General features: G+C 41.1%; 1 protein-coding gene across 3 annotated transcripts; it reads left to right on the forward strand.

Annotated features, from left to right (window-relative positions):
- The first annotated feature begins 13,894 nt into the window (after nucleotides 1–13,894).
- On the forward strand, nucleotides 13,895–119,407 carry LOC124721572 (regulator of gene activity-like). Of its 3 annotated transcripts, none has more exons than XM_047246615.1 (8): nucleotides 13,895–14,120; nucleotides 60,199–60,413; nucleotides 97,407–97,529; nucleotides 98,980–99,111; nucleotides 100,878–101,114; nucleotides 103,293–103,554; nucleotides 116,681–116,788; nucleotides 118,693–119,407. In XM_047246615.1, coding segments are annotated over exons 1-8 (1,305 nt in total). In that variant the 5' UTR covers nucleotides 13,895–14,118; the 3' UTR covers nucleotides 118,919–119,407. The 3 variants fall into 3 exon arrangements, with proteins under 3 accessions (XP_047102571.1, XP_047102570.1, XP_047102569.1); XM_047246614.1 differs by having other exon boundaries at nucleotides 13,895–14,066; XM_047246613.1 differs by lacking the exon at nucleotides 13,895–14,120 and adding an exon at nucleotides 14,132–14,593.
- The last annotated feature ends 24,772 nt before the right edge of the window (nucleotides 119,408–144,179 follow it).

Genomic DNA, 144,179 nt, shown 5'->3' on the forward strand with positions numbered 1-144,179 from the left:
TTATAGAGATCTTTAAACAACGGGCATCTCAAAATACCAGTAAAAGACCAGGAAAGTGGTACCACCATGTCAATGATACTATTGTAGTATGAACACATAGTGCAGGCGGGTTGGATGCCTTTCCGGTACATCTCAACAATACAATCCGAAAACCCATTTTAGTATGGAGACAGGGAATAATGGCCAACTCAGTTTTTTGGATGTGTCGTTGGCCTACATAGTTTGTAGAAAAGCCACACATACTGACAGTTACCTTCATAAAGATTCTAACCACCACACCAGACAAAAAAGAGGTGTGATTAAAGCCTTGGTAGATAGCGCAGACAAAATCTGTGAACCAACTTATTTAAAAGATGAGGCTGAACCTCTGGTCGACATTCAAGAAGAATGGTTATTCTAACAAGGGCACAGATCGAGCATTTCGCCCTAGGGAGACGATAAGTGTCAATGAGGAAAGTTTTCCTACCATTCATTAGCAAAACTACAGATCGCATTGGGGAAGTGTTGAGCAAGCATGCTATGGAAACTACCTTCAGACCCACCAGGAAGATAAAAGTGTGTTTGAGATCGTCAAAAGATATACGATATCCTTCGGCTACACTGGATGTACACTACTGGCTATTAAACCTGCTACACCAAGAATAAATGCAGGTGATAAACGGGTATTCATTGGACAAATATATTATACACGAACTGACATGTGATTACATTTTCACGCAGTTTGGGTGCATAGATCCTGAGAAATCAGTACCCAGGACAACCACCTCTGGCCGTAATAACGGCCTTGATACACCTGGGCATTGAGTCAAACAGAGCTTGGATGGCGTGTACAGGTACAGCTGCCCATGCATCTTCAACACGATACCACAGTTCATCAAGAGTAATGACTGGCGTATTGTGACGAGCCAGTTGCTCACGTACCAATGCGAGGCTGGCTCGTTTCTTGATTCTCTTAGCTGCTGCAGAATCGATGTGATGCATAACCTACAAAGAAGGTGGAGAACAAGACGAGGTCGCTTCTCAAGGACGCAGATTTACCGGAGGGTGACGCTAAGAAATTGTTACCCCAAGGTCCGGTACCGCCTAGACTATATGAACTCCCGAAGGTTCACAAAGAGGGGGTACCATTACGCCCCATTGTCAGCAACATCAGGGCACCTACATATTTGTTGGCCAAATACCTGACGGCAATATTAAGTCCTTATGTGGGTAAATGCCCTCATCACATCCGTAATTCCGTGGATTTTGTTAAACGCCTTGATAGCTTCAGGTTGGATGGGTCAGATATCATGGTGAGTTTTGACGTCGTTTCTTTGTTTACGAGGGTACCCCTGCGAGAGTCACTAGAATTGATTAGTCAGAAGTTTGACGAGAAGACCACTGAACTTTTTAGGCATGTCTTGAATTCCACGTATTTTCTTTTTAATGGAGAATACTACGAACAAACGGAGGGAGTCGCCATGGGTAGCCCACTCTCACCGGTGGTAGCGAATTTGTACATGGAGAACTTCGAGGAGGAAGCCCTGTCGTCATCCGAATAGAAACCTACTTGCTTTTTCCGTTACGTGGACGACACGTGCGTCATCTGGCCACGTGGTATGGATAAACTCCTTGACTTCCTTACACATCTAAACTCCATACACCCCAACATCAAATTCACTATGGAGACTGAAACGGAGGGTAAATTACCTTTCCTTGACGCCTTGGTCAAGAGAAGGGCTGACGGCACCCTAGGTCATGGGGAGTATCGGAAGACAACGCACACTGATCTGTATTTGCACGCAGACAGCTGGCACCACCCTTTACAGAGGAATGGGGTACTAAAAACTCTAGTACACAGGGGGCGCGCTATCTCTGATGCAGAGAGTCTACACCAGGAATTGGAACATCTGAGAACTGTATTTCGAAAAAATGGGTACTCAGAGTGGCAGATTCAACGTGCTCTCCGCACAACCACTACAGCACAACCTGTGGAGATGGATGAAATCACGAGGGAGGAGGTAGGCACTGCGTTTATTCCATATACAGGCGCACTCTCGGGGAAAATCGCCAGCATTTTGAAGAAACACCGGGTCGGAACTGTGTTTTGTGCTCCGAATAAAACTCGTGAACTGGTGGGGAGCGCCAAAGATGACCTCGGTTTGAGGAAGGCCGGCGTGTACCAGATTCCGTGTCAATGTGGCAAGTCGTATATTGGTCAGACGATGTGTACCGTCGAGGATCGATGCCGTGAACACCAGAGGCACACTCGACTGATGTATCCGAGCAAGTCGGCGGTCGCTGAACATTGTTTGTCGGAAAATCACGCTATGGAGTATGAACGCACGAGGATTCTGGCACAGACGTCGAGATACTGGGACAGCGTTGTTAAAGAGGCCATCGAAATTCGCACCAATGACGACCTCATATACCGTGACTGTGGCTATAATCTTAGCAAGGCTTGGGAACCAGCGATTGGGTTAATCATGAGTAAATCGAGCAAACGTATAGTTGTGACGACCACGGCGGACAGAGCCATCACACCGACTTCATCTCAGACGCCGTCGCAATCTGTTCCACCGCGTGACCGTGGCGCGGGGCGCGGACGGCGGAGGTAGTGCGTTGCGGGCGGAGGATATTTAAATCGGCCGCCGCAGCGACCGAACCCAGTTCCCCCTGAGCAGCCATAGCGTACGGATCTCCGCACCGGCACGTTCAGAGGAGCTCAGTCCGTCAGTTCACCTGATGATGGCGACAAGTATGATCGCCGAAATATTGTGCCCGTTGGACACTGTAGACTGGCAGTACACCTGTGGATATTTTGATTTCGTATGGAGATGGGATAGAGAGAGAACTTCATTCCGAGATGTGATGGCATATGAGTGGCTAGCAGTATCAAATACTTTAAAACTTACTCAGGTGTGCCTCAAAGAACTTTGACGTGACTTACTTGCTGTTCTGGGATTATTTGTGTCTAATGGGTCTGTTTTTTGACGAACTAGCGATCATTTGTTGATTTATGGGGAGTCTACTACCATTCTCATTATGCAGATTTAAATTGTCTTAACTACAATTGAAATTTTGTCAATTTGTATATTATACATTAAATTATTATGGGATCACCATTTATAGATGTTCTTTCATGTCAGTGATTGAATAAACTATCACTTTATTCAACACAGATTTGTGGTGCCGTCTACATCAACTTATTATCAGCAGAAAATGACCTTTTATTGGCATTTATTATTATTCATTTAATTGCAATTTGTGTTTATTTAAAATTTCACTTAACTTGCCACTACTTTAGCTGTTTAACCACAGGATTATAATCTGTAACTGCTACTTCACCTATCTTAGCTAATGATCATGAAAGCAAACGTAACCAGCTGGACCCTATGACAACATTGAGGCGCATTTTCTGAACAGAGACATGCATAGCCCAAATACTAACCAACCATTGGCTCAATTTTATATGTCACAAATTCGGTTTCTAATCAGAAAATCTCATTAGAAAATCTATGTGTATGATTCAACAGTTGGACTGTCATAAATGGGGTTTATCTCGTCCAGATTTGAATCTAACCGCTTTTTCAAATGCAAAGGTGATTTAAGTAGCATTACAAACATTTCGTGATGCAGTTCCAGAATCTGAAGCATAGTGGACAGTTTTGTGTGGGGGCTCTCACTTGACATTTTGTAGCAGTTGTGTGCGTATGAATGTACAGCAGAAGTTAGGAATGGAGAAAAGTAGATGTGAAATGGTATAAGAGGAAAGAAGATGGCAGCAACACGAAGGTGTGCTGACTATGAGACTTTGGCAGCCAGCAGTAGAGACATAGACAGCAGAGCAGATTTCATCATCAATTACAGCATCAGAGGGCTATGGGAGTGACTTTGAGATCTTCATCATCGACATCATCAACGGTTTCAAATGGCAGCAAGAACTTTACCTTCAGCTACAGCAGCACAGCAAAGGCAGTCAACATGACTGATAAGCGAAGTGCTAATGATGAAAGTATGAATATGTATTATTTTGCAGGGCTGCCATTGGGATTGGAGAATCTTATGATGAAACAGTCACCTGTTCTATGTGGGACAGAACAAGTTAGCAAGTCAGATAGTTCAATATCAGTGTAGGGAAGCAAATTTGGTTCAAGGTAGGAGTGGGAATGGATATTTTAAATGGTGTCATAAATAAATTCTCACCTTGAGGAAATGGTGCCAGTGTGGACTATCAGGAGATGGGGCTGTACTAGGCATGATCAGCACCTCAACGGGTTTGGGAAAGGGAGGTTGGTGGGTTTGACTAGTGAAAAGTATGGTGGGTGGATGTGGGACCACACATGGCCAAATACCTGTTGTCATGAATAGGAGACTAGGCCTTTCTTAGTATAAACCAGGATAACATGCTCCCCCCCCCCCCCCCCCCCCGCGCCCCTGTTAACAGTATTTCAACCAGATTGGAAACTTTTACACTTTGTATGCGAAAAATAGAATGTACCACACTGGAGTGTGCAAGCTCAGAATGATCTATTATTCATTAAAATGTGCACTCCATTGAAAATAAAGTACATCATCTGGAAGACGAACTGTAATCTTTGAGCAGCACAGTAGCATGCATCACAGAGTACTGGTGTAGAGATGATGAACTGCAGCATACAGTGTTATCATCATATGAATGTGCAAGATGCTACTGTCAGTCTACCTTAAGGGGACATGCTCGTGAAAATGACCAAACATCTGAAAAAATGTTCTTGGTCTACAGAAAAGAGCATTTTTTGCTGATTTCAAAAATGTATAGTTTATGGACATTATCATTTTCCGTTTGTCCTAAAATTGAGGTTGAACGTAATGTTGCACAGGGGCCACGCCCATCTGTCAGTTTGAAGTGCGTCGGAATACGTGATGCATTAGTTTGTTCTCCCGATTTTTCCGTCGTTAGTTACAGATTGTTAATGCAGGTATATTCTAGAAGGCACTGACTCCCAGAACCAAAGTACAGGCGTGTCTAGAAGACTATGGTTCGAATATAAACAAAGATCTGAGAATATACGATTTCGGAATTTCATGTGCGTGTTGTTTTGTAGTTATTGTGTGTTGTTTTGTTCCTGTGTGTGTGTTTCCTGTGCTACAAATGCCAAGAGTAAAGAAATTTAGCCCCATACGAAAGTTTCGCGGCAACCAGTTCCAAACACAATCGAATAATACATATCAGTTGCTTCAAAAGTCACCCACAGAGACTGTGTCTACAGGCAGTGCTTATAGACGTAAACTTTCACTTTCTGAATGTAATAAGAACAAGCCTAGTATAATTGTGAGCAGCAATAACGACTGAAATGTCATTGCGAACCTAAATATGCTGTCAAGACTTTTGAAGAGAGCCGTTAAATGTAAGTCCTGCAATTGTGAAGATAGTATTGACGTTTCTGAGGACATTTCAGCAAGGAAGGGTTTTTCAAGTCTGTTAGTGATTGCCTGTAGCTCGAGTAAGACACACAGTGATACTATGACATTGCCAGTAACTGATAATCGACATTACAGTGTAAATATTCAGCTTGATTCTGTAATTCGATGCATTGGAAGGGGAAGGAGAGCTTCTCAGACTTTTTGTGCAGAGATAGATTTGCCTCCACTTCCACTGAGGTTTGACAGATACAATAAATTAATACATTATGCTTTATGTGGTGTAAGTGAACATTCAATGAAAAGAGCAACAGAAAAAGCAGTAGCCTTGTCTGAGAATACAGACATTGTAGCAGCATTTGCTGGATCCTGGCAGAAGAAAGGTCATACTTCTCTGGATGAGGTTGCAACTGACACATTTATTGAAACTGGTAAGATACTAAATTATGAATGTCTAACAAAGCACTGCCAGGGTTGTTTAAGTAAATTTATTGCCACCCATGTCTGTGTAAAGAACTTTGATGGCCCAATTGGAAACATGAAAACGAAAGGAGTTTTAAACATTTTTAGAAGATCACAGGTCAGTTGTGGTGTGAGGTATGTAGGTTACCTTGGCGATGGAGACTGTAAAGGACACACTACTGTTGTTAATGACAGACCATATGGGGACACTGACAGAGAAGCTAGAATGTGTTGGGCATGTACAAAAAAGAATGGGATGTTGGCTGAGAAAATTATGTAAAGACTTCAGTGGAAAAAAACTGTCAGACAGAAAACACAGAGGTGGTCCAGGTCGTCTTACAAAAAGTGAAATTGATTCTTTGACTCAATATTATGGACTAGCAATAAAGAGAAATGTAGGATATTTGGAGAATGTGAGATGAGCTGTTAGGGCAACATGGTTTCACAGGGTGTCAACAGATGAAACCCCACAGCATTGTTTGTGTCCAAAAGGCGAAGATTCGTGGTGCAAGTACCGTTTGGGCAATGCTACAGGCATACAATATACCCACATGCATTCCTTACTACTTGCTGTAATGGAGGCAATTTGGCCTACATATATAGGGATCTGGCAAATAAAAATCTACTTACGAAATGTATGCATGGTCTCTGTCAGAATGCAAATGAAAGCTTCAGCAGATGTATACTGGAGAGAATAGCCAGAACTGTATTTGTTGCGATGACAGTGCTGAATCTGGCACTGCAGCAGTTTGTTGATCATTTGAATGGTATACACCAGAACATAAGATTTACAGTGGAGGTGGAGATGGATGAGAAGTTACCCTTCTTAGATGTGCTAGTGGAGCCAAAATCAGATGGACATCTCATACATTCTGTGTAAAGAAAACTGACACATACAGATTTATATCTAAACGCACGTAGTTTTTACCACCCAGCTCAGAAGAGAGCTATGCTGAATACCTTGGTACACAGAGCAAGGACTATTTCGGACAAGGGTCATCTCAGCTCCGAGATTAACCATCTGACGACGGTATTCAGAAAAAATGGATATTCTGATCTTGATATCAGATCTACTGTGGCGAAGAAACCTAGGAAGGATGCTGTTCAAACAGATAAAAAGGACCAACACATCACACGGCTACCATTCTGCAGTGCAAGGACCAGCAAGATCGGTAGAGTCCGGAGCCGGCAGGGAATCAGACCAGTCTTCTGGGCACCCAGGAAGATTGAGGAAATGTTGTGACCTATGAAAGATAATCTCGGCCTGAGAGTACCGGGAATTTACAGCATTCCTTGCGAGTGTGGCAAAAATTATGTAGGCCAGTCTATAAGAACTGTTGCCGATCACTGTGTGGAACACCAGCGTCACCTGAAATACAGGTATTTGGAAAAATCGGCGGTGACTGAACACAGTTTGTTAAATAAACATAAGATTCTGTTCGATGAAACAAGAATACTTGCTCATGCTTCAAACTATTAGGACTCTCTCATCAGGGAAGCAGTTGAAAATAGACTATATGAAAATAATTTCAACAGTGACTCCAGATATGAACTTAGCAAAGCATGGAAGCACACAATTGATAAAGAAAGAGTGCAGAGGAGACCTCTTAGATTCCTCGCAGTTCTGCACCTGTTGCAATGGATGGCACTGCAAGCAACGCTGGATAAAGTGCGCAAATAAAATCTATGGACATAGAGGCCGCCACCTCCACATGCTCCGTTTTCACTGTGATGTCATCCAGCAAATGAGAAGCCATCCACTGTTTATAAAAGCAGAAGCCTCCCCGGCCCACAACAGTCAGTTTTAGCCCTGAAATAGATGACGGAGGTAGTCATCGAAAGCTCGGAATTTTATCCAAATTCGATGCGGCAAGTAAACCGAGAACTTTTTATGCAACAATCAGCATAGCTAAACATTTTGAATTGTCAGCCACTGAAGCAACAAAGCTAGATTCTCATAAAAAGCTAAACATTTTGTGTGTTTACCACTCACCTAGTGGCGATGCGGATACCTTCTTCGAAAAATTAAGTGAAATCTTGGAAAGGGTCTCCACTGTTAAAACTAGGATAATAATATGTGGAGACATGAATGTTGATACAGTTGTTGAGGGTGAAATTAGTAATAACTTACTAAACATTTTGAGCACATTTGGCACTTGGTATGGCACTTCTATAAGGGTTTCCAAAAGTTCAGCGTCAGTTTTAGTCCATATGGTTATGAATATTGACAGGAGAAATTGTAATGCACTTATTAGAGAGCTTGGCATTTCAGGTCATCACTGTCAAATCATAAAGCTAAAGATAAGTTCGGTGAAACCTAAAACACTGTAAGCCTACAAAAGGATTTTCTCATCTTATAAAATACATACTAGAGGAATAACTGTGGATATTAGAAAGTACTCACAAGCACTTACATTTCTCACTTCCTTGCAAAAGTACTGCACTAATCCACAGTTCCTTGAGTACTATCACAGGTATAAGAAAATAATCAGGGGGTACTACTTAAGGTAAGAAAACCTTCCATTATAAATTAATATATAATGCACAGAACTAAAAAATTGGTGAGGGATGTTGTAAAACAGGGAACTGGGAAAGGAGGACACGAGTATAACAACATACAACTCAAAATGGGGACAGGATAAGAGAAAGTCCTCAGGAATTAGCAAATTTTGTAAATTATTACTCATCTTGTATTGTGTAAAAGCTGCAGCTAAATTGTCCCAAAAGACATATAACACCCACAACGATTTATACAGCAAGCACAATCATGATGTTTCCTACAACAGATCTTGAAGTTAAGAAGACAGTACAACAATTAAAATTCAATGAACTGTGGGTAAAGCCCGACCAACAGGCATTACATGCATTGATCAAAAATGATAGTGCATTGGGAATGGATAGTTTTTAGCTGAAATCTAGATCTGCCAATAAAATTTCAAAAGGACGACTGATAGCTGGAATCTATTTTTTACAAATCTATATAAGTCGCTGTGTGTGACAGCCTTAGGAATAGAAGGTAACCTGAGAAAAAATATTCTTTCAGCAGGCACAGATGAGATGCCTGTCTCTGTTCTAAAAGCATGCATAGATCGCATATAAGCCCCATTAACAAACATAATAAATGAATGCTTTAGTTCAGGTGTTTTCCCAGAGTACATAAAGTATGCATGAGTAGTGTCCTTAGTTAAGCAAGGTAATGTGGAAAGCCAGTTTCACTGCTGTTTTATTCTAAAAAATAATTTAAGCTACCATAAAAGAGAGACTGGTAAGTTATGTGAACAAATACAATCTCTTTAATGAAGTACAGTTTGGTTTTAGAAGTAGAAAAAGTACAACATCGGCCATTGCAGAGTTCACCAAAGTGGTACTTGAAGCTCTTTCTATGGATGATTGCGTTACAGGCATTTTCTTAGACTTCTCCAAGGCTTTTGACACTGTTGACCATAAAATACTACTGAACAAGCCAGGAGCACTAGGTACAGTGAATGTTTGATTTCAGTTTTCGAAAACAGAATACAAAAGGTGAACAGTGCTCACATGTCTGTTGATGATAAATTTTCAGTAAAACAAACATCAGACAAGAAATATATAAACACAAGTGTTCCTCAAGTTACTGTATTCGATCCAGTCCTGTCCTTAATGCTTATCAATGACTTTCGATGTTGTGTAAGACATGGAGAAAAGTGTTCTTTGGTAATGACAGCAACATCATAGTCGCTAATATGACATCAGAACTCCTATAAGGGAAAGTAAATGAAATTGACTATAAAGAGAATAAACAGTATGCAGTTCAGCATAAAGAGTGGAAGCAACTCTGTCACTTTAAGGATCGAAAATAAATCTGTGGGCACAAAGTCATTAGTGATGATCATTGTTTGTCAGTTAACATGCAGTAAACATAGAAAGGTACTAGCAAAAAGAATGTCATCATCATGCTACGCTCTTAGGGTGTTAGCATCAGTTTGTAACAGCCAATGCCTTGTGGTGGCATACTATTCCTACAGACACTCAGTTCATAGCTGTGCGATTCTTTTCTAGGGATCGAAGGCACAAATGTGGACCTGGCGTTTAAACAAAGAATACTTATTTACAGAATATCTCGCGCTAGAAGAATTGCAAAGAATTTTTTGAAATATTATCAGCAGTTTTTCGGTGTCTTCGAGCAACTATGCACTTAAGACCTTGAAAAAGAAGTATTAGTCACTTCTGCAGCTGTGTCTTTGCACAATTTTCTTAGACTAAATAAAGTGCCACAGTTTACTCACCATGTGACAGTTTTGATGTGGAAGATCCAGAAACAGGCAGGGTTCAGATGACAGTTGGAGGATGTCTCCGCAAAATAAATTTTCAGGCTGGCCGTTGTGGCCGAGCTGTTCTAGGCACTTCAGTCTGGAACCGCGCAACCTCTATGGTCGCAGGTTCGAATCCTGCCTTGGGCATGGATGTGTGTGATGTCCTTAGGTTGGTTAGGTTTAAGTAGCTCTAAGTTCTAGGGGACTGATGACCTCAGATGTTAAGTCCCATAGTGCTCAGAGCCATTTGTACCAAATGTCTTCAGGGAAAGGGAGGCAATATGGGAAGAGCTGCAAAGAATATAAGGGATGAACTTACAATCTATTTTGTATCGGATGCTGGTAAAGCGAAATGACAAGAGAAATATGCATAAATAAATATCGAGCGAAAAGACAAATGCAATTAAAAACTTCTGAACAAAACCCTTGTAGCTTTAATCATTGACAGTATAAGCCTTTAATTTGCAAACTACTTTGTATCAGATGTTGACAAAGAGCTATGACAAGAGAAATACATAAATGTCTTATGAAAATACAAATGAGGTTACAAAATTTTCGACAAAAAATCTTACAGCTTCAGTTACACTAGTGAATGACATTTTACTTACGATCGTAAATATTTTTCTCCCTGGCCTGTTCACGCCTTCCAAAATCTTCATATTCTCGTAAACTATCCATTTGGGAACCTAGATCTCAGTTGTCCCAGACCCACTTTTAGTTTTGACCATTTACAATCTTCATGATTCTACTGTCTTTTCATATTTGTCCATTTCCTTTCACACTCCTCAAGTGGCACACCAACTTTATCCAAAATTTCTTTCAGCAAATCTTTCCTTTTATATCTGTCTTTATATGCAGAATCAGATGGTTCCCACAGAGGTTTCCTCATTTCAGTTCTAACAAAAACTTAATTGTTAGATCTGTTGACCACTTGTAAGTTGCCATTGTCGAAATAAACACAGCAGATGCTCTGGCATGTTTCTGCTCACTGACAATAAACTACAAACTCGAGACAAAACTTCCCTCAATTAGTCGTTGAAACTTGCTACTCCAGGCAACTGTTGAAAACTAAGCCAAACTTCGAGCTGAAACCAGTTGTCAACCAAGTTTGTTGGAGTTGGTTTTCAGTGTAAAGGTACCTTTAGTGTGAGTGGTAGTGAACAGTGGAATTATGTTTTACATAGAAAGTGACTAGAAACAGTCCAAGAGTCGTCTGGGGGTGTCTTCAGTGTGGGCAGTGAAGAAAAAGAGTTTTGTTTATATTGCAAGTTACATGAAACAATTTGTGTGTAAATGACGAAATTTTATTGATTAGAATTACAACAATGGACAGTGCAACTGTTAGGACACTGACTTCTATTTGGGAGGATGGAGGTGCTCTGTGCAGCTGTTCTGACTTGGGTTTTCCTGGATCGCTAAGGCAAACACCTGGATGGTTCCTTAATCAAGACCACAGCCAACTACCCATCCTATCCCTATAGGCTAACTGTCCTATTCTCTTAAAACATGTTATGTATGCTGTGTGATATATTTTGTCCCATTGATTGGCACTGTATTTCCTTGATATACCCTATGTCACTGTCAGATGATCCCTGGATGAATACATAAATAAATAAGTCGCTTCAAAGTGGCACGTAGTATACAGCACTAGATAATATTACATGAAGACACATTTTTGTCTTCGTTATGTGCACAAACAATGAAAATCTTATGTTCTAATTTACATCTCATCACCTCTAGCATTAATGTCAATTCACACTGGCCATCATGGGACTGACATATTAAGGTGTATTCACACTATCTGCCATTTCACGGCATGTAAAGTCAATTTAAGTTGTGATCACAACTTACATGGCTGACCTCAACTGGTGTTTCACAGGAATTGCAACCTTTGCAAGATGATTTTCAACTGTTTTTATGAATGGAGTTTACACATGTACATGGATGCTGGAGTCCACATTTGTATCAAAATGATATTTATTGGATGCAAATGGTTTGCAATTTACACAGGTAGCTTGTATATTAGAGAAGGCAGACAGAAGTTCAAAACAATTCAAGAAAATGAGAGTGGATCAGCAAAATGTCATTGCAATGTATAAATGGGAATTTCTTTCACACACTATGTGAGTAGTTTGAGGAAGAGGAATCCGCATTTTATAATTATTTTAGAAAGTTGAAGTACTGGTTTTATCATTTGTTACATGGAAGTGCACCCATAATTACTAAAAGGAACACAGTATCATGAGTTGTAATCACTTCCCATGAATAACTGGTTTGTTTAAATTTACTTGCCAGTCCAGTACAAATTTTGATGCAATAATCATATATCCCTCAATACCTTTCCCTTCGAGATTTATAGTTTTTTTTTTTTTTTGCATCTTGTATCTGGATTTTAATAGTTCAAGTGCATTATTTGTACTGAGGTTACTAGTGATATCACATAATAATGACCACTGACACTTGCAAAACCTTCACATAGAGTTTAGAGTGCTACTTAACAATAAATACGCCTACAAATAAAGTCCACTTACTAACCAATCAGAGTCTACCCACAGTATTTTTTCACTTAGAGTTGCATCCAAATTGCAATCCATTTCATTGTAAATTACTGAATACTTTACCAGTATGTACAAAAACCCACTTTACAAATGTAGTAAATGGAAAGTAATTCAGTACTCTAATGTCACAGAATTCAGACTGCTTAAATTAATCTCTCGCCATGTTTTATTACATTATAAATTTTAACAAAACAAATAACGAAATGAAACAATTTATAACAAATACCAAACACAACGAACAACATCCATATCCATATTCCGTTTCATCGTGTATCATGAGGAAATGAGCTTGTGGGTCATGTGATCAATTGACGGATGATGTCAGCCCATAAAAACTTTCTTCCCGAAAAACCATGACGGTGCCGTAACGTGACGAGATGGGATGGCCAGTGTAGATGTCGCCATTTGAAATGCATTGCACAATGTTTTGACGGGGCGGGACGTAACGTAACGTGACGTGATGGCCTGTGTGAATTGGCCTCTACAGATATAAAACAGTAACATCATTCTGTTTACACAACCTCACAGATGTAGTTAGTTTCATGTTTCATAGATCAATTGCATGATAAATCGTAACAATGTGGAGCGAACATTATTTTGAAAATACCCCTAAATGCTGATCATTGACAAGGTCTGTTTTCTGTTCCTTTATTAAATAAAATATAAATAAATAAAGAAGACAGAATTTTATTCAAGTATTTATTGTGATATATACATGTAACAGTAAAACCACTTTGTTCACACTACATTATAAATGTAATGCTCTTCAAAAAGCACACTTCAACTTCTGTTACTATTTACTATGACTGTTCATTTATTTCGCTTACTTTGGAAATTATAACACTCTATACAAAGTTTTCGTTATCATGCACGCTGAAGTTTTCAGAATTTGAACACTTTTACACGTTATTACAAGTTATATTTCCAGAACAACCAATCTTACAGCACATTTCCGCCATCGGTAAATCATGTTTTTGATATATTCTCACATATGTAACTCTGTATATTGTTACTTACCGTACTAGGTGTCACTGTTACAAAAGGTATTTCTAAAATTCCGTGCGTTCATGTTGCGGAACCATTCTACTCTTAACCTTTCCAAACGTTAAGTTACGCCGCTGACTTGTAGCTGCATCGTAGACTGTGGCTACATTAAATACCTTGCAGTGGGTGCAACGTATTTTGATCGTTGATCTTTGAAGTTGTTAACGTCCGCACTCAATTGTCTCTATGAAGCGCAACTGTTTGTGCTAGAGAAGCCAAAGCATTTTAAGTTAAAAGTGTTTGTGATAGTGAAATTGTGATCTCTACGAACTGAATTGTGCAGTGACACATTCCCGTAACGTGCCCAGTGTTCGACAGAACATAAAATGTGCGTTGCTGTAGTTGGAACATAAAGTTGTTTTTGTATTTTAACTGCTAACATGTACGTTTTTAGTGCAACTAGTACATACACTGAGTTATACTGCCTATGTAGTGTTCCTATGAAGACGTGTGTATGAATAAGTGAGCGAAACATAATTGTTGAATGTTTCCTAGATATGTATCAGGACTCTATAAAGTATACGTATGTGACAAACGGTAGGGTGTTTAATGAATTGTACATTTGTGAATAGCACAAAAAATTCGCGGGTGAGAAGTTTATGCGTTAGACAACATCCCATAAACACGAATGCTTCAAAGATTCATGGAATCAAAGGCATGGTGGGACGGGGTGGGTGGTAGAGAATTAGAAAATTGTTACAACCCTGTGCTAGAAACAGTGGAAAGTGTATATAGAAATCGCTTGAATATGTTAATTATGTTACGGCTTGCTGTTTAGATACCAGTTTTATAAAATTTTAAGGCGTCTACTGGTGTTATGGAAGAAACTAATATGACACCCAGGAACAAATTGCGGTAAGACAACTTGCAGATAAAATTGCTTAACACTGTTGATATGAGCAAATGAATAACTTCGCTATAAGAAGAACTTTGAGTACTATTTCGTGTATGTACTGAGGATTGGAAGATAACATTAAAAGTTATCATAAGGAAAAAAGCTGAAATTAGTATGAACTAACCTAAAAACTGGTACATCTACCAAGAAAATATTGGAGAAACTTACATATCCATAACACTGCACCTACTGCCCTTCTTATCCCATTATGTAGGTAACCTCTAGTGGTGGCAACTTGGATAGTATGGGACTGGTATTTAATGAGTTATTTTGTTTCTCTTGTTTTCGTTAGGGTTTCTAATCTATTCGTGTGATTCGTAGGAATGGTCTTCTAATAGACACTGAAGTCTCTTTTGTTCGTTCCAGTTTCTCGCAGCTGTTTCTCCCCTTTAATGGAATATAAGTGGGTAATAAGCCAGCTGTGTCCAAGGCATTGTGATACAATTTTCCACGAAAAGTATGGCCCACCATATCTGCCATCTGTTTCCCCTTGTCAATTACGAATACTATATAGTCACAACATAATACACCATATTGTTAGGTAATTTAACTGCATATGTATCTTAAGACAAAGTTTTATAAGACACATTCGATAGATTATTATTTCTAGTCAGGGTGTACCGAAACGTTTCAACGTCTGTGTAAATTTCGAATTTTCTTATTGCTCCTGATAAATATTTCAGTAGTGCCCATCATTTCGAATTTCTGATAACAATACTTACTAACAGGTCAGGTATGGGGATAAAATTCGTGTGATTTAGGTGAATGGAACGATGGTTCTCCTAAATTGCTCAAGGAAAATGTGGGATAATTCTTTTGAAAGAACACCTAGCCAATTTCCTTCCACAGTGTTAGTCCGTGCTCGTTTGGACCTCATTATTAGTGGGGCATTAAATATTAAAAATGAGCATCCGACGTACCTACCTAGCGAAACGCTTTACTTTCTTACTGCTCACGATTTCAAGCAAAATTAGTATGATAGATGCGCCTCAGCAGAACTTTTAAACATTTTAATAACGTAAGTTTCAGTATCCAAAACACCAATATTATATGAATAATTAATTAAACTCTGCGATCAATATCAAAGGAGGGTGTGATATCAACCGGCCACTGTCCCAGCCTCTACAGATGTCAAATGGGATGGGATTTGTGGCATGGTGTGTGTGGGGAGGGGGGGCGAGAATCGGCGGCGGCGGTTGGTTTACGTGTCAGGGAAAATTCATGATTTTACTTTTTATATATTTAGAAGATATCTTACATAAATGGTATCGAAATTTTCATATTTTAGATATGAAAAAAAATATTAAAGCTAGTTAGGTTTTCTTCTGCACACACAAGTGCTACCAAAATTTTCATTGTTAACGAACACTGTTCTACAGTAATATAGCACAAATCTAAGAACCTATTCTTTTAAAGTGAATCGGTGAGAATACTTTCTACTTTCAGTTAAGAAATACATATATTCACTCTTAATGGACTGATAATCATTTGTGCACTTACACAAAAACAGCATATCTTGCTGGCATATATGGCAAGAAATAAAAAGTAGTTAAATTGACTGCAACTGCAAAACAGCTTTTCCTGGTTTTACATAAATTTGCCCTAGACAACCAGTTTATTTATGACATTAGTCAAACTCCATGAATGCTGTGGACATGGGACAAGTATGTGGAAATAAGTCAGAGCTGTATATTTTAATGTGGTATAATGAAATGACTTGATGCCATATTACATTGTTGTATTGCAGTTTATAAAATAACTCAAAACATTGATATAGTGTTTCTATGGAGATATTATTCAATGGATTAGGAGTAGTTGTCCAACTGTGTTCTTTAATCCTCTCTTAAACTCCACAAATCACCTAAAAGGCATTTGATATAGTCTGGCATGTTGTTGAATACACCTGTACCCCACCCGTATATCTGACTCTTTTATGGATCAGTGTTAATCTGTTGAAGTGATTGTAGAGGTTGTCTTTTATTATTTTTATATTCTTGTTTTCACTATTTTGGTGAAAAAAGAAAATATTAGTAATGACATAGCACATTAATATATGGGCTCTGTATATTTTTGGAATAGATCCCCACAGGGTGTCCTAGAAGTAATATCAGATATGGGTCATTGCGTGGTTATGTGCGTGGCTCTTCACAACAAATACTCTTACATTATAGTAGTCTGCATCTTCAGTAAGATGGGCAAGAAGTTGAAGCTGGTAAACAAATTTGAAATCTTTGTTGTGTGTGTGGTGTGACAAATGGGAACACTTTTTTGTCTTAAGATAACTAGAGATTTTATTAAAACTCTGGTCTCTTGGTCCATCAATTTCAGTGAAATACTGTTTTATTATAAATCAAATATTCACTTTTAGGATAACATATTATGAATTTCTCACAAACATGTATATCACATTTATATTCCAGTTTGAAAATGTGTGTGTGTGTGTGGGGGGGGGGGGGGGGGGAAGAGGGATAAGAAGTTGGTATTAATGGGAGAAACAAGATAATTTACCATTGAAATGAACATAAAACAATCATACAATTCAAGATACGACATTTAAAATGGGGGGTCTAGTGCAGCAGGGGATACAACCCGTCGGCTTTGGACAATGACGTCACAAATCGCCAGAGAGCAGTTTACCATTTTCGCTTTTGCTGTTATGTTTCAGTTTCGTTTTTTTACTGATTGCTTAATAAAGTGGATCTGTTTATTCTATCTCGTGAGATTTTTTTTTAAAAGCCAAAAAACACTTATCAGCCACTGAAGGGAGCTACAACACTAAGAAGAATCGCTTCTCGATTGGCCACTTGTGACGTCATTGTCCAAAGCCGACGGGTTGTATCCCCTGCTACACTAGTCCCAAAATGGGGGGAAACCAGGTGTGCAAATGTGCATGTGTTACTTAAACGTAAGCTGGTATCTTATTGATCAAATTAGGAGTTTGTACATTCTTCACAATTACTGATACATCTTCCCACTACTTGTATTCATTTACTGGCCAAATCCAACACAAAATCCCCTGGCTCGGTGTTACTGTTTACTTTACTGGATGTGTACTACTACTACTTCTTCGTCTTCTTCTTCTTCTTCTTCTTCTTCTTCCGGCACCACTACTATTGCTACTGCTGCTGCCGCTTCTGCTTGCTGATACATGCAGACTTCACTGGCTTCTCTTATTCAAAAGTTACATATACTTCCAACACTTCTTCCATAGTAGGCGCTGTCACATAATTAACGTAATGAATTGCTAGCTGCAACATGCAGAATATGTGTTTTGTTCGTTCTGCACATTTTAGCGATTTTGATAAACTCACGCCTCGGTGATGTTCTTCGGCACGCCAGTGTAGAAGTGTGCACAGAAGCAGCTAGGTGAAAACCCGTGCAATATGCACGTAAATTTATATATATAAACCGACATAGGAATTTTTCTTTGAGTGAGACCTCGTGTACGACATCTGCCTATTGAAAGGTCGCATATTTTACTGTTCGCGTCGTTTCTGCATAATCTTTCGATGATTGTATCAATACCTTGTATTGTGATATACTGTGAATTTTCGAACATTAGCGAGTGTCGTGATGAACTCGCACTGTTATCAATTGCAGGCTTAAACTTGTGCTCTTTCATAACTTTTGAGAACAGAAGGCGAATCTTCGTTCAAAACAATCGTTCTAATTCCATTGTACTGTTATGTCAGAAATATGTTATTTTTATAATTTTCGGACGCTTACAAAGCCATACTTTCGTAAGTTACCGGTAAGAGTGATTTGGATACGTAATTTATTTCGTAGCAAATCACCGTTTGTGGTTCACAGTTCTGCCAACTAATACATCACCCTTGAACTTCATTGTTTATAAACGCAAATAAACGTGCGTTTTTGAGAATTTTCCGAAGCCACCACTGCCCTTTGCATAATCTGAGCTATGTGTTGCAAATCGGCGTTTCTGATTTAATTACTGTAGCAGATTCTCTAACGTATTATGTTACATCTAGTTCTCCCTTAAAGAGGAATAGACCTATATATTATCTGCATTTATCGTAAATTAACACTGTTTCTGAGTGTGCTAACAACTATAATTAACCTCAAAACGTTTTAGGAAACTAGTAGTTTTTACCACAGGTTTTTGTGTTGTTAATGGAAATCCTATTTTGTCTATTTGCTTCAGTTCTTATGGGGAATTAGCAACTTTTTAGCCCAACAGATTGAAGGATAATCAGTGGGCTTAATTTTAACTTATTTGTTCACTACATTATAACACATTGCATCAGCCAAAATCCAGCCCCACTCTGAATTGTGTTCTCAAACACAGGATGAGTTGGTTGACTTCTGTAGGCCTAAGCAGCTGGAAATTACCTTGACTACTGTCAAACGATTGGCACCTGCTGCGAATCATTGTGTAGGAGGAGCTCCCAAGACTTGTGTACCTGTGATACCTGTACCTGTACCTGAGGTACCTCAAGTATTATACTGCAGAAAGTCTGTGATTTCATTACTCATCCACTTGCCAGTAAGCGGTGTGTCAGTGGTAGATGCTGTATGAGGTGGACAGGGACCAGGGAGGACTCAGGGTGCTGTACTGACCCCCTAACCAACAAGTTTGACGTGCTGTCTTTCACTGCAACTAAGCTGGTGAGACTCACTTTGCCTGTTTTGGGGAAACCTGTTTTGTCTGGTGTCAGGGGAAGGCAAACTCAAAAGGTAGGGATCTATTAATCGTAGGTACTTCAAACGTATGGCGAATGATGGTACGCTATAGGGAAATGGCAGCAAGGAACAGGAAAAGACACCAGAACACCAGATACATTCAGTGTGTATGCCTGTTGGCCTCATTCAACATATTGAAGAGGCTTATTACAGCACCCAATGAAGGAACAGGGTACAACCAACTGCAGATAGTCTTGCATGTTGGAACAAATGAAGCCTGACATCTGAGCTCCGAGGTCATTCTAGTGACTGGCAGAGAAGGCTAAGAAGACCAGGGTCGACAGAAGCGTCAGAGCCCACGCGTCGGCTTTGACACGTGACGTAAGGGTGTTGTCGTGTGTGACGTCATGACGGTGCGGAGTTTGGTTTGAGTGTGGCTGTCTCCAGTTCTGTTTTATCTTATTGTATTTACTTTTCTGATCTGTTCGTTCTATCTTGTGAGATTTTTTTAAATTTAAAAACACTTATTACTTATTTTAATTATCTGTTTCCTCCAATTTCTGTTTTAGTTTATTATATTTATCTTTCTTATCTGTTCGTTCTATCCCGTGAGATTTTTTTTTTAAAGACAAAAAACACTAATCAGCTACTGAAGCATCTTTATCTTCTATGAGTTGCAGGGGTTACGACCCCTGGGGAGGTGGGTGGGTATTCATGCATGGCTGTCTTCACTTACACGTTGTAGCTACGCAAGGTGTCTAAATTTGTTTATATTTAGTTTGCCCCCCACCCAAAACACCCCATTTCCCGCGCTTGTCCCGTTAGTGTCATTAAGCTTCTTGTGGAAAGTGTGTGTGTTTCTTTTTGTTTCCGCCATATTTGTGACATCATGGGTCAAAGCAGACGGGCGGGATCGGACGCTTCCGTATTTCCGAAGACCAGTCTTGTGCTTGGAGTTCCAACGATGCTCTTAATTTGCAGTGTTCTCCCCAGAACTGATTGTGGCCCTTCTGTTCTGAGTCATGTAGAAGGACTGAACCAGATACTTAGAACATTCTGTGACAAGCTAGGTTGCATCTTCCTGGACTTATGCCATAGAGTTGAGAACTGTAGGTTCCCCCTAAATGTTTGAGGTTTGCACTACACATCAGAGCGTGCTACTCAGGTAGCCGATTGTGTGTGGTGTGCATGCAAAGGTTTGTCAGATTGGGCGACTCTCCATCCAATCCACATGATGATAGTTGTAGGAAACCCAGATGTATCAGTGCAAGATTGAAAGACATGTCTCCCACAGATGAGAGTATGAAAATCCTACTGCTAAAATACCGAAGCATTCGCTACAAAGTGCCAGAAATTGAAGTGCTCATGGAAGAGCAGTGAAGCTGATTGAAACCTGAAATTGACAGCAGTGAGACTTTTGGAGAAAGTTTAAGTGCATATCAAAAGGATAGACAAATGGAAAATGGAGATGGTGTATTTGTCGCAGCAGAAAAGAATCTCAAGTCCACCGAGGTAGAAATTGAAGACGCATGTGAGATTGTTTTGGAAAGACTTGATATCAGGGGTGGGCATAAACTAATTGGATCCTTCTATTGGCCACCACTCATCTCCTGATGTAACCAGAAACTTCTGAGAAAATCACTTTTACGTAAGTTCCACAATCGTACTGTAATCATCGGTGAAGACTTTAATCGTCCGGCAATTCATTGGAGAAAACTACAGTTTGGTTAGTAGTGGACGTGGAATAACATCCGTGAAACTTTACTAAATGCCTTCTCTGAAAGCTACCTAAAACAGATAGTTAGGTACCTCACTCATGAGGGAAATATATTCACTCTAATGGCACCAAATAGACCTATCCAGTTTGAGGATATCCACATATAAACTGGTATCACTGACCATGAAATGTTTGTGGTAACAATGATTACCAAAGTACAAAGGACAACTAAATTAAGTTCAGTATATATGTTCAGTAAACTAGATAAAAATGTTAGTAGTGTCATATCTCCGTGAGAAACTTGAAACTTTCAGCACCGGGCAGGAGCATGTAGAGGAACTCTGGTTCAAATTTAAAAGAATAGTTGACCATGCACTGGATAGGTATGTATCCAGTAGAACAGTTCATAATGGGAAGGAACCTCCATGGTATACAGTAACTTTAAAGAAACAGATATTACTGTGTGATAAGTGTAAAAACAAAGTGTAGGACTAGGGATAGAGATGCTGAATGAAACGCATTTGGCCATCAAGAGAGCAATGCGAGATGCTTTCAATGACTACCGTAGCAGAATATTGTCAAGTGATCTCTCACACAACCCAAAGAAATTGGGGTCATATGTAAATGCTGTTAGTGGCACCAAAGTTAGTGTCCAGTCTGTTGTGAATGAGACAGGAACTGCAACTTAGGGTAGCAAAGCCATAGCTGAAATACTTGACTCTGTTTCCAAATTTTACAAAGGAAAACCTAACAGAATTGTCCCAATTTAATCTTCATACCACTGAAAATACGAATGAAATAAGTATTAGTGTCAGTGGTGTTGACAAACAGCTGAAATTAAAATTGAACAAAGCTTCATGGCCTGATGGAATCCCTGTCAGATTCCAAACTGATTTTGAGGCTGAATTAGCCCCTCTCCTAACTGTAACCTATTGTAGATCTCTCAAATAAAACACCATCTCCAGTGGCTCAGGTCACATCCGTCTACTAGTAGAAGTCATCCACAAAACTGCCATCTAATGTCCTTTCATCGATTTGTTTTAGAATCTTAGGACATATTCTGAGTTCAAACATAATGAGGTGTCGTGAACAGAATGACCTCCTCAATGCTAACCAGTATGGATTTTGAAAACACCGATCATGTGAAACCCAACTCTCACTTTTCTCACAAGAGACACTGAAAGCTTTGGATCAAGGTAGTCATGTAGATGCTTTAGATATTGATTTCCAGAAAGCGTATGACTCAATACCACACCTACACTTATTGACAAAAGTACAATCATATGGAGTATAAAGTGAAATTTGCAACTGGATTGAGGACTTTTTGGTAGGGAGCATGCAACATGTTGTCGTGGATGGAGTGTCATCATCAGTAACTTCAGGTGTGCCACGGAGAAGTGTGTTGGGGTCCTTATTGTTCCTGTTGTATAGTAATGACCTTGCAGACAATGTTAATAGTAGAATCAGGCATTTTTGCAGGTAATGCAGTTATGTATTATTTGAAAGAATCTGCATAAATATTCTGTCAGATATTGATAATATTTCAAAGTGGTACAGAGATTGGCAACTTGCTTTAAATGTTCAGAAATGTAAAGTTCTGCGCTTCACAAAATGAAAAATGTAGTGTCCTATGACTGTAATAGCAATGAGTCACTGTTGGAATCACAGCTCATACAAATACCTGGTTGTAATACTTTGAAAGGATATGAAATGGATTGATCACATAGGTTCAGTCATAGGTGAAGCAAGTGGTAGACTTCAGTTTGTGGGAAGAATACTGGGGATGTGCAATCAGTCTATAAAGGAGACTGCTTACAAATCACTCGTGTGAGCGGTTCTAGAATATTCCTCAGGTGTGCGGGGCCCGTACCACATAGTCCTAACGGGGGATATTGAATGTCTACAGAGAAGGACAGGATGAATGGTCACAGGTTTGTTTAATCTGTGGGTGAGCATCACAGGGATACTGAAGGAACTGAACTGGAAGAATCTTGAAGGTAGACGTAAAGTATATTGAGAAAGTATGTTAACAAAGTTTCATGAACCAGCTTTAAGTGGTTACTCTAGGAATGTACTACACCACCATATGTATCGCTCACATAGGGGTCATGAAGATAAGATTAGAATAATTACTGCATGCACAGATGCATTCAGGCAATCATTCTTCCTGTCTCTGTACCTGAATGGAACAGAAGAAACCCTTATAACTGCTTCCATGGGACATACTCTCTGCTGTGCATATCAGTGTTTTGCAATGTGTAGATGTATGAAGGGATAGAATAGTTTGTACGTTTTTCCAGCATCCATCCAGAAATGATTGTGATGATTTTAACTTCTGCAATTGTGAAAAGCAATGTTACACTTCTGTAAATGTACAAAACTGAATTTAAGAATTCGTATGGCCAGTTTACTAACTCTTGATGTGATTTCATTACCCACTAAACAGTTCCTTTCAAAGTTTCTTCCACACCATCAAGTGCCCCTTTGCCATGGGAAGTACCAAAAAGAAAATTCCAGTTAGTAGAAATATTAGTCAGACTGAAAATATGAAAGATTAGGCAGTATAAAGTGATTCTTGAACTGTGCAACGCAGTCATCAGAAGATATTTTGATGTACTGAACATTCCCCCCCCCCCCCCCCCCCCCACTCTTGAAGGGTTTTAAGAAATGTCTAAACACTATATTTGCTATCTGACAAGTCATCACTTATAATGACATCATTATGGATAATACCACATTTTAACCAAGCAGCAGTAGCGAAAATAGTAGTCTGTTGCTGATGCCAATGAGCACTTTGAATTTGATCTTGGCTCACAGTGATGCAGTTTTCCACAAAATCAACCTGAAAAACTGCATCAAGATTTACAAATGTTCTGTTCACATTTTTAAAGTGCCAAGACTGTTTTCTTTCACATAACACTGTAGTTTGAATGCTGGCAATTGCATCTGTATCTGTCACAGAGTCTGATACAAATCAAGTTTCCATTTCAATTCTGGGCTGTCCATCAACATCTTTCCATTGAGGGCATTTTATTTCACTATGAATTGTTTCATCATCACTGAAGATATTGTATACAGAGTTACAGTTGCATCTTTCACACCTGTCTGACATGCACTCTGTTTTCTGGATCAAATACAGGGAGGGCTATTAATTCTTGAATCCTGTGTAGGAGTACTCCTGTTTGTTTCTCTCTATTTTCCACCAAAAACTGCATATATTAGCGCTGTATCTCCATACGCATGTATTATGGAGCATAGAGGAAAAAAGAGATATAAGTGGTGCGTGAAGCTAAAAAAACTGGTATTTTTTTAATGGCAAGGTCAGGGTATTATTCATAAACTCTTCATGGGTTTCAGCAGTGGTCATCATTGGTTTCTGCACCACTAATTTCTTTCCAGCTTTGGCCTATTGTATGGTAACTTTGACCTTTTTACCTTATTCTGTCGTGCTAATGTCATCACAAAGATAAAACTATATCACATTAGCTTTCGTTTCTTCATTGACTCTTACATCCCTTTTTGATGAATCTACAAGCTAGTCAGCTTTTTCACAAGTTCTTGTACCTTGTTGACAAACAATTTTGCTACCACTGTTTTACATTACCTTGAGTCATTTGGTAAACCTCTCTCCACCTTAGCAACTGCTTTCTGTAGTAATCTGCTACTCCTATAGGAAGTCTTTTGTGAAAATGCTTTCTGGCTAATGATTTTAGCTTATATCTGTGCCACTTCTCTTCTATCTTATCATGCTCTTTCTTGAGTTTTTACTTCTTACTGTCAGTTTGAAGCGCTTATTTTTCTTTCATACTTCATAATATAAACATTACGGGTTATTTTGATTGATATTTGGCATACTTCACAGGATCATGTCATCTCTCAGTAGATGACATTCTTAGACTGAGAAATAGTTTAGACACCTCCAAATAAAGAAATAACTGTTTAATTTACATAGTGTTAATTTCCCTTTACTGAGCAGTTCCACAATGATGAAACTGAAATACCTATAAAAAATAAAATAATGAAGTTTTTTCCAAATAAGTTGCTTAATAGTGGTAATGGATCTTCTGCTGTAGAAAATTTATTACTACAGCTACTTTGAACTATTCTAATCTTTTGGTATAGACGGTTCTTTCTCATGGACTGACCCTATATTTCTTATAACACTCTTCTCAAAATACTATCCCTGTGAGGCATTTTCCTATAAAATGATTTCATGACTCATTAGTTATGGAAATATGAGGAATAAAAAAAGTTCTTGCAAGCCTAGCCTAACTAGGTGCTTCATTAATTACAGGCAGTGCATTTTCCGATTAAGGTTATGATCTATCTGTAGCACCCAAATTTTAACACTTTCACCTTCTTTTATTTCATTGTTTGAATGACTATTTTATAGTTTGTGGAATTGTGTGAAAGAAGTACAGAATGCTATGTACTGAGTCTTGTCAAAATTTGAAGATAAACTATTAGACTTGGCTCATCTGTTGATGTTCTCTAACTATTAATTAGATGCCCTTTCAGTAAGAGGGTTGGTAGTACTTTTATCCCACTACTTGTATGATCTGCAAACGGTCAAAATTTGTATCATCTGACAATAGAAATGATACATCATTTGTGTGTATCAAAAACACAGGACCCGACATAGAACCCTGCAGTACACAATATCAGATGGCTTCAAATACTGTGTGCCTATTGTTACATGATTGACATGGAACTTGTAAATTCAGTGTTCTGTCCTGTAGATAAGATAAAAAAACCATGCCCTTGCTATAAATTAAATTTCATAATATTTTAACGTTTGTACAAGGGTTTCGTTGTTGCACAGTTAAAGGTCTTTGCCAAGTCACAAAATACTGCAATTGCTAGTAATTTGACTCACTGTAGTATATCATCTGTCAAGATAAATGTAGCTTGCTCAGTTGACAGTTCTTTTTTTACTAACAATCGTTTTTCTGTATGAAGTGTTTATATTCTGCTGTACAAAATCTTCTGAAACTTTTTGAAACTACAGGCAATAATGAGAGAGTTGGTTATTTTTACCAATGTTTTATCTCATTTTTGTTGAATGGCTTAACATCATGTTTTTTTGTCTGTGATGGTACCATTATGAAAAGATTTACTATATAAGTAACTTAATGGATTACATAGTTCAACTGAAACAATTCGATTAATTTAGTACTGATTTCATAACAACAGATTGAACAACAATTTTAAGTGTTGGAAATTTTGAAACCTACTTTTGGAGATCTAAAATGTGGTTCAGTTCTGTCAAATTATTTATGCGTTTCTAAGAAACTATAGCCTATGAATTGAAGGAATGTCCAAACCTAAATTATCTGTTACTGACAGCAAAAAGTGAAGAGGAAGTGTCTGTAATTTTGGGACAATCTTGAATCAGTTCATTATGTCTTAAAAGAAATCGCCATTTTCTTGATTTTTGTTCCTTTATCATTTTTTTACTGTGTTGCAAATAGTTCTTATCTTGTTGCTGGAGGAACTATTTTTTCTTATAATTATTTTGGTGCTCTGACTGTTTACAATTTTGTTATAAAATTTGTAATGAGATTTATCCCTGTCATATGTGTCCCTCCATGCTAAGTAGTCTCCTCTTAGTTTTGTCTGATAGTTTGATTACTTTTGTGATCCAGGGCAAACATAGGTTGATTTGTTATACAATGATTTTTCATAGCAGCATATTACTATATGAAAGAAAACATTATATTTTTAGTTGACACCAGGTGTGTTGTCTGCACTTTCACCTGTGTATATCTGGCAGATACTTCTTGAATTTCTTACTTTTCGATTTATTACTTTTGGCATTTTCTAATTCTATTTATTTATGCTCTGTCCCTCATATTAAACATCAGTAGTTGACAGTTGTGATCTGTTAGACCCTTACATACAGGAGTTACACTTCAATTTCAGTCTCCGTTTGTTTGTTCAAATATTGTCAATTCCAGTTTTCATATCTCGTTTTAAATTGTATGGTTGCAGTTAGATCACAAGAAATTGCAAGGGATTCAAGTACATCATGAGAATAAGAGATTATATGAAATGGTAAAGGTCTTGAATACACCGTAAGAATACAGGAGTGGACAAAGATACTGAAACACTGAAAACCTAACACATTACCATGCCTAATACAGTGTAGAAAAAACCATTGGCATTCAAAACAGGTTCCAGTTATCTCAGACTTGATAAGTGCTAGTCTTGTACAGCTTTTTCAGGGAAATCTTGTGCCTTCATTCGTACAAAATAGTGACGAGTTCAGGTAACAACGATGGAAATGCCAGGTGATCATGCATCCTTCTTTGTAAAGTAGACCACAAAAGCTGAATAATATTGAGACCTGGTGACTGGCAGCCAGGGGAGACGTGGCAATTCATACTTGTGATAACCAAACCAATCTCGGATGATGAGAGCTGCCTGAACAGGGTCTCTGTCATCTTGGAACACAGCATCACCATAGGGGAGCAAACATTGTACTGTGGGTGGACCTGTTCAGCTAAAATGGTCACATAGTCCTTGGAAGTAATGCGACCTTGCAGAGTACACATGGAGCCCGTGGAATTCCACACTGATGCTGCACAAATCGTCATAGAATACCACCTTTTTTTCGCTCTTGGGACATAAACATAGCCAGAAGTTGCAAACAGTGTGAAAACACTCACCCAAACAAATGGCTTTCTCTCATTGAGCCACAGTCCAGGTTTTATAGCTTCAGTGCCGTGTTTTCCTGTTATGGGCATTAGCATAACAGATGAGTGGTTTTGGAATTCCAGCTTGCTCTGCAATTCCCTGTTTATGGAATTCCCTGTGTGGTGTTAACGAATGTGACATTTGGTTCTACAGTGACTGCTTTTTCACAACAATCCTTTTCAGTGACCATTTGTCATGATCACTCAACACACAATTTCTTCTGTGTTGTGACTTAGCAAATAATGTTCTCCCACTTTTCAAATATGGGTATATATCTTCAGTAAGGTGCTACTTGGAACACCAAACAACCAAACACTTCAACTACCTTGGTGATGGAATCACCAACTATATGAACACCACCAATTTTCCCATGTTCGAATTCACAGCTCCAACGTACTGCACTCAGTACTACATAGAACGTTCTGACCACAACTGATATAATATGTTGAGTACTTTGCTCCATTGCGGTTTGTGGTTAGATATGACAGCACAACCCAGAGACTTGGCTAGCATATAAATTTTTGTTCAAGCATGTGTTTCTCATGGCGTTTCCTTATTTTTGCACAACCCCCTCGAGTAGGCTGTATGCCTTAATAATTAAACTCTCCTCTTATTATTACCTCAGTCTATTTGTCAGTTAAGATGTTTAATAATGCATGAAAAGTTTTCATAAATAACTCAAAATTCCCAGATGGAGTACTGTGAATTATGACTTTCCATGAAACTCTATTTATAAACGCAAGCATTTCAAAAATGAAGATCACAGCAAAATGTGAAGATATCAGTGTTTCGTGTTTGTGTCTGTTTTAGTATAAGTGGCTACTCATTTCTCCAATCCTGATCTGCAGTAACTGGATACTAAATTAATCTATACATACTCAGGATTCCTATATTATTGGTCACATGATGTTCAGAAACACAAATTACATGGGCATGATTAGTATGTTACTGACCATCTGAACAAATCAGAATTTCAAATCATTTTTTTTTTTTTTCATCCAGTATTTTAGTGCAGTTTATGTGCTTTAACCTTCTTTTTCTCTTCATTTGTTTCTGGCTCAGAATTTTCCAGTATATTTACTTCTTTTAAGACTGAACAGCTGAAATATGAATTTGCCCTAAAAATATGTTGCTCTCTCACCAGCCACCACAGGAATACTGCAGTGAATAGCATTGCCTAATATTAAAGTTTCCACTATTAGCCCAGCCAGTTTCCCTTTCGTATTGATGTTTAAGTTGTGACTCCTGAAGCCTCATCTGTCAATACCATCAACAGTAACCAAACCCTCTTTTTACCTGACAGAAGCAGTCAATCTAGTGCCATGTTCACATGAGTTGAAGAGCTTTTTGATTGCTGCCAATCAGAGCACCTCCAATTAATTCAAACTGAATATTTACATGGTTTTTTGCAGAAGCTGTCTGTACCAGATCACTCTGTGCACTGTAGCCCTGATCTGTGTCACTACTGTTTTCTGTGTTCTTCATTATCGCAAAATTATTCTCCTTTACAAAATCCTTGCAGAAAGAACACGTATCTTCCACCATTTAACTAAGCCACACATCTGAAGACATTTGAAGTTTGCGGCCTTCTACACATTTCTTAATTCTTCCAGCAACAACTGACTACACCTCTTCTCTGACTGCTACCAAAGAGTAGGTCTTCCCTCATAATTGCTACTTTCTCTGAAACTTTTAGTTTGTTACTGAAAGCCTGCTTCATCTTGATGACACTTACTTCTACTGATATGGGCGAAGCTATTTTTTTTTACCATTGACAAATCTATATGTCTCTTCTCTTTTTCTGGCCTCTGTTTCTCTCTACTGCTTTGCACTATCCTTCTCTCCTATAACCTTCACACATCCTTCATATCACTGTTCAGTTGGGTCATAATTCTTCTTTTCTGTTCCTCTTATGTTACGTTGTCTTGTACACAGACTCAATATATGTAAATTTGCCCATCTTTGCTCAGCAAATATTTGAGTTCTGAAGAAAAATGTAAATCAGAGAAATAGTGTATCCAGTTACTCAGCTGGACAGGATAAATAGAGCAAAATGTATAATAGGTGCTGTGGCAAACTATCTAGGTGGTTATAAATTCAAATGCCTTGGGTTCAATTCTCAATTGGTCCAAGGATTTCTTTCTGACATTTATCACATCTTTCACCTCTGAAAATGATTTTTATGTGTAAAAGAATTTCAAATTGCAGCACAATTCAGTGTCCACATTAAGCTGTATGTCTTACTATGACTGAGTGGATGAGAATACGAAAAAGTTGTTCGCCAGTGAAAGCATTTCTTTCCTTAGGGGAAAGATGCAGTTATATTTTGATACAGTCAATTTGCACTTTGACCATAATTGCTCCAGTGAGTAGAAGTGTGATAAAGGATAGTAAGAGGGAAGGTGACTCCATGTAGCTTTCATTAAAGCCGTCATTAAACCCAAGTTTTCCAGCCAGTCATTTCTGTAGGTATGGGAATAGGCAGAATCCAATTAGTCAAATTTGGCGAACAGTGTGGCTTCTGCAACAATCCACATGTCAGATGCATTTGTATCGTGAAGGTATGAGCTTTCTGTTTCTGCAGACAGTCCTAAATGTGTTACTACAAAGAATATGTTTCTCATCAGTCAAGAATTCAAAACATTAGGCTTCACTGATTATCTGATCACCTTGTAATAGTAAAATTTTGCATTTGAGAATTTCATCATCCCATTAACTGAATGGGCTTTCTTGGTGTAAAGTGACAATAGTTCTTTGTAAGTCACAAGCTACTGCAGCCATTATGCTACATGCAAATTCAAAATTATTATCCTTGAAGTGACATTATTTCACCTGTCTGCCATATCTTACATGCCAGGTAGAATAGCCTTGTCACAGTTTGTTCCCACAAGGATCTCAATAATTCTCAGCGAATATTATCAACTCTAAATGCTTTGTTTCAATGTAGATCTCCATGTTGTCAAACTCTTTTTGCTGATACATCACCCATCTCACCTTCATTTATATATTTCCTCTTCCTTTTCCATAATATTGCGTTCATGATTGTTTTCCTTTTATAGATACTTTTTGTATTCCTTCCACCTTTCAACCCACCCTCCCTCCCTTTGCTTAATACTGGCTTGCCATGTGTGTTCTTGATACTCATACATCTGCTTCTCTTTCCTCCAAAGTTTCTTTAATTGTCCCATATGCAGATCTATCCTCTCCATAGTGATGCATGGTTAAACGGTTTTCTATTTCTCCTCTGTCCGTTACTGCTTTGCCATATTCCACTTTTGTCAGTCTCAGTTTTTAGGCATCTGGTTTTCCTTTCACCTGCTTAATTTGCAGCATTTTTATATTTTCCTTTTAAATCAGTTGTATTCAGCAGACCTACCTCACATAGTATCCAAAGACTTTTACTGATTGTTGCCTTTTGCCTATTGGACCCTCTGGTGCATTCACTATTTCAGATCTCAGAGCTACACATTCACCTTCTATCGTTAGCCTTCCCCCTGTTAATGTCAATTGTTGCCTAATACTCCCTTTGAATCTTTCAACAACTAGTCCTTCTTTCAATTTATCCAGATCTCATCTCCTCAGTTTGTTTTAATCTGCAGTTCATAACCAATAAATTATGATCACCATCATATAATCTAACTGAAACCTACTGGTGTCTCCAAGGATGTCCATCTATGCTGCATTGTTTCATGATTACGTTATAAACAACGCAAAATTTTACTAGGCAGCTTCCACCTCCCATTCTTCTTTTTCCATGAATTTTCTCCAACTATTTATTTGTCTCTTCCTTTTTCTACTGTTGAGTGCACCCTCCAGCACAGTTATATTTTCATCTCTGTTAGCGATCTGAATAATTTGTATTGTCTCATCACCCTTTCTTTTCAGTCTCTTCATCTGCAGAGCTAGTAGGCCTGCAAACTAGTGCTGCTGTGGTGATTGTTGGCTGTGTGTCTGTTTTGGGTGTAATAATTGATTCCCCATGCTATTCATAGTTGCTTACCTACATTCCTATTTGTTTGTTAATTATTAGACCTACTCCTGCATTAATCCTATTCAACTTTGTGATGATAACCCTATACCTGTCCTACCAGAAGTCCTGTTCGTCTTGCCACAACATTTCATTAATTACCACTGTATCTGATTTCAATCTATCCACTTCTCTTTTTGAATTTGCAAAACTACCTACCCAATTAACTGATGTAACATTCCATGCTCCAATCTGTAGAGCACAAGATTTGATTCTCGTGATTTTCTGTGTGGTGGTCAGAGTCCAAGTAAGGCAAGTACTGATAGGTGTCGATATTACTGAACCATTAGTACAACTACTCATGGATGTAAAATACTGACATGAATTACTGGTACTTACTGTTAAATGAAAAGACTGGTAGTAGCCAACTTTGGGATAGATCTGTCAGAGTTCCAAGGAAATGTAGGAAAATAAAAGGCAAAACTGACCCTTCAACTTATTGTAGACAGTAAACTGACGATAGGCAACCGTATGTTTATAACAACTCATGTGGAAACCAGATTGCAGTTCAAAAATGCGAAACATGTTGAAGGGAAGCAGTTATCGGAAAGGTAGTGGCACAGGGCTGTAGCCGAGCCCCATGTTGTTTAATCTGTATAAAGAGTAAACTGTAAAGAAAACCAAAGAGAAAATTGAAAAAAGTAATCAAAATTCAGCCATAAAAAATTAAAACTTTGAGGTTTGCTGACGACATTGTCAGCAACATCAAATGGCTTTGATAATGAGTTGAACAGAATGGATAGTCTCCAGAATGAGATTTTCTCTCTGCAGCGGAGTGTGCGCTGATATGAAACTTCCTGGCAGATTAAAACTGTGTGCCCGACTGAGACTCAAACTCGGGACCTTTGCCTTTCGCGGGCAAGTGCTCTGCCATCTGAGCTACCAAAGCACGACTCACGCCCGGTAGTCACAGCTTTACTTCTGCCAGTATCTCGTCTCCTAGTAAAGCTGAGTGTACCGGGCGTGAGTCGTGCTTCGGTAGCTCAGATGGTAGAGCACTTTCCCGCGAAAGGCAAAGGTCCCGAGTTCGAGTATCGGTCGGGCACACAGGTTTAATCTGCCAGGAAGTTTCAGAATGGATAGTGTCATGAAAAGACACTAAGAAAAGTAAAACAATGGAAATGAAATAAAATGCAGTCTGGTGGTGCTGCTGAGAGAATTATACTAAGAAATATGTCACCAGCGGTAGTAGTTATGTTTGGCCAGCAGAATAAGTGACAATGGCAGATGTAGACTCTCAGTATCAAGAAAAACTTTTATGAATGAGAGAGATTTAATAATGCAGTGAACCTGTGCCCCTTCAAACCCCCTCTTGAAGCTGTGGCTGTCGGGATAAGAATGACACAGGAAATAACTTGTCTGCAGTGTATATCTTCCTCCAGATGGTGCAGTACCCCTGAACACATTGGCTGTACTGATTGATCAGCTCCCTAAACCTTTCCTACTTGTGGGGTGGCACCGTGCTTACAGGTCCAGGCAGAGATGTCGAAAATTTACTGTCACAACTTAACCTCTGCCTCTTAAATGCAGGTGTCCCCACACATTTCAGTGTGTCATATGGCACATATTTGGCCATTGATCTCTAGGTTTGCAGTCCTGGCCTTCTCCCCTCTATCCACTGGAGAGCACATGATGACCTGTGTGGTAGTGATTACATCCCCATCTTCTTGTCACTGCCCCGGCGTCAGCCCCCACGGACACCTGCCCAGATGGGCTTTAAACAAGGCAGACTTGAATGCTTTCACCTCTGGTGTCACCATTAAATCTTCCCCACATGGTAATATCGGTATGGTGGTTGAGCAGGTAACTACAATGATTGTTTCTGTGCGGAAAACATGATCCCTCATTATTTAGGGTGCCCCTGCAAAAGACAGTCCCTTAGTGGTCACCGGAAGTTGCTGAGGCAGTTAAGGAGCGTGGACGAGCTATACAGTGGCATAAGCAGCACCCTTCCCTGGAGCACCTCATAGCCTTTAAACGGCTCTGTGCCCGTGTTTGCCAACTTATCAAAAGATGGAAACAGGAGTGTTGGGAGAGATAACGTCTCTACCATTAGGTGCCATATGTCACCAAGTCTGGGCAAAGATCAAACTTGTTTTTGGGTACCAGACCCCCAACAGGTGTTCCTGGTGTTAACATAAATGGCGTATTATCTACCAATGCAAACGCGATTGCTGAGCACAATGTTTGCCCCTCTGCTTCGGAGAATTACCCCCCAGCATTTCGCACTCTCAAATGGCGGCTGGAAGGGAAAGTCCTCTCGTACACTACACCCCACAGTGAACTCTGTAACGCCCCATTTACAGAGTGGGCGCCCCTCAGTGCCCTTGCACATTGCCCCAACACAGCTCCTGGGCTAGATCGGATCCACAGTCAAATGATTAAACATGTCTCATCTGGCTACAAGTGAAATCTCCTCGTGACCTTCAACTGGATCTGATGCAATGACGTCTTTCCATCGCACTGGCGGGTGAGCACCATCGTACCAGTCCTCAAACCTGGCAAAAACCCGCTTGATGTGGATAGCTATTGGCCCATCAGCCTCACCAACATTCTTTGTAAGCTACTGGAATGTATAGTGTGTCAGCTGTTGGGTTGGGTCCTGGAGTCACGTGGCCTAGGCTCCGTGCCAGTGCAGTTTCCACCTGGGTCACTCTACCACTGATAATGTTGTGTCCCTCATGTCTGCCATCCTAACAGCCTTTGATGCCAACACGTGGTTCCCGTCTTATTTTTTACTAACATAAAGCATACAGTAAGACCTGGCGACATCATATCCTTGCCTTATTATATGGGTGGGGTTTCCGAGGCCCACTCCTGATTTTTATCCAGAATTTCCTGTCGCTTCGTACTTTCCATGTCCAAGTTGGTGCCTCCCGTAGTTCGCCCCATATCCAGGAGAATGGGGTCCCGCAGGGCTCTGTATTCAGTCTCTCTCTATTTTTAATGGCCATTAATGGTCTAGCAGCAGCTGTAGGGCCGTCTGTCTCACCCGATTTGTATGCAGATGTCGTCTGCTCTTCATACTGCTCCATCAGTACTGGTGTTGCTGAGCGGTGCAAACAGGGAGCCATCCACAAGATGCTGTCATGGACTCTAGCCCACGGCTTCCAGTTTTAGGTCGCAAAGTCATGTGTTAAGCACTTCTGTCAGCTTTGTACCGTTCATCCGAAACCAGAACTTTAACTTACTATCCCCTCACTGTAGTGGAGACATACCGATTTTTAGGACTGGTTTTTGTCACCTGATTGACTTGGCTTTCTCACCTTTGTCAGTTTAAGCGGAAGTGCTGGCAGCACCTCAATGCCCTTCGCTGCCTGAGCAATACCAACTGGGATGAAGATTGCTCTACACTGCCACAGCTCTACAGAGTGCTTGTTCAATCCCGTCTTGACTATGGGAGTCTGGTTTATGGTTCGGCGGCACCCTCAGCATTGCATTTACTAAACCCGTGCATCACTGTGGCATTTTACTAGCGACGGGAGCTTTTACGAGGAGTCCGGTGACCAGTGTCCTGGCGGAGGCTGGAGTCCGTTGCAGGTCAGGCATGCGCAACTGCTCACCAGTTACATTGCACATGTTCGTAGTTATTCTGTGCATTCGAATTACTGTCTCCTTTTCCCACCCACAGCGGTTCATCTCCCGCATTGGTGGCCCAGGTGAGGGCTGAAAATTGCAGTTTGCATCCAGTCTCTTCTGTCTGAAGTGGATTCCTTGCCTTTACCACCTATAATTGAGGTCCATTCGCATACACCTCCATGGTGTACATCTAGGCCGCGGTTTCGCCTGGACCTTTCACGTGGCCCAAAGGACTTGATTACTTCCTCTCTATCCTTGACATGGACCGAGGCCATGAAGTGGTTTACACCGACAGCTCGATGGCTGATGGTCACGCCAGCTACACTTATGTCCATGGAGGACATATTGAACAGCATTCCTTGCCCGATGGCTGCAGTGTTTTCACTGCAGAGCTGGTGGCTATATCTCGTGCTCTTGAGCACATTAGTTCGTGCCCTGAGGAGTCACTTCTTCCGTGTACTGACTGCTTGAGCAGCCTACAAGCTATCGACCAATGCCACCACCGTCATCCTTTGGTAGCGACCATCCAAGAGTCCATCTATGCCCTGGAATGATCCAGTTGTTCAGTGGTGTTTGTCTGGACCCCAGGTCCCATCGGAATCCCAGGCAATGAACTTGCTGGCCAAACAGGCTATGCAGAAACCGCTTATGGAGATCAGCATACCAATAACTGACCTGCGTTCGTTTTTACACCGCTAGGTTTTTCGGCTTTGGGAGACGGAATGGCTTAATCTCAGTACGCACAACAAACTGCGTGCCATTAAGGAGACTATGAATGTGTGGCTGTCCTCCATGCGGGGGGGGGGGGGGGGGCGTTGGCCACACTTGGACGACCCACGGCTGCCTCCTGCACCTTGAAGACCTGCCTCAGTGTTGATGCGGCGCCCGTTTGACAGTGGCCCACTTTCTGGTGCACTGTCCAGCTTCTACTGCCCTGCAGCGAAATCTTTGGTTACTGAACTCGTTGTCACTAATTTCATCTGAAAACTCCTCATTGGCTGATTTAGTTTTACATTTTATTTGCGAGGGTCGGTTTTATCATTTGATCTAAGTTTTTGCCCATGTTCTTTGTCCCTCTGTGTCCTCCACCCTAGTGCTTTTAGGGTGGAGGTTTTAATGTGTTGCAGAGTGGCTGGAGTCTCCTTTTTATTCTCATGGTCAGCCAGCCATGGTAATCGGTTTTGTTTTTTTAATCTCTTCTGCCTGTTTCTTGTGTTTCTGTGGTTTTCTTCTCCCCTTTCTTCCATTTAAGTATTTGTTGCCCTTCCACTGTTCTTGTGGTTTTTCCTTTCTCTCAGTTTTATTTTGTCAGTCTCGCTTGTTTTATTCTCATCCTTGTGGCTTTGTTTTATTCAGAACAACGGACCATTGACCTAGCAGTTTGGTCCCTTCCCCCTATTTTAAACAAACAAACCAACCAACCAACCAACCATTGATAATGGTTAGAAGTTTATGATATCCATGTGTGGAGAGTCCAAAACAGGACTCTCCCACTTCCCTGCTGAACACACAGGACTGCATGCCCCAGACAGGCATCAGTGCCCAGCTGCTTCCACATTCTTCTATGACAATTGTTAGGCATCAGATAAATCCTGCACTTGTGAAGAGAACCCTGTGCCACTGATCCGGGTTCCATTCAGGGTGATTTCTAGGCCATCTCCACACAACACCGTACTTGTGAAGGGTTTGCTTGAAATAGGTACCTAAGGGTCAAACTGGTGTCATATAGATGATTGTGGGTTGTTTGAGTTGACACGTGCCTCCCAAGTGGCTCCAAAAGGGCAACACACAGCTGTTGTTTTCTCACATTACGCTTGCACCGTAATTTGTGCATACCAATCATTAGCTAGCAGTGGGCCTACCACTGTGAGGCCTGTCTTCGAATGTTTTGTGTTGGCAATAGAGGTTAAATAATTAGTTGATGTAACTATGGTGTATGCCAGTTTGGCAGACAACTTCCCATCCTGAAAACCCTTCTTCTTGGAAATTGACTTGAGTGCTGTGATGATGGACCGGACAGTGTGCGTGAGCCTCATTGTCCTGCTCACAGCTCTATTGATCTGCAATGTGGATTCAGATTTATTCTGGCCTCCATTACATAAAGATTTTCTATGTTCAAAAGAGTAATGAGGAAGAGGTTTTCAATCAATTAACCAGATTTAAGTCACGAGGATGGCTTGAAACTTGAAACTGTGCATGGCATAGGAAGTCATTTTTCCTGTTAATCATTTGTGAATATGACACACACTGTGTGGCTTACGGAGTTTTGGTGTAGATGTGTATAAACAGTGCCACTGAGATATAAAAGATGTCACTGATGGGGTCTACTGGCAGTTAATGTAATTTGTTTTTTTTTATTTTATTTTAAAGAACACGAACTCACTGAACGCTGTGTGTGGGTATAAACAGTGATATATCTTAACTAACTTGGTCCTAAAAGGTTATTGCCCATCTACAAGTTAATACATGTGTTTGGCAATGAGTGAGCCAGCCATTATACAATCACAAGTCTAACCAACCACTCATTCCCAACTTTGTTTAGCGGTAAACGTCAATTTTACTCCACCTTTGGATGCACTCATCAGCAGCCAGTAGTATATTAATAGACTGTATGACACTGTCAGAGTGGAGTTGATCGTGGTTCCATAACAGTCGTACAAATTAGACATTGGTGGTGCAAATTTAAGGAGCGATCCCATCAGAAACGCTGTCCATATTATAAGCTCAGGGACTATTCCCATCTGCCTGTGAATGTAAAATAAATGTGATATCTTGCTTTTAGGCATTTTTGTCATATGAAGTTGTTTCCTTGAAATATACGAGGGTTGGAACTTATAGTGGCATCTATTTATTCACAATCGATACAAAAAAGTTAAATGTTGGCACCTGTTCCTGTCCTTCAAAGAAGTCGCCAGCAATGTGGGAGCCTGTTCTGTTGATGGTGTAATTGGAACGGTCTACTGCCTGTCGAATCTCTGGAACAGTTCTGAAACAAATGCTACGAAGTGGTTCCTTCATCTTCGGAATCAAATCGAAGTCACAAGGACTTAAGTCTGGGGAGTATGGTGGATGGTACAGTACCTCCCAGTCTCATCGACTGAACAGAGCGGTCACAGCTTATGCTGTATGCGCCCGCAAAGTGCCATGCAAAATGATGGGGTGGGTTGCGCAGAAAGTGTGACCATTTCTTTCGCAAAGCTGGTCACAGGTGACGCTCCAGAGTAATAATGTCCATTGGCGGTCTGCTGTGGAGGAACGTAATGTGTTAGGATAACACCATCATAGTCATGCACGAGAATCACCATAACTTTAGACCGCTCCATTCACACCATCAACGGAACAGGCTCTGCTAATGTTATACTACACCTTCCACATCGCTGGCAACGGGTTATATACAATGCTGGTGACAACTTCGAAGGACAGTAACAGGTGCAAACATGTAACTCTTTTGTATCGGTTGTGAATAAATAGTTGCCACTATTTAAGTTCCAGCCCTCGTTGAAACATGTTAGCTGTGAGATTAATTAATCTACTTTCACTTAGGAAAAAGTTGATAATTTCTGTAAAGCACTTTTTTTCTTATTAATAATTGAAATATACCTAGGAGAAAATTTCTTACCAGTACCTCAGTGCCCATGTTTTATTGTACTTAGCATGTGACGCACTGAGGCTGCTACTCAAAAATGATAAGTTCTGCAACTAATGATACATATGTTTTCAGAAACATTGCCTTTACAAATGATACATTGCTACTTCGCCAAGTATTGCTCCATCAGTCTTTTAGTCTTCTTACTTTCACTGATAAAGAATATGGAGCTCAAGAGAAAATTCAGTTTGTATCATTCACAAAGAAATAACATATACAGTACAGTACTATATGATACTTCATTCAACCTGGGATCATTTTACAGCTCTATAAGATATGAACATCTTGTCTAGGCAGGTATGAGCATACATATATTTTAGGAAATGAGTAACACGAATGATAACTTTAATGCAGTTTGTTTACTGACTGGTATCAGTCCAAGACCATGTTGATGGTAGTCAAATATGCAAGTAACATTACATAATATACAACCACTATGTGAAATGCAGGCATTAATCTCTACAGAATTGTTTTGTAGTGATTAGCGCCTTCATTTCACGTAGTTACTTTGTTCAGAATTGTTATGCTTGACTTAAGTTACATACAATGGGTTTTGAAAAATGTATATGTAATGTTGGTTCTATAATTACATATTTGTCCGCCATGAACGTGGTCCTCGACTAAAGCTGGTCAGTAAATAAACCACATTAAAGTCAATATTTGTGTTATGCATTTTGTACAGGGTATAAGAGTTGCCTGCTTAATACAAGAGAAAACATGTGATATAGACAGATGTACAAATGAGTTTACTTAGGATAAGCATTTGTTGATAAAGGTGTTGTTGAAGAAACTATACAGCATTTGTACGAATTAATTTAGCAAAACTTAAATCAGAATGGCCAGACAGAGCAAGGACATCCACCTCCCAAATCTGGGTTTAATGTCTTACAAATGCACTACTTCATTTATACCTGAGATACAATTTTCTATTTGAACAAATCAGCTCAATAACATGAAAAGTTATTCACTGTTCATTTAGTTAATTTGAGAATTTATGTTTCATTTGAGATTCTTGTGGGACTTGTACAATTCACTATTGTCAGGAGACTGTAGCATGAACAGTTGGTAATCTGTATTTAGTTACTGAAGGTGTGGGTCATTTTCCTTGGCCATCAGTTTCTTGCTATCTAGTTATGTAATTCAAATTGGTAAAGATAACTCTTCCATTCACTAAACTCAATAGCCTCATGTAGTAGTATTAGTAGTAGGTAAGTGTCACAATAGTGTTCTTTGTCAAGTCACTGGTAGAAAGGAAAAACAGAAAAGTAGGGCAGTTTACAATTAATTAATTAATTAATTAATACACACACAAAAAAAAGTTTTGCATAACCTTGGTTCCGAGATTTCCAGAACTTGTATAGAAAATTGGAATAGAGATCAACATAAACATCATTTCTGCCCTTTTTCTTGCTCTTGAAAACCACACATTGCGTGTTGTACCACCATACAGTGAGACCTTCACAGATGGTTGTCCAGATTGCTGTACACACCGGTACCTCTGATAACCAGTATCACATCCTCTTGCATTGATGCATGCCTGTATTTGTCGTGGCATACTATCCACAAATTCATCAAGGCACTTTTGGTCCAGATTGTCCCACTCCTTAACAGCGATTCGGTGTAGATCCCTCAGAGTGGTTGGTGGGTCACATTGTCCATAAACATCCCTCTTCAGTCTATCCCAGGCTTGTTCAATTGGGTTTATGTATGGAGAACATGCCGGCCACTCTAGTCAAGCGATGTTATTGTGAAGGAAGTCATTCACAAGATGTGCATGATGGGGGTGCAAATTGTCGTCCATGAAGGAATGCCTCGCCAATATGCTGCTGCTGATATGGTTGCACTATCAGTTGGAGGACGGCATCCACGTATCATACAGCCTCTACGGCAGCAGCTTCCATGACCACCAGCGGTGTACATTGGCCCCACATAATGCCACCCCAAAACAGCAGGGAACCTCCACCTTGCTGCTCTCCCTGGAGAGTGTGTCTAAGGTATGCAGCCTGACCGGGTTGCCTCCAAACATGCCTCCGACAATTGTCTGGTTGAAGGCATATGCGACACTCATCGGTGAAGAGCAGTCCATTTGGCATGTTGTTGGGCCCATATGTACCACGCTGCACGGTGTCGTGGTTGCAAAGATGGACCTCGCCGTGGATGTCAGGAGTGAAGTTGCACATCATGCAGCCTATTGCTCACAGTTTGAGTCGTAACAAGACGTCTTGCGGCTGCACGAAAAGTGTGATTCAACATGGTGGCATTGTGGTCAGGGTTCCTCCAAGCCATAATCCGTAGGTAGTGGTCATCCACTGCAGTAGTAGCCATTGGGCAGCTTGAGCAAGGCATGTTATCAACAGTTCCTGTCTCTCTGTATCTCGTCCATGTCCGAAAGTCACTACTTTGGTTAACTCAGAGATGACTGGACACTTCCCTTGTTGAGAGCCTTCCTGGCACAAAGCAACAACGCTAACTTGATCGAACTGCGGTGTTGACCATCTAGGCATGGTTGAACTACAGACAACATGAGCCGTTTATCTCCTTCCTTGTGAAATGACTGGAACTGATTGGCTGTCGGACCCCCTCCATCTAATAGGCGCTTCTCGTGCATGGTTGTTTACATCTTTGGGCAGGTTTAGTGACATCTCTGAACAGTCAAAGGTACTGTGTGTGTGATACCATATCCACAGTCAATGTCTGTCTTCAGGGGTTCTGGGAACTGGGATGATGCAAAACTTTTTTGATGTGCGTAAAATCTCGAAGAGGTTTTCTTTTGTCCTTATTCTTGAGTACATCATTACCGTGAGATTTGTATCTTAGTTTCATTAGGCATACATTTAATGTACTTAGTTAACATTTGTTAGAAAATACTGGTTTGAATTTACACTGGTATGGAGTCAAGGTGGTGATGTGCTGATCTCAAGATTAATATGAAGAGTGAGTCTCTGGAACCAGTAACAATAACATATTGTGATAGGCACTTTAAATTAGCAGTGTCAGCTAATAGCTTCTATTTTACTTGTCAATTCACAAGAAGGAGAGTTAAATTTTTTGTTTGTCTTCTTGACTCTCCTTACTTCATATGGTTTTCCTCCGTGAAGGGAACTAAGGAATATTGGGATTGAGATTGCTGTAAAGTTTTATCATATTTTTGTGAAGATTGTTTACACTTATCGTTCTCAGATAATGTGCAACATGAAGTGATGTGAATAGCGTCATCACATAGTGCTGGATATTTTCTTTTAATGGTCGGACTTGTAAAGTATCTGATCAGAGTATGTACCCTCATACTCGCTTAATGGAGTGCTGTCTCCACATTTAAATTATCATTAGTCTGGTAATCTTGCTGTTTTGGAGGCCAAAAAGAAGTGAGTCAGCTTCATTCATGTTCTAAATGTGAATGTCCACTTGTATCTCCATTGCCTGTATTCCTTGATGGCACCCTGTCCCACATTATAAAACTTTCTAAATATCAGATACAGAACAGTTTACTGAAACTTTATAACTGTAATGATTGATTCAGGCTGGAAAATATTTGAAATTATGAGAGACATTTTAGGGGCTAAAAATTGTTTTCATTAATTATTTTATTATGATCTGATTGTGCCTACTGATCAGTTTCTAAATGTGTCTATTAGCATTTTACATTGTGTACCAACCAGTGAACTCTCCGCTGTCTTATTTATTTGCTGTTAGATTCAGACTGACTTTTCCTATTCGTCTTACTGAGTGAGGTGGCGCAGGGGTAAGACATTGGACTTCTATTCATTATGATGCCATTTCAGATCCATGTCCAAACATTCAGATTTGGGTTTTCCATGATTTCCCTAACTTGCTTCAGTCAAATGGCTCTTTTGAGGGGGGCACAGCCAAATTCTTTCCCATTCTTCCCCAATCTGAGCTTGGACTCCTTCTCAAACAGTGTTTTGAACTAAGTGTTTTGGACTTTTTCACTTATTCATTGAAAATGTTAAAGCCATGTTGTGTCACTAAGGTAATTTACCTGCTCTTTTGGCAAAAATGGACTTACAGTGTACCGTGGCCTTTCCATTGCATGTTGATATTGGTAACTGCTGCCATGCTGAATGGTTGGCAGTGGAATGGTGAATGATGAGTGTTATCGGTAGCCACTCAAAATGCTCATTTCTAATTTTCTATGGCTCATAAATAAAATTATCTGGTGTTTTGTTTTATTAGGTTTAGAGTTTAAACACATTAGAATTTTTGGTGAAATCTGCAAGAAGAGATACTAGTAGGTTATTGCAATGACAAATGTATATCTTAGTTTACACTACACAGCAATCTAAGACAGCAATCTTGTCTTCACATTGAGATTTGTTAGCTTCTCTAATACTCAACCAAATTGTCACCTTCTATCCTAAGCTACGCTTCAGGCTTCACCACCGGTGGATCTGCAGTGCATCTAGTTTACTAAGATTCATTCGTTGGCTTTGCCAACTTACAACCAAATCGTCAGATTCTAGCCCAGCCTAGACTTTAGGCTTCACTACAGGTTAGCCAGTGTGCACATTTAGTTTTCGTCCCCATCTCCATATCAAAAACAAATCAATTCCCATACTCTGCCAAAAGAAATCATTATATTCTGTGGTTCTCATTGGCTGCTGTGTACTATCACGCAGTTGGACATGACGAACGGGAACAGCTCATCAACAGCAGTATGCAGTGGAAAAGGCTGGTACACCAAAAGTGCACTTCGGCTGCTCTTGTTAATGATTTAGTATTGGCCACTGGCACGCTGTAATATGAATTTTCCATTACAGTTTTATAACAGTGTAAATTATCAGAACTTTTCCATAATACTTTGTGTTTAAAAATTTAGTGGAAAAGGTTTTCATCGGGTTATAAAACATGTATTTTCGCAATGAATTAAGCGGTGTTTTAATACTCCTTGTTGAGTTTTATTGCTGCAAATAAACCCTGAAGTATTTTACTTTTTATTGCACAAAATCACATACTTCTTTGTGGTGTTTTAAATAGTACAAGTAAATGAGCTGTTAAAGAACTAAATTTTACATTCTGAAAAATCATAGTATATCTGTAGGAAGCAAATTTTCACATAAAACTAAATTCCAGAGTTTAAATGCACACGTAAAAATTGCACTCAACAGGTACGAAAAGAAAGTATGCTAAACTGACATTCAGTACTGGAATCTACTTTTTTTTACCACCGATCACAGCTTTTGATTTTAACTAACACTTCAAGTATTTTATTGAAGAAACAAAGGTCCACATCACCATTGTTCTGAAGTACTTCCTCAGAATGACACTCTTGTTTACTAATTGCATTGTGACTGTTGGCTATTGCTAAATTGTCTTATTTTTTTATCTGTTTGTTGATCTATATTGCTGACATCATCCTCCATCCACTGACAAACAATTTCATGAAACTGAGGATTCTTAAAAATTGACACGTTCATAGGAACAGATTTTGTACAGTTCTGAAGAAAACAGGTAGGAAGTTAATAAACTATGATCTAGGAAACCCAAACCTGTCAGCAACAAACAAAGAAATCGATAATGCAACAGACAATAAAACATTGTAGGGTTGGCGATTTAAGCAGGATTGGAGGTTGGAGGGAGAGGGAGGGGGTGTTTATGAAGCAATCTTCCAGAAATGACGGGGGGGGGGGGGGGGGGGGGGTGTTCATAAATTCTTGCCCACACTGAGAGATCACACCTCATGAATTAAGGGCTAAAAAGCATTTTATCTACCAAACAAAAATGAAGCATGTATACAAGGAATATAGGGACAGTTGTAATGGAGCAAATGCACAATTGGCACAATGCAAAAGCACAAGATAAAACAGGTAAGCAGACGCTAATCAAATTTTGAGATGTCAATAGGGCAGTGCTTTGTGAAGCCTTAAATAATTGCTATATCAAAATCTTATTGCAGGGCCTACCCCAAACCACCATCAATTTTTGGTTATGTAGAAAATGTAAGTGGACCAAAAATTGACACATGACCAAAACAGAAATTAGCAAAACAGAAGCGGAAATGTAAAATTCTGCTTTCAAATATTCCGCTGCAACAGAAAAGTGCCACCGTTTGACTGTTGTACTACTGCATAGATGTGTTTTAATAATCAATACCAGTGCCAGTGTGAAGCAACTATAATTGGCAAAATACGGCATACAGGGTGGTGATTCTTCTGGAAAACATGGAATTATTAGGGACCTGGAAAAATTGGGGAATTTCAGGAATTTGATAAAGTCTCAGGGAATTGCATGTTTTTAACCTAGCATCAAAATTGAATTTTATAAAGTTTTATAAATCACAAATTTTACTTATTATGTCAAAGAGTGTTAATTACATGATGAAAAGGAAAGTTGCCACTCACCATATAGCGGAGATGCTGAGTCGCAGATAAGCACAACAAAAAGACTGTCACAAATACAGCTTTTGGCCAGTAAGGCCTTCGTCAAAAACACACACACCACACACACACACACACACACGAGACTGTAATCTTGGGCAACAGTGTGGCCTCAGTTACCCAAGACTACAGTCGCACATGCCTGTGTGTGTGTGTGTGTGTGTGTGTGTGTGTGTGTGTGTGTGTGTAAGCCTTATTTGTGACAGTATTTCTGTTGTGCCTATGTGTGACATCTTCGCTATATGGTGAGTGGCAACTTTCCTTTTCATAATATTGTTACATTCCATCCTGGATTTTCCATTGTTTGAAAGTGTGTTAATTTATGAATAATAATCCATATAAATTATCAATGTTAAAAAACTGCGGTTAAACTACAGGTTGTTGTTGTTGTTGTTGTTGTTGTTGTTGTTGTGGTCTTCAGTCCTGAGACTGGTTTGATGCAGCTCTCTATGCTACTTTATCCTGTGCAAGCTTCTTCATCTCCCAGTACGTACTGCAGCCTACATCCTTCTGAATCTGCTTAGTGTATTCATCTCTTGGTCTCCCTCTACGATTTTTACCCTCCACGCTGCCCTCCAATGCTAAATTTGTGATCCCTTGATGCCTCAAAACATGTCCCACCAACCGATCCCTTCTTCTAGTCAAGTTGTGCCACAAACTCCTCTTCTCCCCAATTCTATTCAGTACCTCCTCATTAGTTATGTGATCTACCCATCTAATCTTCAGCATTCTTCTGTAGCACCACATTTCGAAAGCTTTTATTCTCTTCTTGTCCAAACTATTTATTGTCCATGTTTCACTTCCATACATGGCTACACTCCATACAAATACTTCCAGAAACTACTTCCTGACTCTTACATCTATACTTGATGTTAACAAATTTCTCTTGTTCAGAAACTCTTTCCTTGCCATTGCCAGTCTACATTTTATATCCTCTCTACTTCGACCGTCATCAGTTATTTTGCTCCCCAAATAGCAAAACTCCTTTACCACTTTAAGTGTATCATTTCCCAATCTAATTCCCTCAACATCACCCAACTTAATACTACAGCTTATGGCTGGTATATAGCTCAACTGAGAGGAAAGAGTAGTCATTATTGTGGTATGCTCCCCACCCCTCTCCAACCCCACCTCTCACTCACCATTAGTCAGGAGCTACTTCATACCATCTTCCTCCACACACCTGGAATTATCAGGGATTTTTTTGTCCCCCTCCAAGTTTGAGTAGCCACCCTGGCAGAGTACCTATCAGATGCTATTCTGAATTAGAAAGTGAATTTGTGCTATTTTAACTATAATTTACTGCAGAGCCCTTGAACAGAAAAGCATTTGCAATAATTGTAAGAGCTCCCACTTCTCCCGAAAACAGATGAAAGGACTTCTCCACAAAATTACCATGTTATACAGTTCACTTCTTTTTCTGACAGGATTGCAGAACATATTCATAGTTCAACAATGATCTAAGTGCAACAAACTGAAATTGTCCATTAAAACAGTGTATATGACAAAAGCCCTGTAAAAACCTAATTTATACTCTTATCACAATCTCTTAGAAAAGCCAGGGATAGAGGTAATCAGGTGAATTCAGCACTCTAGACTTTTGAAAAACTGTTGATTCAATATCACGTTCATGCCTGCTAAAGAACATGACTTTACACAAAATGTCTAGCTAGGTTTTTGTAACTTGCAAACTTACATGTAGTGACAAAAATACTACTTAATACCACAATAGAGGCAGTGCTGACACACGTACAGATATAGAATTCACCCTTTGCAATGTTTCTTCCCAATCCCGAGAGAGAAATGACCTAATGTGAAACAGTTAATCTCCTAGCTCTAGCTCCACCATTTCCTTAATGGGTGATTTTAATGCTCATATTTTTTTATGGGGCAGCTCTAAGACCTCTGTCAGTGCTAAACATTAAATCGGGTGTTTTTAAATTTTTACATTTACATACTGAATAATGGCTAACCCACCCATTTTAGCTCAGGATACAGATCCTTTTCAATCATAGAGCATACAGTCTGTAGTGGTAGTTTCTACTCTTTTACTCAGTGGAAGGTTGGTGACTGCATCTGTGATAGTCACTGATACTGAACTAGATGTCTCCTGCATCTGCATTGGATTCTTAATACTGATGGCTGTCATGCTTTTAGCACTTATGTAACACTTGATATTGAAGGGACCCCCAGACACAACCCCGAAGATCTTGCTCTCAGCCAAACTAGTGATACCATTATCCCCAGGGAGGAGATCCTCACAACCATAAATTGTTATGAAATGGTATTCCAGCATGTTAGTGCCATATGTTGAAAGATGCTCACATCACCTTTAAATGCCTCTGAGCCAGAGCCCACTGCCTCATAAAAAGACAAAAAAGGAATGCTGTGTAAGTTTCGTATCCATTATCAGAACTTGTCCCCTCTCTCTCTCTCTCTCTCTCTCTCTCTCTCTCTCTCTCTCTCTCTCTCTCTCTCTCTCTGTATAACACCCCTTTTTTTCTAAATTAGAACTGCTTGGCACACTTACAATGTGCAAAAATAAGGCTGAAAGACCTGATAGAATAAATAATCAAATATTACTCCATCTAACTATAAAGTGCATGCACATGCACTTGCTATTTCTAAGCAAATCTGGCTTGATGTAAGTTCCCTTCTCAGTGGATGGCAAGTATGATTATCCCAGTTTTGAAACAAGGGAATCCCCCACAGGAAGTAGATAGCCACAGACTGATCTCTCTTCTCCGTGGCCTTTACAAACTGTTTTAGCATACTGTAAGCTGACAACTGTGCTGCACCCTAGAGATGACTGGCCTCTTGTTTAACTCACAGTGTGGATTTTGGAAGGGCCGGTCTCCTAGTAATCATCTACTCTGCCCAAAGTCTTGGGTTTAATCATCATCATCAGCTTCTCATCACGGTCTTCTTTGACCTGTATAAAGCCTATGGTGTGATGTGGCATCCCCATATCCTCTCCACCCTACACGAGTGAGACTATTTTGGGTCCTCCCAATTTTCATCCAAAATTTTCTTACTCAGCGAGTCTTCAACAGCCTGAGTAAAAATTATCCTACAGTGCTTCTCACATATAGAAAAATGGAGTGCACTGTCCTGAGTGTGACCATCTTCTCAGTCTGACTGGTGAACAATATTGAACATTTAACAAATAGCATACTTTTTAATTTATGGGCCTTATTTTTCATGACTTTCGATGCACTTCGGTGGTTTGTAATTTCTGTAGAAGACAAAGGTATATTACAAAAACTGAACGAACTATAAACATTTTTACCTTAAAGGACCATAGTTGGTTATTCTAACCTAAAAGGTGTTTTTTACGTTTCATATCTGTAAAGGCGCAACAATGGATTTTTCATCCACTTAGTTTATTTCATTGTTGTGATCTCGTTCCCTCTCTCTTTACACATTTTGCTTTATTTCAAGGAAGGGTGGATATACTTTAGTTGCTGGTCTCCTGTCAGTACGCTGTTGTCCTCTGCAGAAGTTTAGCGTTCCTTCTCATCATTATGACGCACCAGAATTACTGAATTATTTGAACAGTTTACCAGAAGATTCTGAAGGAGAAGATATTTTTGAATGTGATGAGTTAGCTAATAAAGATTACACAGAATATTCAGCCCCACAAAACAGAACAAGGCGAATCGTCAGTCAGAAGATGAATATTCAGAACCTGTACAACACGTATGACTAACCCAGTGCTTACCAGTTCAATTCCAGTGGCACAACAAATTCCGGCTCTCAGCCGAGGGCTGAGGAAGGGGTGGGGCGGGGGGGAGGGAGGGAGGGAGGGAGGGGGGGGAGACAGAGGGGGGGGGAGAGAGAGAGAGAGAGAGAGAGAGAGAGAGAGAGAGAGAGAGAGAGAGAGAGAGAGAGAGAGAGAGAGAGAGAGAGAGGGGGGGGGGGGGAGAGGGGGGGGGTCGCATCCGGAAGTTGGTAGTGCAGAGACTGCAGCTGACGGAACAGTGTGGACTCGAATTGTACCAGGTCATGCACAATTCCAGTAAATTTGGAGTTGATATTCTGGACCAGATGTCTCGTCTGTACACTGTCAAGTTTGGCTGCTGTGACGTGATGACTGGGTGTTGTGTGATGTCCTTAGGTTAGTTAGGTTTAAGTAGTTCTAAGTTCTAGGGGACGGGTGACCATAGGTGTTAAGTCCCATAGTGCTCAGAGCCATTTGGCTGCCGTGATGGCCAATGCATGTGTTTTTCAGCGTCCTAGACCTTGCTGGAATCAATGCCTGGATCCTTTGCAGAGAGACAACAGGAGGAAAAGTTATCTGGCAAATGTTTCTTTTCAAATTAGCAGAAAAACTCTCCTCTCTGTATGTACAGTTGAGGATAGGACCTGTCTATACATTCACTGCAACCACTGAAATATGTAAGATATTGGTATGGAAGACATGCCATGTGGGAGGATACAAAAGTTCGAACAAAACTAAAAATTGTGTGGAATGAAAGAAATTCGTATGTGGTGCATCATGTGCTGGAAGTGTTCAGCACGTGTGTGTGAATTGTTCTGACAAAGGTGATGGCTTTGATTAAAAAACTGTCATAGAGAAACAATTATTTCGTCATAGCTACAGCTATTGATTGTGTATTTACAACGTATTCTGTAATCGATCTTCTTTATTTAATTAAATATACTTTCTATAGAAATTTTTAATTATAATGCATTTGCACAACAAGCATAAAGTGCTACTGACCTAGAGAGACACTGTTCTGAGAACTTAAGAAGTAAAACTGAAAATAAAGAAGAAAACCTTCACCAGTCAAAATGACCAGTAGTGGTCCTACTAGGCAGTTCACTAATGCTGACCCACATAGTGATCAGTGTACTCCCAGAGGGAGTGGGATCTATAGTCTCACTTTCCTTATACATTGACATCTGCATCTGCAATAGTTCTTTAAAAATGAGGGTCACTGAGTGACAACTACAGGTCTGTATAAGGAAAGCAGAATATTGGCCTCATACACATAGTTTCCAGTTTTTTCACTACCATGATTTGCATTATGCATTTTTACCGATGCAGAATTGTTCATCTGCACCCAAAGTCTACCTATGTAACAAGCTGCTAAATATTGGTCAAGACATACTGCTTTTTAGGAGTCATATTTTCTGTTAACTTGGTTATGTAATATGACAGTGTAAGTGGTAATGCCAGCTAAAACTTAGTCATATGCTCTCTCACTAGCACTTCCTGGGGTATGGGCTGTCCTGCCATTTTGCAACTCTACAAAGCTCTCATTTTATCATGTTTATGTTATAGAAGCCTGACCTTTGGATCCCCAGCACCATCAACAGTATACTTCTAGAACTGATCCACCAATGTGGGGTCACACTTGTGACTGGTGCTTTCCAAACGAACCTTGTGGGCAGTCTCCTGGTTGGGGTAGGGATTCCCCACTTATGGATTAGGTGCCATTACTTCTTACAAAGCTGTTTACATCATCTGTTTGGTGATACTGATATAGGACGTCCACAAAAGTGGCTGTGTTTGTGTCCCAGTAGTGACCTCGTTGTAGTTCATTAGTTCAAACTTCTGCTTACCTCCATTCAGTGCTCTCTCACACACACAAACACCTCCACCGTGTATGGCGTATGCACAAATTCGCCTGGGCCTTTGTCTTGGCTCACTGAGTGTGACAGACCACTCTGTTTTTCTGCCAATTGTTTTTGGTCTTGGTGAGTACCCTGATTCAGATATCATTTATACTGATTCAGATATCATTTATACAGAAGCTCAAGATTGGAATGGCTATGTCTTCCCTCACACCAGGACTAATGAGATACAGTCCCTGCCCGGCACACACATTTATATCAGAATTGGTGGCAATTTTGCATGCCCTTCACTACATCTGCCACCCAGTCACGAGTCTCTTCAAATTTACAGTTATTCCTATGGTCCATTGGCGGCACAAATACAAAATCTCAACCATAGGAAGTCAGTGGTACTCCTGACTCACAATCGCACAATGATCCTGGGGAATTAACTTGTGGAATGGCTCATCAGGATTCCAGGAAAGATGCTCTGGGAATAAAGATACTGGCATCCAATATGCTACCAAAATTGTATCAACAAATCTTAGTGGCCCGGAACAGTAAGTGGAGTGTCAGCCACAACCAATAAGTTACAGACTATAAAAAAGTCTAAGACTGCGTAGAGGTCTTTTCGTAGGCTATCTCACTGTAAATCTGCAATCCACTGCTTCCTCCACATTGGTCACATCATTCTGACCGATGGATACAGCCTGCAGAAAGCTGTCCACCTCATAGTTGTGGCACTCTTCTGACATTCACTCATACCCTGTTGGAGTACCTCAGCTTAACTGCTGCACAGTGAACTTCATAACTGGCTGAGACCCAGCCTAAAATTCTGGCTGATAATGTTCAGGCAGCATCATAAGTTTTTAAATTGTTTGTGGTAGAGTAGATTGTATACTTTTATCAGCATCTTTAATTGTTGTTGTCTTCCTGTTGGTTGGACAAGGGAGGGGGTCAGCTACCGCCACACAGTTAGCTCTGGGGGAGCTCCAGTTGTCCCCATATGGGGAGCTGGTTTGACCCTGACACCCTAAGTAAGTTTTATTTTTCTTAAGTTTTCTTTGTAAGAAGATAACGAAATTGGCAACTATTGATCTGGTATAGTGGGCAGCAGAACCCGGTTGGGAAGGGGGGGGGGGGGGACTAAAATCTTTGAAGGCCTACTTATTGTTGAGCTTTCTGTGTACTGGTCCTGTGGAGATTGTGGAAATTATGCTCATAACAGCATCCCCAGCATCTTCACTGTATTTGGAAGAAACTTTAATATGTAGTATGAAAAGTAAATACTACTTTATATTTTATGGTGACTCACATTGAGTGGTTATTGATATAAAATGATAAAGAAAGAAGATAATAAATTTAAGAAATCAGAAGCTGGGCAACTGATAAAATCAAATTAAAAAAGGGCCATTGAGTATGAGAGAAATGGAAAATACACACCTCACCAAGGACATAACGATGTTGTTGCAGTGAAATGAGAGGGATGTGAATTATTATTTGTTTCACCAAACAATAAGTTTAAAAAACTGCAACATCACTTCCATATAGTCAACTGTTTGTTAATTGTGATTCTTCAGTTTCTCCCGGTGTAATTCTTGCTTGAACAGTCCACGGGTGTACTGCTGGTCCATAGTGTCAAACGGGCACAATATGTCGCCATAGTCTGGTGCACTGACGAAATGAACTCCTGAGGGTGGGCAGCCATCTCAAATTCCCTCCCCCAGCAAGGTATTCTCTCTGCGGTGCGCGCCCGCGGCCAAATGTCGGCAGTCACTGAGATGCTGGTGTCAGCATCTGTGGTGGCGTCGGTGTAATTGCCTCATCCACCCTGGTCGCCCATTCGTTTTCTTTGCTGTGTGTCTTTTTAATTAGACTCAATGCTGGCCCCCATGCCTTGCTGAGGTTATAGCCACAATCTCGGTTGATGGGTCCGTTCCTGGTATGAATTTCGATAGCCTCTTGAACGACGCTGTCCTAGCATTTAGATGTCTGTGCCAAGACCCAAGTATGTTGGTAGTCCATTTCATGATTTTTGGACAAACAGTGCTCTGTGACCGCTGACTTGTTCGGATACCGAAGTCGAGTGCACCTCTGATGTTCTCGGCAACGATCTTCAATGGTGCGCACTGTCTGTCCAATATGTCTTCCCACACTGACACAGAATCTGGTTTATGCCAGCCTTCCGCAAACCGAGATTGTGTTTGACACTTCCCAATAATGCTCGTGTTTTATTGGGTGGGCAAAAGACAGTTCCTACTCAGTGTTTCCTCAATATTTGTCCTATTTTCCTGGATAGTGCACTAGTATACAGTATATAGGCAGTGGCTCCCTCTTCCTCCATGACTTCTTCCATCTCCACATGCTGTAGTGTAGAGGTGGGTGGAGAGTGATCTGCCATTCCGAGTATCCGTTTTTCCAGAATACAGTTTTGAGGTGTTCCCGCTCATGGGCAGACACTCTGCATCAGAGGTGGTGCGTGCCCTGTGCACCAGTGTTTTTAGCACCCCATTCCTCTGCGAAGGGTGGTGGCAGCTATCCGCATGCAAATACAGGTCAGTGTGCATTTTTTTTCCTGTATAACCCATGGCTCAGAGTGCCATCTGCTCTTCTTTCGACCATGACATCCAGGAATGGTAATCTTCCTTCTGCTTTGGTCTCCATAGTGAATTTGATGTTCAGATATATGGAGTTCAGGTGTGTAAGGAAGTCTAGGAGCTTGTTCCTTCCATGGGGTCAGATCATGAACGTGTCATCCACATAACGGAGAAAACAAGTAGGTTTCCAATTGGATGATACCAAAGCTTCCTCCTCAAAGCACTCCATATAGAAATTTGTGGCCACAGGCGAGAGTGGGCTCCCCATCGCGACCCTTCTGTTTATCCATAGTGTTCTCCATTAAATAGAAAATACGTGGAGGTCAGAACGTGCCTTAAAGGTCGGTCGTCTTCTCATCAAATTTCTGTGCAGTAAGCTCAACTGACACTCAAAGAGGGACCCTGGTGAATAATGAAACGTCAAAACTCACCAGGATATCTGAGTCTTTCAGCTTGAAGTTATCGAAGTTTTACGAAATCCACAGAATTATGAACGTGATGAGGGCATTTACCCATATAAGGGCTTAGTAATTTGGCCAGCAAATATGTAGGTGCCCTAATGTTGCTGACAATTGGGCAACAGCACCTCTTCTTTGTGGACTTAAGGGAGTCCATAAAATCTGCCAGCCAGTGTGGTCGAGAGGTTCTAGGCGCTACAGTCAGGAACCGCGCGACTGCTACAGTCGCAGGTTCGGATCCTGCCTTGGGCATGGATGTGTGTGATGTGCTTAGGTTAGTTGGGTTTAAGTAGTTCTAAGTTCTAGGGGACTGATGACCTCAGAAGTTAAGTCCCATAGTTCTCAGAGCCATTTGAACCATAAAGTCTTGGCGGTACAGGTCCTCGAACTGTCAATTTCTTGGCGACACCCTCTGGTAAATCCATGCCCTTGAGAAGAGCCCTAGTCTTGTTCTCCCCCTTCTTTGTAGGGCCAGCATTGATCTTCCTGTAAGATTTTTCATTTAGCAGGCTCTGCTTCTTCTCAGTGTAGTCCTTATGGGAAAAAACAACCATAGCATTGCCTTTGTCAGCCGGTAAGACAACAATCTCAGGGTTCTCTTTCAGGTCTCGAATGGCTGCCCTCTCCCTGTCGGTAATATTAGACTTGATTGGTTTAGTTCTCATCAGAGCATGGCAGGTTTCCCAGCATACTTCAGCTGCACTGACAATGTCCGCTACCGGTGTGAACCTAGGCGTGGGAGCAAAATTAAGTTCCTTCTCCAGAACAGAAACTGCATCTTCAGTCAGCTCAATGTCCATGAGATTGATGACCATCTTGCGGGAGGCCTCCAGCGATGGTTTGCCAGGGAGAGAGAATTTAGATATCTGACGTCCCAAGGCCTTATTATGTGCAGAATTGGTGGTCAACCAGGTAACACAATCAGTCCAGTCCCAGGTCTTGGAATTAAAATGATTGGCTAGTTGTAGATGTAGTTTAAGTATTTCCTGGGTGTTGTAATCAAAGCTGCGTCTGGTAAAGTGCACCATCTCGCAAACCAAGGTGAGGCCACACTTCTGCTGCAGAATCGATGTGATACGTGACCTTAGCAAAGTTTGGCACAACGTGATCGGTATGACATCTCTTCAGAAAAGCAAGAGCACTCAGCAAACGCCTCCTTCAGTGGTGCAGCTTGTCGAATTTCTTCATGATGCGATACATCTCCTCCCCGTAAAGGTATATGATGTGATTCTTCAGTTTCTCCTGGCGTATTTCTTGCTCGGACAGTCCAAGGGTGTACTGCTGGTCCACAGTGTTAAACGAGTACAACATTGAGTCTAATTAAAAAGACGCTCAGCAAAGAAAAAAAAAATGGGTGACCAAGATGGACGAGGCAATTACACCGATGCCACCACAGATGCCGACGCCAGCGTGTCAACGACCGCTGACGTGCGGCTGCGGGGCGGACCGTGGAGAGAATGCCTCACAGGGGGAGGGGATTAGAGACACGGCTGCCCGCCCTCAGGAGTTCAGTTCATCAGTGCACCTTATGATGGCAACATGTCTGGTCGTCAAAATATTGTGCCTGTTGGACACTATGGACCTGCAGTAGACCTGTGGACTGTTCGAGCAAGAAATACACCGGGATAAACTGAAGACTCACATAGTATACCTCTACGGGGATGAGATGTATCGCAGCATGAAAAAATTTGACCACCTACACCACCGAAGGAGCTATTTGCTGAGTGCTCTTACTTTTCTGAAGAGATGTCGTGGCAATCAGGTTGTGCCAAACTTTACTAAGGTCAGACGGAAATTCATAGAGTAAAAGAGAAGTAATATCCCATTCCCCAAGGAAGTGTTATAGGCCCTCTATTATTCCTGGTCTATAATAACGATATAGGAGACAATCTTAGTAGCCGTCTTAGGTTGTTCACAGATGATGCTGTCATTTGCCATCTTGTAAAGTCATCAGATGACCAAAACAAATTGCAGAATGATTTAGATAAAATATCTGTGTGGTGTGAAATGTGGCAATTAACTCTGAATAAAGAAAAGTGTGAAGTTATTCACATGAGTATTAAAAGAAATCAGCTAAATTTCGATTGCACAAAAAGTCACACAAATCTGAAGGCTGTTAATTCAACAAAATGCTTAGGGATTAAAATTACAAATAACCTAAATTGGAACAATCACGTAGATAATGTTGTGGGCAGAGCAAGCAAGACTATGATTCTTTGGCAGTCTCAGAAGGTGCAACAGGTCTACTAAAGTGAGTGCTATTCTGGAGTACTATTGTGCAGTGTGTGATCCGCATCTTGTGGTACTGATGGATGACATCAAAAAAGTACAAAGAAGGACAGCTCGTTTTGTATTATCGCAAAATGGGGGGGGGGGGGGGGGAGGGGAGTGCCACAGACATGATACGTGAATTGGAGTGGCGATCATTAAAATAAAGGCATTTTTTTGTTAGGACAGGATCTTCTCATGAAATTTGAATCACCAGTTTCCTCCTCAGATTGCGAAAACATTCTGTTGGCATCCATCTACATAGGGAGAACTGATCATGACGATAAAGTAAGAGAAGTTGGGGCTCGCACAGAAAAATTTGAGTGCTTGTTTTTCTCGCGCGCTGTTAGGGCGTGGAACGGTAGAGAGATAGCTTGAAGGTGGTTCATTGAACCCCCTACCAGGCACTTTATTGTGAATAGCAGAGTAATCATGTAGATGTAAGTCACATCACCGATGAAAATGTGTGAGTGATCATGGCAGATGGTCTTTTAAGAGGACTGTGATGAAAAATAAGATGACAGCTGCAAAAGTCACTACAGAACTGAATGTCACACTTTCAAACCCTGTCAGCATAAAAACATGAAAGAAGCTCCATAAATAAGGAAATGAAGGGCAACCTGGAATTCCAATACTGATAACCTCACTGTTGAGTGCCCATAACTCCTGGAATTCCAAAACATCAGTGATGTAAATGCCCATAACAGGAAAACAAAGCTATAAAACCTGGACTATGGAGTAGTGGAAGAAAGTAATTTGGTTGGATGAGCCTTTTTCACAGTTTCCAGCTTCAGGCTGAGGTTAGATCTGGCATACGCTGTCCCGTGCCTACGAATCAAACTGCATGCTACGAAGAGTAAAATATGGTGGGAGTTCTGTGATGATGTGTGCAGTCAGATTGTGTTATTCCACGAGCTCTGTGTTTACTCTGCAGGCCAGCTTATTGCGAAGGATTATGTGACAATTCTGGCTAATCAGATCCATCCTACGGTACAATATTTGTTTCCCAACGTTGATGCTGTGTTCCAACATGACAGGGACACTGTTCACACAACTTGCATCATGCAGGACTGGTTTGATGAGCATAAGGATGAATGGACACCTCTCCCCTGGCCGCCACTGTCAACAGATCTCATTATTATCGAACTGTAGTGATCTACTTTGGAAAGAAGGGCATATGATTGCTATCCCCCTCCACCACTGCTACCTGAACTTGCCACTATTTTATAGTGCGAATTCTATAAGATCCCCTCAGAAATCATACAGGACTTGTATTTAACCATTCCGAGACAGCTGTTTTGAATACCAGTGGTTTTCCCACACTGAATTAGATGTGGTAATGTATAGTTTTTGGTATTTCCAAATTTTTCTCGAAGTGCCCCGCCCCCTTCCCCACCCCATGTACACTCTACTGAATGTTGCCATGGCTGTCTTTTGTTGAGCTCACGTAATTGCTATAGGTTAAGTAAATAGTTGAAATTGTAAATGGATTATAAATCTGAAAAAAGTCCATTATGGTAATTAGTCTAAAGCATGTTGTAATGAGGGGGGTGGTGTGGTCACTTTAATCACACATTTTGTAGGAATGTGTATACTTCTCCTTGTCATATTCTGGATTTAATTGGACTCCATGAATGAAGATCACCACCTGTCCTGATTACATGGTTGTCAATGAATAGTGGCTGAAAGTATGTACAACAGACTGGAAAGCCACAATTGTTTGAAGAAGAAAACAGCATCTACATATTACAGAAGTTCACAATCACAACTGATACCCTACTGAAATGTGGTTATATTTTAAGAACAAAACTATTGAAACTGAATTTCTGTTCATTATATTGCAAATAATGTTAGCCATGCTGTCACAGTTGTTGGGTATCTCTGCACACTTCACATCATGCTGGATTTTGTAACTAGAAGAAAGTTTGAGCTTTGACTGTGGGCTAACAGATGGCAGCACAACTTCCAGATGGAACTGGAAGGCTGTGTTGCTTTAGGCGTGTGTAAAAGATCTCAACAAAAACTGTTTGTAATTGTGTAGTGAATCAGAAGGCATCAAAATTCAGAGTTGTGCTGCTAGATTAGTTACTGGCATATTCGGGCCACACCACTTACAAAAACTGATGACAACTGGGAGAGGGGTGTTTTGACCACATGCCCCCCCATGTCAACATCCAGTGATACCCAAGAGCCGAGGATGACACGGCAGTTGGTCAGTGCCGTTGGGCCTTCAAGATCTGTTTGGACAGTCTGTTTGTTTTAGATTCAATCTAAATGTGAGAATTACGGAAATGCTCTATGAACTCAAATGGGAATCCTTTGAAGGAAGAAGACATTCATTTTGCAAAGTACTATTGAGAAAGTTTAGAAAACCGACATTTGCAACACACTGAAGAATGATCCTACAGGCACCAACATACGTTTTGCATAAGGACCACAGAGATGAGAAATAAGGGGTCATATGGACTCATATGGACAGTAACATTTCCTTCACTCCATTTGTGAGTGGAATGGGAAAGGGAATGTCTTGCACTGGTACAAGGTACCTTTTACCAGCACCATATTGTGCCTTGTTGAGTATGTATCATAATTGTAGATGTAGGTGCATCCACCTTTTGTCATTGATTGACCAACATTATTTCACTTGTGTGAGACATTAAAATATGTGCTTTTATTGCCTCATTACCAGCTCTGTGTAGAAAATTACTCTCTTTCTTGCTGCAAATGATAATCCCACTGTTTAGTGCAGATTTAAGAAAGCCAGTCATCGTAGCTACCAGTTGTTTAACTGTCAAACACTGTTCTTTTTCAACCTTGGGCACCTCAGACGTGTAACTGTGATCTCACCATGTCAACAAGATTGCAATTCTATGGTAAGATTATTCCCACTGTAGTTCAATACAAACTACCTAGCCATCTTTGTCAAGTGTCAGCCCATTTCCTGGCTTGTGAGATTACTCATTGAATCCTATTTTGAGTGCACTTGGGTGCATTGGACAATACCTTTCCACTGGCAGTGTTAGTTGCATTAGCTTTAAATAAGCTGTGTGTTCAGTTGCAGGAAAGTTTAACATACCCCTGCAGACCGTACAGATAGAATACCACTTTACATCCTTTCCATTACTGTAATGAAAGTAGTTTTATTTGGTACTAAACTCTTTATTTCCTGGATTTTGAATGCAGGTTATTGTATATGATAAGACATACCACTTCTGATAGAATGTACGAACTGATTATTTAACGAAGCTCTGAGATATGAGATTCCTTTTGGTCTCAAATAATTTACGTATGGCAACAGTTATATATTAGAGAGATTAAGTTCTTTTCCTTTTGCAGTAATTAAATTACACGTGACTGAATACTGCAATTAAATTGCACATGACTGAATACTGCACAAGTTCCATGTACTACCCTGAGCATAAGTGTGAGCTGGTAAATCAGAGAGTAAAGAAACAGTTCTGAGAAAAGATTATGAAAATGAGGTGCTAGTAAAAATAATAGATTACATGCATTTGTGTATTGATTGAATGTAGTTTATTGGTATTTTGAATGAGATCTTTCGTTTGCTGATTTTCAAGATTTTTGCTAGTAAAACTCAATGTTACGCATATAATAGTACACAATACTTGGAGGAAACCCACATCTATAATCTGATCAATTTGACAATCCATGTATTTACTACAAACACAAGTATCATACGAAAAGTTTGAATTGCAGGTCATTAGTTCATTGCGTATACCATAGATTATACTGTATTTGTAATAAGTGTTGTTAAATGGCTCACAAAGTAACGTATTTTTAGTGTATATTTGCCTAAACGTGTACTTACATTAAGTGTAATTGTGATTTTAAATCTGTTAACATGTTCACACACACAAACGCAAAATATATATTTTCTGTTCAAATTCCTCTGTGTATTAGGAGGAATTATCAATCAGAAATAATTACAATGATCTCAAGTGATGAGGGTGGTGTCTTTCAGGGGTTCGAATTCGATGGGAATGGGTAGCTTCAGCATACAAGGACGTACCTATGGCTCACAAGGATCAATAAACAACTTCCATTCTGTGTTCAATGGTGGCGGTGATACCGGTTCGCCACCTGTGCTTGATTTATCGGAGTTTCCCTCTCTGACCAACAGAGGGCAACCTGAGCCCGTACCTCAGCCAAGTCCGATGCAGAGCAAACAAACATATGGTAAGTTGGTAACAACACTTTCAGTGAATTTGAAAAATGTTGATATTGATTTTGTATTTACAGTCCAACACAGATTTTGTAAGTGTTAATTTTCTGTTTGCAATAAATGTTACCTGGTGACATCTGGTACTACTACTACCACCACCACCAAAATGTAACTCTCTCTCTCTCTCTCTCTCTCTCTCTCTCTCTCTCTCTCTCTCTCTCTCTCTCTCTCTCTCTCCTCTCTCTCTCTCTGTGTGTGTGTGTGTGTGTGTGTGTGTGTGTGTGTGTGTGTGTGTGTGTGTGTGTGTCAAGTAGTGCATCAGTACCAGATTCCACGACCAGGGGCGCGAGCGTAGTTAAAATGCCTACTGGTGCGGAGTGTTCTTGCTGTGTGTTTTGGCTGCAAGTGATTGGCATAAATTCCACAGATTATTGATGATGATGATGATCATCATCAGATGATTTACTACCAGAAAGTTGCTGCACCACCTCATTTCCTCACAGAAGTTAGAGGTTTCCTCAGTAATCACTTCCCACGTCCATGGATTGGCCTTGAAGGACAAATCATGTGGCCACCTCGCTCCCCAGACTTGACACCACAGGATTTCTTTCTCTTGGGTTTCATTAAAGACTGTGTATGTTCCTCCCCTACCAAACAATTTAGCCAACCTGAAGAATCGAATCCACACTGCTGTTGCAAAAGTTCTGCCCGATCTGCTGCAATGAATGTGGGAAGAAATTTATTACCAGGGGGATGTCTGCCACATCACAAATGATGCATGCTCACATTGAACCGAAGTGACACTTGACACTTCTATGTGAAACTTGAAGTTGTTTGCTACAAGATGACACATCTATTGATTCTGTTAAGTTATCTCGATAAATTTCCATATCATTCCACTATTCTTAAGTCCTTTTCAACTCACTATGTATGGCATCTCTATCAATGACATGAGTTCATAGAACACACAATAATGTATCTATAACTTTTTAAAAAATCAAAGAAATTAAAAAACATTGGATTATGAAATTGCAGAATGTAAGTAACAAAGGAAATGATGACAATAATAAACAAAAACCTTAGGATTTTACTTTCTCTTACAAATATTAATAATGGGCAAGGAAAGGGGATGATGGCAGTGATTACCCATTAGTGGCAACCATACTGGCATCTTCCTTTTTTTTTCTGAAAGCCCAAAACAGGAAGGCTGGATCACATAAAATATCTGAATTTGGTTCAGTTGAACAGTTTTCCTATTTTCTCAATTAATGATAGGAATTAGAAAAAACTGTTGACCCAGAGGAGATTTCAGTATGATTGACTGTAACAAGTTAAAGCTGTACACTGAACCATGATTTGTTTGAACTCTGATCGCGACTTTTTGTGGGTGGTGTGCTATTAATGCAAAAGGCAGGGATCCAGGTTTGAATCCATTTCACATATATGGTGCACAGTCACACTCTTATAGATGTAATCACAATGAAACAGATTGGCAAAGTAAGAAATATAGTTCAGACTTAGGCACTAGGTTTCTCGTCAGTTGATGATCCTGGCCTACTCCAAGCAACCTTCAAAGCTCAAATCGCATTACATAAGTGGTAAGAACATCAAACACACAGATTGTGATACCCCATGGCATCAAATAACCAGAGCACTCACAACTGATGGCAAAATCTGGGAACTTGCTACTAAAATCACTGCTCTCCGTGGTAGACATGCTTCTATTAGCACAATCTGTGTTAGAAAACCTCCTGTCCCGTGGCTGATTACTGCATGTCATCAAATAATGAAGGATAGTGATATTGCTCATAGACATTTCAAGGCGAACATGAACTTCAGGAAGAATACAGAAAGCTATGAAGTCAGTTACACATATGCCTTTGCAATGCCATAACCAGCATGCTTATTACCTTGTATGCAGACAAGACTCTATGCAAGAATCTTTGTAGCTTGGGTGTCAAAAAGACAAAATCAGAAACTGTTTTTCGGTTCTCAACTGATTAACTGAATGACTTCTTCTCTGCACCCGCCAACCCCCGTGCAATGAAGAATTACCCCTCACAAGAATCCACAAACTACGTAACTAATCATGGCACTTTCCACTTAGAACATGTAACAATAACTAAAACGCAAAAATCTATAATGACAATTTCATTTGAAGTGTTAGCGTAACTGTGATCAAGAATGACACTGATAACCTAGTACCTGTCTTAACTGACATACTTAATTTTTCTCATGTGAATGAAATGTATCCCACTCCATGGAATAAAGCAGTCTGAGCTATCCATAACTGGAAAAATACACCACCTCACAGTGATTACTGACCAATTAGGTTATTATCTCCTGTTTTTGAAGCCCTGGACTATGTTGTTAATGACAAAGTCATTGAACACTAGAGTGAATTCAGCCATTTTGACAAGTATGTCTGGCTTTTGTAAACACCATAGCACAAACACTGCACTAATTAAGGTAACTGATGATCTAGAATATGCCATGTAAAACTGAGAGACCACAGTACTGGTGCTAGCAAAGCTTTTGACACTGCTAACTTTAAACTAAATGCAAAACAGTCCATAATTATCTTAAGTTCAGAGTTTTGTAAACAATTGCTTTCTATGCTGCTCGACGGTGTTCTGATAGTGTACAGAAAACAGCAAAGAATGTGGGTGTAACTTTGGATTAGGCTCTCAATTGGGCAGAGAATAACATTGCCATGTGCAAGAATACTTTTTCAGTACTTTTTTCCACAGGATATGAAGCATAAACTCATGCAAGCACTCATTCTTCTGAACTTACATTGCAGTGATTTAATTCAACATAGCATGAGTAATGAAAACACTAGACAGGACCAACCATGAATACTTGTGTACGTTACAAGTGCAACATTCATCAGTATGATAATGTCTGCGTCATAGGCACAGTCAGGGTGGTTGCTGCCAGACATGTTACATCATTACCACACACTGTCTGCTTCATGGGTCCTCAGTGCATAAACAACTCAGTACCTCACATCAGAGTTTTTAAATACCTTACATGTGCCATCATAATCAAAACACAAGGCCCCACTTTTCTAGTACCCTTGCTGAGTCCATTCATGAAATAAAAAACGTTTGTAAACTCCTTTACTGTTGTGCTCTCTGGCTCAAGTTGTCCTGCATTCTACACACAGTTAAATGTCCTGTTGCTTTTAAGAAGTTGAAGCACTTCCTTCCATCATCTTCATTATGTTTTCCTCAGAAACTAATGTATATGGCAAACTGTGTGTTACCGTGTTTCTCTTTCCCTCCTTCCTTCGCCTCTTTCTCTGACCCCTATTGCTGCTAGTATCCTTAATTAAAAGCCAACTGTATTGTAAGTTTTAATTGTTGTACCTGTCATGTATCAATACAAACTCTGTGTGTGTGTGTGTGTGTGTGTGTGTGTGTGTGTGTGCCCTTTTTTTTCTTAACTTGATATCTTTGGGAAATAATTCACTGGTGATTGTTCCTTTCTGGGAACCATTCATTTTTACTTGGTAAAGATTCCTTTTTTATCTAATTGTGAATCTTATATATATTTTACACATCTCATTTCTACAATGAATAGAGCCCAACTATGGGGAGGGGGGTATTGTAGAAATTCTCAGAAAGCATCATGTCAGTCAGGTGATGTGACAGGCTAGTGATTGTGAGTCAGGTACAGAGCAGGCTGCATGGGAGTACAGGATTCCGTAACCTGTTCACAACCCAGCACAGACCACCTCAGTTGTCATTGACTTTCAGGGGGAGGTTCTAGTCACAGCAAGTTTCTAGTTATATCCTAGCACTGGCATTACTAGCATGACGTAACTAGAAGTAAATTGTCATCTGTGAAACATTAGTGTCGACATTTACTGTAATTCTTTGTGTACTTCTCTGTGCCACAGGAGCTTCCCCATTATCATGTGAGCAGTGGTGAGTTCTGCATCTACATTGATATTCCGCAAGCCGCTGTACGGTGTGTGGCGGAGGGTTCCCTGTACCACTACTTGTCATTTCCATTCCTGTTCCACTTGCCAATAGAGTGAGCAAAAAAGACTGCCTATATTTCTCCATATGAGCCCTAATTTCTCATATTTTATCTTCATTGTCCTTATGCACAATGTATGTTGGCGGCAGTAGAATCATTCAGCAATCAGCTTCAAATGCCAGTGACCTCCATAGTATTTCTTGAAAAGAGTGTCGCCTTCCATCCAAGGATTCCCATTTGAGTTCTCGAAGCATCTCCATAACACTTCCGTGTTCTTCAACTCTACCGGTAACAAACCTAGCAGCCCACCTCTGAATTGCTTCAATGTCGTTCTTCAATCCAACATGGTACGACTCCCAAACACTCTAACAGTGCTCAAGAATAGTTGCGTTAGCTTCATATATGTGGACTCCTTTACAGGTGAACCACTCTTGGGTAAAATTCTCCAAATAAATGGAAGTCGGCCATTCGCCGTTCCTACCACAGTTCTCACATGCTCGCGCCACCTCATATCACTGTGCAATGTTACACCCAGATATTTAAATGACTTGACACTGTCAAGCAGGACACTAGTAACACAGTATCCAAACACTATGGGTTTCATCTTCATACTCATTCACATTTATGGCTAGCTGCCATTCATTACACAAACTGGAAATTTTGTCCAAGTCATCTTGTATCTTCCTACAGTCAATCAACTTAGACACCTTACCGTACATCACGGCATCATCAGCAAACAACCACAGATTGCTGCCCACTCTGTCTGTGAAATCATTTGTATATATAGAGAACAGCAGCAGTCCTATCGCACTTCCCTGGGGCACTCCTGAAAGAACTGTTCTCTATGAACACTCACCATTGAGGACAACATACTGGGTTCTATTACTTAAGAAGTCTTCAAGCCACTCACATATCTGTGTACTTATTCCATATGCTCGTACCTTCGTTAACAGTCTGCAGTGGGGCACCATGTCAAACGCTTTCCAGAAATCTAGAAATATGGAATCAGCCTGTTGCTTACTCCCCATGAAGTTTGTCATAAATAACAGTGAAAGACAGCTCTGATTACCCTGCATGTCAATATCAGGAGATAATGAACCGCTAATGCTTAAATGCATTTTTGTACCAATTCGTTTAACATTACCTAAGGAGGAAGCGAATTGTCTCACACCCCAAAAGTGTTGACAGATTTACTTTTTTTAAAATATATTTACAAATTCATTGTCATACTAGCTTACTACCTATGCCCATCTTTAAAACTCTAAATATGTTTCATTTTAGTTAGTACTTAGAGGTTTTATTTTGTAGGAAACTGAGTCCACATTTTGCATTCTTGTAATATTTCCTGCTTTTAAGTTCACCACTTGCTCCATCATGATGGAGTTTTTAAAGCCAAACTAGACATTTCCCCCTGCGGGTTCAGGGGTAAGAATAGGCCCGAGGTACTCCTGCCTGTCATAAGAGGCAACTAAAAGTAGTTTCACACGTTTCGGCCTTTATGTGATGGTCCCCTGTAGGATTTGACCTGCATTCTTCAAAATTTTCCCGAAGAGCGAGCCAAATGGGGAAGGGTGCCTTACATGGTGCATCGTGTCAATCATGCTTTGAGATCTTTAGCCCACTTACTCATCGTCGCATTTCAGTCCCGCTCATTCTCCATCTCTTGGGCAAGGACACCTTCCTGAGTGCGTTTTACACCTTGCACTAAGCAGTGTCTTTTTCTGTGTCTACAATGGCAATTTGCACCTGATACCCAGCACGGTAGCCAGTCCGTTGTGGTGGGGCCGCCATGTACCCTGTTGGTTGTAGCCCCCTGACCACACAAGGATGATGCCCGCGCTGTTAACTCCGCACGTATGCCAAGGGATAGATGCCCATCCTCCTGGGGCATCAGGACTCCCGGCAATGGCCATCCTGCCAGGTGGCCTTTGCTGCAGCTGGGTGGTGCCTGTGGGGAGGGCCTCTCGTCAGAGTGGATGGCATCAGCGCGGATGACACACGATGAAGTGTAGTCCATCATCTCTTACTGGTGGTGAAACACCAGCAGTCTCTAAGCGTTCACGAGCTCAATTCAATGCACAGAAGTAAGACACCAAATCGTTCCCCTCCCTGGCCACACCATGGGTGGAATGTCAGACTAAGGATGGCAGCGGATGTTATTCGCCCCATTACCTTGTATGTTAGAGAGCTGATGGGGATCTTTAATCACGATGAAGCCTCAGTTTTTTTGTTGAGCATTTAGAGGACAAGTTGGGGAGGTGGAGGGCTTGTCCAAAATGAGATCTGGGTCAGTCTTGATCAAAACAGCATCCTCTGCCCAGTCACAGACGTTACACGCTTGTGACAAGCTGGGGGATGTTTCTGTAACCATCACGCCACATAAGAGCTTAAATATGGTCCAGGGTATCATGTTTCACAGGGACCTTCTTTTGCAGTCTGACGATGAGCTGCGCGCCAATTTAGAGCAGCGAGGTGTATATTTCGTCCAGCGTGTCCACTGGGGTCCGAGGGATAATCAGGTTGCCACTGGTACATTCATCTTGGCCTTCGAGGGTGATACATTGCCCAAGAAGATCAAGGTGATAGTCTACCACTGTGATGTAAAGCCCTATATCCCTCCCCTGATGCAGTGCTTTAAGTGCTGGAAATTCGGTCAAATGTCTTCCCGCTGTACTTCCAGCATCACATGTTGAGATTGCGGATGCCCATCTCATCCCAATACTCGATGTGCCCCACCTCCCATCTGTGTCAACTGCAGAGAGCACCATTCACCTTCCTCGCCAGACTGCAGGATTCTCCAGAAAGAAAGGAAAATCATCAAACACAAGAACCTGGACTGACTGACTGACTTACACTGAGGCTAAGAGAAAATTGGAACGCCCGCATTCTGTAACGTATGACGTCATCGTACGCTGCCGCGACAACAGTTTTGGCACCATCAGCTCCGCCAACCCCAGTCACCTAGCCGGAAGACTACACCTGCCCTCTTGATAGTGGGGGCAGTTCCCTCCCTGTTGCTCCTGCACCACCTACTTCAACAATAACACCCCCCCCTTCCCCCCCCCCCAACCATTGGGGACGTCCGCCCCCATTTCTAAGCCGGAGAAGTGTAAGTCTTCTTTAGGCTTTTCTCGCTAGGAAGTGGTCCCTTGGGTCACTCCCTTCCCAGGTTTCTGCTAGTGGGACACCAGTGGCTGACGAGCTCAAAAGCAGCTGGTCGTAGAGCTTTACGCTCATCCTCAGGCCTGGAGACTGAGCCAGTGAAGTCCTCCCAGCCAGGAAAACCCAAGGAGCAGGGAGAGAAATCCAAAAAGAAGACCCCTAAGACCAAGGAATTTGCGGTGGCACCCACACCACCACTACCTACAAACTCTGCGTCTGAGGATGGGGTGGAGATTCTGGCATCCGCTAATGTCCTCGATCTTGCCAGACCCTCAGACACAATGGATATAGCCTGCTCAGGTAAAAAGTCGGTGGCAGCAGGTGACCCTGAGGTGTAAACTGGAATTGTGGTGGTTTTTTCCACCGCCTGACTGAGCTACGGCAACTGTTAAGCTGCATTGCCCTCCAGGAAACCTGGTTCCCGGCAATGCAGACCCCTTCCCTTCGCGGCTGTAAAGGATATTACAGGAACTGTAGTGACCATAACAGTGTCACGTGGAGTTTGTGTTTGTCCTAAACCCAGTCTGTAGTGACACTGTGCCCCTTAAAACCCCTCCTGAGGCTGTTACTGTCAGAATAGGGACGATGCAGGAAATAGCCTTTAAATGGCTCCGTGACAGCATTTGCCAACTTATCAAACGACAGAAGCAGGAGTGTTTGGAGAGACACATCTTGACCATTGGGTGCCATAAGTCACCTTCCCAAGTCTGGGCAGAGATCAAACATATTTTCGGGTACCAGACCCCAATAGGTGTTCCCAGTGTTACCATAAATGGTGTGTTATCTACAGACGCAAACGCAAAGGCCGAGCACTATGCTAAGCACTTTGCTTTTTGCACTCTCAAATGGTGGCTGGAAGGCCAAGTCCTCTCATTCACTACACGCCACAGTGAATACTACAGTGCCCCATTTACAGAGTGGGAGCTCTTCAGTGCCTTTGCACATTGCTCAGACACAGCTCCTAGGCCTGATCGGATCCACAGCCAGATTATTAAACATCTCTCACGTGACTGCAAGCGACGTATCCTCATCATATTCAACCGTATCTGGTCTGATGGCATTTTTCCATTGCAATGGCAGGAGAGCATCGTTCTGGTGCACAAACTTGCTAAAAACTCGCTTGATGTGGATAGCTATTGGCCCATCAGCCTCATCAATGTTCTTTGTAAGCTGCTTGAACGTAAGGTGTGTCGGCAGTTGGGTTGGGTCCAGGAGTCACGTGGCCTACTGGCTCCATGTCACAGCAGCTTCTGCCAGGGTCCCTCTACCACTGATAATCTTGTCACTCGAATCTGCCATCCAAACAGCCTTTTCCAGAAGCCAACACCTGGTTGCCGTCTTTTTTTTACTTATGTAAAGCATATGACATGAACTGGCGACATCATATCCTTGCCACATTGTATTAGTGCGGTCTCCGGGGCCTGCTCCCAATTTTTATCCAAAGTTTCATGTCGCTGTGTACTTTCCGTGTCCAAGTTGGTGCCTCCCATAGTTCCATCCATACCCAGGAGAATGGAGTCCCGCAGGGCTTTGTATTGAGTGTGTCTCTATTTTTAATGGCCATTAATGGTCTAGCAGCAGTTGTAGGCCCGTCCATCTCACCTTCTCTGTATGTAGACGACTTCTGCATTTCGTACTGCTGCTCCAATACTGGTGTTGCTGAGCGCCGCATACAGGGAGCCATCCACAAGGCACAGTCATGGGCTCTAGCCCATGGCTTGCAGTTTTCTGCCATGAAGACATGTCGTGGCGTTGGCGTCGTACCGTTCATCTGGAACCAGCACGTTACCTTAATGACAATCCACTTACTGTAGTGGAGACATATCGATTCTTAGGTCTGGTTTTGGACGCTCATTTGACTTAGCTTCCTCATCTTCGTCAGCTTAAACGCAAGTGTTTGTAGCACCTCAACGCCCTCCGCTGACTGAGCAACAGCAACTGGGGTGCAGATTGCTCCACACAGCTGCCGCTCTATAAAGCCCTTGTTCAGTCCCGCCTTGACTATGGTAGTGTGATTTATGGTTTGGCAGCGCACTCAGCGTTGCGTTTGCTTGACCCATTGCAGCATTGCGGAGTTAGACTAGCGACAAGAGCTTTTAGGACAAGTCCGATGACAAGTGTACTGGTGGAGGCTGGAGTCCCTCCATTGAAGGTCAGACATGCACAACTGCTCGCCAATTACGTTTCACACATTCATAGCTCTCCTGAACACCCTAATTACTGTCTTCTTTTCCCAGCCATGGCAATTCACCTTCACCATGGGTGGCCCAGGTCAGGGCTAATGACTGAGGTTCATGTGCGATTGCTTCTGTCTGGAGTTCTTCCCTTCACCCCCTCTCCTCTAGGTCTATTCATGTACACCTCCATGGTGTAGCTTTAGGCTGAAGCTTCGCCTGGACCTTCTGCGTGGCCCTAAGGACTCTGTTAACCCTGTGGCTTTCCGCTGCCACTTCCTCTTGATTCTTGAAATGTTCTGGGGCTTTGAAGTGGTTCACTCAGATGGCTCGATGGCTGATGGTAATGTTGGCTCCGCCTTTGTTCACAGAGGCCATATTGAACAGCATTCCTTGCCCGATGGCTGCAATGTATTCACTGCAGAGCTGGTGGCCATACCTCGTGCGCTTCAGTATATCTATTCATGTCCCGAGGAATCATTTCTTCTGTGTACTGGCTCCTTGAGCAGCCTACAAGCTATCGACCAGTGCTACCCTCGCCATCCTTTGGTGGCGTCCATCCAGGAGTCCATCTATGCCCTGGAACAGTCCTGTCATTCAGTGGTGTTTGTGTGGACCCCAGGACACGTTGGCATCCCAGGCAACGAACTTGCCGATAGGCTGGCCAAACAGGCTATGCGGAAACCGCTTCTGGAGATGGGCATCTCTGAACCTGACCTGCGTTCTGACATACACCGCAGGGTTTTTCAGCTTTGGGAGATGGACTGGCATAACAGTATGCACAACAAACTGTGTGCCATTAAGGAGACTACGAATGTGCGCAAGTGTTCCATGCGGGCCTCTCGCAGGGAATCAGTTGTCCTCTGCCGGCTCCGCATTGGCCATGGTTGGGCAGCCCTTACCTATTGCGCCATGAAGACCTGCCTCAGTGTCGGTGCAGCGTCCGGTTGACAGTGGCCCATATTCTGGTGCACTGTCCCACTTTGACTGCCCAGTGACGAAATCTTGGGTTCCCAGACTCGTTGCCGCTCATTTTATCTAACAGTGCCTCATTGGCATAATTTAGTTATGCATTCTATTGATGAGGGTAGGTTTTATCATTTGATCTAAGTTTTAGCGCATGTCCTTTGTCCCTCTGTGTCCTCCACCCTAGGGCTTTTAGGGTGGAGGTTTTAATGTGTTGCCGAGTGGCTGGCTTTTCCTTTTTATCCTTGTGGTTGGCCAGCCACTGTAATCTGCTTTCTTGTTTTACTCTCTTCTGTTTCCAGCATCTGTTGTTTCCTTCCCCTCTTTTATTCCTTTTAGTGTTTGTTGCCTTTCCTTCATTCTTGTGGTTTTTCCTTTCTTTCGTTTTGTGTTATATGTCTCGTCTGTTCTATTCTCAAACTTGTGGCATTGTTTTATTAGGAAGAAGGGACCGATGACCTCATAGTTCGGTCCCTTCCCCCTCTTTTAAAACAACCTACCAACCAATCACCAAGCCAAGGAGAAATTTTGTCTGAGTCATTGTTATCCTCCTACAGTCACTCGATGATGCCTTCCTGTACACCACAGCATCAGCTAGCAGGCACAGATTGCTGCTCACCCTGTCAGCCAGATCATTTATGTACATAGAGAAGGCAAGTGGTCCTGTCACTTTCCTGGAGCATTCATGATGATATTGTTGTCTCCAATGAACACTCGCCATTGAGGATGCTGCTGCTAGGGTCCTGAAATATTCTGTGATTACTGTCAATGTACTGTACTCAAGCAGAGAATATATTTGTGAAGTTACACTGTCAGAAGCATAAGTTTGCTTTGTCAGACATTTACTGATGATGAATCCAAATCTTGTTCATTGCCATAAATTACAGTGCATATGTGATTAACTTAACGGCACTATGATATGCTCATTACCACAATGTCAGATGATGCACCCATAAGAATGGTACTAAAACATGTATATGTCAGAGTACTGATATAAAAAAAGCCGAAACTTTAAGTTTGTGGGAGATGTGACCTGAAATCCAGTTTTGTGGATACACAGCACACACTGTAACAATTCTAATGACAACTGATAGCTGTTCTACCATTTTGAAAACTCTGTAACAACTTGTCATGCTGCACCTATATAATAAGCAGCATTCCCCCAAAGTACCAAATATGGAACCCCACAATAGCTGCATCATCATGGCTTTCTACCATGTCACACTGGCATTTGTATTCTATACGTAATTTCCTGTCATGCATTCATAAATTTTCAGTCAATCTTCATATATTTAGTCATCAGAGTACTGCAAAAGTGTTTTCAAGTGGCTCAGTTAATAAGGGTATTACTCACAAAAGGCAAAGACCTGGATTGTAGTCTCCAGCAAGCACACACTGTGAATTAGATTACACTGTAGAATTTAACTTTCTAAGTTGTGGGATTGAAAGCATTGCTTGATTATAATGGATTATTCTTCAAGAAAAGCAAGCATAAAATGTTTCTATTCTCATCTAACATAGTATTCCAATTACACACACACACACACACACACACACACACACACACACACACACACTCACTCACTCGAACCTCCGACGGGGGTAGCTGCACAGACCATTACGAGGCACCCAGACCGCGCTGCTACCCCACATGGCACTCGTAGAAAAACTTGTTTAATGGAATTGACTTTATACACAACTGCTTTCAACTGTTCTTAACAAACAGAATACAGAAGGTTGTGCTGAATAATTCAAATCTGTTGGAAGGAGAAAAAACTGTAGTAAATGGGAAGAAATATCAAGGCCAGTCCCACAAGATTGAATTTTTTGGGTCTAGTCCTATTCCTTAGAGTGTGTGTGTGTGTGTGTGTGTGTGTGTGTGTGTGTGTGTGTGTGTGTTTTGTCCATAGCATTAGTATAAGTCAGATTAAGTAGTGTGTAGGCTTAGGAGCTGATGACCTCAGCAGTTTGGTCCCGTAAGACCTTACCACAAATTTCCAATTTCTAAGAGTGATCTACACAATCAAATGCCTAGAAAAGATCACAAAAAATCCCCAACTGGCAATATTTTATTATTTAGTGCTTTTAATATTTGGTGAGTGCATGTGTACATAGCATTATCAACCAAGCAAACCTTCTGGAAGCCGAACTGTATGCGCCAAGTACATTATTTCTGTTTAAATGTAAGACTACCCTTGAGTATATTACTTTTTCCAATATTTTGGAAAATTGGGTGTACAGCGGAATCGGTAGAATAGTAGCTTAATAATCTGGTGCAGTTAGTCTCACTTTATTCAATTTGAAGTACCTACATCTCATAATTGTCAAATTCGTCATCATTTTCTTATGAATAACACACGTCGTCTTGTTTCTAGTTACATATTGCACGCAAAATTATGCTTTCATTTCAAATATAAATTCTTAATTATCAATATTTTATCAAATATTGTTAATAAAGGTTGCTTAAATTTAAAAAATCATAACAATTTAATTTTTTACAACAAAAAGGGAAAACCAGATACTCTTCATTTGGACTAGATCCATTGTTTTATACCACAGATGTCTCACACGAACCACTGATAAGTGTCTTACTAACATGAAAACAATCATTTTCACAGCATAGGGCACACAATACAAATGCTGCATTTTTACATTTGCCACTGTACCTTTACACTATGAACCCAACAGAACTTATCTGGAGCCAAGAAATAACAAGACTACTAACCTGCTAGATGTACTGTAATTTATGCACGCAGCTTTTTTTTTACCTGTCACTCCTGAACGCTGTCTGGTTATAGAATGGCACATCGTAAAAGAAGCAGAGAAAATACGGGACCTGGATGGCTTTGTGGGTTCTGTTGTTGATGAACTCTTTATCAACATAGCAGATGACAGTTCCAGACCGAAATGTGTTTCTCGGATTCGGATAAGGGAGCAGCTAGGAGATAACCAGACGACTGACTGTAACTAATATCTCGATGGTTTCAGAATTCAACAATATGATGAAATCTCTGCAGTATGCTTTTGCATCACACACAGCTCACTCAGGAAAATTACCCTGTGTTTAAGTTAGGAATTGTCATCACTCTTGTTTGTAATTGGGATACTATGTTACATGAGAATAAACATTTTATGCTTTCTGTCTGATCACCTAAGAAGTGTGCCATAGGGCTGGAGTTACGCCGAATATTATTTCATTCTCTTTAAAAATTAAATGACATTTGAAGCTATATTGTTTGTCCGCTAGTCTCTTTTTCTACATCTGAACTGCAACCGCTCACATAATTGCAGGTTAGGTTATATGGACCAGCTGGCTGGTCAGTGCTGTCAAAGTGAAATGCACAAGTAAAGCTATTGTCCCACATTATCATCTCTCTCTCTCTGTCTGTGTGTGTGTGTGTGTGTGTGTGTGTGTGTGTGTGTGTGTGTGTGTAACACCACATAAAATGTGTCCTTACGATCCAATCGTACTTCACTGTACTGGATGCACCTCTACTTCTGCTCTACGTGAAACAAAATCCATTGAGATTCGAACAAACGTGGAAGAATACATGGTGTGATGTTTACATTAGATTTATTCTTATGATGAACACAGTATACTACTACTTTGTATTGACGTAAGCCCTATTGCATTTGCGTACTCTTGGCAGAACATGTTGTTGTGTTTCTGAGTGGATAAGACATGTATGTGCATACCACTAACCCAGAAACAAATGTACATTAAATGTGTTCTGTCTTGGAAACTTCTTGGCAATTCTTTGCTTCAAGTGAACGTTCCTGTCATCTCTCTGCATATTGCCCTCCTGGGGCGCCCTGTATATATATGTACGGTGGCCTTCGACTTAACAAGCACAATTTTTGGCATACTATACTAGTATTATAAAAAATCCTATTAGAGAGAAAGCAACAGAAGAGATTTCTTAATGATGTTTTTCAATGAATTATTAAGTGGAACTCTGAAAATTGATTCTCCTTATATTTTGGAAAAAACACTAATTTCTGTATATCATAATTAATGTAGCACATGAACAGGAGTCAGTAAACAGGATAGAATGCGCCATTTAAACTTGAACTGTAACAACCATAATATTGAGCTTCTCAAACAGTTAAGCTACTTCTGTTCTTCATATAACTGCTAGTCTTAGAAACAAATGAATTAAGCTCAGAGCATATTTTGCTTATTTCCATTCAGTAATATCTTACGGAATAATTTTCTGGGATAGCTCATCATTTAGAAACTATTATAGATTGCACAAAAGGGAGTAGTAAGAATAATGTGTGTTTACTCACAATCATCATGTAGGTACCTCCCCAAGGAGTTAACTGCGCCATCATAGTGCATATATTCACTAATGAAATTCATGGTAAATAATCTATCACAATTTTAGAACAAAAATTATGTTCATCCCTGTAACACAAAGAGGGAAAAATAACCTTTATTACTCATTATTAAAGCTGTCAGTGGCACAGATAGGAGTTAAATATGCTAAAAGAAATCTTTTAATCAGTTGCCCAGTACCGTAAAACACTTGGTAGGTAGCAAACGAAGTTTCAAATCTAACCTAAAATCTTTCCTCTTTGCCTTCTATTCCATGGAGGAATTTCTATTTAAAAACTAGTAGATTGTAAAAAAAAAAAAGTTTTAAGTATCGTTGCATGAGGAGGACTAAAGATATGTTAATTAATGTTAACACTAATTGTGTGTGCATTTCTGTGAACTGTATCATTCCTTGTTTAAATGATTTATGGAACATGTGATTAACGAAATAACAACTAATTACAAATGAATTTAAAAAGAAAAAAAACTATGTATACATCGTGAAGAGGGTGTGGGCAGGAAAGGACTGAGCAGCCTTAACATTCAAGCTATTTGGAATGGAGCATAGTGGTTCATTAGTGTTAGTTTAAAATGGTGTGGACCATTTCATTATTCAAGGATGTGAAAAAATTCATATACTCGAGCAGACATTAGATTTAAATAATTTCCTCTTTGGAGATAAAAGTAACTATATTGTGCCGTAGCCTATGACTTCTTATAACGGTCTTAAAATTTCTGAATAAATAGCAGACAACAAATGTAACACAAAACGTGTTATCGATTGCTGGTTCTGGTACTTGAAACAGCATCCTAAAATACCCCAATCAAACACGAGATTTGTGACAAAGAAGAGTATTTTATCATACGTTTCTGCAGTATGGTTACATGTTATGGACGAAGACTTAAGATTTCCGTAAGTGGAGGAGGTGGAGTGAGATGTTTTTGAGAGGGTGACAAAGAATGCAAGAATAACAGAAGACTCTCGGAACTAAATACATTTGCTTTTTTTTATACTGAAGTAATTTGTTATCATCTTGGCTTATAAGATAAAGCTGGCCTTTCCAATAGGCCATTTAGGTTAAATATATACATTTAGACTATCTAGCAGTATTTTTAGAATTCGAACCAAAGAAATTTGTAAGAATTAGGTGACCCATGAATACACATGCCGCAAAAATGCCCACGCCCTTAATCTGACTAGAACTGGTGACCTACTTTTTACTATCATGGCACTTAACACCACTTAGCCACTGGCACCAAGCAGTAGAGGTTGCTAATCTACTTATTACCATGAGGGAATGTCCCAGTAACAATATTTAAATTGAGAATAAAGGTGTAATACCTTTTCACTCTGGAAAGTATTCCATTATGTTGTGGTGCAGTGGTTCAGTGGTAGAATGGCAGAATAAGGATTCAAGGCTCTCGGAGTTTGATCCCTGGTCAGTTGTAGGATTTTACGTGACTTGTATAACTTCTGTCACCCATAGTAATATTCATTATTGTGAAAAATACTGAGTTGAGTTGCACCATAGATTTATGATGGATGCTGCAATTTATCCAAAACATATTGACAATAATATGCTTGTGGTGCACATTGTTCGCTATGGAATTGGATCTCTGTTACTAGTTGTCTTCTTTTGTGTTCCACATGCAAATAAAGTGTGCGATAGACTGTTTATATGCTTCCATATAAACCGTAATTTGTCGTATCTTATCTTTGTGGTTCGTATGCGAAACGTATGTTGGTGGCCGTAGGATCGTTCTGCAATAAGCTTCAAATGCTGGTTCTCTAAATTTTCTCAATAGTGTTCCTTGAAAAGAACTTTGGCTTCCCTCCAGGGATCACCATGTGAGTTCTTGAAGCACCTCTGTAACACTTGCATGTTGCTAGGACCTACTGGTAACAAATCTAGTAGCCCACCTCTGAATTGCTTCAATGCCTTCCTTTAATCTGGCCCGATGCAGATGCCAAACACACAACATAGGTCACGCTAGCGTCTTATATGCAGTCACCTTTACCTCCCAGTAAACCGAAGTTGACCATTTGCCTTCCCTATCACAATCCTCACATGCTCATTCCATTTCATGTCACTTTGCAACATTGTTTAGATATTAATAGGTATGACTGTGTCAAGCTGGACACTGCTAATGCTGTGTCCAAACACTACAGGTTTGTTTTTCCTACTCGCATTAACTTAAATTATTTTGTGTTTAGAGCCAGCTGCCATTCATTACTCCAACTAGAAATTTTGCCTTAGTCATCTGGTATCATTCCACAGTCAGTCATCTTCAACACCTTCCCGTACACCACAGCATCATCAACAAACAACCGCAGATTGCTGCCCGTCCTGTCCGCAGTATCATTTATGTATATAGAAAATGGTAGCAGATCAATAGCACTTCCCTTGCAGTCGAAGACAACGCATTTAGTTCTATTACAAGTCTTCGAGCCACTCAAACATCTGGCAACTTATTCCATATGCTCGTACCTTTAACAGTCTGCAGTGAGGCAGCATATCAAATGCTTTTTGGAAAGCTATAAATATGGAATCACCCTGTTGCCCTTCATCCATATTCAACAGTATTTCATATGAGAAAAGGGCAATCTGAGTTATCTGAAACTGTGCTGATTCGTGGAGCCAAGTATGAAATTTCTGACTACATACTTGATTGATTTCAGCTCACAAGTAACAGCTCACCAAAAATAGCCTCTCAGTTCCCTGATAAACCACATCACTTCAAGCAAGGTTTTTTTATTCACAATATCCACTGTTAGCCCCAGCACATCAAATTGGAAACTGAAACTCTTAAATGCTAACTGAATGAAAGGGAAAATATGTTAAAAAGACTGAGATACATCAAAGGCTATCGACAACACCTATTGAAATAGGCATGCAATATCATATCCAGGAAAGAATGATTCATTTCACACACAGTCCTGTTGTTACACACTACCTGACTTCTGTTGATGTTACACACTACCTGACTTAGTGTATGATCTTGTGCTTATATTTCAGTGAACAGTGAGGCAGAGCTTCATTGAAAGTGTTGACAGACAGTCTGCATCCACTGTCATATTTGTGAGAACAACTTGAAATAACACCATCTTACCTATCTGTTGCCAATTTCAAAAACGTTGTTGCCATGAAAAGCAGCTTAAGGGTTTCCATTATTGTGGTCTGTACAGTATTCATTCATTGTCGGCTGTAGAGTGCCGAATTTTAAAATATCGATGTGACTTTGGGTTCCAGCGCCTTGAGTAACTGCATTTGATATTAGGAGATGATTTTCTTACACTGGCATTGGAGCCTGTCTTGTTACCCGCAAATGGCGACAACTGAAGAAATTGTGTGTGTCACATTTGGAGACAAGTTGCACGATTCACTCCCAATGCACAGTCTACCGCACCATGCGTCCTAAAGCTTTTGAACGTTAACGTCGAGCGAGTAAAGTTCAGTATGCTGCTGAACACTCAGAAACGATGCGACTTGTGCGTACGGTACGTGTGCCCCAATGTGCAACACACGATCACAACGCGCTTCGCCGGCAGTTGTCGGCTGTTTCTGGTTCGTAAATCACACAGTTTACAAAATGGGCACGCATAAAATACCTACGTTGACCCAACTGAAACGCACATTTCCTCCATTGTGATATTCTAGGCATGTTCTGTGTATAGTACCATATGCATAAACATACCTGAACATCCGTGGTCATGCCTGCTTAGCTGGGTAGTAACGTGCTTGCCTCCCATGCACTGGGCCTGGGTTCGATTTCCAGCTGGGTTGGAGATTTTCTCCGCTTAGGGACTGGGTGTCGTGTTGTCCTCACCGGCAGCAAGTCGCCCAATGTAGCGCCGACTGAAATAAGACTTGCAGTTTGCAGCCGAACCCGAATGGGACCTCTCGACCAACAATGCCATACGATAATTTCATTTCATTTCAAGGCAAAAAGGAAAGTACCACGTCCAGTCCATAAGGACATCGGCTTACAAAAGTTCGATTGCAAATAGCGCAAAACAAATTTACAATAGTTCTCCAAATAACATAAAAATTATTTCACCATTCTCACTTTTCAGTAAAACCCTAACATCAAGTAAGTATGATCACTGCTCCTGTTAAGCAACAGAACCTTCACGACATGTTAATTACAAAACTTAAAAGAAAGGAGGGCAAAATATCTTAGTGCAAGCTGTTCTATACATTAAGTCAATCGAACACTCACTTCTCAAAGAGCGCACTTATATTTACGTAACTTCAAAGTTATGGTATATATTCTTATATAAACTAATATAGTATCAGACTCCATTTAAAACGCGAAAGTTAGAAAAAGATGAACGCGAACCACCAACCCATCACCCTCTTCGTTACGAATCTGTGACGCTACTAATTACGCCGACCCGAGCACAAACACGTGTCGCGATACCGAACGTCTTAGGCTACGGTCACAGTGGCACAAATATCAGCTTATGCCGCCGACAACAGACATCGGCCGATCTTTTCAAATCAGTACGCCACTATGAGCGAGGTCATACTGTAGCCGATCTCATCATCCAAACATGTACACTTCAGACGACAATCGGTGATATTCGAATCAGTTTTTCTTCAGTCAAATCGCCCTATGTTCTCTCATATGGGCTGTGAGAATCTGATAAAGTTAATGTAAGAAAGAGTGAGTTTGTGGCATCCTGAGGATAAAAATAACATAATCGGGATATGGTTCAGAATCTATGGACTGACATCACACGTTTATTGGCAACAACAAATAGAGAAAATCCTTTTCGAATATTTTAGGTGTATATTATAACCTCAAAAAATTAAATCGTTAGGGTGAGGAGAATGGCCTATCTTCTGTTACTGTAGTAGGTCTTTTTGGGTTGTTGTAGGTGGACATTAGCTGCCTATAAATTATCATCACTGCCTACTGGCGTTTTTATTCCAGTAGAGTGATGATTCGGTTACATGTAGTGATTTGCATATGTGATGGTGTGCGCGCCCACTTTTCAGTGCTTTGCGTGTTCATAGTATCTTATTCTAACCTTTATCTTTCACACGTATGCTAAATGAGTCATTGAAGGTTAATTAACGTATGTCTGCACAACTTCAAATAACTTGATCAAAACATATAGTTTGTAATCTTGCTTTTTCAAGGTCACCACTAATCTTGAATATGTAAAGTCGAAGACACACACAGTACGTGAAAAACTTTCGGATAACGAAAGCTAATTTCGAGTACTTGTAGAGATGTGATCCGATCATTGTTAAAAACCAGATACTCACACTTAAGATGCAGTTGTGGCTGGAGTAAAACTAGACGTGACACGCCAGTATTTGACATCTGGCCCATACGTTTTTCTAGTATTCAGGCCTGTACCTCGTTGTACCACGTTCTGAAAAATACATTTTCAAAGTTTTTCTGTGATATGCTGGATGCTATATACGATGCCCTAAAGGCTAATTAAAAAGGTAATATCTTCACTCTTGCATCACTAATACTACTAAATGTGAGATTTATTCTTTAGCGAATTTTGAAGCTGTGCTTTGGGCAAGTGCACTAAAAAGACACTGATATACATGATTTCCTTCGTTAACACCAGCACTCACGCTGAAATAATACTGCCACTACTAAGTGTTTAAAGACCATTGAAGTTTCCAGTACTAGATTCTGATTATCTGAATATTCCGACAGTATTGCATTAATTTTCACCATTTTTACAGTAAAGTAAGCTGCAATGAAACCACAGATCTTTTATTAATAAAATAATTGTTGCTTACTCAGATAAAATTTATCCGCGCGTCATATAATAAAAACAGTATCTATTTTACCACGTAACTTACCCATCATGTGCTCATAACGTCATTGGCGAAACACCAAGTTCACAGCCTACCACTCTAGCATAATAAACCGTACTCAGAACAACGTATTTGGGAGAGATCCTTAAGGCGTGTCATTGGAAAGTACATATTCTCATAATATACACGTATAAATACGAAGAACATCAAGAATGTCATTTTAAATTCTAAGATAGTGGGTCTTTCTGACATATTTGGTAGGGGAAGGAAAGTGGTGCCAAAATTTTAGCGTTCCTAACTTTAGTGGCATGGCGTTTTTCCCTTCGTCTCATATATTCGTAAAACTTGTGTGGTAATTCCAATAACTGACGACAGTGTACAATACTCGCCACGTTCTTTTAGAGACAGACATAGCTTATTTTCTTGCATTTTGCGTATTTTTAATAGCAAACGCCACACTGCAGTACTCATCTCCAAGCACAGAGGAGTCGTGGCATCCATCCCACCCTTGGAGTAAAAATCTAACCTACTTTATACATAAAATAGCCTAACCTAACCACCTTGACCCTGCCTGCCACAAACACCGAGCGAGGTGGCGCAGTGGTTAGCACACTGGACTCGCATTTGGGAGGACGACGGTTCACTCCCGTCTCCGGCCATCCTGATTTAGGTTTTCCGTGATTTCCCTAAATCGTTTCAGGCAAATGCCGGGATGGTTCCTATGAAAGGGCACGGCCGATTTCCTTCCCAATCCTGCCCTAACCCGAGTTTGCGCTCCGTCTCTAATGACCTCGTTGTCGACGGGACGTTAAACACTAACCACCACCACCTGCCACAAACTGACGAAGCAGGTCGGACGCACCGTGACAAAGCGGTCGGCCGATGTTACGAGTGACGGGAGTCCGACGACCGTTGTCGATGCCACTGTGAACGCAGCCCTTCCGTCTCCTGAAAGCTGTAATCGTAGGTATGTTACTGACTGAAATTTAATTATAGCAAGTTGTATCAAGGACGGTGCTTTTTTTTTTATGGATCCTCGATGTGGCACTGCCTCTCATAATAAGCAAGTTACAATAATTCTTTCACCACGAAAATGACGTTTATCGTCATTTTATTACAACGAATCATACAATTAAAGACGGGTTTTCGAGAGATCGCGTCAATTTGCTAGTCCTCTGAAACGGGATACCTAATATAGACTTCAACACAATGCCAATATGGCGCCTCACAGCTCTCTTGAAGGGAGGTGACGTGCATATGACGTAGGTGGCGTTCTTCCATCTCATTGGACAACGTTGAAACGCACGTTCAGAATACCGGACGTGCTGGATATTACTCAGCACTTTCTGGAAGATTCCTCAACGTGCTGTTCCACGGTGAAACGTCGGAAACTCGGCACGCTCAACGTTTGGGTGCTTGGTCCGTGTGCGGACGGCTTAAGTGTTGGCTCAACATTGTTTCTGAATTGTAAGATGAATGTTTTCCTCTAAGGATAGTTTATTCTCAATGCCTACCATACCGTTAAAACGGAAAACTGAGTGCTCAACATTTGGAGCTTTTCATAATATTTGTAGTAGATTTTAAGTCTGAGAGTAAAAATTGACATTCATTGTCATAGGTAGTGATAAAAAGTTATTTCATCAGTTTTTTTACACACACGCACACGCACACACACACACACACACACACCTATGAAGAGCTTTTTTCTTAGTGGGTTTAAAGGCACTTACCTTTAAGTATGACGGTTATTAATTGTTTTGAGTGAGATTTAATTTTTTCTATTGAACAGTTACAGTGATTGTTGGACTGCAGAGCTTGGCAGCAGTAGAAAGTGACATTGTCTGTCGCGATGCTAATTTGAACTTCGCTTTCTACACTGCTGGCCACCGTAAATGCAACACCCTGAAGGAAGCATCCGAATCAAGTGAAATTTACACCATGGGTTTGCAGCGATGAGATATGCAACTGATTAGAATTTCAGCGCAGACGCACATCACGCGCGCCTGTGGCGCCACCTCATAGCGCCATTTAGGGCTTGGCGATTTCGACGAGTGTACGTTCGGCACGTGTGCTTACCTTGCGGTTGTTTCACAAGACGATCAGTTATGCCTCATAGACAACAGCGAACATAGTTTGATCAAGTATCAGAGTTCAACAGAGGAAGGATAGTGGCTTACCGAGATTGTGGATTATCATACAGAGAAATCGCTAGTTGTGTTGGACGAAACCAAACAACTGTAATGCGGATATGTGACCGTTGGATGCAGGAGGGTACGACAGACCGACGTGGTCGATCGCATTCACCTCGGTGCACCACTGCACGTGCTGATAGGCAAATTGTGCGCATGGCAGTGACGGATCGCTCAGTGACATCCCGAACCGTAGCACAGCACATTGCGTCTGTAACGCATCATCCAGTGTCTGCGCGTACCATTCGACGCCGTTTACAGCAGAGTGGTCTGTCCGCAAGACGTCCATTGCTTCGTCTACCATTGACGCAGAACCACAGACGTCTCCGTCGCCAATGGTGTGATGACAGACGGATGTGGACGGCAGAATGGAATGACGTTGTCTTTACTGACGAGGCACGCTTCTGTCTGCAGCACCACGATGGTCGGATTCGAGTGTGGAGACACCATGGAGAGAGGATGCTGGACAGCTGCATTATGCACCGCCACACTGGTCTTGCACCAGGTATTATGGTATGGGGCGGTATTGGATATTAGTCTCGCACGCCTCTAGTACGCATTGCCGGTACTTTAAATAGCCGGCGCTACATATCCGAGGTGCTGGAGCCAGTTGTCCTTCCTTACCTTCAGGGCTCGGCCACAGCCATATTTCAACAGGATAATGCGCGACCACACGTGGCACGCATTGTCCAAAGGTTCTTCGTCAATAACCAGATTGAATTGCTTCCCTGGCCGGCTCGCTCTCTGGATCTTTCGCCGATAGAAAACATGTGGTCCATGGTTGCTCAACGAGTGACCCAGATTACATCCACAGCTGCCGCACCAGATGATCTTTGGCAACGTGTGGAAGCTGCTTGGGCTGCTGTACCCCAGGAACACATCCAACGTCTCTTTGACTCAATGCCGAGACGTGTGGCAGCGGTGATCTCCAACAATGGCGGCTAATCTGGCTACTGATTCTGGCAGGAACCACATGTCACAGACGTCTGTAAACGTAATCATGTGATACTTGGTCAACATGTTATCTACAAAATAAATCTTGTTGTGCTACCTCTTGTCTTTCTTCGTGTTGCATTTACGGTGGCCAGCAGTGTACTTATTGGCACGAGTCTGTCCACTTCATGTCAACCATCTTACACTTACAACTGCTGCCAACTCTAGTGATCTAACAGCTGTAGCTCTATAGTGGCATGGTGAACTCGTGTTAGGTCTATCAGCTGAAAAATAGTGTAATGAGTGTGTTTGAACATGAACGACTCTGTGATATGTTTTCACATTACTTCTGTGTGTAACTGATACCGTAGCTGCTGATTATCTTCATGCACACATGCCTAAAGTGGCATTGTTGTGTGGCAGTCCTTCCTGCTTTCTCCTCACACTCTACACACTCTACTGAGATCAAAGTAGCACTGGAAACTTTTATCCACTTCTATCAATATCCTTGTGGCATTGTTTGATTCGAAATAAGGGACTGATGACCTGGCAGTTTGGTCCCTTCCCCTCCCTTTTTAAACCAACCAATCTATCAATATCTATGGAGTGGGACTTTGGTGTTGAGATCACTAAAACTTGAGATAACAGGAGTATGACGTAGACAGTGTAGTGATTACCAAAAACTTGAATGGTTTTAATGCTTTATATTGGTGTCTCACAGTTGCATTGCTTGAAACACCCATAGGCGTTCACAAAGGGATGCAATAGGTGGCACCTGGATCCCCTCACCCCCCCTCCTTGCAACCTGGAGTACAGATTTTATTCATGTACTGAGTGAATAACTGTCAATTAATTCTCTGCAATATGATGAAGAGTTGGTGTCACCTGTTCAACTTAGTTCATGTGGCGTAACCTGTCTTGAAACTGATCAACCCATTTATATTAAATTTGACTCGTCCATTCAGTATGAAGGTTGGGTGTCAGTGCTTCAATAAACCATAAATACTATGATTGTAATGGCCTTTTAAATGCATTAAAAATAATGGTAATGCTCCAGAAGACAGCACCATTGGGGAAAATACAGTTTAAGAGCAAAAATACTTTCAATTATAGTGACAAAATTACTGTGACCACAGGGCTTGCTGTATGGGGAGCACACAAAGAAGCCATCTGATAGTTAGGAATGCCTAAATCTATAATTTTGCTTTTGGGTTCATATTTCTTTTCAGTAACAGTGCCTGAGGGCTGCCGATCTTTTCCTTGATATGCCACACCTACAAATTATGCCTTAAAACACACAGTTTTGAGAGTATTTTCAAATTATAAGGAGCAGTGAAATGAAAACCGAACACCCACCACAATGAGACCATGGAACGGTTCTGTTCAAAAGTAATCACCACACAAGGTAAGACATTTATTCCACTGGGAGAAGAGAGATTGACTCATGTTTCATAGAACATGGTCGGCCGCTGAAGGACACACACACACACACACACACACACACACACACACACACACACACACACACACACCTACTCTTGTACTTCCTCGTCCAACTGAAACTGATGTCCACATGTCTTTCTTCAGGTTGCCAAAGATATATCACATGGTGAAAGATCTGGCCAGTACAGAGGATTTTGCAGCGTTTCCTAACCAAGTCGCGCATCGTCGTCCAACAGGATGATTGTCAGACGGCATTCTGGGTGTTTTTACTTCGTGACACATCGAAGTTTCTGCAAAATGTCTTCGTAGCACTGCAGATTGATTGTGATTTCATGCTAGAGGAACACAATGAGCAGAGGACAGGTCAGCCTAACACCAGAATTTGCGTGAACAGCTTTGTATTTCTGTGCCAGGTGAGGTGTGGGAGGTTTCCACTAACGACTTTGCCATTTGCGCTCGGGCTGTTGGAATATTGTCGGTCAGAATCATCTGTTGCACAATAATGCTGGCCCCAACACTGCCAATCAAACGAAGGCTACACTTCAGCGATTTGGTTAGGAAACATTTCAGCATCCTCTGTACAGTCTTGTGATTTTCACATCTTCAGAAACCTGAAGAGGCATGCATTGGACAGCAAAGTGCAAGAATTGGTGCAGTTGTGGATCCATCAGCGGCCAACCACATGCTACAAAGCAGGAATTGATTGTCTCGTCTCCCGTGGTATAAATGTCTCAATGCTTATTGTCATCGTTTGAATGGAACCATTCTGTGGTCTCATTGTGATCAGTGTTCAGTTTTCATTTGACTGCCCCTCGTACGTTCATCCAGAAAACGGTAAACATTGATAAGGTGGTGAAGGAAAGTGTAAACTGTTGAATATGGCAAAATCATATAAATCCAGTATGGCAGACCCCTTCCCCCCCTTTTTTTCCTTCCCCCATAATCCAGTAACAGTGCAGATTGTTCAGTGGAGTGTTGTTGTTGTTGTTGTTGTTGTTGTTGTTGTTGTTGTTGTTGTTGTTGTTGTTGTTGTTGTTGTTGTTGTTGTTGTCTTCAGTCCTGAGACTGGTTTGATGCAGCTCTCCATGCTACTCTATCCTGTGCAAGCTTCTTCATCTCCCAGTACCTACTGCAGCCTAAATCCTTCTGAATCTGCTTAGTGTATTCATCTCTTGGTCTCCCTCTACGATTTTTACCCTCCACGCTGCCCTCCAATGCTAAATTTGTGATCCCTTGATGCCTCAGAACATGTCCTACCAACCGATCCCTTCTTCTTGTCGAGTTGTGCCACATACTCCTCTTCTCCCCAATTCTATTCAATACTTCATCATTAGTTATGTGATCTACCCATCTAATCTTCAGCATTCTTCTGTAGCACCACATTTTGAAAGCTTTTATTCTCTTCTTGTCCAAACTAGTTATTGTCCATGTTTCACATCGTCCATGGCTACACTCCATACAAATTCTTTCAGAAACGACTTCCTGACACTTAAATCAATACTCGATGTTAACAAATTTCTCTTGTTCAGAAACGCTTTCCTTGCCATTGCCAGTCTACATTTTATATCCTCTCTACTTCGACCGTCATCAGTTATTTTGCTCCCCAAATAGCAATACTCCTTTACTACTTTAAGTGTTTCATTTCCTAATCTAATTCCCTCAGCATCACCTGACTTAATTTGACTACATTCATTATCCTCATTTTGCTTTTGTTGATGTTCATCTTATATCCTCCCTTCAAGACACTATCCATTCCGTTCAACTGCTCTCCCAAGTCTTTTGCTGTCTCTGACATAATTACAATGTCATCGGCAAACCTCAAAGTTTTTATTTCTTCTTCATGGATTTTAATACCTACTCCAAATTTTTCTTTTGTTTCCTTCACAGCTTGCTCAATATACAGATTGAATAACATTGGGGAAAGGCTACAACCCTGTCTCACTCCCTTCCCAACCACTGCTTCCCTTTCATGTCCCCCGACTCTTATAACTGCCATCTGGTTTCTGTACAAATCGTAAATAGCCTTTCGCTCCCTGTATTTTACCCCTGCCACCTTCAGAATTTGAAAGAGAGTGTTCCAGTCAACATTGTCAAAAGCTTTCTCCAAGTCTACAAATGCTAGAAACGTAGGTTTGCCTTTCCTTAATCTAGCTTCAAAGCTAAGTCATAGGGTCAGTATTGCCTCACGTGTTCCAATATTTCTACAGAATCCAAACTGATCTTCCCTGAGGTCAGCTTCTACTAGTTTTTTCATTCGTCTGTAAAGAATTCGCGTTAGTATTTTGCAGCTATGGCTTATTAAACTGATTGTTCGGTAATTTTCACATCTGTCGCCACCTGCTTTCTTTGGGATTGGAATTATTATATTCTTCTTGAAGACTGAGGGAATTTTGCCTGTCTCATACATCTTGCTCACCAGATGGTGGAGTTTTGTCAGGACTGGCTCTCCCAAGGCTATCAGTAGTTCTAATGGAATGTTGTCTACTCCTGGGGCCTTGTTTCAACTTAGGTCTTTCAGTGCTCTATCAAACTCTTCATGCAGTATCGTATCTCCCATTTCATCTTCATCTACATCCTCTCCTATTTCCATGATATTGTCCTCAAGTACATCGCCCTTGTATAGACCCTCTATATACTCCTTCCACCTTTCTGCTTTCCCTTCTTTGCTTAGAACTGAGTTTCCAACTGAGCTCTTGATATTCATACAATTGGTTCTCTTTTCTCCAAAGGTCTCTTTAATTTTCCTGTAGGCTGTATCTATCTTACCCCTAGTGAGATAAACCTCTACATCCTTACATTTGTCCTCTAGCCATCCCTGCTTAGCCGTTTTGCACTTCCTGTCGATCATGTTAAGAGGAGGAAATTTCCCACAGGGCTGACAACACTCACACCTTGCACTACAATCTGACCACTTACTGTAATTGAAATGATGCGAAAAAGTACCAAGCTTTTGTGAAAGCATGTTACAGTGATGTTCATGGTCATGTATGATACTTATTTCTAGCTATGCATATGAAATTAATGTCACAGCCCAAGGTCAAGCAGTTCACTGCTTTATGGCTAGTGCAGTGGCTCTTAGTGTCAGCACATGTAGATTGGCAGACATCTCGAAATCTTTCAAATTCTATTGAGAAATTCTGAGAAATACTGAGGGGAGGGCATTGCTTCAAGAAAGCTGTATGGTATGGTCACATAACTCAAATTCCATGGCTCTTAGCATACAGAGTGAGAAACTGCAAGGTTACTTGATGCAAACATTTATGTATGATGTGAATCAAGTGCTTGGATAGCCACTACATACTGGGTTGGTGCATAAGTTTGAAAGGTTTTCCATCAGTTCAATAAACACAACAGGTACACCAAGGGACTTTAGTCATCAATAATGTATTCTCCTTCACTATTTACAACAGTTCGCCAACACTGGGGTAATCTTTTTATTCTGCAACTGTAAGAGATCATGTTGCTGCAACTTGAGCTTGTCGAGTCATGTTCAGAGCGCATTTTCACCTGGAGAGGTTGTTAGATTGTGGAAAAGGTGAAAAATCTGAGGATTCAAGATCAGGTGTATAAGATGGGTGTGGAATGACTTCCCAATCCAACTCCTATATAGTTTTCCTTCATCAGTCTAGCTGAATACAGGTGGGTGTTGTCATGGAGTAGCATTGCTTCACTCAGTCTTCCTGGTCGTTGTTCTTGGATTGTGTAGGCAAGAGGAATAAGTCGTTGACAGTAATTGTCAGCAGTGATGGTTACATCTTGGGGAATCAATTTGTAGTACACCACACCATCGCTGTTCCGGCAGATGCATAACATTACCTTTTGTGGGTGTGCTCAGCGCTTTGTACGAGTTGCTGCTGCTTTGTTTGGGCTCAACCATTCCTTTCTTTCTGTATGTTAGCATAAAGATACCATTTCTCATTACCAGTAACAATACACAACAGGAATGGTCAATGTTGTTCCTGAGCCAACTGTTGACGAGCAAGCAGAGGTGCACACATGGCTGCCCCCAATATTTGTGATTTGGCTTAGAGAATGGGGTACCAATTTTTGAATTTTTGAACCTTCAACAATGCAAGCATATGTCACGTAATGGAAGAATGATCACAGCTCATCAAATTTACCAGTTCTTTAGTACACTGACCTAGATTGTTGTGGATTAATGCATTTAAACAATGTTCATCAAACCCCAAAGATCTTCCTGAATGTGGAGAATCCCTAATGTCAAAATGATTCTCTTTATAATGAGAAAACCATTTTCCTGCCGTGCTCTGTCCAATGGCATTGACCCCATACATTGTGCAAATGCTTCTGACTGCCTCCATGCTGTTACCCCCTATTAAACTCAAACAGAAGAATGTTGGAAATGTTCTGATTTCTCCACTTGACACTCCAGTCAAATTGCAATATGTAACCACAAACAGTAAAGAAATGACAATTGATAAACACACAGCAACCTGAATACCAACTTGCAAAACAAAAATGCTGTGAACTTGTACATCAATGTAATAAGTATATATAACGTAATTGGATAAATAAAAAAAATCTCACCAAGTGGCAGCAGGAGAACACACACATTTAAAAAACGTCTTATGTGTGCAAGCTTGCGTTACCAGTGCCGCCGCCTCCTCCTTTCAGAAGGGTTGAATGGGAAGGAAGAGGGATGAAGAAAAAGGACTGGAGAGGTTTAGGTAAAGGAGTATAGTTTGGAAAATTCACTCAGAACCCTAGGTAATGATACTTATCGAATGGGAATACTGGTAGTTGGGGACTGCACGGCCAAGATTTGAAAACTCCGAGAGCATAAAGGTGGAAGACAGGGTAATAGGCAAGACAGACATCAGTGCAAAAACATTATGCATGAGTTAATAAGAGTAAAAAGCTAAGTGCATTGTATGTAATAGAGGTGGAAGGGGGTGGTAAAAAGTAGAAAGGTCAGTCAGAAATTGAAAGATGTAGAAAACTAAAACGGGGTGAAGAAAGGAGTAAATCTAAGATGGAAGAAATTCATGTAAGTTAAGGCTAGGTGGGTGGCGAGAACCAAGGACATGTTGTAGCGCTAGGTCCCACCCGAGGAGTTCTGAGAGACTGGAAGAATCCAGATGGACCGTGTGGTGAAACAAGCACCAAGGTCACGACTGTCATGTTGTAGAGGACACTCTGCAACAGGATACTGTGTATTGCCAGTATACACCCTGTGCCTACGCTCTTTCATCCTCATAACTTTGTGGTAGTCATGCTGTTGTAAAAGGCCTAACATTGTTTATGTAACAGCTGGTACACAACATGCTGTTTCACAGGTGGCTCTCCCTTTGATAATACATATTTTGCCAGTTATAGGGCTGGTGTAGGTGGTGGTAGGAGGGCACATAAGGCCAGTGTTGCAGTGGGAACTGTCACAGTGGTAGGAGCCATAGGGTAGGGAGTTGGGTGCAGGAGGAGCAAAGGGTGTGACAAGGATATTGCAGGGATTGGGAGGGCGATAAAAAGCTATTCTAGGTATCATCATCAAAATCTCAGACAGAATGGACCTCATTTCAGGGCATGATTTTAAGAAGTAGCTGATTGATAACATTAAAGACAAGGATAATCTGATTGACAAGTGGTGTTCTCCGAATCTGCTGCTGCCTTCCTCCTCCCCCTCCCCCCCTCTCCTGGGATGACAGAATTTGGAAATAAATTACTGCATTGATGGCAGTATCAGGCTTTTAGTTTATCAGTTGTTAATGGTGAATTAGATGGAAGCTAATGTATTTGTCTTGGGGCTGCCATGACCTGAATGTGCTCAGATTCACTTTAGTGATGTGTTCACCTGTGTGGCGAGAGAGGAAGCTCTGTTAGTTACGTGCTCCATAGATCATTTGAACCATGTGGAATGAGTTACAGAAGTGTATATGTGATTAGTGTTAACATTAATCATTTTTTTAGTCCTGCTCATGCAACAACACTTAGAAACAAATGATTATTTACAGTCTACTAATTTTTAAACAGAAATTCCTCCATGGAGTAGGAGGAGTTGCCCAGGAGAAAAGATTTTGGGTTAGATTTGAATCTTCCCTTGCTGCATGTCGAGCATTTTTTGGTTCTGGGCAAATGATCAAAACTTTCTTTCTGCATATTTAACTCCTTTCTGAGCCCTCTTAGTGTTGTATGGATGGACATCATTATTCTAAAATTGTGATGAATCATTTACAATGAACACACATTATTCATACTGCTCACTTTTGTGCAATCAATACTTAATTTCTGAGTGATGAGTTACGCCAGAAAATTATTCTGTAAGATATTACTGAGTGAAAATATGCTTGGAGGATAATATGTTTGTTTCAGAGGCTAGCAATTATATGAAGAACAAAAATAGCTTAACTTAAGTGTTTGAGAAGATGGATATCATGCTTGTGCCAGTTTGTTTTCATTGATAAGTAGACCCAATCATATGGAGCATTCTACCCAGTTTACTGACACCTGTTCATGTGTTACATCAGTTGTTGGTACGATTCTGTTTGTTTTGCGGAACTGAATGTAGTGGTTTTTTCTCAAAATTTACGGAGAGCCGATTTTCAGAGAACCACTTAATAATTCTTTGGAAAACATGATTAACAGTCTTTTCTGTGGCTTTCTCTTCTGTGGATTTACCAATGGCGCAAAACAGTTATTGGAAACTATGTTGATGAGCGTCTATAACTCACCTAGCAATTCTTAAAAGACACATTGTATACAGTAGAGTCCCATTAATCCGAACTAATTGGTGCCGGACCTTGTTCGAATTACCGATTTGTTCGGATTAGCCAGAATTACAGTGACGAGTTTCTAGAATGAAGTATACCAAGCAGATAAGTAGGTACATCATGGTAACAAATGGGAACAACTGTGGAAACAATGATTCACTCTGACTCCCTGCCCTTGTTGTTGTGCATTGTTGAGACCTTTGTAGTGTCTGAGGTCAGTGCATTGCCAGTTGGCTCGCAAAGCGCTTGGTTATGTTAGTTATTGATCGCTGGCATGCGTAACAGTTGTGTTCATTCAGGTGTAGTGGTGTGCGTATTTTTGTCATGAGTAAACAGAAACATGCAACATCTACTCTCAAAGAAAAACTGAATGCTTTGAAGCGGATAGACAATGGTGAAAATGTCTCTAAACTGGCAACGGAACTAGATGTTGGTAAAGCAACCATTTGTGATTGGAAGAAGAACCAAGTGAGGCCTGAACAGTCCTATGCAACGTCTTCGGGAAATACACTTGAAACACGGCAGAATTTAAAACAGTTCCAGTATGATAAAGTGGATGAACCTCTTTTCCTTTGGTTTATGCAGGAAAGAGAAAGGGGAGCTCCTTTGAGTGGAGCACTGGTGTAGGAGAAGGCTGTTTACCTGAACAAGTTAATGAATGGTGATGAGTCTTTTAGTGCAAGTACGGGTTGGTTGGACAGATTCAAAAAACGTAAACGTCATAGAATCCGTCAGCTAAGCTTTCTTCTGACCGTGATGCAGCGAAGGAATACTTCGGTGAGTTTGAAAAAATAAGAGGGGGAAAGTATTCTCCCCAACAAATTTATAACATTGACGAGACTGGCCTTCATTTTAGGGCACTTCCAACAGAAAGCTTGGCATCAAAAGCAAAAGACCATGCTCCTGGTTTTAAAATGTGCAACGATCGTGAGACTTTATTAGCGTGCAGCAACGCTGCTGGTAATCAAAAGCTGCTTTTAATGCTGATCGGCAGACCCGCTAGACCCAGAGCTCTTAAAAACTGCAACAAGAAGTCCCTGCACATATATTATCACAACCAGAAAAAAGCATGGATGGATGGTAAACTGTTCAAAGAATGGTTTCAGGGCCAGTTTGTTCTCTCTGTTCGACGGTTTTCTAAGGAAAATCATTTGTGTCCCCATGCGATCCTTTTGATTGATAACACGCCATCTCACCCAAGCACTGAGGAATTATGTGATGAAGAAATTTTGGCGAAGTTTTTGCCGCCAAATGCTACACCACTTCTACAGCTGATGGACCAGGGCGTACTGCAAACATTAGAACTGATTTACGGAAAACAATTTTTAAGAATGCTGATCAAAGATGATAACATTCGTTAGAGGACAAAATAAAAAGGACCAATGTGAATGATGTTGTTTATTGGGACGCTGAGGCATGACAGAATATTTCAGAAAATACTCTGAGAAAATCGTGGAGAAAACGGTGGACATGTCTTGAATATCAGGACAACCTAGTTGAAAATGAAGAGGAAAATCTACTGTAAATGATACAGACAATCCCCGGATGTGAAGAAGCTAGTGAAGGAAACGTAGATGAGTGGATGGCAGCAGATGGGGCATGTGTGGAGAACCGTACTGATGCTGATTTAGTTGCTGCTGTGACTCGAGACCAGGAAGAAGGGACTGCTGTGATGGAAGTGACAATGAGCCTGAAAGCGGCAAAGGAGAGCTGGTGCCACGCAGTGACACAGCAGAAGCCCTTGACCTCACGCTAGATCATTTGGAGCAACAGCCCACTGCTACACCTGCTGATTTGATGTTTGAGACTATGGTGCAATTATGCATCATATAACAGACTGTCTTCATTACACCAAAAAACAATGACTGAGTTTTTGTCATCTAAAATGTAGGGATAAAATTTCCACTGTATTTTAGGAGGTTTGACAGCTTTTCTTTCATTGTTATGCATTGTTTAAACTTGATGTTTTCTTGCTGCCAATTTTTCTAATACATGTTTACTGTACTGTGTAAATTAAAATAGTGTGTACATACAGCAGTTCACCACACAGTTTCCCATAGACTAACATTTTTTATGTTCAGATTAACCGAACATTCAGATTAGCGGGACTCTGCTGTACTATCTTCACAGACACTTATATTGGGCCCTTGTGGACCACCAAGTTTAGATGAATAGGTTGCTCGATCTAAGTGATGTATAACAATAGGAATTTGCAGCTAAGTTCATAACCTCCTGTTATGTGAATCATATCAGTGGCAAATTCAAAAGAGCCCACATAAATGTCTGATATTAATGCTACTGTGACACACTCAGTTTGATACCCCTATAAATTTTTTACAGTTCTGTTTGTATGGTAATCAATTAGCTTGCTGTTGTTCATCCTAATTGTATATGTTAACCTTATTCAAAATTATCTCTTTCCGAATGGCTCTCACTATATCCATTCAATCAAAGGTAGAATGTAACATCCAGTGCATTGCACCACCTGCGAGATTTTCTTCTGCTTGGTCAGTGATGAGACATAGTGTTCAGATATTTTGGCATTGCGAACTTTCTAAAGACTTGAAGCTAAGTATTGCACTGTCATTTTTTATTTTCCCTGGGAATCGTATGCTGGCATACTGTATGTTGCAGTGCTAGTGGAGTTGCGAAACTTTTACATGTGGCCAAATAATGACTTCTGTGGGATCATTCCAAATGCTTTGTTGTTAAGAAGGAATGAGCCCAGTTACATCAATCACAAATTTTGTCTTTGCATTTCAGGTTAAATCTCTCTCATATCTGTTGCAACACAAATCTTTGAAATGGTTAGTGGAGCCATTTAAAAGCACAGAAAAGTCTCTCTCTCATGGATGACTCAAATGACCCACCAGATTTTGCAGTTTGTGTGCTACATATTTTATTTTGCCATATTGTATTGGGTAACATGATATCAGTTAGCTGGGATCTAGTCTACCTTGTGCACATTAGGTACTTTATATATCTTCTTGTATTATGAAAGAACCAACAAGGAATTGTCTTATTCTTTGTGATTATTTGTTAAGGAATGACCTTTTTAGTACTTATCTCACCATCTCCCAGTCATAATTTTCACTTCTCTCATCTGTAACAGTTTTTTTGTAGGACCAGCAGAAAACAGGTACCAGTAAGGGAGTTACAGCAGGTGTCAAATAAAACATTCTATTTTCTGTCCAAAATATGTTGCGAGGAGTAAAACCGCCTTTTTGGGCTGGGCTTCAAAAAGAAGTTAATTCTAATTTTTATCATAAAATGAGCTAGGTGTTAAGGGCCAAGAGCATTGTTGCTTTGAGCTTGTTAGTGTGTTCATTTGATTGGGTTGTAAAATTGTCCATGTTGACCGTATCCATAGCAAAAAATTTCTTCACTATGAAACTGCAGCTACATAAACAGTCAAAAAAATGTTCTGGTTACTATGTAGTTGCAGAAACAAAATTAGTCTGTGCGCAAAACTTAAGAACAAAACTTTAACATTAATATGACATGTCACTATCAAGTAACATAGCTTAATGAAACTTGGCTCACACACAGAAAGAACAGCTACAGTATAGTACACAAGGTAACTGAAAGAAATAGACATTACTCTTTTATTCGAAGACAGTAATTACACTGAAGTCACCACAATTCGTGCTTGTCCCCTGTATGTTACAAAAGGTAGGTCTTGGTTTTTAACTGATTGCAGTGCATGCTCTGAAACGTGCTCCCATTCTTCCCATAAGGTGAGTAAGAGTGCTTGTGGTAGGATGTTCCATTACTCCACCACCAGCATGGTTGATGTCTGCAGGTTGGTCTTTGGTGCACATATGGATGTGCTGCAGTTTGTCTCCACAATACATTTATGGGATTTAAGTTAGGAGAATGGACAGACTAGTCCATTCATCAAATACCCTCTTGTTCCAAGAGCTGTTCCATCTGTGCTGTTTGAGTCACATAATCCATAAAAATGCACCCCTGAAAAGACACACACGGGGAAGGAGTACAGTTTCACAATACCATTGGCTGGCGAGTGTACCATGCTCAGAGATGGGATTTGTTTGCCCACATCGTTACACCTGTACCATGTTTAACATTGTTTCTCTGTGCATTAAGTGTTGCCACCTCTCACCATATGAGGGTACATAATAGCACCCAGGCACATTGTCAAACATGGTCATTTTCGTAGTGCAGGTGCTATGGTTTGGGCAGGCATAATGCTGCATGCACATACAGACTTCTAGATCTTTGAAAGTGGTAAATTCACTGGCCATTGGTATTGTGGCACTGTACTTCTTCCCTGTGGGCATCTGTTTAAGCATGCATTTGGCCTTGACTTCATTTTTGTGGGTGACAATGTGCAAGCACGTTGACCAGCGCAGGTGAAGGAGCTCTTGGAATGAGAGGATATTCAGTGAGTGGACTTGGCCTGTTCATTGCAACTTCAGTGCCACCGAGCATGTGCAAGATGCATTGGGCAGACGTATTGCAGCATGTCCACATGCACAGACAGCCATGGAACAGTTGCCAATTGCTCTGGAGGAGGGATGGAATGCCTGGCCCTACCAACCTCGTGCCCAACATGGGAACACATCGCAGAGCATGCATTACTATCCATGGTATCACACATCCTGTTAAGAACCATGTTCTGCTGTGTGTAAAGTCTAGGGGACCATCATGAATTGCATTGAGTACACTGTAATTATTGTCTTAAAATAAGTGTCATTCTGTTCACCACATTGCATATTTCTTTCACTTACCTACTGTACTATACTGTATTAGTTCAGCCTAGGTGTGGTTAAAGTTTCATTGAGCTGTGTTACATGGCAATGTTATGCGAAAGTTACTTTCGTCCGTAAGTTTTGTCCAGGAGCATAATGCAATTTTAGCTTTGGAATAAGATTCCTTTTCCCCAGCAAGAAATAGCAACTGAGACTCCTCGTGGATACCAGCTGATGACTGGACTTGGAGGAAATAAATACTGAAAATTCTGTCTTGTTGTGTCACTTGACCGGGTACTTTGAGTGGCTATTTTTGCAACTCCCAAGTAACATTGTCTCTTACTAAGCTTTTTCCTGTTGTATGCCGCTTGAAAGAACCTTATTTTGGAAAGTATTTTGTGCTTATGTCAGCTGTCACTTGGTAAGCAGGCGATTTTTTTGTCTTTGACATGTTTATTAAACATGTTAGTTTTAGATGTTTGTTTATTTATTTATAGTTGCAAGATAGTGTTAGTTAGCATATTACAATGTTACAGTGCAAACTATGAATAGGTGTTAGTATTTGTAACTAATTCTGTGTCTAATTTATTTTTATTTTCTGTTTACTAGGTAGGCCACTTAGGGCGGCATTAAATCCTACCAAGAGCTCACATACTGATAACAGTCCAGCGTTGATGCGCCATAGTCCAGAGGTTAACACAGGTGGAGCAACGAGATTACACAAGCCAAAAGGTTTGTCAGATGGCATTATTACAACTATGTCTGGAGTCTCTATATTCTTGTTTGTGGCATTAGTTTTTTTTTTCCCAGTTGTCATTTCTGAAACATTTGTAATTATATTAGTGATTTGTGAGACAGTTGATCCTGGAGGCACAAAATATAAGTAAACTTTTGTTTCTACCTTGAAACTAGGTTCATGTTATTGTACGAGGCATGTTTTTCAAGTAAGGTCTATTTTGCTGTAGACACTAGTAGTTTGCTCGCATACCGCAAGAGCGCGTGCACCTTGTACCAGCATGCCTCAGGAAAAACTGTGCTCAATTTCAGCTCTGTAGCTAACCTGTACGGTTCTGTTCTCTGCTTTCAAAACTTCTAAGACTATCAAGGCCCACCGCATGTGAGGTTCGCTCAATGATGTGGTTTTTGTCAGCAAGGAACCTGTCTGCTGCAGAAATTCATCAACAGATTTGCGAAGTGTACGGTGATACTGTTATGAGTGAAAGCAAAGTGCGTAAGTGGGTACAAGAATGTAAAGGTGGCCGTGACAATGTCCATGATGAGGACTGCTCCGGTCGCCCTTGTTTGATTACAGACGATTTGGTGGCTTCAGTTGAAGCAAGGATTCGTGAGAACAGGCGCTTCGCAATGAAAGGTCTCTCAAACAGATTTCCTGACATGTCGAAATCAGTGCTTTACAGCATTGTTTCTGAACACCTAAAGTTTAGGAAACTATGCTCCCGTTGGTCCTGAAACTCCTAACAGAGGACCACAAATATCAAAGATTTGAGTGTGCGATCAAGTTCTTGACTTGTTACCATGAAGAAGGTGACAGCTTCTTGAGTCGGATTATAACTGGAGATGAAACATGGGTTTTGCATATCACGTCCAAATCGAAGCAACAGAGCATGGAATGGAGACACATACACTTGCCTGTAAAGGTGAAGACCAAACAGGCTCTGTCCCAACGCAAAATCATGACGTCGGTGTTTGGGGATAGGCATGGTGTTTTGTTGGTCGACTTCTTGCAACGAGGAACCACTATCAATGCGGAAGCATACTGCCGAACTCTGAGAAAGCTACGTAGATTGATTGGCAACAAAAGATGCAGCATACTGACAAAGGTAATTTTCCTTCTCCATAACAATGCAAGACCTCACACTGCACGTCATACCTGCGATTTATTGGACAGTTTTGGCTGGGAATTTTTAGACCACCCACCCTACAGTCCTGGAAGTTCACCATTTTTTTTGTATTAGAGGACTTTTTTGTTAACGACATCATTAGTATGCTGTCTGATTGTGCAGTTGACTATCTGATAATCTGCACCAGAAAATATTATCTTCCTTTAGTTTTATGCATTTTTCAACTTTTTTCTAAAATCTCTTTCATGAATCAAAACCAAAGATAAAATGTACACAAAGATAACATATATGCAGCAAAGTTTCCAAATATTCTGTTTCAGGGGCACGACCAGTCAGATCGACAATAAATCCATCCAAAAATTGTCACTCTGAGCACATTCCAGGCCTCACCTCTCAGAGCCAGGACATCGACATGGGAAGAGCATCTGCAAGTAGACTGTTGAAAAACCAAGGTATTGTGAAATGAATGCCATTTTCCATAATTTGTTGGTAATAAGTGGAATTGTTTCCAAGTTTTATTTCTACTGATAATAATTCTTTTCATTTTGTGTTAGCTAAATTTCTGGCTATTAAATGTAAATTATCATTTCCAGTGTGCAATCAGAGTGCAGGTATTAAAAATCTTGACGTTACCAGCCTAGTTACAGCTATAGTCATTACCTTGTGCATTTTATTAATTCTGAAAGTTCGAGACTAAATTGCAATGGAGGGCAATTAGCAAATTGGAGGCACTTTAAACTTGGGCAGAGGTGATCAGATGGTGACTGCATTCTTCAGTTCACAAACTGTGGAAACAGTTTCTGACTACAGATTTGACATGCATTAAGTTCACCAGGGGATGGCCAAGGGTTACTACACAAACTTGTGACTGGTATTAGGTGTCGTGCACTTAGAGGGATGGGAGTGGAACATCACTCCAACTACATCTGCCCTTGAACTACATCTGCCCTTGCTATATCCAATGAGCAACTTACACTGTCAAGTATTATGTGCAGATGGCATCATAAACATGATATCTTTGCAGAGCGATCATCCTTGCATTTACTGCGCCATAAAGGGTAACTCTTACTGACAGGTTGCCAACATGTATACTGGAATGCATTCCAATGGAGGACCATTCTCTTTAGAGACATGTACTGGTTTAGCTTGCAAAACGACGACAGATATGGTTTGATTTGGTGAAAAGCCAGAAGCCATTATACATCATGCAATTCATGAAAGTGATGCTGCTGGGTCAGGTAGTGTCTGTAATGGGGTGTAAACATATTTATTTGAATACAATGACCTCTTAAAGTGTGACAGTACGATTTCACTATTCTGTTGAGATGAGATTATTTATTTGTATTGATGATCTTATGGTTCTACAAGGTAACACCTGAATGATCTCACAGACTTCATTCATCGAGAATTATCTTCTACAGAAAAACTTTCCGTGAATAAAGTGGTAAACTTGATCTCCAGCTCCAGTCTTGTAGAGCATATTTTTGGGTGCTCTTGGTAGGCATTTTGGTGCTTGCAGTCCTCCTCCTCAGAACCTTATCACATTGAGAACAACTTTGCAAGTAGAGTGGCATTCACACCTAGTGTAGCTGACGCACACGTATTTAAATCATCACAAATTACTACCGCGTTTGGTCGCACAGTGGTTAGCACACTGGACTCGCATTCAGGTGGACAACTGTTCAAACCTTCATCTGGTCATCCTGACTTAGGTTTTCCTCAATTTCCTTAAATCACTTCAGGCAAATGCTGGGATGGTTCCCGTGAAAGGGCACGGCTAATGTCCTTCCCTGATCTGATGGGGCTGATGACCTCTTGGTTCGGTCCCCTCCCCTCAAATATACCAATCAACCAATAAATCATGGTAGTTGTGTTGCTTATGAAGACAGTCACACTCCATATTAATGATATTTGTGTTAGCTGCACAGGTGCATACATTTTTTACTTTCCTAATGCTATCTAAGTTCAAACATAACTTCTTTATTTGCAACTGTGTTTTCGTATGTGTTAGGCTGTACCAAGTGAGTGGTTCAGTTACATGAATTAAATTTATTTTTATTTATTTATTTTTTTAGTTCTTTTATTTATGGAAACCAATATCGAGTGGGACTAGAAAATGGATTTGTCACAACCCTTGGTTCAATAGTATGTATTTTCATTATTGCTTATCATCTAGTGTACTGAATGTGTCTGATATATTTTTTTTTTTTCCTTGTAGTAACTGTGGTGAAGGCACCACCATCAGAAACAAATGAATTTACAATGAGCTCGGAGGACTTCCCTGCACTGCCTGGTACTCAGAGGACAGAAGGACCATCTCCCGGTGGAAGTTTATCAGTGGAAAAGAATCTCTCTGTATCGAGTTCAGATATTGGACAAGAAACAACTGTTGGAAATAGGGCACCTGGTGCTGAGAAGTCGCAGACCAAAAGAGGAATACAAACATCCCCTGATGGTAAGCCAAATTTGCCATCAGTTGTATTTTCTTGAGCAAATTAATACTTAAGTGCTGGCTTTGATCTGATTTATGCACTCTAGTCGGATGGTTCTACTGTTAGAGCCTTGTTTTTGATAACACAAAGGTCCAGGATCCCCAAGTGCAGGTCCAGTACACAGTCAAAATCTATAAACAAGGCTAAAGTACTACTCTTCTTGTGTAGGGTACACAGTATTCAGATGCCTTTCCTGAGATGAATTGTATTCCCAAAATTCACCATATTGTTGAGGAAAGTCTATTTAAGATAGGGGCATGTAAAGGCAAAGTGGCAAGAGTACAAGGCGTTAAATAACATATTGTTTGTAAGTAATACATCTCTGAAAAACAAGGTAGTGAAAGTCCAATTTCTGTAGCTTAGACTTGAGACAATATTTGTTATATCTGCACACTGCTTAATTTGTGGAATAAATGTGGCAGTCTTGCTGCAGTCCATGGCTGATGCAGGCATTGTCAAAAGAACACATGTTCATTTAACACCACGTAAATCAGTCATAGGCTGGAGCAGGACTGTCATTCTTTTACGAATGAAGCTGTGTGTGAATTACAGATATGATCTTAAATCGAAACTGCAGAAGTTAGACTTCCACCATTTTATGTCAGGGATGGAAATTGTGTAACATTAATAGTTAAGAAGTTCCTCTGATTATCGAGAATCACAAAGAGTTGGTGGAACACGACCTCTTAAGATTGATCTGTAGTTATTGTACAACATTTAAACAAAAAATTTTGTAAATTGGTGAATAAACCTCCTCAGTTTTAGTGGTGGTGATGCAGGAAGGGGGTACATGAAATGAGAATGTTGAATGTAAATACTTGATCTTCTACTTTGTTGTAAGTAGTGTAAAATCAGAATGTCTTTCATAGCAAAGTATAATAATGTATGGAAAGTTCTGGTTGAAAATTATTCGTAATTTAGGAATAAAGGAGATGACTCATCAAAAGCCACAAGCACTGTGTCGTCGATAGACACCCAAGTATGATGATTCCATCAGGATTTGCGTTAGGTCTTTGACACATCATATATTGTATATCTGAGGTAGATGGGAGATAGTGTCATAGTGTGAAATCAAATCTCTGTTGGCCTCCAGTTTGAACTCAAAACCCTGTTGCCCTTGTTGTGGACTGAAAATACAGCAAAGATGGCCTACTGAATTTCATATTCTGAAGTAGATGCTGCAACCAGCTCTCTCTACAGCAGTATCATTAATGATCACTACATCTGTGTATACATTTGTTTGCAGTTTTTTTATTATTTTAGTGTGCACAATTGGTATATCAACAATGTAAGGAAAAGGATTGATTGCACCTCACCATAAAGGTGGCATGTTGAGCTACAGACAGGCACAGTGTAAAGACTGTAAGACTGTTGCACATTTTCAGCTTTCAGCCAAAGCCTTCTTCGGAAAAGCACCCCCTCCCCCCCCCCCCCCCAAACACACAAACACAAACACAAACACAAACACACACACACACACACACACACACACACACACACACACACACACACGCACACACACGCACACGCACACGCGCGACTGGCAGCTCGGACTGGAATGTGGTCAGAGTTGCTGAAGATGGCTGTTGTGTGTGTGTGTGTGTGTGTGTGTGTGTGTGTGTGTGTGTGTGTGTGTGTGTGTGTGTGTTTTTCTTTTGAAAAACTATTATCTATGACAAAAAAATGCAATACATTGTGCCCTAAATTTTCTCTGACAGGAAATCCTGCAAAAATCTTGTAAAATGTATTAAAGCAGCATAAGCCCAGAAAAATTGGATATAGATACTGAAGGATTTTGATATGTCAGTATTTGTTACAGCTGTGCTGCGACTCCAAACTTTAATTACTGGAATTATTTATTAAGTTTTCTGTTTTGATAAGTTTTTATCAGTAAAGAAGGAAAAGGTTATTGAGTACAAATTTTATGATTATTACAGGCACATATAAGTACTTGTTACTTGTTTGTAATTCATTGTTTTGTGTAATAATTGATGATGAATTAAGAGGACATTTCAAGTTTGTTCAGGACATTTTAAATTATCATTGATGTAATTAATTGTTCAGAAATGAAGTTTGTAATCTACTGTTGTCATGTTTTACTAAATGGTATACTTATAGTTTCGCATTGTAATTTATTTTAGGTAAAGTGACGAGGATTCCGGGAAGTATGGTCAAGGACCAATTTGGTATGGTTGGTCTTCTAACATTTATTAGGGCCGCAGAAACAGATCCTAATTTGGTTTCCTTAGCCCTGGGTCAAGATTTGACTGCGCTTGGTTTGAATTTGAATTCACCTGACAATCTGTACCCTAACTTTGGAGGGCCATGGGCAGAAACACCGTGCCGACCTCAGGATATTGATTTCCATGTGCCTCCTGAATATCTTATTAACCCTAATATAAGGTGAGGCACTACAATTTTACTTTTATCTTACAGATTTCATATCTTTAATACACTTTGAAAATTCTCATTCAGTACGTATGATTCTTTTCAGTTGAAAGAAAAATAAATTCTGTTTCTAGTTTGCACTGCTGCATTTTGTGGTATTTCCATTTCAGTTACTTTGGGTACTGCTGTGTGAGATCTTTTGTTTGTAAATTTCTTCTTCTGTCTTAGAAGACATGGGGAGATGAAAAGCAACCCGTATTAATAGACCTTAACCAACCTTAATGAAAGCAGTTCATTTAATTGCAAAGACACTATGATATTCAGTTGCATTTTTTTGACATTTAAGTGATACCTCTCTAATGAAGGATGGGGGAAATGAATGCTTGTCTTAATGGTGAAATGGGTAGTTGATTTAGGGTCAAATCAAGACACCCATTCGAGTCAGTTTTATTGATCCGTTACTGTACATAATATGTTAATTGCTTGTATTTCATGTAGACGTATTTCATTCCTTCACTACAGTTCAATTAGTCTCCACCCCTCACGTTTTCCTTGGCAGATCTGGACTGACTGACTGACTGGCTGCTTGCTTTCTTCGAAGAAGTCCCATCTCGTGGGGAGCTGGGGGGTGGGGGAACAAAAACTTGAAATATATGCAGTGACATTACCTTGTGCAGGTTATATATAGTTGTGTACTTGCTCCTTTTTTAGCTTAAGCAAGAGTCGTTCAGGGATACTGGATATAGCTTTTCCGTGTAGTATTATGTTTATTAATTTCATCGTTGTTCTGAAGCTGCAGTGGAGTATTACCCATTTCATCAGAGTTTAAGCACTATATGAGTCTGTTCCTCCTATCCCTTATTGTTCAGATAGTAAAAACAAGTGTACATTTAAACCACACAGAAATTTCTAATTATCTAATTACTTTCTTTCATAGATTGATTACTGCAATGTTAAATTAAAAAGGTTACAGAATTAAAATGTAGTGACTCTTCTCCCTCCCCAAGATTGGCAATTATAGTTAAAGCAGATTTAGCTGTTAACACTTTTATTTTGCAAGACATTCTAGTTTTTCACACTTACATTCCTGTCATAATATACACTCCCTCACCGAGCGAGGTGGCGCAGTGGTTAGCACACTGGACTCGCATTCGGGAGGACGACGGTTCAATCCCGTCTCCGGCCATCCTGATTTAGGTTTTCCGTGATTTCCCTAAATCGCTTCAGGCAAATGCCGGGATGGTTCCTTCGAAAGGGCACGGCCGATTTCCTTCCCCATCCTTCCCTCAATCCGAGCTTGTGCTCCGTCTCTAATGACCTCGTTGTCGACGGGACGTTAAACAGTAATCTCCTCCTCCTCCTACACTCCCTCCTCGCCCCTCCCCCCCTCCTCCCTGCCTTTGAAGACGTGGAGGGGGAGGTGGTGGGGGTGGGAGGTGAAAACTCAGAGAATTATACTTTGATGTTGATTGACGGTACTCATTGACTTTCTTGCAGTAGAAAAATGAATAAACTGTGGAATTTTGAATTTTAAGCCCTTTACAAAGGTTAAGTTTATCACATGAAAGTTACAGTGTTCTCTTCTACGCATCTTTTTCATAACATTTGTATCATCAGTGAAAATAACCAGGCAAACACTGTTTTAGGTGATACAAAGCTCATTCATATATACCAGGAAGAATAGAGACCTCATTATTAAACATTGTAAAACATTCCTTGCAATTTACCGTCAAAGATGAGAGGGGTAACATTCCATTGCATGGGTGAATTACTTAGTATAACTTTCTGCATACTTTTTTATTGAATAAAACAAAAGCAGTAAAGTATTACAATATTATGCAATATAACTTGACTAACAGATCGTCATTCGCACCATTAAATGCTTTGGTTGGTTCATAAAAATTCCAAGTGGCCGTGTAGTATCATTTAAGGATGTTATTATACAGTCATTCAATGTAACACTGGTTATTAAAGTGATACTTCAGCCAATTGAAGCATCACAGTAAACAAAGGTACTTAATCTTTAACAATGTTATTTTCTGAAAATTGTTTGAAAATTATGTAGAGTGACTAGAAGTTAACTATCGGCATCTGTATAAAAACATCTGCTATAGTGGAACCAAACAGTAATATACTTGTAAGTCTGAGAAATTAGCCAGTATCAGTGATGATTCACTGTGCCAGAGAACATTACATATTGTATGGCAACAACTTAGAGTATAATGTGGGAGGGTAGAAGTTTTACAAACATCATGCAAACTTTGATTTTTGGGGACCTGACAAGTGTAATTATTTCATTAAATTTTTCCAAGTAATCATTCTTGCACAACACTTGCCCTTCAGGATACCCATATGCTCCACAATTAGTGCTCTCTCTCTCTCGCCCCCTCCCCCATCCCCATCCCCCTCCCCCTCCGCCCCCCTCCGCCTCCGCCCCCTCCCCCATCCCCATCCCCCATCACCCCCCACCCTCTCCCTCCCCCCACCCTCTCCCTCCCCCCACCCTCTCCCTCCCCCCACCCTCTCCCTTCCCCCCCACCCTCTCCCTTCCCCCCCACCCTCTCCCTCCCCCCACCCTCTCCCTCCCCCCCCCACCCTCTCCCTCCCCCCCACCCTCTCCCTCCCCCCTCTCCCTCTCCCTCCCCCCTCTCCCTCCCCCCTCTCCCTCTCCCTCTCCCTCCCCCCTCTCCCTCTCCCTCCCCCCTCTCCCTCTCCCTCCCCCCTCTCCCTCTCCCTCCCCCCTCCCCCTCTCCCTCCCCCCTCCCCCTCTCCCTCTCCCTCTCCCTCCCCCCTCTCCCTCTCCCTCCCCCCTCTTCCTCCCCCCCTCTCCCTCTCCCTCCCCCCCCTCTCCCTCTCCCTCCCCCCCCCTCTCCCTCCGCTCCCCCTCACACGCGTGCAATGAGCAGTGTACATATGGATCATGTTATAACAATTTAAAACACTAGTGACCTGCCATGGCTACACACGGACAGCACTAAGTATCTACAGCCAAAGAACTGGTAGCAATAATTTTCTTCATGGGGCAGTTATAAAAAAATCAGGGAACAACATTAGGTTATTGGATATTATCACTTTCACATAAATTATTTAAGCAACACATGCCTCTTGCCATAAGGATAGCAGAGGCTATTTTGTACCACTACTAGTCATTTCCCTTCCTGTCCCACTTGCAAACAGAGCAAGGGGAAAATGTCTATATGCCTCCGTATGAGCCCTGATTTCTTGCATCTTATCTTCGGGATCCTTATGCGAAATGTATTTAGATGTTAGTAGCATCGGTCTGCAGTCAGCTTCAAATGCCAGTTCTCTGAATTATTTAGATAGTGTTCCTTAAAAAAAGTCTCCTTCCCTCCAGACATTCCCATTTGAGTTCACAAAGCATTTCTGTAATACTTGCGTGTTGATTGAACCTGCAGGTAAAACGTCTAGAAGCCTACCTCAGAATATCTTCACTATCTTATTTCAATCTGACCTGGTGGGGGTCCCAAATAATCGAGCAGTACTCAAGAAAAGGTCACTCTAGTGTTCTATATGCGGTCTCCTTTACAGACGAATCAGACTTAACTAAAATTCTCCCAATAAACTGAACTCTACCATTCACCTTCCCCAATACAATCCTTAGATGCACATTCCATTTCATATCGCTTTGCCATGTTGTGCCTAGATTTTTAATTGAACTGACTGTGTCAAGTAACATATTACTAATTCTGTAGTTGAACATTATGGGATTTATTTATATATTTATTTGTTTGTTGTTTTCCCTACTCATCTGTGTCAGCTTCATTTTCCCACGTTTAGGGCTAGCTGCTAGTCATCTCACCAACTAGAAATTTTGTCCTCCTACAGTCACTCACCACTCACCACCACCACCACCACCACCACCACCACCACCACCACCTCATACACCACAGCATTATCAGCAAACATCCACAGATTGTGCTCACTCGGTCCAGCAGATCATTTACGTATGTCGAGAGTAGTAGTGGTCCGATCACACTTTTCTGTGGCACTCTTGACAATACTCATGTCTGTAACGAACACTTGCTATCGAGGACAGCGTACTGGGTCCTGTTAATTAAGAAGTCTTAGAGCCACTCTCATATCGAGGAACCTATTCTCTTTGCTTATACCTTTAAGTCTGCAATGGGGGCACAGTGTCAAATACCTGACGGTAATCGAGGGACATGGACTCTACTGGTTGCTCTTCATCCTTTGTTTGCAGGGTGCAATGTGGGAAAAGGGCATGCTGAGTTTCAGATGAATGCTGCTTTCTAAAACTTTGTTGATTTGTGAACAGTAGCTTTCCCGTCTCAAGGAACTTTATTATATTCAAACTGAGAATATGTTCCAGAATTCTGCAGCAAACTGATGTTAAGGATATGAGTCCGTAATTTTGCGGATCTGTTCTTTTGCTCTTCTTATATACAGGAGCTGCCTTTGCTTTTTCCCAGTCGCTTAGGACCTTGCAGTGGGGGAGAGATTTGTGATAAATGCAAGCTAAGTAAGAGGCCCTTGCCATAGTGTATTCTTTGTAAAATGGAATTGGGTTTCCATCTCTGCCTGGTGCCTTATTTCTTTTCAACTCTTTCAGTTGCTTCTCTACATCTGGGATGCCTATTACTGTGTCCTCCATGTGGGAGTCTGTGCAATGATCAAACAGTGACATGATCCTCCTGTGTGAATGATTTCTTAAACACAAAATTTTAAACTTCAGCTTTCGTTTTGCTATCTTCTGTTGTCACACCGGTGTGGCCAATGATCGACTGGATAGAAGCCTTCGGCCTGCTTAGCAGGTTTATATGGGACCAGAATTTTCTCAGGTTCTCAGCTAGGCCCTTTGCTAAGGTATGACAGTGGTGATTGTATGCTTTACGCACTGATCTGTTTACAGATGCACATGTGCACAAATCTCTACCAACTTTTGAACTTTTGTGTATCGTCATTTGCACGTTCTCTTTCAGACCGAGAGTGCAACAATCTTCTTCCTCAGCATTTTCCAAATTTTGTTATTAAACCATTGTGGTTTTTTTCCAACTTTAATCCACTTACTTGGCACATACTTCTCCAGAGCATGATTTACAATCCATTTAAACTTTGCTTACAATTCTGCTACTTGAATCATACCGAAACTAAATGATGTCCATTCATTGTCTAAGTGGGATACTAGAAGTGTTTCATCTGCTGTTTCTAGCATACATACTCACAAAGACTTCTTGATAGATTTGTAACCTTCATCGCTGTATCATCATGGTCACTAAACCCTGTTTCTATACTGACACTCTCGATAAGATCAGACCTGTTTGTAGCAACAATGTCTAAAATGTTTCCATTGTTCTGTGGGACACCTCGAGGGGTCGCCTCTCAACTTCACAGGCTCTGCTGCCGAGGCCCTTCCAGTGGACCCGACGCAGGGAATTGCCCTTACTGCAGGGTGGAGGGTGGATGGTAACACGTTCACATTACTTGAGGTGGAGTGCCAATCTGGTAAGGCTGGCTGTTTGGCCTTGCTCATTCCTCCTTTGAGTGGACAGGTGGCCACTACCTAAGCAGGGTCCTAGCAGGCACACAGAGAGATGGAATTGTGAGTTATGGGAGCTCCAGTGCTAGGCATGTTATGGAGCCTCGTAGGGAAACAGTGTTCAGGGCCAGAAAGAAAGCCAATGTGCACTCTGGGTCAGCCGAGGGGCTTCATCCAAAATGTGGAGGAGGCATTCCTTACAGTTGTTAACCATGCAGGGTGCAGTTTTCTGTAAGTTGTGGCTCGCATCGGCACCAGTGGGTTCGTAGGCCGTCCTCAGTTCAAATTGGTGACTGGCAGAAGTAGTGAAGGCTGCTGGCTTCGTTACATGCTGAAGCAGCAGCCTGAAGACAGCAACTGCAACCAAAGGTGCCTTCAGCTGTTGATTAACCGAGACCAGCTCCTCCTGCATCTGCACACAGCATGCACACACATCCTGTCAATCCCAGCACTACTAAGAAAACATAGTAAAATCTAAATGTGTAACTAGCTGCTGTGCAGGTGTGTAGCAGGCGACAGTCAGAAAAGGTGACTTATAGTTTAATGTGGACTCCGAAATGTTTTGTTTTCAAATGTGCCTTGCTTCCCTTGATTATGATCCCAAATCCGCAATCCTCAGATGAAAAAACTGAGGAATGGCACAGTATAATACTGGAAATCAGCGATTGAAAGTGAGTGTATGAAATAACTTGTTGATATGTGAAGAAAGACTTAAGTACATTTTATGTGGAGAACTCTCAGAAAGTTGTGTGCAAAATGGATGCCGCATTTGTTGAATACCAACCAAAAGGAAACACGAAATCTGTAAGCAATGTGTTAACTATTATAAAACAAATCCAATTTATTCTGTTGTCAAATTGTTACTGCTGGTAAGATGTGGGGCCACCACTTAACACCAACAATGAAAAAAAGATAAAAAATGTGCCTTGCACAAAAATAATGAAATCACCCAAAAACTAGACTCAAAAATTGACTGTAAAATAAAACAACTTTTTCTCATCCCTCGGTACAACATGGGTTGTCAGTAGTCAAAACTTGTAGAAATAGATCACTAGTTGAGCTTTGAGGAGATGCAAATCAGTTCTCTAATCTGCATTGAGAGCAGCTCAGATTCATTGAAGATCGCAGATTTGGGAGCATCTTCAAGAGAAGCAAGGCACATTTGAATCCTGCTGCCTGTTTTTTAGCTGTTAGTTATGGACGGCTAGGCTCCTGATAAATCTTCACTGAGTTGGACTAATATACATAGGTGAAATGTATATCAAACTTCTTATGTGGGTGGTGACCTGTGTTTTCAGGGATACAAGGGTAAAATATACACAACTCTTCAGAATTACTTGGATGGGGAAAAGAGAGTGTGAGAGGAGGAGATGTGGCACCCTCTGACTTCCATTTATTTCCACACGCAAAATTCTGGAAAAAGTTTTGTGTCCAGTGGATATTGCGCCATCCATAGATGGGTGCATACAGACCTTTAAGAATCAGACATCAGGGATGAAAACATTGGACCCAGAACATTTACCCAAAAAAAAGTCCTATGTTGTTCACTGTTTAAATACCTGATCTAGAAAAATATAAATACTGTAATACTTGCTGCTGTTTCTTACTTGGTGAAATGGAAATTGTGTAGGGTACTGTTCTATGCATTGATTACCAGTTGTTGCAGTATTTGACTATGCCTTCATTAGCAGACAAAGTAGTGTGAAAATAGAGGTGAAATGGGTAATGTAAGAGAAACAGCAAGTAAATACAAACTATGCTCTGATGAGAAGTGTAGATATAAAATGATTCAGCTCAACAAAGTAAAAGGGAGTAAGTGAAATGCTCTTAAGTTGTTCTTCAGTATTTGAAAAGGAAAATGAAGGAAAACTGTTTCATGAATGTTGTTGGCCAACAAAGGAGAAAGACACCACCAAGAATTTGAATTTAAGTGAAATTACTGTATGAAGTGAAGTGGAACGGGAAGAAACTGTTAAGAGGCTGTACGAGAATGCAAGCTTTATTGGCAGATTTTACATACCTTATTAGCAACCAATACTGTTAGGAGCTTCCCTCAATGCAAATTAGCAAACTGATTTGCTTCTTCTCAAAGCTTAGCTTGTGGTCTCTTTCTACCAGTTTCAGCTATTACACGACACGTTATACCTAGAGCCAAGAAAAAATTTATTCACTTACGGACAATTTTTGGGCCTGCTGTTTGCCAGTTTAAATTTTATTATATATATATATCCTCATCATCAGCTAATTGGAAACAAATCAGAGAGTGACAAGCCATAGATGTCACAAGAAACCAACCAAAGCGAAGGTATACCTTCCTGCACACTCTGTTAAAAGTTACTAAAACATATTATTAAAAATTAACTCTAGACATAGAAATAGAATAAATGTTCCCTCTAAGTGAGCAAGGGTGTAATGAAAACGAAAAAAATATCTCAGAACCAATAATGCAAAGATTTAAACAGTATACTAACATAAATTGACATACTAGTGCAGGTGCTATTGTGGAACCTTTTCCAGTGCATGTATACTGTGACTAAAATTATCAGCAAACGCTTACCATAAATTGAGAAAAAAAGAAAAAGAAAAAAACTGCACATCCAGTAATGAATGTGTACCATCACAGGCTCCAACTAGTGTATGTGTAAAATAGCAGATTATTAGCAGTGTGTCCAAGAGTGGTACCAATGTCGGCAGAAATGTAATTGTCATCAGCTGGTTATTGTTATGTTATACAGCAGTGCAGCTATGATTGACAGCAGTGCAGCTATGATTGACAGCAGTGCAGCTATGATTGACAGCAGTGCAGCTATGATTGACAGCAGTGCAGCTATGATTGACAGCAGTGCAGCTATGATTGACAGCAGTGAAGTTCTATGAACATCTTAAGAGTGGAACAGGGAAACCCCAGTTGTTAATTGTGTCTTCGTGGACATACAAAAGTACGAATCACTTAACAGCTAGGTTAAATCACTGAAATCTGGATGATAGAGGGACTGCAATGACTACAAGTTTTTGAAGAGATATGAAGCGCTAGAGTTGAGAGGAATAATGAAATTACTACAACCTGTTACTGAAGAAGGCAAGCTTAACTACTTTGTTTATAATGAAGAACTATACAAGGTTAATGTAATGACTGGCCATGGTGGATGCAACTGAATGCTAATATACTTAGTCAAAGAACCATAATATAACGTACAGAGATGTCCGGATTTATCTTAGCTTATGTGAGCCATGTTTACAAAAACAAAAAGTCAGAAGAAAGGAATATTAGTGAAATCTGTGCTGTTCAAAGAGTTAAATTCCAAATATCAAGCTGATCTCGTAAACTTCCAATCGCAATCGGATAGAGACTATAAATTTGTAATGGTTTATCAATACTTTCTCACTAAATTCATTGTTCTCAGGCCACTGTAGTATGAAACAGCTTAATATTGTTAAGTGCTCCCACACTGTTGCAGTCAGACAATAGTCGAGAGTTCATTAACAAAGTAATGAGTGCTTAACTGAACTATTACCTAATGTTAAGATTGTGCACAGTAAACCTGGACACAGCCACAGCTACAGCCATAGCCATAGCCAAGACAACATAGACTGAGCAAATCAAGACATAGAAAATATGCTACCTACATTAATGCTGCAGCACAACACCATTGAGTGGGGCTGTGCACTAATGTTTGTGCATTTAATGAAGAACAGTGCTGCACATTTTGGAATTAAGCAATGTTTGTATGCGCTCCTAATCATGGTTTGTCTTCATAAAGTCTACCTCCTGAAGCATTGGTGAACATTCACTCTGAGGACAACTTTGAAAATATAATTAATCGAGTGCGTGTTGGCAGCAAGAAAGGGAATGGAACTTTTTAGGATAATTATCATAGCAAATTGTCGGTGCAAGAGGATGATATACCAACAGGAACAGAGATTGAAAACATAGAGAAAGTGTTTATTACAGACTGTAATGAATACTACCTGACTGGTTTAGGCGAGTCCGCTCATACTGTTAAAAAAAACAAAGAACTAAGGTGTAAAAGTGCTTAGAAGGGCAATCGTAAAGAATGCAACTGTGCTCAAATTGTCATTTTCCACAGTGGAAAATGATTGTATGGTGAGCTTTCCAGTTCCTGACTTTGATTGAGCAAGAGGAGATGTAAGGTTGATCTTGGGTGTTTCTCTCGAGACAATTGCTGATGGCTTGTACTGAATCAGGATGAGAGATGATGTGCTGAGCCAACCCTACCCAAGCTAATAAATTGATTCTTTCTAAATATTTCAGGAAGGGACAATACAATACTTAACTGTGATTACGACTGCAACATTATTTTGTTTTCAGGTCCCAGTTCAGTACTTGCACTCTCAGAATAATCTCAGAGGAGGTTGTTCCAGCAGTAAAAAATATTGCCCTGTGGACAGTTGCAATGCCTCAGTCAACAGGGAGTGGCCAGGGATTCTTTAAATGCAACTCCCAGTACAAATGTCAGACTTGGCGATTGTTTTGCAAAGAGAAAAAGTGGTATACAACTCTTCAAGTGCCATGGTGCACGACCATGCTGCAATAAATGAATTTTATATGTGATATGACTATGTTTTCAAATTGCAGTTCATAAAATGCAACTTTCAAAATGTGACTGTTTTGTTATTGCAACCATCTTTCACATTCCTAATCTCCCGGCAGTACAGGTATACCTAGCGAATGTGTATTGTGTGGCAAAACTGGAATCAATAGTACACTTTCACTAAAGTGGTCATTGAAGGTTCACCATTACCTGTGATGGTATACCTTTCCTGAAACACCCACATCTATTATATCACATATTTAAGCATATATTTATCCTATTACTCCATCTAGAGCATATTTTTTTTATGTGCTTCAATAACTTTCAACACAGAATTCATGAAGCTATGTATGTTTTGGCTTGTTATTCATAACAGACATATATGGTTTGTTACTCTTTGTTTACAATTAGCTGATGAAAAGTTATAACTGTGCTTACACATCTGACAGCACCTCTTGAGCATGGATACCTGTTGTTCTTTTGATGTTGAGTGGTTTTGATGAAGCTGTATTATATTATTGGCGTATTGATGTCACATGCCATGATATGTAAATAATATAATGTTCATAAGTATTAGGCTATAATACCTCATGTGTAATTGGTTGCACTATATGCATTTCCGGTTGTTTCGTGCTTGTATGCTGTATACAGATAGTCGGATGATTTTTAACCACAACTGGTAGTGACAACAAAGGACACAGCTGCTTGTCATACATTTCACAAAATGTTTCACAACTGTTGGCAATAGCATTCCAAAAAAGTAACTTTTTATCTAATGTTTTTGCTTTACTGTGTTAGGTTGAAAAATAAAGTATACACAAGTTACATTATGTTTATTGACATCACACATTACATTTAGTTATATTATTGAAGAAAAAGAACATTAACACCAACTCTTTTAAATTAAATCATGTAAAGAAGAAATTATTCAGCATTTATATATTTGAAATTTTTTCAAAAGAAAGTGTTGTCATAACTTCAATGTTCGTTTCGGAGATATTATGCTACTGATCCCTCAAGGCATCACTATAGTGTGAAAACAACTGGCTGGAGTCTATATTTAAATGTGGAATACAAACTGCCTTGACAATTTCCACATTTCCTATTGGCATGAAAAGTTTCTTTTCTGCCAAATTATGAAAGGATTTGCATCCCTTCAGAATATGTTAACTTCTAAGACCTGCTATTCGGGCCATAGGCCTAAGGAGAACATTGAGAGAAGCATTCAGTAAGCCTGAAATTAAATTTTGGCAACCGATCTAACTAAAAACTCTAAGAGGTTTTGATCTTACATAAAATCAGTATCCAGTTCGAAATCCTGAGAGAAGACCAAAATACTAATTTCGGTCTTCTGAAATTACTTCACTGTGGAAGAGTGTAAAGCAGTCCCTGCTTTTGGTCACTGTAAGGACAGTAGAATAACAGATATTGAGACAGTCGACGGCGGAATAGAAAAGCATCTACGATCTCTTAGTAGTGGAAAGGCATCAGGACCAGGTGAGATACCTGCAAGATTCAACGACGTTATGCAAAAGAACTTACTCCCCTTCCAGGAGCAGTTCATTGTAGATCGCAGGAGCAATGAAGAGTACCTAATGACTGGAAGAAAGCGCAGGCTATTCCTTTTTTCTGGAAGGATCATAGGAGAGATACAAATACAGGTAACTAAGGTCTATACTGTGGACACCAGTATAGATTTGCGGAATGACCTACAGAGGACCAATCAATGGTGTAGAGTCTAGAGTTGACCCTGAACGTAAGTAAATGTAACACATAGCGTATACATAGGAAAAGAAATCCATTACTGTACAACTATACTATTGATGATAAATTTCTGGAAACAGTAGCTACTGTAAAATATCTAGTGGTAACTGACAAGAGTGACTTTAAGTGGAATGACCACATAAAAAAGTAGTAGGGGAAGCAGATGCCAGACTAAGATTTGTGGGAAGAATTTTAAGGACATGCAACTAACCCACAAAGGTTGGAGGTTTACAAGACACTTGTTCCACACATTCTCGAGTATTGTTCATCAGTCTGAGATCCTTACCAGCTAGAACTGATGGAAAAGATAGGGAAGATCTGATGAAGAATGGCATGTTTTATCATGGGTTTGTTCTGTCGGCATGAGAGCTTTATAGAGATGCTTAGCAAACTCCAGTTACAGACGTTGCAAGAGAAGTTATGCATCGCAGAGAGGTTTACTATTAAAATATCAAGAAAGCATCTTCCAGGAAGAGTCAGACAACATATTACTTTCTCCCACAAACATTTCGTGAAGTGACCACAATGAGAAAATTCGAGAAATTAGAGCTAATATGCAGGCTTACCAACAGTCGTTCTTTCCAATCACCATTCCCAAGTGGAACAGGGAAGGGGGTATCAGTCAGTTGTGCCAGAAGCACCCTCCCCCACACATCACTAGGTGGCTTGCAGAGTATGATGTAGATGTAGATTTAAGGTAGGTTGGTGGCAGCTGCTGAGGTGACTTTGGATTCAACTGAGAACACACACACACACACACACACACACACACACACACACACACACACACACACACACACACTCCTTTCCCTTTATAACACATTCATCCATGTCACTTTTTGCCACGACTTCCAATACACACTGTAGACAAATTTTGCCGTGGTTTGTGTCACTTGGGCCTTAAACTGACTCTGATGGTAGCAGGAGTGGTGAACATCAGTATCAAAAATGTTTGAAGCAAAACTGGGTTACATTTCTGGAACTAAGAAAGTTGCACCTAAGCAGCCAACTGTCAAATTTGTGTAAGCTGAGCCTTCACTCGAAGCTGAATAAAATTGATCATAATTCTGTATAACGGTCTTCTGTAGTTTGTAATAAGGTGGGGAATAAAGTTAGTAGGTAGTATATAGTGTGGTGTAAGATAGTGAAAAAGCCACCTATATTATCTGTTAAACTGGCAGTTGATGGCAAAAAATATTGCAGTGAACTATAGCAATTATGGTGTAAGTTTTTACCATCTTACACAGTCTGCCAATCATTTGCAATCTTAATTGACATTTCATATAATCTTTCATTTTGCTTTCAGAGACAAACTGGGTCCAGTGAAATTGAACCGGTACAAAGATGACTTGTTGTTTTATATGTTTTATACAAACATTGGTGATGTGGCACAGTTGGCTGCAGCAACAGAGTTGTAAGTATTGTTGTTGTCATACGAGTTATCTATTGTAAAGTAGTTGATTAGGAGACCAGAACATTTTTTAACAAAATTCTTCTTTTGATTTTGTATTATTTTAAATCAATAAGAACCACCACTCTATTGGTATGTTACAGTGTGTGTGTGTGTGTGTGTGTGTGTGTGTGTGTGCTACAAACCTACGGCATGGATTTAAACACCTCATAATGTTTTGTGCCATACCGCATCTGCTGTAACAAGTGAAGTGTTTTAACCGCAACATTGCATACCCTTTAAATGAGTCCATCTCTTAATCCACCAGCCAATATCCTTTTAAATACAATGAATTCTTAAGCATGTATTGAGAGCGGTGAAGTTTAAAGAGCTTTGTAATTGCAATAATTTCAGTCATATTGCAGTTTTTGAGATTAGCATTATCCCGAAATATGGTAATTGATAAAAAAATATTATACTGATTACTGATTACATACAGTTTTCCAATTTTCAGCACTATATATGAACTTTAGATTGATAATGGTAGTTATAGCTGGATCTCCACAAAGACTAATAACTTTTATGTGAAACAGTATTTGATTGAAAATATCCAAATTGACACCTGGGACAAAAATTTTCAGGAATATTCACTGTAGTTCTGCAGATTGTCGGTAGACGTGTTAGCAGGCTAGTCTCTTAGTAAAACAGTTCAACGAAATGTTCCGTTAGCATCATACCAGTTCTGCAGTGTTAGGAAAAACCAGTGTCCACTGTTCACAGAAAATCTCTCCATCATTATCTTGCTGATTTTTTGACGATGTGACAGTGTACTAAGTAGGACACAGTGCCCTGTCCTTTATGCACCATCAAATAATGAATAGTCATTCAGTACTCTGCAGACAGGAGCAATTACCCATTGTCATCACAAACAATAACACTGGATACCCAGTCAGTCGTGAAAATGTTATGGCTTTGAGGAAATATTACCTGTGAGCATTTATTGAGTTCCTCCCTCTACTTACTGTTTTCCTTCAATTTACGATGTCCAGACAGTGGATATACTGTTTGAGCTCAATCATATTCCACTAGTGCAATTAGACAGTGGATATTGATGAGTGGGTTGTGATGGCCAATTTGTACAATAGTTATTTCTTTCTTGTCATTTATAATAATACAAGGCTATAGTGTCTCTTTGTTGATACACCTAGCTTTTTGGTGCATGATTCACATTGGACTCTCACATCGGAGAAGTGAAGTTCAAAATTCTGCCCAGCTATCCTACTGTGGTATCTCTAATTGATTAAGGTGAGTGCCGCAATGGTTCCTTTTCAAAAGGACGTGACCATTTTCCTTCCTGATCCTTGTCCAGTCCCATCTTCTGCATGGTTTCTAATTACCTTACTGTTGACAGGATGTTAAACCCTTCCCTTCATTCCTTCATGTGTGCGACCTTCAGTTGAACACAGAATGCTTCTCTTTATGGCTGTACTTCTGGCTGAGCCTTATGTGTGGAAATTTCTGAATAAAATTTCATTTGTCCCATATTCAAAGTTGGCTGTAACACACTTTCTTTTACAAAGTGTGATGTGACTCAAGAAGCACTCTATCAGTCTGAAGTTTGACCTTCACTCTTCTAAGGCCATTTAATATGTGACATCAGTGTAGCCACGAGGATAGTTTGTTACATAGCTTCTATGTGAATTTTATTTTAAAGATCCTCCTCTTTCAAGGTGATGCAATTTTCACAAACAACATGCTATAATAAAGTTCCCATTTGTGATTTTCCATAAGTGATTGTCAGTTTTTGACTTGATTGTATAATATATTTCCAACAGATAACAGTAACACACTAAAAATATATTTAATTTTTGTCTCGGTGTGGTGAAATTAATTGTAGAGCTAACATGTTACTATTTTGATTATTGTAGGTACAACAGGGAGTGGCGGTATCACACAGAAGAGAAGGTTTGGATTACACAAGCACCAGGAATGGGAGCTGTTGAAAAGACTTCGACATACGAACGTGGTACATACTTCTTTTTTGATGCACAAAATTGGCGAAAAGTGGCTAAGGAATTTCACCTTGACTACAATAAGCTGGAGGGCAGACCTCAAATGCCATCAACGATTAATCAGTCCCAAACTGTCATGTAATTTCGTTTTATAAATATATATTTTTGAATAAAATATGCAAAAATAGTAATATATGTGGACACTGTAAGTATGCAAGAGAAAATGAAGTAAGAGGCACAGCAAAAGCGGATTTCTATTTTCTGAGTACGTTTTTATCTTTTAATGTCACATTCTACATGATTCGTCGGGTGTGGCTCTCAGCGTAACATTGCCAGAAGTGTACTGTGTAATACATAATTGTATGTACAAGAGTAGTGATCTGCAGACTGGTATCATGTTCAACAAAAGGAAGAAAGGACTTATTTTCCTTCAGTTATGTTGTCAATATTTTGATTAGTTCAGTTTTGTATGTTTTGTTTTATTTCATTTCTTAATTGTGTTGTTTGTATGAGAACCTGTTTACAACATTCATGTATATGTACATATTGTATGTCGAGCTGTCTCTAAAATTTGAGACAGCCAGAATCGTGAACTTATTATATGCATTTAAATGGTTATTGTTATGAAGAATCCTGAATATTTTATTTTTCCCTTGTAACATAGATTTTTTTTACATATTTTTACTGTAACTTCTACTTATGTGACTGACCTGCTTTAATCAAGCTAATATCTGAATCACAAGCAGAGACAGTAGTCATGTGCTTTTAGATTTGGATTGTGCACATGATACTCTTTAAGTTCTACTGTAACATCTGACTCTCTTCCTCATTGTTGCTAAATACATTCTTTGTCTGTGCCTGATGAACATATAAATTTTATTTGGCAATCCAAAATGTGTGTGGAGGGCCTTCATTTTGACATAATATCAAAATTTCACTTCTAATTTATTGTTTCGCATCACAGTGGAAATAATATTTAGTTTGTGTTCCTTCCAAAGCCTACTTTTGAAGCAGATTTTCAAAAACCACTCAGGTACAAAACATCTTTAATTATTCAGTTTTGATGACTTTGCCTGGAAGAATATCTGCTGTTCTATTATGACAATATTATGAAAAGGAAAGATTGCTACTCCCTGTATCAAGGAGACATTGAATTGCAGACATACACAAGACTGCCATACTTGTTAAGGCCTTTTTCTAAAGTAAAAACACCATGCAAGCACAACTTGCATATGCAAATGATGATTGTCTCTGGCAACTGAGGCCTCAGTGGCCAGACACCGTGGTCGCCTGCACAGGGTGTGTGTGTGTGTGTGTGTGTGTGTGTGTGTGTGTGTGTGTGTGTGTGTGTTTTTTACATTAAAGGAAGGCCTTTTGGCCAAAATCAAAATTTCATTGTGTATGTCTGCATCTCAACAGCTCCTCAATATGCTGAGTAGCAATCTTTCCTTTGCATAATATTCTCATTATTCCATCCTGGATTTTTCATTGTTTGCTGTTCTAGAATTGTTCACTACTGTTAGTGATGGTATTTTTCACTTCTTACCTGTGGTAATTTTTTTTTTTTTGGGGGGGGGGGGGGGGGTTGTAATGCATTCAGTTGTTTGTAAAGCTCAGTACAAAAATGAGGTAACAGTTGCTTAAAATATCAGTCAAGTCACTTTAATATCTTTACATGCAGAATTTATTCCTGTAAATTGAGTGCTCGCTCTTTGCACCACTACCACCAACACCAACAACAACAACAACAACAACAACGCAGTGCTCTGGTGCCTTACTAAGGACTCAGTGGTGCACATGTCATCTTAAACTTCCCAATGACAGGGAAGACAGTGTCACCATGTTTGTGAATTATACGGCTGTGTAACAGTATTCTGCCATGCTACTGTATTTATGAAATAGTTATTTGAGATGGAAAAAACCCTGTCAAATTTTACATATTTGAGCAAAGAAAAGTGCCTAAAATGGGCCACTGCTCCGCATACTCAGCCTGCTCCACACATTCAGTCTTTTCTACATGGCACAATAATAGCAAGGAGAGCTTAAACTGTCTTGATATATCAGTAATGGGGTTATCCTACACAAAACCATTTTAGCTTGCAGGTTAACGATGTGGCCATCTTCAACACGGAAAATACCTATACCGTGAAAAGTTTTTTGTGTACAATGCCACCATCCATACCGTGGAAATATGGTGGTAAACATTTGGTGACAAAACTAAAGTGCCTGTTTTTAAATTTAAGATACTATATATGTTCATAAACTACAGGTAATAAAGTAAATGGTCACTCTTCACAACCACCTCAAACCGTGAAGTTTCAACTAGTAAAAAAATCTACAAAAAATATACCAGTATTTAACTATTGGAAGTTATAGTGATGCTATTGTTATTGAAATACTGCAGCTTGTAGCTGTGCTCTCTCTCTCTCTCTCTCTCTCTCTCTTTCCCCCCTCTCTCTCTCTTTCCCCCTCTCCCTCCCCCTCTTTTCTACCCCCCCCAACCCTCCCTCACATTATCTGTAACAGTATCTCTCTTGACTGCAACTGTTGTCTTTTTGATTTTTATGTCTGGTTATGGTAATTATGTTAAATTATCTTGAACATCCGTAATTATGTGATGAGTGTTTAATGCAGATAAAAGAATTTTTGTTATATGGGATGTTTTGTGTGATGTGGATTTATTGTGTTGTTACTTATATGTATTATGTCTGTCACAGGTAGTTTACCTGTAACTGTGGAGTTACTGATCTCTTCCCATTGGCTATCATTTTCATTGGCTTACTTTTTTTCCCTTTGACCTATCTTGCACATCTAGTACTAAGCAGCTATGTGAGTTTATTCTCACAACATTTTTAATGTTTAATAAATACCTTTGCATATGGCTGTTGAACTATTGTGAGATTATACAATTTGCACACTTTTTATTTTTGTCTTAAATACTTCAATGTAGCAGGTGCAAAGGATTATTATTGGACAGTGTGTGGTGTTTAACAGTGTTCTGTGCAAAAAAAATTGAATGAAGAAGCAGTTTCCAATCCATCACAGATACCATCTACACCTCCTGGTGGATGCATATGTGTTAAGAATAGCGCATGGTCATGAGGGAGGTGAAGCTACTCCTCACTTTGTGTGGCAAACCTTACTTATTGTGAAACTTACTCAGAAAAGTATTTTGCATCCCTCTAGAAATAGCAAAAAAAGTGTGCAAATAGTACTGGTGACACTCCTTATTAAATTTGAATGTTTAAGAATGTTTCTTTTAATGTGAAGATTAAGTAGGATGCACATGTGACGTCTATAATATGCATTAGGTAAAAAAGTTATGCTATTGATATAATGGTACCAATGGTTTATTGAAGTGACCTAACTTTTGTCATGTACCTTAAAAATTTTGTTACTATTCATCAGATGACTGTATTAGGCATTGATCCCTCTTTGATCATGTTATTTGTAGTGCATTCCTTTGCCAACTCAGTGTTCTTGTGTTATCGATTTAGTGAATGCTTCCTATGTTGTTCTGTGCTTATGTTACCTGTTGTCAGTCGATCATTGACAATAAGTTACACATCACAATATAAAACATTACTTGTAATAAATCTGTTGAATCCTATAATCATAACGGGTAGACTAAGTAATTATGATTGTTTCTAGTCGTGGTATGTAGTTACAATATCCATTACAGTACTGCAAATCAAAAAGACAACAGAGAAGTGGTTATCTACGAAGCAGCATAGGAATCAGTATTAAGTTTATTTTCCAAATAATGAGACACACAGGATTCTCACCACCAGCAACATAACTTCATTGGAGTCGTCATACAGAGTTTGAAGTTTTCAGTTACAGCTTGAATTGTGTGTCTGAAATAATGCTTGTAATGCCACACACTATTAGCACTCAAAAATGTTTAGGTTTATGTTGGCCATCCACAGTGTTCACTAATTTGTGTCAATAGTGTTGATAGTTTACTGCAAAATTGTTGTGTAATTTTATGTCAACCAGTCCTTAAATTTTGTAAGAATCTGGGCAATGATTTTCTGTACTTCAGACACACATTAAGAAGAAATTAGTCACTCTCAAAATCAGTCATGTTTTATCTTTATTTCGTTTATACACACACTGGTGTTAACATAAGTGATACATAACTTGTATAAAAGAAATTACATGACCCAGTTTCATTCTCAATAAATAATTAAGATTTTTAAACAAAACTAATTGACCACAAAAAGAACTGTGCAGCTTGTGACAAGTTTGTACAAGCCCTATTAGATTTTTACAGGAATGTTGACACTTTGATAGTAAGTTTTCAATATTAAAATAGTCACTCAAACAAGTATGTAACTCAAAGTGTCAATTTTCAGTGACAATTGTAAAATGTTTTACTGCAACACTCTTACTTGTGAAAAGCATCAACATGAAAGGTGAAAAGACGTATTCTTCTCATCATCCCCATTCTATCATTCAAGCTAGAATGGGTGATGTTTTGAGTAATAGTGGCAGACAGTGATTTTGTAGAGTGTAGTTATGAAGAAAGTGACAGAGGTGCACCAAAATGCATAGGGACTATAATGGGGGAAAAATACAGTATTTGAACTAGAACATCATGACAGTTTCTCTGCAAACATAGATCAAAAAGGTAGATAAGGACAAAATGAATGTAAAAATAATTGTGTAAGTTTAATAACATACACTTCATTGTTAGAAATCTGCTGTGCACAGTATTTGGTGAACAGTAAATTACCAAAATTTATATGTTTTTAGTAAATACAAATATTTTTTAAAATGGACGTTTTGTTTCTTGTATCATACCATTCACGAAGATCTTAAGTGCTGGAGGCAACTTCTTTTGAAGTTATTAAATGTCCATGATGTGAATGTGTAACACACAAATTTCCTATTTTTGCCTCATGGTCAGTATAGGTTGAGATAGACCAATGTTTTACAGTATCCTCAAAACTCACTGATTGCAAGATGTCAAATTGGGAATAATATCCTATAAATGAGAGGGTGCTAGTATCAGTAGAGGGAATATTCATGATACATCAGAACACTGGTGATTTGGATTGGGTAGAGAGGGGGTTGAATGTATTTTAATTAGTTAGCAGGGCAATGGAACACCTGATAGAAAGGCTAGCTCTTGTTTACCAAAAGAGTACTGACAAACTACTACTCTATGCTGGTGGGGCATTGATGTAAGCACAAGATGTGACATTTACCTAATCAAGTGCCTCCAAAGTAGTGATAAAAACACTCCACATCTTCTTACCTGTGACCATCGGCAGATAAATAGCTGTGAACAGGTAAGGTATGATATGAACAACTGTTGTAGCATTTTTTTGCTGACAAAGTTGGGTAATGACATAATGTGACAAAATGGCTGCATTTTGCCAGTTTTCTGCAGTCTTACATTAAAACATGGGAATGAATGCACACACAGCTTTTTAGAAGGGCTTGCTGCCATTTAGAAATAAAAAAAAGGACTTGAACCACTTACTGCAGAAAGGCAACATGCCTATATTTCCTAGTTTTACAGCGGAATCAAAAAAGTGAATAAAACCTGTTTAATGCAGTTTCTCTCTTGGCCTGGATTTCTCTTTCATGTAAAAGTCAAGTATGGTATAAAGGGAAAGAGGGACACAACTTTTTTGTTGTTGGACATGTTCCCTTCCTGCAGTAAAGTGGAGTTTCAAATTAATTTTAGGTTTGCATTACTTGTTTTAAAACAGAAATTAACATATAAAAATCTTTTATTGTAAGAAACCTCGTTAAATACGTCTGAGTAACAATTTACGTATTTCATGGTTGCATTACTCAGTTATCTTCACCTACATAACAAGATGCCATTGTTGTCAGCCATGATGTGACTGAATTCCAAAACAGCATCTTGTGTTAAGGGATGTAGACCAAAGATTTCTCAATGTCATCCATTTTGTGGTTAAGTATAAGCAGTACAGATACATAGGATTCCTTTGAAGGGCATTCCAAATGTAAGACTTTTCTAAGCATAAAAGTTTCCAACAAGCCAGCAATATTCGTGTTACATGTAACACTATACCAATTTTCAGTTGGGAAGGTAATCTCAACGATATTTTGAAATATTGAGGACTTATTTCAGATATCTAGGAATTACTTTACCATACAGATCATTGCTAAGGTAGGTTATTTTACAGAATGTTGGCCACCAGCAACTATTGTCAATAAAAGAATCCACCTATATTTGAAAAATGGTGAACTTAAGTTTTTTCGAGAATGGTTTAAGAGTTCAGTGACATCTACTGTGTAGTATCTTTCATCTCTCCCCCACCATATCACAGACTAGTTCCATATCTGTAGTGAACAAAAAATTGACAGCGTTATCAGACCTATGTCGTCATGCAAACAGGTTTTCTTCCTGCGGTAAACAATGCATTGATCCACTCTGAACCATAATCGTCACAAACTAAATTTTATAAATTTTGGATTAGTTGCCTTTCTGCAGTAAGCAGTTCATTTTTTCTTTACTTGCACTCATAATTTACTTGATTTATAGCCAACAATTACCATGTGCTTTATTTAAATACGAAATGATTCAAACCGAGCAAGTTGGTGCAGTGGTACACTGTACTGGCATCTGGGAGGGCAGAGGTTCAAATCTCTGCTTGGCCATAGTCTTTCAGGTTATTTAAAACAGCTTAAAGGTAATGCCAGTATGGTTTCATTGCAAAAGTCGCAGCCAGTTACCTTCCTCATCTGTCCACAATCTGAATTTTTGCTCAGTTTCTAATGGCCTGGTTGTCAACAGTACGTGAAACCCTAATCAGCCTTCCCTCATTGCACATTGCTGAAATCTGTACATCATGCAATTTACAAAAAGCACAAGTTAATTGAAATCGATCTATTGATCCAAACTGAAAAATTGTAAATTGTTGGTATGCATCAGTTTTTGGGTTTCTGGGATAACAAGCAACATTAATGTGACACATATGCTGATATGTCCTACAACTCATTACTACTTCAACCGAATTGTTGGTTTGTCCTCTCACTTAACATTTCAACCTCTTTGATCACCATATGGCATGAGAAATTACTTGCTTTTAGAAAATGGAGGAAGTTGGCTGCATTTTCTTTTTCTGTCACAAATCAAACAAAATTCACATGGCTTGTTCAATATATATAAAAAAAAAAACCTTCATATATCTTGTGACCAAGAACTTGTGGAAAAAAAGGACTGCACTGAAACTTAAAACTATACATTAGTGTGAAAGATAATTATAATAAACAGTTTTGGATTTGGGTTGTGTTTAAATGTTACTGAGAACAATTGACACCACCTGAGACTTGTGATATTTATTTATTAAAAATAAAATAGGGGGTCAATTCAGAAAAATTATGAAAAATGCCACTCTTATAATACAGTGACTCGAATTAAAACCACAACACTTTAATTTCTTTCAAACAAAAATTTTAAAAAATTTAAATTCCAGTCACTTTTATAAGACTAATGTACTATTTTATGGTAAAATATAGTTTTATGGTTCAATCAAGATCTCTAGGTATGAAAAAAGATGATTATGAACAAATGAAGCAAGTAACACGAATGGATTCACACTTCAAGCAAATTTTTGATAAAGCTTATGAAGGTGATGCACCGTTTCGGTTTTGTACCTTTTACAGATTTTTGTTCACATCTTACCTTCTCTAGCATCAGTCACACCATCCAAAATTTCACAAATGCTCCTGTTTAATGTCCTCTTGAGGAATCATCTCCCACCCTTCAAGAGGCCTCCCGTACGTCCTGTAAGCTCTCTGAATAGTGTTGATGGGCACTTCTTCGCAGCTTGTCCATTACATGCTCAATTGGACTCAAATTATCGCTTCGAGCAGGCCAAGCTGTGCGTAATATGAATCTCCATTTCGTCCAATAACTCTTGTACAGTTTTTGCAACATATGTGCGTGCATTAGTGTAAACCCATCACCAATAAATGGAGTGAAAGGCACAACACACTCCTAAAGGATTTTTTCTATGTACCAATGTTATGTAAGGTTCCTGTGGTCCATGAAAGATCATATCTGCACTTGCAGTCATACTGATTGCTGCTCACCCTGAAAAGAGACCCTAGGTCATTAAGTGAAAGGGAAATATCTTTCCTTAGGCTTTCACCAGATCATCTCTGTACCATCAAATGATTGCAGTCCAGATCGTGACTCTTCAGTGAACAACACTTGTTCCCATTTTTGTACACTCCAGCTACGATAACCCCCTTCTGAAAAGTAGTAGAGCTGTGCAATGCTCTCTGGTGAGTGCTGATGTTGTAGCAGTTCTTCAGGACTGAAGATTATCTTCTTTGGTTGGTTGCTCACTAACACTGCCCCACTCGAACTTGGTCAGTTTTGTGCTTCAGTGGCAGTGATCTGAAGGTTCACGTGAAAGTGAAGTTGGTCATCTCTTGCTGATGTTGCTCTTCTTGGGCATAATCCTGTTTCCTTGCATTGCCTCCAGTTTCCCTGTAACTTCTTACTGTTCTGGAAATTGGGGAAGGTATAGTCCTCAACATTTCTGCTACAAAATGCATGCTGCAACCATCTTCCACCAAAACAACAGCTTTTGCAAGATGTTTTGGGTTTAATGGCATGCTTATTCGAGAAATTTGAATATCGTAATTGTAGAAATGTCATACAAATGTGTGTGATTGAAGTGGGAACAACACAGGGTATAACAATAAGTTCCACAAGAGTGGAAAAGATTATTGCCTCATGTCAAGTTATATGTTTTTCAGGTGGCACAAATGATTAAGGCAAGTGCAATAAATGATAAGACACTCCATTGTTAGCTCACAAGGCAATCCCGATAATGTAACAGTAACATACCTGTTCTTAAAATATAGGGTAATGTGCTATACTCCAATCGAATGGAGAATTAAACAAGTGCTATACAGCTAATAGTAACAAATAAGTTCTGCATACTTGCAAATATAATGGTCTCAAAAGAATACTCTTTTTGTGAACTACGTACTCACACCTGATGGGTCATTTAAGAGACTACATGAACAATATTAGAAATTTAGTTTTCAGTGTTAGTCGATTGCTGCTATCTCCAGACTTTGAAAGACCAAATTCTTGTTTTCTATGGCTTTATATTATTGGTGTATGCTTCTGCAGTTTCGTGTACTTCCGGGAAGCGCACAATTTTGTTTTACTGAAGTGCTTATGACAAAAGCTTCAGTGTTGGTTTAGCCATTGTGTCTACCACTCTGGAGCGTTTAGTATATCAAATGCTGGTAAACTCAATAGCCACAGGTGTCCTTGATCAAAACTTGCTGGCCCACATGTACTCCTGGGAGATTTTGCATTAATTTTTGGTGTTTACTATTTCTTTGTTGTATAGCTAGAGAAGTGGCAATGCTTAAAATGGAAGAAGGAATTTCTGGTCCATCTCAGTCCGAGATGAGATGTCTTCTATTGATGAGAAAATTAAAATATTACATTGTTTTCACAGCAATCTGACATTTGGTTAGATGAGGAATTATGAAAGTCAACATGATGAACCCCCAAAAGCAAATGACAGGGGTTGTGTAAATTTTCCAAGAGTATCTAACATGAAAGAAGGAAACTATTAGTTACATTGCTATTATCCTTTCCTTCATAGTGGTGACCAGCCTGTGAGCCGCTCTTGCTCTGATTCTTCAGTCTCTCCTGGTGTCATTTTTTACCCCTCTTTCCCCCCCCCCCCCCCCCCCCCCATCTCCCCACCCCCCACCTCTGAGGGTGGAGGGCGGGCTGTTTGAGGTCATGCTGGCCATAGGGGTTTGACATATTAATTTTTTTATTACTATTTATTTTTCTGGCAAGTGCTTTTGTCATTTATGGTTTATAAATTTATTACAAGTATTACAGTATATTCCTTTTTTTTAAGGTTTTAGTAATGCTATTTCAGTATACTGTAACTTTTAATAAAAACAAGACATAATAAAAAGACACACATACACACAGATTTTATATATATATATATATATATATATATATATATATATATATATATATATATATATATATATATATGATGTTACTTACCAAATGAAAATGCTGGCAGGTCGACAGACACACCAACAAACACAAACATACACACAAAATTCAAGCTTTCGCAACAAACTGTTGCCTCATCAGGAAAGAGGGAAGGAGAGGGAAAGACGAAAGGATGTGGGTTTTAAGGGAGAGGGTAAGGAGTCATTCCAATCCCGGGAGCGGAAAGACTTACCTTAGGGGGAAAAAGGACGGGTATACACTCGCGCACACACACACATATCCATCCACACATATACAGACACAAGCAGACATATTTAAAGACAAAGAGTTTGGGCAGAGGTGTCAGTCGAGGCAGAAGTGCAGAGGCAAAGATGTTGAATGACAGGTGAGGTATGAGTGGCGGCAACTTGAAATTAGCGGAGATTGAGGCCTGGTGGATAACGGGAAGAGAGGATATATTGAAGAGCAAGTTCCCATCTCCGGAGTTCGGATAGGTTGGTGTTAGTGGGAAGTATCCAGATAACCCGGACGGTGTAACACTGTGCCAAGATGTGCTGGCCGTGCGCCAAGGCATGTTTAGCCACAGGGTGATCCTCATTACCAACAAACACTGTCTGCCTGTGTCCATTCATGTGAATGGACAGTTTGTTGCTGGTCATTCCCACATAGAAGTCACAGTGTAGGCAAGTCAGTTTGTAGATCACGTGGGTGCTTTCACACGTGGCTCTGCCTTTGATCGTGTACACCTTCCGGGTTACAGGACTGGAGTAGGTGGTGGTGGGAGGGTGCATGGGACAGGTTTTACACCGGGGGCGGTTACAAGGGTAGGAGCCAGAGGGTAGGGAAGGTGGTTTGGGGATTTCATAGGGATGAACTAAGAGGTTACGAAGGTTAGGTGGACGGCGGAAAGACATTCTTGGTGGAGTGGGGAGGATTTCATGAAGGATGGATCTCATTTCTGGGCAGGATTTGAGGAAGTCGTATCCCTGCTGGAGAGCCACATTCAGAATCTGATCCAGTCCCGGAAAGTATCCTGTCACAAGTGGTGCACATTTGTGGTTCTTCTGTGGGAGGTTCTGGGTTTGAGAGGATGAGGAAGTGGATCTGGTTATTTGCTTCTGTACCAGGTCGGGAGGGTAGTTGCGGGATGCGAAAGCTGTTGTCAGGTTGTTGGTGTAATGCTTCAGGGATTCCGGACTGGAGCAGATTCGTTTGCCACGAAGACCTAGGCTGTAGGGAAGGGACCGTTTGATGTGGAATGGGTGGCAGCTGTCGTAATGGAGGTACTGTTGCTTGTTGGTGGGTTTGATGCATGCCTTGGTGCACGGCCAGCACATCTTGGCACAGTGTTACACCGTCCGGGTTATCTGGATACTTCCCACTAACACCAACCTATCTGAACTCCGGAGATTGGAACTTGCTCTTCAATATATCCTCTCTTCCCGTTATCCACCAGGCCTCAATCTCCGCTAATTTCAAGTTGCCGCCACTCATACCTCACCTGTCATTCAACAACATCTTTGCCTCTGCACTTCTGCCTCGACTGACATCTCTGCCCAAACTCTTTGTCTTTAAATATGTCTGCTTGTGTCTGTATATGTGTGGATGGATATGTGTGTGTGTGCGAGTGTATACCCGTCCTTTTTTTCCCCCTAAGGTAAGTCTTTCCGCTCCCGGGATTGGAATGACTCCTTACCCTCTCCCTTAAAACCCACATCCTTTCGTCTTTCCCTCTCCTTCCCTCTTTCCTGATGAGGCAACAGTTTGTTGCGAAAGCTTGAATTTTGTGTGTATGTTTGTGTTTGTTTGTGTGTCTGTCGACCTGCCAGCACTTTCATTTATATATATATATATATATATATATATATATATATATATATATATATATTAGAAAGGTAGTATGAGAAAGGATATGTACATAAGAAGGTTGAAGACAAGTGAGGTATAATTTATAAGTAATTTGGTAGTATTGACATGGTATGTTTCAAGGGTGATTTTCTTGATCATTATACATATGTTTCAGTAGTCTTTTGTAGACATCAGATTCTCAGCGTAGTTGCTTTACAATGTGTTTTGAATATAATAGTATACATTTAGAAGTGCTGGCGCATCTCTTCCTTAGGTATTTTCAATTGAAGTTTTTGATTGTCAATTGATCCTGAGAGGGGGTGTTCGGTATTGTCATCTAGGTGAGAGGTGAGTTGGTGTTGTGTTTTCGATTAGGGGTTGCAGGGTTAGGACGAGATCAGGGAATGTTTTGGGCTATTGTGCATGAGGGTGGTATGTATTTGTATTTAGGTTTTCTGTTTTCTCTTCCATTTATGGTGAGAATATCCTCCATGTCTGGCCTCGTGTGGAGCATGTTTTTGCCATATCTCACCCTGAGATTGGCCATTCTGGTTTGCAGTGGTTCTATACCTGTGGTTGTGTACACTTCTTGCTGTGGATTGTGGTAGGTAGTTTGGTGATGCTGCGTATAAGTCTTCTTTCTGTTTTGAGGAGCTTTTCCGTGATGTGGGCCTGCATTCTGCCGAGTGGGGCGACTGCCTACTCCAGTATTGGTCTTAATGAATGTTTTATACATATGTAGAGCTGTTTCATTGCTGCGGTCATGGAAGCATCCTATCTGAGTTGTGGTTTGTTTAGTAAGTGATTCAGGTGTGTTTTCCAGTTAAGGTGTCAGTCTAGATGTACTCCTAGGTATCTGGCTGAGTTGTTGAGTGTGAGGGGCGTGTTCCATAGTGATAGTTGAATGTCCCTGTTGTCTTGCTGTCATTTTTTTTTCAGATGTCTGTGTGGGAAGAGAACTGTTTGTGTTTTGTTGTGGTTGGGGCAAATTCAGCATTTGGTCATCCATTGCTCTAGTTGTGTGAAGCAGTTGTTCGTCTTTCGTTGTACGGTAGTTGTTTTCAGTTCTGTGTACCAGTAGGCTGTGTCGTATGCATACACACCTACAGTTTGTGTCCTAACTGTTGGAATGTCAGTGGTATATAGTGTATACAGAAAGGGGGATAGTATTCCTCCTTGGGGTACCCCTGCTTGTGGTATAAAAGTTCCAGAGTCCTATTTCAAATAGTTTATATAGCAGGCTGTTGTGCCACAGTTCATCAAAGGCATGCTCAATGTCCAAAAGGACAGTGAATGTGCAGTGTCCTTTGTTGAAATCTTTTGCTGTGCTGTCAGTCAGTTTCAGTTGGGGGTTGTTGGTCGAGTGTTTCTGTTGAAAACCTGCCTGTATTGGGGGGATTAATCCTTTGTCATATGTGAATTTCCATATCCTGTCCATCTGTATGTGTTTGTATGTCTTTCTGATTATGTTAAGTAGTGACATTGGTGTTTATGAACAAGGGTCACTCCTGGGTTTGTCGGGTTTGGGAATCATGATTGTCGTACGGGTTTTCCAATTTGTCAGTATTATTTCATGATTCATGCAGAAGTTGTAGATGAGGGATAGTATAGGTATAAGGAGATGTTATGGGGCTTTCTGGAGGTGGAGTTGTCATATACAGTTTTCACCAGGGGCAGAGTTTCATCCTGTGTAGATTGCATCTTCTATTTTAGTCTCTGTTATGTCTTTAGTGAGGGCTAGCTGTTCTTCTGTTTCAGTTATGGGGGTTGCTAGTATTTGTGGCAGTTGGGATTCTACATGTTGCCTAAATTGTTTGTCAAATTTGTCATCAGCTGGGAATGAGTAAACTTCTTGTAACACCCATTTAAATGCTTCTGCCTGTTGTTCGTGGTCAGTCATTGGTTCATTGTTTACGAGCAGGGTGGACTGAGTCGACTTTCATTGCCCTGTTAAAGTTTTGAATCTGTTCCAGAATTTTCTGCCCTCCCTGTAATTTAGTGGAGCACGTGTATCGTCCCGTTGTTGTTGTCTGTGCGCTGAAGTAATTCTCTTGACCCTGGCATTTAGTCTCTTCACTGTCATTTTAGGTCTGGGTTGTCTCCTCGTCTCATTTTTCTTTGTAGTTATTTTTTCTGTCAGATAAGGTTTAATGCTTCTGGGGGATGGAGGGTTTCCAGCAGTTTTCTATTGTTTTTGTGGGTATTACTTCAGTTATGGCTATTTGGAGGGCCGATTCGAGACTATTGCCAACATGTTGTATGTCGTCTGGCTGTGTGATACTGATGGGGGTGGTTAGTTCTTCTGTTAGTATGTATTGATTAGTATGTATTGACATTTGTTCCAGTCCACATTTCTGTATAGCTTTATGGTTGTGCTGGTCGGGTGGTTGCTCGTGATGGAGTTGCCTATTTGTGGTTCTGTCAAGGTGTCGTCGATGTCTGGGCTGTAGTGGATGTGATCTGGGTTTGATGTGCCTTGGAAGCCTATGAATGTTGGCTCATTAATTAGTAGTCTGAGTATGGGTTCAGTAGTTTAGAGGTCGAATAGTAGCCAGCCGTTTCTATTGCCTAGTCTGTCTCCTACCATATGGTGTCTGGCGTTTAGATCTGCCAGTAGGATTGTGTGGTTTTGTGTCATGACATGTTTGATGAATTGTATCGGTAATGCTTTATGTGGTGGGTTGTGTATATACATGCTATTATGACGGTCCTCCTGTTCCTATCTATGATTTTAATTATTATGGCCTTAAGTTATTGTTTGCATGTGGGAAAGCAATGTCAGCTGCTATGGCATTGTTTACGTAAATTGCAGCACCTCCCGTGCCCCGTCTTGCTTGTCTTTGCAGAAGGTGGTGTATGTCGTGGAGCCACATTTGTCTCTGTCATGGAGCCATGTCTCTGCAATAGCGGCAGTGTGAATGTGTGTGTGTGAGGACAGATGGTTTAGTTTTAATCCCCTGCACATTTGCAAAGAGGAGATTTAGGTGGTTGCTTCATGTTATCCATAGTAGTGTGTGTGTGTGTGTGTGTGTGTGTGTGTGTGTGTGTGTGGCAGTGTTTCTTACTTGTGTTGCTATCATTCCCCTCTCAAGGACCTTTGAAACACTCAGTCGATAGATTTTTTTTTTTCTTTTTTTTTTGCGTCCTCACATCAGTCTTGGAACATGTCAATCAATATGGTGGTCATCAGATGTATTAGATCGTTTTTCAAGACGATATGGTTAGCTGACATGGATTCGCTGTTCTCATCTTTCTTAGTAGGTGGGTGGTCCAGCCCGTCCATTGTCTTGATCGGGGCACAGACTTTGGTGCTAGTTGGTTCCTTGGTCATGCGAGGCCATTTGTATGATAAGGCAGAGTGCACTCTTGAGCAGTTTGCGTGCTTTTCTTCCCTGAGGCTGCATTGTGAGAGATTATGTTGCCCTCCACATCTAGCGCATTTAGCTCGTTCTGCGCATCTTGTGGTAGGATGCTTGATGGATAAACATCGGTCAGACTGCTGGTTGGGGAGAGGGAGTCATGTGGCGGTTCTGCCATTCTTCGTTTGACGTCTATGTCAATGCCCTTTTTCAGTAGTTGATCGAATGTTTGTTGGTTGTGTGTTATGATCTGGAACTTTTGGTTGGCAGTTTGTTTTTGCTGGAGATGATTCACCATGCTTTTTCCATACACACTCCTTGTTCTGGCATTTGTTTTTTGACATCCTCCTTGGGTGTGGTGACCGGTATCTTTTTGAGACTCACTGAGAGGGATGGTGTAACTTTACGGTTGTGGTTGGTTCATGGTCCCCAAGGTTTTTGCCATTGGACCTTGGCTGTGGGGTAGCCTTAATTTCGGAAGTTTCACTGTATTTCACCGTCTGTCCCTTTTACCCTGAGCTCAAGGAATACCTTCTGGAATTTTGTGACTGTAAGGCTTTTGATATTATTCTTGATTATGCTTTTGCAGAATCAGCATTCTGTGGAGGTGAGCTTGGGTTGCGTGATGTTGTTGGCAAGCCCATTATCACGTATGTGTGACAGACAAGGTCGTATAGGGAAAGTGAGCTGGTGATGGAGACATTCTGGCCTCTACTGTCTGGTGTTGGTGATGAGGGGGTGTCTGTGCTCTGGACCCTTTCTTCTTGCCTGGTCGGGGGTGGAGGGTTGTGATTTCTGTAGCTGATCATGTTGTTGCGATGTCCTGATTTGTGTGTGTGGTCATACCAGAGGTGTGCCGTGCGCGTGCTTAGTTGGCACCTTGCCTGGCAGATGCCTCGCCCGAAGGTTTCCACAGGTTGTGCAGCCTATCTTTACATGTGCGTGGGAAAAGGGGCTGGCTAGGCCACTGGCCCTGGCACAGAGAAGTCCCTAATCCCAGAGGTGACGGAACTATTCTGCCATACAACACTGGTGTACTGTGTGCCACAACAATTTTGCCACCACAGATTGCTAGCCGAGATTGACAATTTTGCTTTTCTTTTCTCTTTGTTGCAAGCGGCATAGAGGAATATGACAGCTTTGCTTCTTTGTGCAACACCGTCTGTGGTGTTGATCGGAGCGAGAAATTTGTGTAGTCGCTGTCCATGGGCCCTCTTCGGTCTTCTTTCCCACTGACTTGCTTGTATGGCTGCTTTGACATGTTCAGAAGCTCACATAGTCGCCAGTCCCACTGCAACATACATCTGCTTCACCTGGCTGCTCTGCTTGGAATGATGAGATCCTGTTGTCGTGTTTGCATGGCTGGGTTTGAGCCCATAATTACTGAAGATCTGGTGGACTTACCCTAATGCCTTCTGTGTAAGGTTGGGGATGCGAAGTGAGGGGTTTGTTTACATGTGTATGTGTGTTTGTGAGTGTGTAATCACATAGTGTTTAATGTGGTAGATGGTATGTTATGCTCTGAAATGGCAAGTGATTGTGTTTGTTGGGTGTTTGTAGTTTACATGAAGGAGATTGCTACGTAGTGATAAAATGAGGTGGAATGGTACGTTTTCTGTTTTATTGTAAAATGATTATGTTCTGTTTGAATGATGGTGGTGATTCTTGTCATGTTAGTGTCATTGTTTATATGTGTGTTGGGGACAAACCAAAGTGCATCAGTGATAATCCTTAAAGCTTTGTTTTGCAGGACTTGCAATTTGTGAAGGTGAATGTCTGCGGCCATGCCCCAGATCTCACATTCATAAAGTATAGCCGGAAGTACCACCATCATCCAGATTAATAATTTTGCTTTAGTGGTCAGGCCATTGCCCTTGAACAAAAGATACAACTGATAAATTCTAGCTGAACCCCTATTACATACATCTGTAATGTGGTGTTTCCACAGTAGTTTGTGGTCAAATTTCAATCCTAATTAGGTTACTGTGTCACACCACAGGAGGTACCACCTGTCTCTAAGAGAGTTGATGATTGGGAGGTCTTCTTCTGGTAGTGAACATAATTGCATTGCATTTGTCGGAGTTAATTTTTATCTTCCAAATGTTGCACCATTGAGGAATTTCCTCCGGCCGGAGTGGCCGTGCAGTTCTAGACGCTGCAGTCTGGAGCCGGGCGACCGCTGCGGTCGCAGGTTCGAATCCTGCCTCGGTCATGGATGTGTGTGATGTCCATAGGTTAGTTAGGTTTAATTAGTTCTAAGTTCTAGGCGACTGATGACCTCAGAAGTTAAGTCGCATAGTGCTCAGAGCCATTTGAACCATTTGAGGAATTTCCTCACTGTCCCACTGGAGTCGCATGTCGATGTAATTGGGATTAGGGTGGCTGGCATAAACAGCAGTGTCATCAGCGAAGAGAGCAAGATGAGTGTTGTCACGCTTTGGTATGTCATAAGTGTAGATCCTAGAGAGTATGGGCCCCAATACTGAGCCCTGTGGGAACTCTGTCTCCATTTGTTTAATGCTACAGTTACTTTTATATCCTATTTACTAAGAATGAAGCTATCATCTTAATGATGTGGAGGGGACATTCATATTGGTGGGGGTCGAATAGTATGCTTTCCTACCAGACATGGTCAAAAGCCTTTTCAATGTCCAAAAATACTGCACCTGTGCTGTGTCGCTTTGTCCCTGGCCTTGCAGGCCTGCTCAACCACCCAGGTGGCATGGATTGTTGTGCCATGCCCAGCACGAAAGCCAAACTGATCTGGGATAATAATCTGCTTGTTGTTGAGGAAGGTGTGCAGTGAGGTAAGGATTAAGTGTTGCAATATTTTGCCTAGGAAGCTTAGGAGTGATACACATCTGTGGTTTTTGGGGAATAAGGGATTTTTACTGCGTTTGGGAATGGTGATTCCATGACGTGGGGAAGTGGTTTTGCTCGAGACAGGAATTATAGATGAATGTGAGGTAATGTGGGAGGGAGGTTCTTGAGTTGCAGTGGCTTGACTCCGTCAGGGCCAGGGGATTTGGATGTGACAAGCCCTTTGATGGTTGAGCTGACTGACTGGCAGTAACTGGCTGGAACAAGGTCTGGGTGGCTTGTCTCAGTAACCTTGATATGGTCCTTTCCACGATTTCTTCTTGGTCGTCGTCGATGTTATTATCTCTGAATTGAAGTTCTCTGGAGTCTGCCATGACCTCAGCCTTGTCCATGGCATCATACAATAGGCTGTATCCCCGTGCGGTGGCTTTATGGACCTGGCAGGTTCCGTCCGTGCCTTAGTGATTCTCCAGAACTTTTGTGGGTTGTTCTGGGTTGCTTGGAGTGTTTGTTCCCAGCAGATATTTCTGTGCTCAGCTAGGTGAACCCTGAGTCCATGAGCAAGACTATTGGCAATCCTCCTGTCAGTGGGATCCTTGTAAGCCTGCCAACGTTTACGAAGGCGCCTTTTCGCACGTAAGAGCTCTTGAATGTCATCAGGAAGATCTTGCTTCCTGTTCATGTGGTGTGTTCTCGTAGCGGAGTTTTCGTAACACAAATTTAAGATGTTAGTGAAGTGGTCAACTTTGGCCTATGTGCCAGCCTATTCTTAACTAAAACTAGTGTGCCACCCCAGGATGGTCTAGTCTATCTAGTCTATAGCAACACTAATTCTTGATATGAAAGTTGTGATGAAGTTTGAGGTGTGTCTAACTTCTACCCCATTGTCATATAAAAAAATTTCTATCGCATGCTTTTCATGATGGATGCCATTGGCATTCTGGACTAATGTGATTAAGATGTCCGTGTGGTTACAGGCCATTGAAGAAAGACATGACGGCAGAAGCAATGATCATGATCTTGGAGAGGTTGTCTGGAACAGACGTGAGTTGCTCCATTGTTGATTTGAATGTGGAAATGATTTTAGGCAAGTTGAAGTTGCTCAGAAGGCGAGCAATGTTGTGAGTCTGGTAGAGCATTGCCACTCCTCCTTGTGAGCTGGGGGTGTCACTCAGTGGTAGATTCCAGGCTGTCTGAGGTCTCTCAGAGACCTGCTGTATAGTTTCCACAGTGGTGGCAGTGGTGGTGGGTGGTGGTAGTGGAGGTAGCGGCAGGTTGCTCTGCTGTTGCTCCTCGATTTTGTCTTAGTCTGCGATAATTTTGAGTGTGCAGAGTGGGTGCTGGGTTTGATGCAGCTGCCACTCTCACATTGTTCCTGGATCTCATGGCGTTTGGCTGGATGTTTCCCCTTGCAGTTTGCACACATAGAATCTGGTTTCTCTGTTTTTAGACAGAGGTTGGTGAAGTGGTTTCCACCGCACTTTACACAATGATGCTCGACGTTACAGTTGCGAGGGCTATGATTAAACCTCTGGCACATATAACAATGAGATGGGCTGTCGTGTCTTTTGTAGGCTTCGATGTGGACCTTATGATAGACTAAGTTGGTTACTTCGTAGACATCATTGAAGTTCTCGCTTCAGACGATGCTGGCCATGAACTTGAGGCTTTTGTAGCCGTCTGGTTCGCGGTTCTTTATCCTACCTACTAGTTGGACATAGTATCCTAGCCTAACGAGATCCTGTTTGATGTCAGCTTCCTCCACGAATGGTGGAAACTTTTTGATGACGACTTTCACGATCTTTTTGAGATCGATGTAGTAGTTATAGTACTGAATTCCCTGACCTCTAAGGGATCTTATGACACAGTCAAAGTACCTGGAATTTGACTGTGTCGCCCCTGTAAATAGCTAGATTTTGCCTTTTATGCCTGATTTCAGCTCTTTCAGGAGTTATAGGCAACCCTTCGTCTGGTAACTAACGATGGTGGCTATTACTCTGGATTGGGTGTTTTTTCTGTGCCACCCCTGAGGGGGAAGAATCAGTAGCATCTTGTGGCAGGGCTGCAAATTTATTTGAGGTGGAAACAGAACAATCCATGCAGATATCTTTTGTGTCCAGAAGATGCATTGCCAGAGCTGCGTCCATCTTTGTGGCCTTCCGTTTAGTTTGGCTGGGGGCCGACCCACTTGGTTCACCCTCCTTGCATGTTGTTTTGTGTTCACTCATGGTGGTTAGGCTGTGAGAGCCTGGGGTAGGAGTGTAAGCAGAATATATTACCTTAGACTTCTGGCATTGGAAAAGTCCACCAGACACCACGCAGGGAGTGTCAGATGCACCTCGGTTAACACTGCAGGGTTTCAAGTGCACTGCTGACCCTGATCGACACGAACGCGGATTACCGTGTGGCACCACAGACCCTGGCTCAGAATACTCCCTAAACTCGGAGGATGCAGAGATGCAGAGAGGGGCCTCTGCAGCATGATGTTGGGGTGTTGGCGTAAGAACGTCACTTTCGTTCAGTTGTGCGCTTTGATCCCACCTAGCCAGGAATTTCGACGAGCACCATGAACAGTCCTGTAAAACACACATTCTTTCTCGCCTGTGTGCTCGAAGACGAACATCAAGCGATTGAAACGCCCTCACGGCCGAGTGCTGTCGCCGTAGCGCCACACCATGCAGCACGAACAAAAACAGCTCGGAACAAAGGTAAACACCAAGTATACGACTCCCGCTCTGTAGGAAAGTGCAGCTCGGAATGACCGGCAAGCTCCTGACTGCGAGACTGTCGTGCCTTCCTGAGGCACGTGTAAGGGCAGGGTAAGCACTTCAGTGCTGTGCCTGCAGAACCTGGAAAAAAGTTTTAAAAGGCGTCCTATCTGTTTGTGGGGTCCTCGCTACGATATGGGGTTCGTCCTGGTGCTGTTGGGGAATAGGTTATTCCCGCAACAGGTCCGGCCAACGGATAGTTGGTCGGTGGTGTGGCTGCTGGCCCAAGCCTTGTATGAGCCGGTTGCGGGATTGACCCGCTTTTTCATAAAACTGACGTGCTAAGTCTCGAAATCGGTCTCACAGCATCAGGAGACCAGTGTCTTCATGGAGGAAGGTGGTAGGATAGAACGAGCGAAGGTGCAGCGCAAGCTTGAGCGCCTTGTTCTGTACACGTTGTAGGGAGCGTATGGAGGAGTCGGCGGCACTGCCCCACACCACGGCCGCGTACTCTAACACCGGGCGTACCAGTGTCAGATAAAGCGTGATGCCGTGGCGTGAGGGCAATGTCGACTCCGGGTTTAGTAAGGGATAGAGGGCGTGAAGCCGCCCTATCGCTTTATTTCTGATCCACTGAATGTGTGGGGCCCAAGTGAGCCGCTGGTCCAATCTCACACCGAGATACGTTGCCGTTTCGACCACGGGATGGGGCCTCCCACGATGAGTAATTGTTCTAAGTTTGGCGGCACTTTCCGCTTCGTGAAATCCACCGCCTGACTCTTTTCAGCATTGAATTTAAGACGCCACTTGGTGGCCCACGCAGCAAGTGCTTCACAGCCTTGTTGCAGGCGGCGTCCCATCGTATGCGCATTCATGCTGCGAGTGAACAGAGCAGTGTCGTCTGTGTAGAGGGCCAGCTCTACTCTGTCCGCTCGCGGTGCGTAAAAAGAGAGTCCAGCAGGGGGCCAAGTACGGACCCCTGCGGTACTCCGGTACGGATAGGCCTGTCTGTGGACGTTCCCTGGTCCGCCCGGACGTGGAAGGTCCTGTCAGAGAGGTAAGAACTGATAAGGTCTCCGTGCGACGTCCGTACCCCGAGTACAAACAGTTTGTAAACGAGGCCGTCATGCCACACGGAGTCGAAGGCGCGGGAGACGTCCAGGAATACCGCCCCAAGGTATTCCCTCGTCTCCAGCGCCCTCATCGCGGGTTCTACGAGACGGAGCAGCTGGTGGGTGGTGGAATGGCCTCCACGGAAACCAAACTGCTCGTCTGGCAGTATTTGTTCTTGGTCCACGTGCCGGAGGAGTTGCCTCACGTAAAGCCTTTCGAAAATCTTCGAGAGGCATGGGAGGAGGCTTATGGGCCTGTAGCTGGACAGCAACTGGGAGTCCTCATCCTGTTTTGGGATGGCCACCACCTCGGCGTGCTTCCACACCGAGGGGTAAACACCCGAAGCAAGTATCTTGTTAAAGATGGAGGCCAGGCATGGGTGGTAGTCCTGGGGGAGATGCTGTAGGAGAAGGTTAGGAATGCCGTCGTTGCCGCCTGCCCTCTTGGCGTTCAGTGAACGGAGTTGCAGAGCGACTTCTTCGGGGGTGGTGCTGTCTATGACATCCTCCTCATCTCGCGCGGCGAGGAACGCAGGAAGACGTTGTTCCGCGAGCTGGACGTGGACCTCGTCGATGTCTGCTACAGGCCGGAATTTAGCCTCGAAAGCATCGGCCAGGACGCTTGCTTTGGCGTGAGGTTCACATACGTGATCCTGGCCAATCTGCAGCGGGGGAATGCGCTGCCTGCGGCGCAGGAAACCTCTCACGAAACGCCGTGCACTGCCGTCGTCCGGGTCAAGGGACTCGACGAGGTCGGCCCATGCTTTGTTGCGGTGTTCGCGGACGGCCGCAGTGATGGCACGACGCATGCGGTTTACGCGGCGTTTCGTCGCTGGCTGCCTTGCCAGTTGCCACTCGCGAAAAAGATTGTTTTTTGCCACGATGAGCTCGCGTATTTCTTCCGGGAGGCGACGTGACCTGTCTTGTGGCTGTCGAGGGCTACCAGGAGTGGCCGCCTCTGCAGCTCGCAGGAGCGCCTGATTTAGGGAGGTGATGGTGGCTTCTGCCCCCACCTCTTCTGGGTCAGGAGCATTTTTGAGGTATGCCCGTGCCTCGTCTTGGAAGTGCTCGACATTGACCTTCCTGAAGGACGGACGGACGGCCGGCCCGCACCGCCGCGCCGACGACGTCTATGTCAAAGATCACCGGCAAGTGATCGGATGACAAAGCCGTCCTCGTCTCGGCAGTCGTAAACCGATCGACTCCCCTCAGTATGGCGATGTGTTTCACGTCAGGTTGTCCTCGCACTGTGTGGTAGATAGGGTCGTAGGGCCCTAGGCTGATGGCGCAGTGTCTTAGGGCGGCATGTTCGAGTCGACGCCCACTGACATTGGTGAGGCGGGTGTTCCAGCGGCCGGACTTTGCATTGAAGTCCCCAGCGATGAACAGCTGCCCCCCCTCCCCCCCCCCCCCCATGGCCAGTAGTGAGTCGAAGTCAGCTTCTTGCAAAACACCCCTTGGCGGCCGGTAGGCAGCCACGAAGGTGATTTTGCCGATGGATGTGTGGACGACCGCACCAGTGGCTTCGAGGGTGTCGAGCTGCGGTAATTGCACGGGATAGTGCCGCAGGGACGACCTGACGTAAGCCGCCTTACCACCGCCGTGGGTCAGTGTGTCGGTGCGGTAGCTGTTGTAATTCGCGACCCTGACGTGCACTCCGGGTTTTAGGAACGTTTCACAGACGAGACAGATATCCACTGCCTCGCTGACTCTGAGACTCTGAGCAACGGGGGCTGGCTGTTCATCTTCGGCGCGAGCCGAAGCAGGAGGTGGGGGTGGCCCAGCGGCAGTGATTTCCGGTTTTGTGGGTGGCTGCGGGTGGGTTGGCGGCGGTCGCCACGAAGTGGGGGTCACTGTTCGGTAGTTTACCTCCCGGCAACAGAAGCAAAACTAACGCCAGGCTGCACTTTCTTAGCAGCCTTGTGCCGGTTGCGTGCGTTGAAGAAGCAAACATTCAGGGCATGTGCGTGGTTGTTATCCGTTCCTGGGGGGCTGGGCGATGGCCTGGAGGGCCGTTGCAGCTGCGGAGACTAGCGTGGGAAGCTGTGACACGATTGTGTTTAGTGTCTGTAGAAGAGTCTGCAGATCGCCGGCGATAGCGCCCGCGGCCGCGGGGGTGGGCGGCGCTGGGGCAGGACCTGGCCGGCACTGTTCTCCGACGAGACTCTGAGCAACGGGGGCTGGCTGTTCATCTTCGGCGCGAGCCGAAGCAGGAGGTGGGGGTGGCCCAGCGGCAGTGATTTCCGGTTTTGTGGGTGGCTGCGGGTGGGTTGGCGGCGGTCGCCACGAAGTGGGGGTCACTGTTCGGTAGTTTACCTCCCGGCAACAGAAGCAAAACTAACGCCAGGCTGCACTTTCTTAGCAGCCTTGCGCCGGTTGCGTGCCTTGAACGCGATGCAGCCGCTATAGCTGGCAACGTGCGGTTCACTGCAGTTGCAGCATTGGGGCTGCTCTTCGCGCTTTTTGGCGCAGTCGCGGCTTTGGTGCGTGCCTGCGCACTTTACACATCGAACTGGAATTGTACAGATGTACGCCACGTGGTCGAGGCCCTGACAAGAGTAGCATTCTGCTCTCTTTCCCTTGGCCCAGAACGGTTCGACTGTGACCTCAACGTCCGCGATGTTTTCCAACTGGAAAATCTTTCTGTTGTCCTCGTTGTCCACCAGGACAATGATGAACAGTGGCATCTTCTTATGGGTCCGGGGGGACGTCATAAGTTCTACAGTGCGGGCGGCGTAGCCCTGTTCAGAAAGTTCATGTTTTAGGTGGATATGATCCATCTTAAGAGGAAGATGGCGTATAACCACTTTCAGGAGTTTTAGGGACTCTGTGTTATGCGTATAACAGTGGAGTCCCTTCGCCCTAACAAACTCCATAAGCTTTTTATGTTCGTCCAAGGTCGCTGGGAAGACCTTGTACAGGTCGTTCCCTGTGACCTTGAACGACTTGACCTTTATGACATCTTTAATTTGTTACGGAAGTTCACGAAGTCATCCTCCCACTTCATGACTACCGGAGGAGGGCGTATCTGTTTACGTACTGGGGGGGGCTGGTTCTGCTTCCATGACCTCTTCGGTTGCCACTGCGAAACGATTTGACGTGGTTGGAGGTGGGGGAAGCACATGTTCAAGCCTCTTGGGCTTGGCAGTGTGCTGCTGGTTCCGTGCAGTGAAACCGTCTTCATCGGCTGCTGGGGGCGCTGTGGGGGCGTCTGTTGTTGCAGCCTTCTTCTTGGTTTGTCGCCTATCAGGCGCAGTTGTTACAGACTGTTCGTCTGAGTCGGAGGTGGCCGGCCGTTTTCTCAATGCCTTTTGCACTTCCATTGGCATATCTGCCGATAGAAGTGTCTCCAGGTTGGCCTCTGGTATTTCCAGAGAATCTGGAGTAGTTGTAGGCCGTTTGGGGACGGGGTGGTCGCAGTCAGTCTGTCCTTGCGCTGCGAGAACTGGCGCACTAGCGGCTTCTTGACTGGGATCGTCCGTTTGGGCGACCAGCGGCGCACTGGCTTCTTGGGTAGCCAGGTCCGGTGGCGCAACACCAATCGGGGCCGCCTCCG

Source organism: Schistocerca piceifrons, chromosome X, assembly GCF_021461385.2.
Source record: "Schistocerca piceifrons isolate TAMUIC-IGC-003096 chromosome X, iqSchPice1.1, whole genome shotgun sequence".
Lineage (NCBI taxonomy): Eukaryota > Metazoa > Arthropoda > Insecta > Orthoptera > Acrididae > Schistocerca > Schistocerca piceifrons.

Coding starts and splice junctions, on each gene's coding strand:
- LOC124721572 (XM_047246613.1), top strand. CDS start 14,556: ATGGAAGAAACTAATATGACACCCAGGAACAAATTGCG. Junction 14,594..60,198: donor ACACCCAGGAACAAATTGCG/GTAAGACAACTT, acceptor GGTGTCTTTCAG/GGGTTCGAATTCGATGGGAA. Junction 116,789..118,692: donor TTGGCTGCAGCAACAGAGTT/GTAAGTATTGTT, acceptor TGATTATTGTAG/GTACAACAGGGAGTGGCGGT.